This window comes from Aquarana catesbeiana, linkage group LG01 (assembly GCF_042186555.1).
Source record: "Aquarana catesbeiana isolate 2022-GZ linkage group LG01, ASM4218655v1, whole genome shotgun sequence".
In the NCBI taxonomy this organism is placed as follows: Eukaryota; Metazoa; Chordata; class Amphibia; order Anura; family Ranidae; genus Aquarana; species Aquarana catesbeiana.
Genome location: NC_133324.1, coordinates 561,935,650 through 562,046,813, shown reverse-complemented (window position 1 = coordinate 562,046,813; position 111,164 = coordinate 561,935,650). Strand labels below are relative to the sequence as shown.

Here is a 111,164-nt window from a genome sequence, read left to right as displayed (position 1 = left end):
TTTTGAAATGAGAGGTGCGATCGTCGTTGCTATGCTAGGGGAGAGCACCGTTGGCAGCGGTGTCTGGCAATTAACTCATAATGTAAACAATCGAGCATTTAAGGCATCAAATACCAGGGTGAGAATATAAAATAAAACAGTTCTAAAAATATTAACCTGTTTTGTAATATTACAAGTTATATGGTGGTTTTGTGGCCAGGTGATGGAGTGAAGATGCACGGGACAAGATCCAGGGACCTGGGACAAAGGCTTACTAATTCAGTCTGGCAAACTTGACAGAATGCCCATACCTAAAAGAAGCAAGTCTGCTTTGACCCCCTGGTTGCTGAATCAGGTGGATTTAACTAGGTTCTTCACCTGTTGAGTAAAGCAGCTGCAAAATGGTGTTTGCACACAGATCTTGAGGCCAGCCAGCTTACTTCATTGAAAGATGCCCAGACAGGTGAATGGGGCATGGATGTCTTATCTGATGAGTCCAGCAGACTTGCCTATTATGCTTCCATGCCAGGAATTTGGGAGTTTGTGTAGCATTTTCAGGAAGAGAAAAAGGAGACCTGTTTTCCTCTTAGAACAGATAGACTCGCTCTGTCTGCTAGACTTCCTTAGTCAGACATTATACAAGGGAAGACGATTTTGTCCCTAACTTCAAGGTTCACAAATCTGTCCCCTCTTATTGATGGGGCCACCCATTCCATCTTCAGGTTCAAAAGGCTGGATGTCTGCATTTGCATAACTACCCTGCACTTTGGTCTTTGGCAAAAAAAAAAAGTGTATATCGGTTCGTGTGAGAGTTAAAGCGTCATCAAACTATAGTGTGTGTGTGTATATATAATATAATATAAATAATGGAATTTGCACAGCTGTAGATGCTACACGGTAATGGCAGTGATCAGCAGCTTAGTGTGACTGATAGGGTGGCAGGCAATCTGGCGCTAACGCACACTGGCTTGAAGGGCCAATAACTGATGTTGCTTGTGACACTATTACAGTACTCAGTAATAATACTGTACAGGTACACTACAAATGGCACTGGCTGGAAAGGGGTTAACATCTAGGGGCAATCAAGGGGTTAACTGTGTGCCTAACAAGTGTAATCTGTGCTACTTCTACTTACTAATCTAGTTGTTTTTTTTCTCCTAGCATTGCGGGGAGGTTAGCAGCTCTACCATTCATATGAGTTTCAAAAGCACGTTATTTTGAGCCTGCATAACGTTTGACCGGCTAGCTTTTTTTTTTTTTTTTTTTTTTTTTTTTTTTTACTCCCCCCCTTTTCTGTTTCCATCGGACTTTTGTTGGCTGTGCGAACGGACAAACTTTCCGGCAACGAAAGTCCAATGGAGCAAAGTCCGATCGTGTGTACACAAAAGCATCAGACTTTTTTTACAAACTACAGTACGCGGCCGCGAGAATGTTTCCAGCGCGAACCCATCGCGCTGGTTCTTGGCGACAGGGTACTGTACATCTCGTGCTGGCTGCAATAGGAAAAACACATTTTCCTATTGCGGCGAGAGGGAATTCCCCTCTGGGGGCACACCAGGCCCTTGGGTCTGGTATGAATTTTAAGGGGAACCCCCTATGCCGAAAAAAACAGTTTTTTTCGGCATAGGGGGTTCCCCTTAAAATTCATACCAGTCCCAAGGGCCTGGTGTGCCCCCAGAGGGGAATTCCCTCTCGCGCTCGCCGCAATAGGAAAACGTGTTTTTCCTATTGCAGCCAGCGCGAAATGTACAGTACCCTGTCGCCGAGAACCAGCGCGATGGGATCGCGCTGGAAACATTCTCGCGGCCGTGTACTGTAGTTTGTAAAAAATCCATGCCAGACCCTTATCCGAGCACGCAGCCCGGCCGCTCAGGAAAGGAGGTGGGGACGAGCGGGCGGGCCCCCCCTCCTGAGCCGTACCAGGCCGCATGCCCTCAACATGGGGGGTGGGTGCTTTGGGGGAGGGGGCGCCCTGCGGCCCTCCCACCCCAAAGCACCTTGTCCCCATGTTGATGAGGACAAGGGCCTTTTCCCGACAACCCTGGCCATTGGTTGTTGGGGGTCTGCGGGCAGGGGGCTTATCGGAATACGGGAGCCCCCTTTAATAAGGGGGCCCCCAGATCCTGCCCCCCCACCCAATGTGAATGAGTTTGAGGTACATGGTACCCCTACCCATTCACCTAGGGAAAAAAAAGTGTCAATGAAAAAAACACACACCGGTTTTAAAAGTAATTTATTAGGCAGCTTCGGGGGTCTCTCAGGCCTCTTCTCCCTCTCTCCGGTGCCTTCTTCCTTCTGCCGGGCTCCTCCGCTATCTTCTGCTCTTTTGCCGCTCTTTTGCTAGCGGAGGAGCCCAGACATCTGGATCGTCTTCTTCCCTCTTCTCTTCCAGAGATGTTGACACGACGCTCTCTCCGGCTGTAATGCTGGCTGTGCCCTCTGCTATGACTTATATAGGCGGTGACCCCGCCCCCTATGACATTACAGTCCCGGGGCATGCTGGGACTGTGAGGTCATAAGGGGGCGTGGTCATAGGATGACATGATCACGCCCCCTTATGACCTCACAGTCCCAGCATTCATACCAAACGCCTGGCATTGGCGGGGATCCAAATCGGATCCCCGCCCCAGTGTGAACCCGGCTTGCAAGGTGTCAATCTCGCCAATAAAAGTGGCGAGATTGACACAATATCAGACAACAATACAGAAGTTGACCAAAGGATGGTGGTAAAGAGCTGAAAAACCACGTGATTTGGTGAAAGTTGGCTGGAAAAGTCCTGTCTGTATGCAAGACAAACTTCTGGCCAACGCCCTTTGTACAAAAATCCAAGGGAAAGTTTGTACAAAGTCCTATCGTGTGTATGGGGCTTTTCTCTAGTAGATTGTGCAGTGCCTTGTGAAAGTATTCACCCCCTTGGAGTTTTCCCTGTTTTTGTATTCTCACCTAAAATACATTTTTGGGGCTATGTACCATTTGATGCATACAGTGCATCCAGAAAGTGTTTCACTTTTTCTATATTTTGTTATGTTACAACCTTATTCCAAAATGTATTCAATAAATTATTTTCCTCAAAATTCTACAAACAGTACCCCATAATGACAACGTGAAAGAAGTTTATTTGAAATCTTTGCAAATGTATTAAAAAAAAATCCATAAGCATTCCCAGCCTTTGCCATGACACTCAGAATTGAGCTCAGGTGCATCCTGTTTCCACTGATCATCCTTGAGATGTTTCTACAACTTGATTGGAGTCCACCTGTTGTAAATTCAGTTGATTGGACATGATTTAGAAAGGCACACAACTGTCTGTATAGGGTCCCACAGTTAACAGTGCATGTTTCGGCACAAACCAAGCCATGAAGTCCCAGGAATTGTCTGTAGACCTCTGAGACAGGGTTGTATCGAAGCACGGATCTGTGGAGGGGTACAGAAAATTTTCTGCAGCATTGCAGATCCCAATGAGCACAGTGACCTCCATCTTCCGTAAATAGAAGAAGCTTGGACTCACCAGGGCTCTTCCTAGAGTGGGCTACCTGGCCAAACTGAGCAATCGGGCAAGAAGGGCCTTAGGGGGGTGACCAAGAACCCGATCATCACTGGCCGCTCCAGCATTTCTCTGTAGAGAGAGAACCTTCCAGAAGAAATACCATCTCTGCAGCATTCCACCAATCAGGCCTGTATGGTAGAGTAGCCAGATGGAAGCCACTCCTCAGTAAAAGGCACCTGAAGAACTCTGACGATGAGAAACAAAATTCGCTGGTCTGATGAAACAAAGGTTGAGCTGTTTGGCCTGAATGGCAAGCAGCATGTCTAGAGGAAACCAGATTACGCTCCTCACTTGGCCAATGCGTCCCTACAGTGAAGCATGGTGGTGGCAGCATCATGCTGTGGGTTTGTTTTTCAGCCGCAGGAACTGAGATGCTAATCGGGATTGAGGGAAAGATGACTGCAGCAATGTACAGAGACATCCTTGATTAAAACCTGCTTCAGAGCGCTCTGGACCTCACACTGGATCTTCCAACAGGACAATGACCCTAGGCTATGGGACAACTCTGTGAATGTCCTTGAGTGGCCCGGCCAGCGCCCAAACTTGAACCCAATAAACATCTCTGGAGAGATCTGAAAATAGCTGTGCATCAACGGGCTCTATCCAACCTGATGGAGCTTGAGAAGTCCTGCAAAGAAGAATGGTAGAAACTGCCCAAAAATAGGTGTGCCATGCTTGTAACATCATACTCAAAGACTTGCGGCTGTAATTGGTGCCAAAGGTGCTTCAATAAAGTATTGAGCAAAGGCTGTGAATACTTATGTTCATGTGTTTTTTTGGGGGTTTTTTTCGTTCTTTGTAATACATTTTGCAAAGATTTCAAACAAACTTCTTTCAACTTTGTCATTATGGGGTATTGTTTTCTAGAATTTTAAGGAAAATAATGAATTTAATCCATTCTGGAAAGGCTGTAACTACAAAATGTGGAAAAAGTGAAGCACTGTGAATACTCTCTGGATGCAATACCTACAACCTTGAAGGTGCAAAATATTTTTTTTCTTAATCATACAGGACAGAGTATAGCCTGAATATTCATAGACCCCCCCCCATATCCCCATAAACCTACCCACTTCACCTGTTTTTGCTAGCATCCTGTAAGTGATGGACCTCTTTTCGTTTATGAAGTTTCAATGGTTAAAGAGTTGTCTACTTTGAATTCTTCAATTAACCTATTCACTTCCTTAAAGCGGACCTTTGGTCATTTTTTTCAGCTTTCCAGCTATTAAATCTTCTGCCCTTGTTTTAACTTTGGATAGTAAAACTTTTTTTTTTTCTGCCAGTAAATACCTTATACAGCCCACTTCCTGTTTCTTTTCTGGGAAAAATGCCTAAGCTTATGATATCATGCACAGCTCTCTCTTGTGAGAGTTTACCAAGAAGGGAGGGGGGTACGAGTCATGAGAGGGCCAATGAGAGCTGCAGCGCTGGAGGGTGTGTCTGTGTAAATCCAGGAAGGGAACAGGCAGCAGCTTCAGCTGCCCACAGTTAAAGTGGATGCAGCCATCCTTAGTGGAGGGAGATTTCTGCAGAATATTTGGCAAGTACTGAATCACAGTGTATATACAGTGGCTTGCGAAAGTATTTGGCCCCCTTGAACTTTTCAACCTTTTGCCACATTTCAGGCTTCAAACATAAAGATATAAAATTTTAATTTTTTGTGAAGAATCACCAACAAGTGGGACACAATTGTGAAGTGGAACGAAATCTTTTGGATTTTTGAAACTTTTTTTAACTAATAAAAAAATGAAAAGTGGGGCGTGCAAAATTATTCGGCCCCCTTGCGTTAATACTTTGTAGAGCCACCTTTTGCTGCGATTACAGCCGAAAGTCGCTTGGGGTATGTCTCTATCAGTTTTGCACATCGAGAGACTGAAATTCTTGCCCATTCTTCCTTGCAAAACAGCTCGAGCTCAGTGAGGTTGGATTGAGAGCATTTGTGAACAGCAGTTTTCAGCTCTTTCCACAGATTCTCGATTGGATTCAGGTCTGGACTTTGACTTGGCCATTCTAACACCTGGATACGTTTATTTGTGAACCATTCCTTTGTAGATTTTGCTGTATGTTTGGGATCATTGTCTTGTTGGAAGATAAATCTCCGTCCCAGTTTCAGGTCTTTTGCAGACTCCAACAGGTTTTCATCCAGAATGGTCCTGTATTTGGCTGCATCCATCTTCCCCTCAATTTTAACCATCTTCCCTGTCCCTGCTGAAGAAAAGCAGGCCCAAACCATGATGCTGCCACCACCATGTTTGACAGTGGGGATGGTGTGTTGAGTGTGATGAGCTGTGTTGCTTTTACGCCAAACATATCGTTTTGCATTGTGGCCAAAAAGTTTGATTTTGGTTTCATCGGACCAGAGCACCTTCTTCCACGTTTGGTGTGTCTCCCAGGTGGCTTGTGGCAAACTTTAGACGAGACTTTTTATGGATATCTTTGAGAAATGGCTTTCTTCTTGCCACTCTTCCATAAAGGCCAGATTTGTGCAGTGTACGACTGATTGTTGTCCTATGGACAGACTCTCCCACCTCAGCTGTAGTTCTCTGCAGTTCATCTAGAGTGATCATGGGCCTCTTGGCTGCATCTCTGATCAGTCTTCTCCTTGTCTGAGCTGAAAGTTTAGAGGGACAGCCAGGTCTTGGTAGATTTGCAGTGGTCTGATACTCCCATTTCAAAATGATCGCTTGCACAGTGCTCCTTGGGATGTTTAAAGCTTGGGAAATCTTTTTGTATCCAAATCCGGCTTTAAACTTCTCCACAACAGTATTACGGACCTGCCTGGTGTGTTCCTTGGTCTTCATGATGCTCTCTGCGCTTTCAACAGAACCCTGAGACTATCACAGAGCAGGTGCATTTATACAGAGACTTGATTACACACAGGTGGATTCTATTTATCACCATCAGTCATTTAGGACAACATTGGATCATTCAGAGATCCTCGCTGAACTTCTGGAGTGAGTTTGCTGCACTGAAAGTAAGGCCCCTTTCACACTGGGGCGGTGGGGGCGTCGGCGGTACAACAGCGCTATTTTTAGCGCTGCTGTACCGTCCTTGCAGCTGTATTCGGCCGCTAGCGATGCGGTTTTAACCCCCGCTGGTGGCCGAAAAAGGGTTAAAATCACTCGTACAGCGCGGCTATAGCCGCGGTATAGCCGCGCTGTCCCATTGATTTCAATGGGCAGGAGCGGTAAAGGAGCGGTGAATACACCGCTCCTGCCAGCGCACCGCTTCAGTGTGAAAGCCCTCGGGCTTTCACACTGAACAAACAGCGGAGGCTGTTTAGGGGTGGTTTGCAGGCGGTATTTTTAGCGCAATACCGCCTGCAAACCGCCCCAGTGTGAAAGGGGTCTAAAGGGGCCAAATAATTTTGCACGCACCAATTTTCAGTTTTTTAATTGCTAAAAAAGTTTAAAATATCCAATAGATTTCGTTCCACTTCACAATTGTGTCCCACTTGTTGGTGATTCTTCACAAAAAATTACAATTTTATATCTTTATGTTTGAAGCCTGAAATGTGGCAAAAGGTTGAAAAGTTCAAGGGGGCCGAATACTTTCGCAAGCCAGTGTGTGTGTGTGTGTGTGTGTATATATGTATGTATGTGTGTGTATGTATATATATATATATATATATATATATATATATATATATATATATATATATATATATATATATATATATATATATATATAAAATAAGTGGTTGGAGGGAAGCTTCAGATGGTTTTTATTACAAATTATGTGAGCAGACTGCAGTTCCTCTTTAACCACTTGCCGACCGCCTAACGCAGATATACTGCGGCAGAATGGCACGGGCAGGCAAAATCATGGCCCGAGGCGGTCGGCATCGTTAGGGGGAGCGATCAATGCTGAGGGGGGGCCACTCATTTGTGGCCACCCCCTCGCGATCGCTCCCAACGAATGACCATCTTCCTCCTGCCTCTGTAATGTAAACAGCGGCAGAGGAAGTAATGTCATCTCTCCTGGAGTCGGTCTTTTTCATTTTGGCGCTGAGAGAAGACATCAAGTAAGTGCACCAAACACCACACGTACGGTAGAACACTCTAGGCACACTTTTTGGCCCCCGATCACCCCCCTGTCACAGTAACACCAATAGCATTTTTTTTTTTTTACTGATTATTGCATTGGTGTCAGTTTGTGAAAGTTATAAGTGGTAGGGCAGGTTAGTGTTAGCCCCCTTTAGGTCTAGCCCCCCTAATAAAGGTTAACCCCTTGATCACCCCCCGTTGCCAGTGTCACTAAGCGATCATTTTTCTGATAGCTGTATTAGTGTCACAGGTGACGCTAGTTAGGGAGGTAAGTATTTAGGTTCGCCGTCAGCGTTTTATAGCGTTAAGGACCCCCATATTCTACCTAATAAAGGTTTTAACCCCCTGATTGCCCCCTAGTTAACCCTTTCACCAGTGATCACCGTATAACTGTTACGGGTGACGCTGGTTAGTTAGTTTTTTTTATAGTTTCAGGGCACCCGCTATTTATTACCTAATAAAGGTTTAACCCCCTGATCGCCCGGCGGTGATATAAGTTAGGTTTTAGGGTCAGGTAGGGTCTGCGTCACCCCAGGCAGCATCAGGTTAGCGCCAGTACCGCTAACACCCACGCACGCAGCATACACCTCCCTTAGTGGTATAGTATTTAAACGGATCAATATCTGATCAGATCTATACTAGTGTCCCCAGCAGTTTAGGGTTCCCAAAAATGCAGTGTTAGCGGGATCAGCCCAGATACCTGCTAGCACCTGCGTTTTGCCCCTTGGCCCAGCCCACCCAAGTGCAGTTTTCCATCGATCACTGTCACGTACAAAACACTAAACACACATAACTGCAGCGTTCGCAGAGTCAGGCCTGATCCCTGCGATCGCTAACAGTTTTTTTGGTAGCGTTTTCATACAGTTGCTAACAGTCAGGAGCTTTTTTACCTGTGAGTCTCACTAGTGTACCACTAAATTTAGAGCCCAAAATGGCAAATCGAAGGTACACTAGTGAAGAGGCCTACACGTTTCTGAGCATGACAGATAGTGAAGAGGAAGTCACTCATCTGTCAGATTCAGGCTCAGAATACGATCCTGTAGACGACAGCGGCTCCATGACAGCTCTGACGACGGCGTTGTGGTCACTGCCAAGGTCAGGCATACCAGACCCCAATCTTCTGCTGTTGAGGTGTAAGAACTGCAGGTCCCTCGTATGGAGCAGAGCAGTACTAGCGCCGCTATTCCTTCTGGTGAACTAGCAAGCACCAGCGGCCTAATACACCCTGGTCGTACATCCAGCACTGCAGTAACACGTTATGACGTGGCGAGTCCCATAAGTTCAGTTCAAGCTGGTGAGGTGGCAAGCACAATTAGTGTCCCGCTGCCACCAAGACGAACACAGGCCCTTCGTGCCCATAGTGCCCTTCCTGCTCTGCTGCATGAGAGGCATTTTCTTTGTCCTCCTGAGTACCCCTACCCAACGAGCCCCCCAAAAAAGATGTGTCTGCAGCAAGCGCGAATATAGGCGTGACACTCGCTATTATTGTCCCTCCTGTCCTGACAATCCTGGTCTTTGCATTGGTGAATGTTTTGAACGCTACCATACACTAGTTGAGTATTAGCGTAGGGTACAGCACTGCACAGACTAGGCTAGGCACACTTTCACAGGGTCTCCCAAGATGCCATAGCATTTTGAGAGACCCGAACCTGGAATCGGTTAGTTACAAAAGTTACAAAAAAAATATATAAAAAAAAAAAATAGTTGTCGTTTTATTGTTCTCTCTATTGTTCTGCTCTTTTTTACTGTATTCTATTCTGCAATGTTTTATTGTTATGTTTTATCATGTTTGCTTTATAGGTATGCATTTTTTTATACTTTACTGTTTACTGTGTTTTATTGTTAACCTTTTTTTTGTTTTCAGGTACGCCATTCAGCTGCAGAGTGGATTTATTTATCTTGACAGCAACAGCGTTTGCTGCCACGATAAATAAAGCCGTGATTTCGCCTCCACAGTTAAAAAAAAGAGCATTTATGCCGAAGCATGGGGGCAGCAGGGGTGGAGGAGCGATTTGCTCCTACCTTTTGCGGGTTGATGCCCCCATGCTTCGGCATATATATATTTTAGGCACAGGTTGCGTTAAATGTTTTATTTTTTACTATGTTTTTTATGTATTTGCTTTGCAGGTATAGTAAGTCTTACTGTTATACTGTAATGTTACTTTGTTTTATTGTTAACCATCATTTGTTTAGCAGGTACGCCATTCAGTTGCAGCGCAGATTTATTTATCTTGACAGCAACATCGCTTGCTCCCACGATACATAAAGCCGTGACTCCAGCGCTGTAGGAGGTAATTTCACCACCACAGTTAAAAAAAAAAAAAAAAAAAAGAGCATATATGCCGAAGCATGGGGGCAGCAGGGGCGGAGGAGTGATTTGCTCCTACCTTTTGGGGCGGATGCCCCCATGCTTTGGCATATATAAATGGTGCATGTATGCCCATCATTAGAAGTAGGTGGAAGGGAGGTATTCTAATGATGGGCATACCCACCGATCAATCTCTTTTTTTCGTTCAGCCCACAGGCTGCATGAAAAAAACGTTTACAATATATGCCCAACAAGGACCAGCAACGTACTGGTATGTTGCTGGACTTTGAGTGGTTATACCAGAATGATGCCTGCAGGTTTAGGTATTATTCTTTTCAGCCAGTGGTCAGCTTTCATGTAAAAGCAATCCTAGCGGCTAATCAGCCACTAGACTGCTTTTACAAGCAGTGGGAGGGAATGCCCCTGACTCCCCCCCCCACCATCTTCCATGTTTTTCTCTGGCTCCGGGCCCAACAGGGAACCTGAGAATGCAGTCGTTGATTCAGCCAGCTGACCATAGAGCTGATCAGAGACCAGAATGGCTCCAAACATCTCTATGGCCTAAGAAACTGGAAGCTACGAGCATTTCATGACTTAGATTTCGCCGGATGTAAACAGCGCCATTTGGAAAGCATTTTATCACACCTATCTTGGTGTGGTCAGATGCTTTGAGGGCAGAGGAGAGATCTAGGGTCTAATAGACCCCAATTTTTTCAAAAAAAGAGTTCTTTCAAAAAAAGAGTACCTGTCACTACCTATTGCTATCGTAGAGGATATTTACATTCCCTGAGATAACAATAAAAATGATAAAAAAAAAAATGAAAGGAACAGTTTAAAAATAAGATAAAAAAAGCAAAAAAAAATTAAAAAAAAGCTGCCCCCCCCCCCCCCCCCCCCCGCGAAGGCTAACGCAAGCGTCCGTCTGGCGTCAAATGTAAACAGCAATTGCACCATGCATGTGAGGTATCACCGCGAAGGTCAGATCGAGGGCAGTAATTTTAGCAGTAGACCTCCTCTGTAAATCTAAAGTGGTAACCTGTAAAGGCTTTTAAAAATGTATTTAGTTTGTCACCACTGCACGTTTTTATTTCGTCAAACATTTGGGCAATATAGTGTTTTAATGCATTAAAATTTTAAAAAGTGTGTTTTTTCCCCAAAAAAATGCATTTGAAAAATTGCTGCGCAAATACTGTGTGAAAAAAAAAAAAATGAAACACCCACCATTTTAATCTGTAGGGCATTTGCTTTAAAAAATGTTTGGGGGTTCAAAGTAATTTTCTTGCAAAAAAAAATAATTTTTTCATGTAAACAAAGTGTCAGAAAGGGCTTTGTCTTGGTGGTTAGAAGAGTGGGTGATATGTGACATAAGCTTCTAAATGTTGTGCATAAAATGCCAGGACAGTTCAAACCCCCCCCCCCCCACCACCAAATGACCCCATTTTGGAAAATAGACACCCCAAGCTATTTGCTTAGAGGCATGTCGAGTCCATGGAATATTTTATATTGTGACACAAGTTGCGGGAAAGACAATTTTTTTTTTTTTTTGCACAAAGTTGTCACTAAATGATATATTGCTGAAACTTGCCATGGGCATATGTGGAATTACACCCCAAAATACATTCTGTTGCTTCTCCTGAGTACGGGGATACCACATGTGTGAGACTTTTTGGGAGCCTAGCCATGTACGGGACCCCGAAAACCAAGCACCGCCTTCAGGCTTTCTAAGGGCGTAAATTTTTGATTTCACTCTTCACTGCCTATCACAGTTTCGGAGGCCATGGAATGCCCAGGTGGCACAACCCCCCCCCAATGACCCCATTTTGGAAAGTAGACACCCCAAGCTATTTGCTGAGAGGTATAGTGTCACAAAGTTTTGAAAAAAAAAAAAAAAATTTTCTTGTCTTTCTTCATTTTCAAAAACAAATGAGAGGTGCAAAATACTCACCACGCCTCTCAGCAAATAGCTTGGGGTGTCTACTTTCCAAAATGGGGTAATTTGGGGGTGGGGGTGGTTTGTGCTATCTTGGAATTTTATGGCCTTCGAAACTGTGATGAGTAGTGAGGAGTGAATCCAAAATTGACGCCCTTAGAAATCCTGAAGGCGGCGATTGGTTTTCAGGGCCCCGTATGCAGCTAGGCTCCCAAAAAGTCCCACACATGTGGTATCCCCATACTCAGGAGAAGCAGCAGAATGTATTCTGTGGTGTAATTCCACATATGCCCATGGCATGTTTGAGCAATATATCATTTAGTGACAACTTTGTGCAAAAAAAAAAAAATTGTCATTTTCCTGCAACTTGTGGCAAAATATAAAATATTCCATGGACTCAACATGCCTCTCAGCAAATAGCTTGGGCCGTCTGCTTTCCAAAATGGGGTCATTTGGGGGGGGGTGTTGTGCCATCTTGGCATTTTATGGCCTTCAAAACTGTGATTCGGTAGTGAGGAGTGAAATCAAAAATTTACGCCTTAGAAATCCTGAAGGCAGTGCTTGGTTTCGGGCCCCGTACCCGGCTAGGCTCCCGAAAAGTCCCACACGTGTGGTATCCCCGTACTCAGGAGAAGCAGCAGAATGTATTTTGGGGTGTAATTCCACATATGCCCATGGCATGTTTGAGCAATATATCATTAAGTGACAACTTGTAATTTTTTTTTTTTTTTTTATCATTGTTCAATCACTTGGGACAAAAAAATTTCATGGGTTCAACATGCCTCTCAGAAATTTCCTTGGGTGTCTACTTTCCAAAATGGGGTCATTTTTGGGGGGGGGGGGGGGGGGGGGTTTGTACTGCCCTGCCATTTTAGCACCTCAAGAAATGACATAGGCAGTCATAAACTAAAAGCTGTGTAAATTCCAGAAAATGTACCCTAGTTTGTAGACGCTATAACTTTTGCGCAAACCAATAAATATGCGCTTATTGACTTTTTTTTTTTTTTTTACCACAGCCATGTGTCCGAATACATTATGGCCGAAATGTATGACTAAAATTGAATTTATTGGATTTTTTTTATAACAAAAAGTAAAAAAAATATATTTTTTTAAATTTTCGGTCTTTTTCCCTTTATAGCGCAAAAAAAAAAAAACCACAGAGGTGATCAAATACCATCAAAAGAAAGCTCTATTTGTGGGGTAAAAAGGATGCAAATTTCGTTTGGGTACAGCATTGCATGTCCGCGCAATTAGCAGTTAAAGCGGCATACTGTAGTGCCAAATTGTAAAAAGTGCTCTGATCAGGAAGGGGGTAAATCCTTCCGTGGCTGAAGTGGTTAAACTGCTACAACAGAAGAAGTACATCTGCTTCAGTGCAATCTCTGTAAATGTAAAACTTTGAGAACTGTATACAAACCCATGGCTGTGAGGATGGTCTATGATGTTGCTTCAGGAACTGGATCCTGCTTGAGCAGCACTCACCTCAGCACTTAGTGCAAATCATATAGTTAGCTGTAGTGTACATACAGGTCCAGGGCTGCAATCCATTTATTTGGTTTCAAGACACTGAAGACCCCCTCCAGGAGTATGCCCACTGTGATGGACGAAGCCTGGACCCAAACAATGATCAGTGCACTTGGAAAGGTGCCAGTCTACGAGCATACGCAATTTTAAAGTGTGGCATGTTGGGTATCTATTTACTCAGTATAACTCTTTTTTTTTAATATTATACCAAAAAATTAGGTATTATATTGTGGTTGTGTTTAAGACAATTCATTAAAGTGTATTTTTTTTTTTCCTTTTGCAAAAGGTGCATTTTATTTAAACCACTGCGCAAATACCATGTGACATAAATTGCAACACCCACTGTTTTATTGTCTAGGGCAGGGATATGCAATTAGTGGGCCTCCAGCTGTTGCAGAACTACAAGTCCCATGAGGCGTAGCAAGACTCTGACGGCCACAAGCATGACACCCAGAGGCAGAGGCATGATGGGACTTGTAGTTTTGCAACAGCTGGAGGTCCACTAATTGCTTATCCCTGGTCTAGGGCTTGTGCTTAAAAAAAATATGTTTGGGGGTTCTAAGCAATTTTCTAGAAAAAAAAATGCAGATTTTTATATGTACGTGAGGAGTGTCAGAATTGGCCTGTAGGGAAGTAGTTAAAGCATAACTAATCATACAATTTCTTCTTACCCTTGGAGAGAGTGGAGATGGATTAGAATACCTGCCAGGTTTTTATTGCTACCTTTGCCCATTAAGGAGATTCACTCTATTTGTCCTGGTTACAGTTATTGAAAGTAAAAGAAAATCCCAAATTTTTAGTTTTCTCCAGAACAAAACTTCATATTGCTGCTGTTTCCTTTTACATGGTTAGGTTGAAAAAAGACATCGGTCTATCTAATTAAACCACCAAAAAAAACCCATAAAATCCCATATACACAATCCTTCACCCACTGTTGATCCAGAGGAAGGTGAAAAAACTCAGCAAATTATGATCCAATTTGCTACAGCAGGGGAAAAAAAAATCCTTCCTTATCCCCCGAGTGGCTATCTGATTTTCCCTGGATCAATCTGATTTTACCTATAAAAGGTTAGTACCCAGTTATATTATGTACATTTAGGAAAGAATCCAGGCCTTTTTTAAAGCAATCTACTGAGCTTGCCAGAACTACCTCTGGAGGGAATCTATTCCACATTTTCACAGCTTTTACTGTGAAGAAACCTTTCCATATTTGGAGATTAAATCTTTTTCCCTCTAGACATAAAGAGTGCCCTCTTGTCCTTTTGTGATGACCTAACTACTTAACCACTTCAGCTTCGGAAGGATTTACCCTCTTCCTGACCAGAGAGTTCTTTGCGATTCAGCACTGCGTCGCTTTAGCTGACAATTGCGACGTTGTACCCAAACAAAATTTTACATCTTTTTTTTTTTTCCCACAAATAGCGCTTTCTTTTGGTGGTATTTGATCACCTCTGCGGTTTTTATTTTTTGCACTATAAACAAAAAAAGAGCGACAATTTAAAAAATATATATATTTTTTACTATAATAAATATCCCCAAAATATAAAAAAACAAATCTCTTCATCAGTTTAGGCCGATATGTATTCTACCTATTTTTGGTAAAAAAAAAAAAAAAATTGCAATAAGTGTATATTGATTGGTTTGCGCAAAAGTTATAGCGTCTACAAAATAGGAGAATGGTTTATGGCATTTATCGTGACTTCAACATTGCTGTGGACAGATCGGACACTTTTGACACTATTTTTGGGACCATTGACATTTATACAGTGATCAGAGCCAAAAATAGCCATTGATTACTGTATAAATGTCACTGGCAGGGAAGGAGTTAAGTGTGTTCCCTCAGTGTGTTCTAACTGGGGGGGGGCGGCTCACTACAACATGACAGAGATCACTGCTCCCGATGACGGGGAGCAGTAGATCCCTGCAATGTTGCTAGGCAGAACAGGGAAATGCCTTGTTTCTGCCTCTCCTCACCACAATCGTGGGCTGCCGGCATACATCTGCCCGCAGAGCGAGAATTTCAAAGGGACGTACGGATACATCCTTTTGCCTGCCCGTCTCATTCTGCTGATGTAAATCGGCGCGCGGCGGTCGGCGGTCGGCATGTAGTTAAGGACCGAGCCTGACACTTGTTTACAAGTTAAAATCATTTTTTTTTTGCTAAAAAATTACTTAGAACCACCAAACATTACACATATATATTTTTCAGGCACCCTAGAGAATAAAATGGCGGTCGTTGCAATACTTTGTCACACCATATTTGCGCAGCAGTCTTACAAGCGCAATTTTTTGGGAAAAAATTTGACAAAAATAAGACAACAGTAAAGTTAGCCCAATTTTTTTTTTTTTTTTTTTTTTGTGAAAAATGTTAGGCCGAGTAAATTGATACCATGTCATGCTTCAAAATTGTGCCCGCGCATGGAATGGCAACAAAATTTGAACCTTAAAAATCTCCATAGGCGATGTTTAAAAATTTCTACAGGTTACATGTTTAGAGTTAGAGGAGGTCTAGTGCTAGAAATAGTGCTCTCGCTCTAATGATCACAATACCTCACATGTGTAGTTAGAACACCGTTTTTATATGCGGGCGCGACTTACATATGCATTCGCTTCTGTGTGTGAGCTCTGCGGAATGGGGTGCTTTATATTTTTTTTTATTTTTACACTGTCCTTTTTAAAAAAAAAAAAAAAAAAATTGGGTCACTTTTATTCCTATTACAAGAAATGTAAACATCCCTTGTAATAAAATGCATAATAGGACCCTGTTAAGTGTGAGATATGGGGTCAAAAAGACCTCAGATTTAACATTTACACTAAAATGTTCCCTATACTCTATACATTTTACTATAAAATTTCCACTTTAAGACCATTGGGTGGAAGTGACGTTTGACATCGCTTCCGCCATTCAATGTTATGGAGCTGAGCAGGGGCCATCTTTTCCTCCATGTCTCAGAGCAGAAAGGACGTGATCATCTCTGCCGCTACTGACAGACCCGGGGGGGCCCCCCCATCTCCTGCCCTAGATAAATCTGCCGCGGAGACCACTTTTATCTGAAAGCCAGCCGCTCGCCGTTGTTGAAAATACTGGGGTTAGACCCCTTTCACACCAAGGCCTTAGCGTTATTACAGCGTTTTTACCGCATTTTAGGGGCGCTAGCGGTAAAATTAACACAACGCTGCAGGCGTTTTAACAGCGTTTTTCAAGCGTTATTGAAGCATGTGTTATTGATGCTATCTTTCTGCTTGCATGTTTATCCTTTGTGAGATCATGTAAAACAAGCAGCGTCTTGTAAAGTAACAAGTAGTGTCTTCTTTTACTTCAAATCTTAATTTTTCTGGGATTAATTCTTTTTTTTGCCACTTTGATGGTCTGTTTAATCATTTTGACCTTCCCACAAGTTCAGTCCTGTTGTTGTAGATGCTCTCTTTTCTGCTTGCATGTTTACCTTTTTGTAAGATCATGTGAATTTTCTACAGCTCAGGGCGGATTATAGGCGCTATTCAGGCATTTTTACAACGTTTTCAATTCATTTCAATGGAGAGGGGTGTTTTTGAAGCGCTTTTTTCAACGCCCAAAAGCTGCTCCAAAGATGCTGCTTGCAGGACTTTTCTCAGTGTCCCGCCAGCGCAACGCCTTAGTGTGAAAGGGTCCATTGAGATGCATGGGGAGCGTTTTAATAGCATTATTTTTAGCGCTAAAACACCTTGGTGTGAAAGGGGTCTAATGGCAGCTATCTGGTGCCATAACAACGGTATTTAGCATCAAAGTACCATTGTGCAATGACAGTGATGTGCAGCAAGTGTTTAAAGTGAATAAGTCAACACCAAGTTCACTATATGGACTGCTTATGTATTTGTGCATGTTGATCATATTCCCTCTTAACCACTTCCTGCCCAAGGTATGTCATATGACATCATGGACTTTGAGTGGTGATATCCGAATGATGCTTGCAGCTATCATTCAGATATTGATTTTTTTGGGTGGTGAATCATAGCAGCCGTTCAGCCGCTTGATCTTTCTTACAGGTGACAGGAGGGAGAAGGTCTCCCCCCACCCCCACCATCAGCAAGCCGGAGAATAGATTGGTCACCGCCAGAAGTTGCGCATAGAGATTTCCAGTGAGCAGATGGTCCCCAGTCATCTCTATGACCCTCAGAGGCCTGGGCACAATGTCATAATTTCACTTCTGGGCCGCTGGATGTAAACAAAGCCGAGGATGTGGCTGGAAAGGCCGAGAGAGGTCATTTTTTAATTTTTTTTTATCTCAACCTTTCCAGCCTGGAGGAGATATGTGGGATCTTATTGACCCCACCTCTCTCCATAGAGAGAACCTGTCACATTCCTATTACAAGAGATCTTTACCTTCCTTGTAGGCATAAAAGTGATCCAAAAAAATTCAAACTAAAAAATAATAAAAATGTAAAGGGTCCCCGTGCACAGAAGTGAATGCATACGCAAGTCTTGCCCACATATGTAAACAGCATTCAAATCATACATGTGAGGTATTGCTGCGAGGAACAATTCTAGCCCAAGACCTCCAATGTAACTAAACATGTAAACTGTAAAAACTTTTAAAGCGTCAACTATGGAGATTTTTAAGTACCAAAGTTTGGCACCATTCCACGAGTGTGCGCAATTTTAAAATGTGACATGTTAGATATCTATTTACTCAGTGTAAAATCATCTTTCACATTATACAAAAAAATTGGGCTAACTTTACGTCCCCCCCCCCCCCCCCCCCCCCAATAAAATGTGAAAAATTGCTGCGCAAATACTGTGTGACATAAAAAGTTGCAACGACTGCCATTTTATTCTCTGCTAAAAAAAAAAAAAAAAAAGATGATTTTTACATGTAGGAGCGAAGTGCCAGGATGGGAAGATCTCAAAAGAGAATAAATTCAGTTCCTCCATGCCTCTTATCAGTTTGGTCTTCTCGGCACTTTCTCCAGTTCCCCGATATCCTTTTTGAGAGCTGGTGCCCAAAACTGAACTGCATGTTCCAGATTAGGTCATACTACTGATTTGTACAGGGGCATAATGATACCTCTCTTAATACAAGAAAGGACTTAACTTCACCGCAGCTTGGCATTGCATGTTATTATTGAGCTAATGATATATCAAAACCCCCAGATCCTTCTCCACTATGGATTCCCCCTAGTATGTATGATGCATGCATATTCTTAGCCTCCACGTGCATAACGGTTCGTTGTATTGCTTTCTTTATGTGAAATTCTTGGTGTTCCTGCTAGTCCCCTTGCTTTCCTATTAAAAAAACTGACCACACGAAGAAAGAGAGCACACTGTGGTCCGTTCTCTAGCTACTCTCCACCAATTATCAGACTTGTCCTGATATGCCCCCACTGCACAGCCATTCACTGGCAAGCTCAGTGTGCTCCCCCCCCCCCCAAAAAAAGGGGTGGGATATATGGGAGGTGCAAAATTAGTGGTCTGTGCTAGTTTGTTTCTGTCCATTGTTGAGATGAGTTAAAGGGGTTGTAAAGGTATTTTTTTTTTTTTTTTTTTTTAAATAACATGTTATACTTACCTTCACTGTGCAGCTCGTTCTGCACAGAGTGGCCCCGAACCTGGTCTTCTGGGGTCCCTCGGCGGCTGTTTCAGCTCCTCCCCGCAAGCATTCACCACCTTAATGCGAGCTCCCTCGCATGGTGGTGAGTGCTTGCGGGCGCGCTCCCGTGATACAGCCGGCGGCTATAGCCGCTCGCTGTATCACTCGGCCCACCGCGTCATCGGATGTGATTGACAGCAGCGCGAGCCAATGGCTGCACTGCTTTCAATCCATCCACTGCAGCCAATCAGCGACCAGGCTGAGCTGCAATGAAGATGACGAGGATGAGCAGCGAAGATTCGAGGCGTCAGGTAAGTAAAACGGGGGGGCTGGGGGTGGCGGTACTGTCAAAAGTTTTTTCACCTTAATGCATAGAATGCATTAAGGTGAAAAAATTTTTACCTTTACAACCCCTTTAAGGACTTCATGCAATAGGAATGGCATTACGAACTGACCAAATGACAGCCTCTTCAGGAATGTGTGCTATCTTCCTTCCAAAGTAATACTACATTTCTAGAGTTACAATTGGTCACTACTGTCTCTTAGTCATGTATAAACTACTGCTAAAACTTGAATTAGTTAGACCCGACAGAAGTGCAACAAGCACGTATCTGTTCTAATCATCAGCCAGGGGTGGGGACTCCTTGGAAGAGCATCTACTGTATATTCTAACGGCAGCTAAGTTTCTTTATAGTTTCTTTTGATATTATATTTGTTGCTTCTGTCATTACTCATTTAGATGTTCTAAAGCTGCAATTGTTTGTGTGATCTCCTTTTGGCACATCTCGAAAATAGACCCCAAAACATAAAACACAGCGGTTATAACCTACCCTTACTCTATCCAAAATGAAAAAAGTTTTACTTCAATGAAAGGCACCTTGGGTAAGAACAAAGCAGAACCCGAAATGGCTATATGCAAAGGGAAGAGCTGCTGATGCAAAGCAAGCGCGAGCGACCTCTTCCCGAAAGTCATTCCATATATCCACTATTCTACAAGTGCAAAAATACCAAAATTCCATAATAGCACCAACATATTGTAAAAAAGATGAATGTACACTAATAAAATACATGTGGCAACAATATGTTTACATATGGTAACAATATAAAAACAAAATGTTATATAAAAAAATAAAATACCATAAACACTACTGTGCAAACATTTTAGGCAAGTGTGAAAAAATGCTGTAAATTAAGAATGCTTTCAGAAATAGAAGTGTTAATCGTTTATTTTTTATCAATTAACAAAATGGAAATTAACTCATGCACCACCAGAAGGAAACCATCAGGCCCAGGTACCCCCCAAGTCGGAGAAGGAGTGCAAGAGGGAATTTGTGCAGATTCAGAATCCATCCGAACTCCAGCGCACAGATTGTGGTTACAACATTGCATTCCAAGTCTAATGCAGACTCCACTGGTAGGAGCAAATTGTCTGGATAACCTACGATCGGGATCCATAGAGTAGCAGAAGACCCAATATTGGTTGGCAGCACCTTTGTGAACACCCAAGGGGCCAACACCAGACCAAATAGAAGAGCCATGAATAGGTAAATGGAGCTCTCACACTGCAAACCAGAAGAAACATTAGAAGTTTTGGAAGATGGGGACATGGAGGTAGGCTTCAATGTCGATAGAGGCTAACAGGTCTCCCTGGTGTGGAAGGGCAACCATTGACAACGATTCCATCTGAAATGTGTGCACCCTCTCAAAAGCATTCAAGACCTTCAGATCCAGGATGGGATAATCTTTTCTATTTTTTTGAAACTGTAAACAGATTGGATAGTTTCCCTTAATCTCTCTGAGGATGGTAATGGAACTATAACCCCCTGAGCCAATAGCCCCTGAACTGCCGAATACAGATCTGTCAGACGCTCAGGAGAGAGGCATAGGTTGGAAGGAAAAAAACGTTTCAGAGGGAGGCATCGGAACTCTATTCTGTAGTCGGAATACTTTCAGAATCCATTTGTTAGAAATGAGGGATAGTCTAGTGCTAGAGAGAGATTGTGTCCCCCCCACCTTGAGATGTTGTGGGAGGGGCAAAACTTCATGCAGAGGCAGGATTCTTGGTGAACTTGTTCAAGTCTGGGGGCTTGGCAGATTGGTCTTTGGATAAAGAAATTTGGCCACAAAAAACAGTCTGTGTGCAGAGAAAGACCTGCCAATCTTGTGACACAATTCTTTATTCCTCCTAGAATGAGGCACTAAGGGCATATCAGTTAAAGCTTTATTTATTTATTTTTTTACTTAAATCTAAGCAAACGCTTCAACACAACAGCCGAAACCGACCAGGCTGTTCGGAATCCAAGGCTGAATTACACAGGTATTTTAGACTCTGAACCAATATGCCATGCCAGATTCAAATAAGCCAGTAAGACTTGTTCTGAAGTTAGACCCTGGTGTAGCAACTGAGCCCACTCAGTCAATATCAGAAACACCACAACAGAACCTAGAACTGGGCAGATTAGGGCAACTGTAACTACATACTTGAAATGAGTGGCGTTGCTTACTGCCTTCCTATCCTATAGGCCTCTGAAAGATGGTGTATTTAAAAATCCGTCTGACTGTTAAGATGTTGACTTTTAAAAGCAGCAGGGAGCTTTCTGATCTCACAGGTTTGCTAATATGACAGAACACCGCTGCTTTGAAAAATCAACATCAAAACGAATTTAAAAATACTGAATTTCACTATATAAGTGGAGTTTACTGTTAAAAATAAGTGTGAAATGCAAGACTCCAATAGGTTTAACAAGATGTCCGCTTGCCGCCTTCTCACTGTATCCTTACTGTGGACAAGTGTGGGGTGTAGCATGATGGCGGAGTCAGAACGTCACTTCCGTTACAAAATCTGATGGCTCGCCTAATCTGACGAAACACCAGCAGCCTGTAGTGGGAGATCTTCTAAGGCCATCCCACAGATCTGCCCACTGCACAGAATATGTACAGCACCGTGATATTGTTGCTGCTATTGTACAAGGTAATATCTGGGTTTGTATAAGCATTTGGTTCACACAAAAGAAGATTTATATCTTTTGTAGCTATTGGGGAATATATTTGAATAAAAGTTTTGTGCCTTGTATTCAAGTTTAAAATAATTTGTGAACGATTGCTGCATTTTTTTTTTTGGAAGAAAGCTTCCAAAGTGCTTATGCCAGATTTAAAAACATTTCCTCAAAACCATTAATCTGTATATAGCTGTTGCATGAATGGCGTTCTTACCAAATAATTCCACGCCATTATAAAGACTAACCAGTTTCTAGGTGGGGTAAAGTGTAACCTGATGACTTGTATAGACAATTCATTCAAATTAAAGCTGTATGATACAAAATATTGCTTAAGAAGATCTTTTTAAGACAGCAGCAGTAGGAGATTGTGCTTTACATGTCTGGAGGTTCTAGCTGGAACCGTGATTCTGCAGATATTCCATACTGCTCCAATGGGTCCTGCAAGGATAAACAAAGCAGAGTAAATAGCAAAAATCATTCAAACTAAACTCTACTGGTTTGTATCACCTCATTTACCTTCCCGGTCATCTTCAGGATTTCATTGCGATAAAAGAGAAGACTTCTTCTCATGAACTCATAGCTGAAATACAAATGCATTTATATATTATTTATAATGTAGTATATACATATATACACACACACTTGTAGCTCATAAGTTTACATACCCTGCCAGAATTTATGATTTCTTGGGCATTTTCAGAGAAAATAAATAACACAAAAACTTTTCTTTTTTCACTCATGGATAGTGTTGGGCTTAAGCCATTTATTATCAATCAACTGTGTTTACTCTTTTAAAATCATAATGGCAACAGAAACTACCCAAATGACCCCGATCAAAAGTTTACATACCCCAGTTCTTAATACCGTGTATTGCCCCCTTTAACATCAATGACAGCTTGAAGTCTTTTGTGGTATTTGTGGATGAGGCTCTTTATCTTCTCAGATGGTAAATCCGCCCATTCCTCTTGGGAAAAAGCTTTCAGTTCCTGTAAATTCTTGGGCTGTCTTGCATGAACTGCACGTTTGAGATCTCCCCAGAGTGGCTCAATGATATTGAGGTCAGGAGACTGAGATGGCCACTCCAGAACCTTCACTTTATTCTGCTGTAGCCAATGACAGGTCGACTTGGCTTTGTGTTTTGGATAATTGTCATGTTGAAATGTCCAAGTACATCCCATGCACAGCTTCCTGCAAATGTACCTCCAGTATTTTTTGATAACATACTGCATTCATTTTGCCAACAATTTTGACCAAATTTCCTGTGCCTTTTTAGCTCGCACATCCCCAAAACATCAGCGAGCCACCTTCGTACCTTTCAGCATAGGCCTTGTTGACTCCTCTCCAAAATGTAGCGTTTATGGTTGTGGCCAAAAAGCTACATTTTGGTCTCATCACTCCAAATGACTGTGCCAGAAGGTTTGAGGCTTGTCTCTGTGCTGTTTGGTGTATTGTAAGCGGGATACATTGTGGCATTTGCATAATAATGTCTTTCTTCTGGCGACTCGAGCATGTAGCCCATTTTTCTTCAAGTGCCTCCTTATTGTGCATCTTGAAAAAGCCACACCACGTTTTCAGAGAGTCCTGTATTTTACCTGAAGTTATTTGTGGGTTTTTCTTTGCATCCCAAACAATTTTCCTGGCAGTTGTGGCTGAAATTTTAGTTGGACTACGTGACGGTGGTTTGGTTTCAACAGAACCCTTCATTTTCCACTTCTTGATTAGAGTTTGAACACTGCAGATATGCATTCTCAATTCCTTGGATATCTTTCTATATCCCTTTCCTGTTTTATACAGCTCAACTACCTTTTCCACAGATCCTTTGACAATTCTTTTGCTTTCCCCATGACTCAATCTAGAAACATTAGTGCAGCACTGGATGAAAGATGCAAGGGTCTGTCAGGAGTCCAGAAACGCATTGATATATATATATATATATATATATATATATATATATATATATATATATATATATATACGCACACTAATTACAAGCAAACAGATCACAGATGAGGATGGTTACCTTTTTTTTTTTTTTTTTTTTAACAATCAGGAGTGCTTTATTGAAAAGTATAAAATGCAGTACAAAAAAAGTAGGTACATACAGCGGGACATATGTAGACAGGTTAAAACACAAAAAATAACGAGGGACGACCCACCCATCCATGGCAGTCTGAGAAAGGACAAGGTGCAACAAGAAGAAGATTCTTTGGAACACAAAAGGCTCTTCAAAAGTAGATGACAGAACATAGCTTGTGGCCTTCTGAAAAGGAAGAAAGATGAAAGCATTCTCCAGAAAACGGTTCCCCTGGCATGCTGTTTGTGGTTCGCTGTAAGAAAGTCCCTGCTCATCCCTTCCTTGTGAGGAGATCCTAGGAGTTGTGTCCCTCGTGTGGATATCCATTGATAAGCTGTTATCTAGCTGACCTCCGGTAAGCGTACATCTATTATGGTGGAGGATTTCTCACTGGGTGCTGAGTGCTTACCGTAGAATCACCTATTTTATCCAAGGATATATTTACCTTGAACATTTCCACTATTTTTTTTTGGACATTATTCTGTCATTTGACATATTTGTTTCCCATTATTGTTATTTTAAGTCATACTTAGTATACTGTAAAAAAATTTTTTTCACTTTATTGTTTATACTCATATATCTGGTTTGATTACCAGACTGATCGAATTTTCGAATATTCACATAATCATATATGTTGTCAAATATGGGCTTTAGTTTTAGCGCAGTCTTTTTTTGATTTTTTCATATGTAGACAGGTACATCAAAAAACGGATCATATACTCGACTATAGGTAAGCTCTTACTCACATAAGATTTAACGTACTGCATCCAACGCCGCTATATAAATACATTTTGTATTGGATTGTTGATCATGCTTGCTATGCCTATCAGGCTTGTCATTACATCAATAGATAAGGAGTCATGAGAGGCGTCTCCTAGACCAGAGAAGAAGGCGTGTAATAGTTTAGTTACATCCATTATATCAGCATAATCGCAGGTCATTCATCCCCTCCCGCCCATAAGCCAGTTACCCAACACCCCACTGAGAGAAATCAAGGACAGTATTATCCACCAATCCATGGCAGCCAGACCTTATCGAACTTCCAAGAGCATCCCCGACTAATATAAGTCAGCCGATAGAGGGGCAGAGCAGAGTTTACTCTCTTTTCCCAGGAGGAAAGGGTCGGAGGGTTAGCCGAGGTCCAGCCAGCGAGGATCTCCTTTTTAGCATAATAGAAGAGGAGTGAGATTAGAATTTTACTATGATGTGTCCTGTGTTCATCCTCGTGTATTCCCAAAAGGGCTATCTCAGGTGTTTTTGGAACAGATAGGTCCATTCTAACATTTAGATGATCATACACTCCCATCCAAAACTTTGACCACGCAGGACAGTCCCAGAACATGTGTATAAACGTGCCTATCTGAGTTTGACATCTAGGGCAATGTGAGTCCCTATCAGGGTATATTTTGGATAGTCTCGCGGGCGTAAAGTAAATCCTGTGTAGAAATTTTATTTGTGTTAGTTTATCTCCAGCTGATATTACCAGTTTGGGGCCTTGTTCCAGACAGGTTTCCCAGTCCTCCCTTTCCAAAGTGGGAATATCTGATTTCCAGGCATTCCATAGCCTGTCCATCTTGGGTATCTCCTTAGGGAGCAGCGTGGTATATATAGCTGACAGGGGCTTTGTTAGGTCTGTGGGTCCGCCGACTCCCTGTTTCTCAACCAAAAATTACAGATAGCTTCCGGCATTGCCTCCTGAATCTTTTCATCTAGTGCCCAAAATCTGGATAGACGCCATAACCTAGGGCCCGCCGATCCACCCAGGGAGATGACAAGATTAAGGGGAGCATGATCTGATATACCCCGTGGCAAGTGTTTGACCTCTCTTGCCCAGCAGAGTGCATCTCGAGACACATATGCCAGGTCTATTCGGGATAGAGCTCTGTGTGAGGCTGAATGGCAAGTAAATTCTTTATCCCTGGGGTGAAAATGTCGCCACGCATCCATCAGAGTAAAAGTAGTCGCCCAACGCTGCAGCTCCGACGCGGTGCGGGCCCCAGGGTTGAGTCTATCCGCCTCCTGGGAGGGTACTAAGTTAAAGTCTCCAAAAATAAAAACTTCTTGAGTATGATATCCCATTACCTTCTGCATAATATCGTATAAAAGTTGGACCCTCGCAGGAGGAGGAAGATACAGACCCACCAATACCAACTGTTTGGAGTGAACAGACATATGTATAATCACATATCTACCCTCAGTGTCAGTTTTAACATCAAGGATCTGAGATGGGAGGGATCTGCGGATCAACACGCTCACTCCCCTGGCATAACCGGAGTAAGTAGAGTGGTAATGCGTCCCCACCCAGGCCTTTTTTAACCCAAGAATTTTGGAGCCCACCAGATGCGTCTCTTGTAAAATACATATGTGAGGTGTGTACTTTTGTATATATTTAAAGACAAGAGATCTCTTTATGGCTGAGTTTAATCCCCGGACATTCCACGAAATAATAGAGATGTCAGTCATCTAACCAATCCCAAAAGTATAGCGTGTCGGATCCACAAGTCCCACCCATCCCCTGGTCAGCTTAAACAACAATACCTCTGCTCCGTCTAGCTTCTTGAAATCATGAACTCCGCACAGTAGTAAATCCAACAGCATTTCAGCAATCATCAGGTATAGTAGTGTAGGGCATAATAACCCACTTATATCAAAAGCAACTCCTTTTTCTATTAAACTGTCACATCTGGTTCCCCTGTGTCTGCAACGGCAGAAAACTCCCTTCCCTCCCCCACACCCCCTTAAAACTGGTGATGTGTATATCCCCATAAATCCCAACTCTTACAACCGTAGAAGGGGCGTGAACTTAGCTAAGATAAAGTTGTCTAGCCAGACAACAGAGATGCTGGAAGTCAATTTGATGTATATAATACAATTCTCCTGGACTATTTGCAGGGGCACATATCTTAGTTACAGTATGAAGGTACTGGGCTCCCTCACTCCTGCCCAGTTACCAGCAAAAAATATCTCCTGAGTTTATAAAAATCATTTCTCCTGAACTGTTGCAGGGGCACATTCCTTAGTTACAAAACTGGGGTTCTAGTCTTACTCGCCATTAACCCAGACTCTAGCAAGAATAATATAGGTTATAAACATCGCTTCTCCTGTACATCTACAGGGGCTCCTTTCTAGTTAACCAACTAGGGCTCTAGGCTCATACTTTAGTAACCCAGACAGTATCAGCAATAAAAAGGGTATAGTAATCATTTCTCCTGAACTGCTGCAGGGGCACGTTTCTTAGTTACAAACTGAGGCTTTGGACTCACTTACTTTAAACCAAAACATTAGTAAAAATAATAATATAAGTTATAAGGATCACTTCTCCTGGAGTATTGCAGGGGCACATAGCATGGTTACAGTAGTGAGACACTAGGCTCATTCACTTACAGTATATCTCACTATCCAGCCTAGAGAAGTAAGTTATAGCAATCCTTTCTCCTGGAGCATCACAGGGGTACATAACTTAGTCACGGCTCCGACGAGCTCTGTTCTTTAAGCCTTGACCCGGTGATTGGCATTCAAGGATATTCGTTCAATGGGGATCCTTATCAAGTGCATCTAGCAGTACAGCAGCAGGTGTGGATTAATAACACGTAGTCTACTGCGATTTGGAAGAGCCAACATGTTAATCCTCTGCTGTGCCAAGTGTACAGCAAAAGGCCAGATCTACCAGAGCGTCCAGTAGATTATAGATATGTATCAACAGGAGCTTGCACCAGAGTCTCTATTATATTGCTGCAAGAAAGAGGTGGTATCCTTAGCAAAATAAAAAACTTAGAGAGTCAGGCAGTCACTAAGCTGATCCAGAGATAACTACAAAAAACTAAAGGTTTAACGAAGCTGTGGCAAGGTCTCCAGCCAGGTGGCAGCCTCACGGGGGGATGTAAAGAACTTCACTGTCTCCCCATCTTGCACCCGCAATCTGGCCGGGAAAAGTATACTGTACTTAATGTTCCGCGCCCGCAGTGACGCTTTAACTTGGTCGAACGATCTGCGTAGTTTCTGTGTCTCCACAGAATAATCCGGAAAAAAGGGTAGGTTAGCATTTTGAAATTTTACTTCACCTGCCCTGCATGCTTCCCTCAGAACAGCATCCCGGTCCCTGAAGTTAAGCATTCGGAAGATTAAGGTGCGGGGGTGAGAGCCAGGTGGACCGGGAACAGGAGGAATCCGATGGGCTCGTTCCACAGTGTAGAAGGGGGAGAACTGCGCTGTGGGGAGCAAGGTTTTCAGCAACTCCTCCACAAATACCGTAGGATTCTTTCCCTCAGCTCCCTCTGGCAGGCCTACGATCCGAAGATTGTTTCTTCTGTTCCGGTTCTCTGAGTCATCCACCTTATATTCCAAGGCGCGGACTTTAGTCTGCAATGTGCGGATAGATGCAGCATGGTCTGCAGCCGCATCCTCCACGAGGCCCACTCGCTCCTCCACTTCAGTCACCCTCGATCGGAGCTTGTCCTGGTCCTGCCGAATCAGGCTCACATCGAGCTGCACACTCTCGATCTTGCTGGTCAGGGCAGCTTGACAGGAGGCGATCGCCGCCATTACCTCCGGAAATCCAATCTGTGGTGTCTCGGCCGGGTCCGCGGCCTCAGTCTGCGACGCCATATTGGATAGCCGCCGGGAAGGATCCGCCACGCGGTGGTTCACAATCGGGGCTGTGGCGTCCAGGTTCTGCGGGAAACGTATCTTTTTGGCCCGCTGCCGTGTTCTGTATGGCATTCAGGCTAATTGAGATAAATCTCTTCCCCGAACAAGAGCCAGGAGACAGGATCTTAGGCAGTCTTTCAGCAGAGCTCTGGAACACACGTCCTCCTAAGTTGCCATCTTGGCCACGCCCCAGCAGGATGGTTACCTTTAATAGCCATTCATGTTCATCAGGCCAAAATCACCAGGGTATGTAAACTTTTGATCGGGGTCATTTGGGTAGTTTCTGTTGCCATTATGATTTAAAGAGTAAACACAGTTGATTGATAATAAATGGCTTCAGCCAAACACTAACCACGAGTGAAAGAAATGTTTTTGTGTTATCATTCACATTCTCTGAAAAATGGCCAAGAAATCATAAATTCTGCCAGGGTATGTAAACTTATGAGCACAACTGTATGTATATGTACACACACACACACACACACACACACACACACTAGAGGCATGTAAACATACACTATCTTACCAAAAGTATTGGGACGCCTGCCTTTACACGCACATTAACTTTAATGGCATCCCAGTTTTCGTCCGTAGAGTTCAAAACTGAGTTGGCCCACCCTTTGCAGCTATAACAGCTTCATTTCTTTTTGGAAGGCTGTCCACAAGGTTTAGGATTTTGTGAGAACAGGCACTGATGTTGGACGAGAAGGCCTGGCTCCAATTCATCCCAAAGGTGTTCTATTGAGTTGAGGTAAGGACTATGTGCAGGCCAGTCAAGTTCCTCCACCCCAAAATCGCTCATCCATGTCTTTATGGACCTTGCTTTGTGCACTGGTACAAATAATTTGGTGGAGGGGGGGGATTATGGTGTGGGGTTGTTTTTCAGGGGTTGGGCTTGGCCCCTTAGTTCCAGTGAAGGGAACTCTTAAGGCGTCAGCATACCAAGACACTTTGGACAATTTCATGAGTTTGGGGATGGCCCTTTCCTGTTCCAACATGACTGCGCTGTTATAGCTGCAAAGGGTGGACCAACTCAATATTGAACCCTATGGACAAAGTCTGGGATGCCATTAAAGTTCATGTGCGTGTAAAGGCAGGCGCCCCAATACTTTTTGGTAATATAGTGTATACACACACACCTTCGGTTGCTTTATTTTTTCTAGATTTTTCCTAAAATGGTAGTTCATATAAAAACACACATACCAAAATTGTTAACTTTGCTGAAAAAGAAAAAAATGACACCCAAACGAATTTTCTAATAGTAGGTGGTGTTAACTAAATGCCAGGTATAAATTAAGGACTTATTCAAACCATTACAGAGTTCAAAATTAGGGAAATTTATTAAGATTAGAACAAAAATAATCTGGAGCAGCAGTGCATGCCAACCAATCAGTTTCTAACTTTCATTTTCAAAGTTTAAGGCTTTGTTCACACGGGTGATGAGTCCCGTATTCCATGAACAGACCATTTATTCTGCCTCTCTCTAGCTGGCAGGAGCTGCATGCAGGCAGCCCATTCAAATCTATTCAGACGCAGTGGCTGCAACGACACAGCTCGTCCTAATGTAATAGGCATGCGGGTGAGTGGCCTTGAACTCAAACAGCGTGTTATAACCTAGTCACTTTTTTTTTCCTGTCACTTCCTGTCTCATAACCAAAAAAGGAAGTGAGGGAAACCCAGTATGGCATCATTGGAAGATTTCCCATCCTATTCATGTTCTGATGTCAACCCAAATATGTTCTTTTAGTTCACTTTCAATGAGAATGGTAAACAGGACAAATAGAGAGGGTGAATCTCCCGAACGGTGGCACAGACAGCAATAAAAACTGACAGCTGTTCTAATCCCTCTTCATCTATCCAAAACTAAAAAAAAAGTCTTTAGAAACACTTTTTTAAGTACATTTCTATTTTCAATGTGGTGTGTTAAACAAGGCAATACAAGATGTGTTTTACATGCATATTTCTTTTCCTGCAAGTCATGGGGATATACAGTGCATCCAGGAAAGTATTCACAGTGCTTCACTTTTTCCACATTTTGTTATGTTACAGCCTCATTTCAAAATGGATTCAATTCATTCTTTTCCGCAAAATTCTACAAACCATACCCCATAATGACAACGTGAATGAAGTTTGTTTGAAATCTTTGCAAATTTATTCAAAATAAAAAATTATCATCCTTGAGATGTTTGTACAACTCAATTGGACATTTTTTGAAAAGGCACACACCTGACTATATAAGGTCCCTCAGTTAACAGTGCATGTCAGAGCACAAACCAAGACATGAAGTCCAAGGCATTATCTATAGACCTCCGAGACAGGATTGTATTAAGGCACAGATCTAGGGAAGAGTACAGAAAAATATCTGCAGCATTGAAAGGTCCTAATGAGCACAGTGGCCTCCATCATCCGAAAATGGAAGAAGTTTGGAACCACCAGGACTCTTCATAGAGCAGGCCGCTCGGCCAAACTGAGTGTTTGGGGGAAAAGATCCTTAGTCAGGGAGGTGACCAAGAACCCGATGGTCACTTTGACAGAGCTCCAGCGTTTATCTCTGGAAAGAGGAGAACCATCCAGAAGAATAGTTCCTCCAGATGAAGCCACGTAGATGGTGGCGTAATGCGTAGAGGTGGAGCCTGGCGGTGGGATTATCCACTCTTTACGTGAGACTTGCTGGATGTTGTCCTATGCTTTGTTTTTAATTAATAAATGTGAGTGCATTTTATGAAGTTGGGTTGGTGAGGTTTGTTCAGACTTACACCTAGGTAGTGCACTAGTGGAAGCAAAGGCAATACGTTTCTTTGCTGCAGAAAGATTCAGCCATATTTTGACATAAGATTAGCAGAACATTAAAGTGGCATTCCTGCCTAACACTAACAATTTTTAAACATGTCTCCTCCCCCTCCTCCTTTTTTATACTTTGTAAAAAAAAAAAAAAAAAAAAAATGATGTGTATACTTATCTCTTTTTCAGTTCGGCCGAGTCATGTGATTTTAAAGCTCCATCTTCCTTGTGTCAGTCGGTGGCTGCAGGGGACAGGAGGGAGCGCCAACAACAGCTGGACTATGGGTGATGTCATGGCTCCCAGAATTCCCAGCTGTTGTCGAGCGTTCCCAGACACAGGGGAGCTGGAGCTGCAGGATCATGTGACCAGAACAGACTGAAAAATAAGTATAAGTATACAGATTTTAATTTTTTTTTTTTTACATAGGGTAGGTAGCAGGAGGGAGCATTTTTAATACTAGAGTTAAAGCGGAGTTCCGCCGATTAATTATTTTTTTTTTTTTTTCCTGAAAGTCAGCAACTACAAATACTGCAGCTGCTGACTTTTAAAATATGGACACTTACCTGTCCAGGGCGCCCACGATGTCGGCACCCGAAGCTGATCTGTCCCTCGGCTGCTGCCGCCGTCATCTTCGGTAAGGGAATAATATGCGGCTTTGCTTCCTGGTTCCCTACTGCGCATGCGCGACTCGCGCTATGCGTTCCCACTGGTCCCTGCCGTCTCCTGTGTGTCTCCCAGAAAACAGAGGGGGGGGGGGGGGGGGGGGACGGGAAGTGGCGTAGATACCCGCGGATGGCTGGGGTATCTATGCCCGGAAGTGGGAGCAAAACACCTGTATTAGACAGGTATCTGCTCCCCCCCCTCCCCCCTGAAAGGTGCCAAATGTGACACTGGAGGGGGGGAGGATTACGAAAAGCGGAAGTTCGATTTTTGGGTGGAACTCCGTTTTAAGCAGAAATTCCATTTTAAGTGTACTACAAATAGGCATAAGCCTACTAATATGAGGATTGCTGCCCTCAATGAGCCAGAACAAGTATGTAGTATTCTAACATTTCTCATACTTGTTCTGAGTGACTTACTAGGCAATAACTGAAATGAGACAGCCAGAAAACTAGAATTTTCTGAAGTAGGTCAGCATTATTTCCCTTATAACAGATTTCCTTTATGACCTGTTCACAGCCAATTACAACACATGGAAACACATTATACTTGGCATCCCATTGTGGCGTATCATGTAAAATAGTTCAGGTAGGTTTTTTCATCAGTCAATGTGCAAAGCGGGATCCACAAAAGTCAACAGAAGCAATGTGTTCATGTGCTGCAACTGCATGGTTACAGAGCCTTGTCCCTTGGCCTAGCTATGTATGGAAAATGTCAGGCTCTTCTCACCCCTCCCTAGATGCTGAGAATATAATTTGAGGAAATTTGTTGAAAAACACATGAAAACCAAAGCACATAGGTGTGAAGCCAGCCTTAAAGTGATTGTTAAGCCACCTTCACACCATCCCCTCCGTGTTCTAATCCTGTGTGTCAGTGTGTGAGCGATATATTAAAAAAAAAAAAAGCCTGCTATACCTCTATTCACAGCTCTGCTCAGCGATCACGATTGGCTGGCTCTCTGCTCTCCCTGTCTGACAGATGCAGCGAGCGAGATTCACCCCGCTGAAGTCACTCGAGAGAGAAGAAGAGGAGAGCCAGCTGATCATGTGATCGCTGAGAAGTGCTATAAATGAGGTATAGCAGGCTTCTTTTTTTTTTTTTTTTTTTTTTTTTAATCACTCACCCAGGGGGACACAGGATTAGAATACAGAGGGAATGGTATGAAGATGTGAAAGTTATTTGAGCAGCAGGAGTTGCGAGCTGACAGGGAGTGGAAGGGGAAAGAGCAATGAGGAGACATATAGCAGGCTGCGGGTGACTGAGGCATGTAAACTGACTACGTTGTCAGGGCTCTGCAGCCATGATACACCGTGGTCAGCTTACAAAGGGAAGGCTATAGCCAGACAGGATCAGCCAGGTATTACAGAGACCAAGTGACACAGCACAAGCACTGTGCTGTATAAAATGCTTTAAAAGGAACAGGATTTTTTTTTGTGTGTGTTAACAAACGCTTTAAACTATTGTTTACCTGTCTCATCCATTTCAGAAACTAACTATACAAAATGGCATTGCTATCTAATCATGCCTCCTTTCTCTTCTTTTTTTTTTTTTTAAACACATAAAAATAAGGGTTCTGATGAACAAGGCCCCTGGTGTCCTTGTGATCCTCTTTTATTTTGCCAAGTTGCATACAATAAAATACCTTCAACACTGTGGTCTCTTCCCTGCATAAACTTGAGGAGAATTCAAGATTTTCCAATCTAGCTTAACAATCAATAGATATGACATACTTTTTTTTATTACAGTGTTTACATACAGGGTACTCTAAGTTGTTTTACATCAATCCATATTCCCTATGCCTTTCGCAATGTGTAATTTCCTAGATTCATACCTTATACAAACGAATACACCAATCAATTTGCTGTATCCAAAGTTGCCCTTTGACTAAGTACTTGCTGTAGCCTAGTACTTTAAGCTCACCTTGCGTTTTTTAATGCTTGTACCCATTCATCGCATTGTTCTTGATTACTGCATTCAAACATATATTTCCTGTCTGACTCATCAATATAGTCTGAGAACAAAAAAAAATATATATATATATAACCACACACTTTTTTAGATCAAGCCAAAAAATAAAATAAAGATTTAGTACATCCAGGGTGGTTGCTGACCCTGTTCACTGAATAAAAGCTCAAATAAATCAGTATTAGGGGCATAGTTTAGAAAATGGCCAAATGTGATATGGACATATTTGAAGAAATATATAGTAGTCATCATGTTGCACAACTGATGTACTTCAACCAGTTGTGGACATTGGACATGCTACACACACCACTTCATTGAAGTTCACAGGATATGTGTTGTACTGCCTGTCTGCTGCTGCTGATGCTCCCCCTAACCCTTGAACTTGCCAACAAATCCTGGCTGTGTTAAAACAAAAACACTGTTCAAATGCAACAGAGATAAAAAGTAACATTGTTATTTTTGTATCTGGTCTGTTTCATTCATCCGCAGATCAACAGAATGAGCTTCGATCTGCATATGATGTGAGCTAAAGCTAAAACAATATAGGTATTAATTACCTTTTTTTTTAATCTAAAATAGTACTAAACTGTCAGTGTATTCATTAAGAAGGAAAAAGGTTGGGACTACAAGGCTACTTTCACACTGGGGCGTCGGCGGCGATTTACCGTCGTTTTTGCAGCGGTTTTCGGCCGCTAGTGAGGCGCTTTTAACCCCCGATAGCAGCCAAAAAAGGGTTAAAACCGCCCGCAAAGCGGGGCATTGATTTCAGCGCTACAAGATGCGGCTTGCAGAACTTTTTTTTTACTGTCCTGCCAGCGCACCGCTCCAGTGTGAAAGCCCTCGGGCTTTCACATTGGAGTGAGAGGAGAGGCTCTTTCAAGGTGCTTTACAGGCGCTATTTTTAGCATTATAGCGCCTGTAAAGCACCTCCAGTGTAAAAGCAGCCTAAATGAAGCACCTGATATTAGGTGCCTCCATCCCTATTCATCTAAAAGGAGGAGGGTTTTGGGATTTCATATGAGGCACATGAAAGGAACCGAATAAAGGATTAAAAAACATGTTTATTGAACAAGTACATATAGCAAAACATATCCACTGGTATATACATCAATATGAATGATTGGTAAATATACACACAACCATAACTCAATGCAGTACATCTATATACCGGAGTAAAAATATGGCACTTATGCAATGAATGGTATCATGGGCCATTAATGCTCCATACAAAAAAATAATTTTAAAAAGCAATGCATGACATACAATACATCATATATTAAGAACATGGTTGCATCTTGAATAGCTCTACGTGTTTCAGGATTATACCACCTCATCAGGAGCAGATGCATAAACCATATCTGTAAAAAATTAAGGCCAATATGATCTAATGTTGAACCTTAATGGTGGAGAAAGTAAGGAAAGAAAGAGAACAAAAGGAGTCAGGAGGAGTGAAAATGTCCTCCCCCTACTTACATGTAGACTCAAAGTATAAACATATGGTGCTGAGTGAATAGGGACCATCTCGAGTGTCTATCCCGGGAGCTGTGGTGGCATGGACCCCCAAACGAGGGACAGGCCCAAAACCTCCCGAAGGGAAGAGGATGTCCATGCTGAAGTATGCAGCAATAGCTCCAAAGTGTCTGTAAAATAATATAATAGGCATGTGTAGCTATGTTTGTAATAAATGGTGAATATCATAATAAAGTAGTACCATGGTAGATGGTGACTAGACAAAGAGCAAAGAATGAAAAAAACATGGGTGTGAAATAAAGAAAGAAAGGGTGAACAAATGAGGTGTTTGCATGAAACCCACCATGCGATATCCCAAAGTTAATGAAAACTAAAATTGAAAGAAAGTGTACAAGTGAAAAGCGAGGTGTCAGGACCATTGTAGCAGAAAGTATAGTATGAGTATAACTGTATGTTTCCCATGAGGAGAGATCTGGTACTAAAGCAGTGTGTAGAAAAAATATAAGCACGCAATCCAATAATAAAGTACAAATAATGTGAATGCAAGGATTCAAAAACAGTGGGTGTCCATATAAAACTGAAAATAAATAAATGAATGACCATTAAAGTCCAACAAATGCTCCAAAGGGTGCAAAATAGTGAAAAACGTGTGTTCACTCAGTGCTTCTCTTTCATACAAAATCAGCGCCACTTACCAGAACAGTTGGATCTCACATTATAGAGATCAAATGCATTCATGCAAATGTCAGCCAACACGGATAAACCTCTCCACAGACTTCTCCAAACACTGCTCCTCGCCAATGCAACCAGGCTGTTTAATGAAGGATCTCTCATGGAAATGGATTATTTGTCTCGGGTTGTCTCAGATACATAGGATAATGGAAGGAAGAGGCTCCATGGTGTAGTACAACGTATATTTATTATAAAACATGTAGCACTTACATTCAAGAAAACTGTGAAAATCACAGTATTTCCACAGCCGTGGTTCTTGCCAACAGGCTGATACGTGGTGACGTATCCATCCAGGGTGGAGCAGCATTCCTTGACGTTTCATTTTTAGTTTTCATTAACTTTGGGATAGCGCATGGCGGGTTCCATGCAAACACCTCATTTGTTGACCCTTTCTTTATTTTGCTCTCCTTCTAGCGGCTATCATTCACCCACGTTATTTAATTCGCTTTGCTTCTTGTGTCTAGTCACCATCTACCATGGTTCTACTTTATTATGGTATTCACAATTTATTACAAGCATACAGTTGTGCCCATAAGTTTACATACCCTGGCAAAATTTATGATTTCTTGGCCATTTTTCAGAGAATATGAATAACACAAAAACTTTTTTTTCACTCGTGGTTAGTGTTTGGCTGAAGCCATTTATTATCAATCAACGGCGTTTACTCTTTTTAAATCATAAATCACAACAGAAACTACCCAAATGACCCTGTTCAAAAGTTTACATACATTACATTCTTAATACCGTGTATTGCCCCCTTTAACATCAATGACAGCTTGAAGTCTTTTGTGGTATTTGTGGATGAGGCTTCTCAGATGATAAAGCTGCCCATTTCTCTTGGCAAAAAGCCTCCAGTTCCTGTAAATTCTTGGGCTGTCTTGCACAAACTACACATTTGAGATCTCCCCAGAGTGGCTCAATGATATTGAGGTCAGGATGGCCACTCCAGAACCTTCACTTTATTCTGCTGTAGCCAATGACAGGACGACTTGGCCTTGTGCTTTGGATCATTTTCATTTTGGAATGTCCAAGTACATCCCATGCACAGCTTCCTGGCTAATGAATGCAAATGTTCCTCCAGTATTTTTTGATAACATACTGCATTCATCTTGCAATCAGTTTTGACTAAATTTCCTGTGCCTTTGTAGCTCACACATCCACAAAACATCAGCGATCCACCTCCGTGTTTCACAGTAGGAATGGTGTACCTTTCATCATAGGCCTTGTTGACTCCTCTCCAAATGTAGTGTTTATGGTTGTGGCCAAAAAGCTCAATTTTGGTCTCATCACTCCAAATGACTTTGTGCCAGAAGGTTTGAGGCTTGTCTCTGTGCTGTTTGGTGTGTTGTAAGCGGGACACTTTGTGGCATTTGCGTAGTAATGGCTTTCTTCTGGTGACTCGACCATGCACCCCATCTTTAAAGTGCCTCCTTATTGTGCATCTTGAAACAGCCACACCAGATGTTTTCAAAGAGTCCTGTATTTCACCTGAAGTTAGTTGTGGGTTTTTCTTTGCATCCCAAAAATTTTCCTGGCAGTTGTGGCTGAAATTTTAGTTGGTCTACCTGACCGTGGTTTGGTTTCAACAGAACCCCTCATTTTCTACTTCTTGATTAGAGTTTGAACCCTGCTGATATGCATGCTCAATTCCTTGGATATCTTTTTTTATCCCTTTCCTGTTTTATACAGTTCAACTACCTTTTCCCGCAGATCCTTTGACAATTCTTTTGCTTTCCCCATGACCCAGAATCCAGAAACGTCAGTGCAGCACTGGATGAAAGCTGCAAAGGTCTGTCAGGAGTCCAGTCCATTACAAGCAAACAGATCACAGGTGAGGATGGTTACCTTTAATAATAGCCACTATTTAATAGCCTCTTTGTGTCAACTTGTGTGCATGTTATCAGGCCAAAATCACCAGGGTATGTAAACTTTTGATCCGGATCATTTGGGTAGTTTCTGCTGTCATTATGATTTAAAAAGAGTAAACACAGTTGATTGATAATAAATTGCTTCAGCCAAATACTAACCGTGAGTGAAAGAAATGTTTGTGTGTTATCATTCATATTCTCTGAAAAAATGCTAAGAAATCATAAATTCTGCCAGGGTTTGTAAACTTATGAGCACTACTGTAGCGACACATGGATATTATATTATTTTACAGTCACTTTGGAGCTATTGCTGCATACTTCAGCATCATCAGCATGGAAATCCTCTTTCCTTCGGGAGGTTTTGGGCTCGTCCCTCATTTGGGGGTCCATACCATCACAAATCCTGGGAAAGACACTCGAGATGGTCTCTTTTCACTCAGCACCATATGTTTATACTTTGAGTCTACATGTAAGTATGGGGAAGGACTTTTTCCCTCCTCCTGGCTCATTTTGTTCCCCTTCCTTACTTTTTCCAACATTAAGGTTCAACATTAGATCATACTGGCCTTCAATTTTTTATAGATACGGTTTATGCATCTACTCCTGATGAGGTGGTATAATCCCCAAAATGCGTAGAGATATTCAAGATGCATGCATGTTCTTAATATGATGTATATTTTTTATGTTATGCTTTGCTTTTTTTAAATGATTTTTTGTATGGAGCATTAATGGCTCATTAAACTATACATTGTATAAGGTGCCATATTGTTACTACAGTATATAGATGTACTGCATTAAGTTATAGGTGTGTATATTTAGCAATCATTCATATTGATGTATATGCCAATGGATATGTTTTGCTACATGTACTTGTTCAATAAACATGTTTTTTAATCCCTTATCCGGTTCCTTTCATGTGCCTCATATAAAGTTCCAAAATCCTCCTTCTTTTATGTCAGTGTATTATAGCCTAACACATTCAGATCAACAAAAATGCATTCCCCAGTAAATTATTTGTTAAAATGTTTGTCCAAGCAATTGCCCTTTAGAACTTTCAATTCCACTGGCTTCTGTTTCCTCAGAGCTTCTTCCCAAAACTCTGGGTCAGGAAGCACATGCAGTCTCCAAGCAGTTGTCAGTGTGTTTTCTTGGAGGAGGGAGGAGCAGTGAAGTCCCTTTCCATGCTAGTCTACGAGGTTATGCGTTTCTATTGACGCATACAGCATAGGGAGACCAACTTTAGTCCCAGCTGGTAGTGTGCCCAGAAAGGAGGCTCTATATATACACAAACAGGCCCATAGCAGAAATGTATAAACTGCTCTTGTCCATAGAGGTGTACAGGTGTAAGAGTTGAATTGGTTAAACATAACACAATTTGTGTTTTGAATTTATGCCAAGGTAAGCATAGATACCTCCGAGGCAGCTGGTAGTCAATGCGTAAAAACGGATTTTTAAAACAGCTTACCTGTAAAATCCTTTTCTTGGAGTATATCACGGGACACAGAGCACCATAATAATGACTATGTGGGTTATACGCTTACCTTTAGGTGATTGGACACTGGCAACCAATAGTACGACGGTTCCACCCATATAACCCCTCCATACAGGAAGTACCTCAGTTTTGTAGCAAGCAATGACGATCCCAGAAAGAGGGGAGGGACCTCTGTGTCCCGTGATGTACTCCAAGAAAAGGATTTTACAGGCAAGCTGTTTTAAAAATCCGTTTTTCTTTATCATACATCACGGGACACAGAGCACCATAATAATGACTATGTGGGATGTCCTAAAGCAATGCACCTGAGGGGGGGGGGGGGGGGGGGGACACACATTATCCCTAAGCCTAATGGGCCTGAGACGCTGCCTGCAACACGCTGTGGCCAAAAACAGTCTCCTTTTGAGATCTCACATCCACCTGGTAAAACCTGGTGAACGTATGAACTGAAGACCAAGCGGCCGCTTTGCAAACCTGAGCCATAGACACCTGTTGGCGTACTGCCCATGAAGCACTAATCCCTCTAGTGGAGTGTGCTTTTAAATCCCAAGGTGGAACCCTGCACTTTAATCCATACGCCTGGATAATAGTCTGACGAATCCACCTGGATATAGTTGAACTTGTTGCCGGCTGTCCCTTCTTAGGACCATCAGGCAAGACAAAAAAAACAGTCTTCTGAAAGGGAGCTGACATCTTCAAATAAACTTTGATCGCCCTCACCACATCTAGTGAGTGAAGCGACCTTTCCTCCCTAGTCTTAGGGTTTGGAAAAAAGGAAGGTAAAATGATATCCTGATTCAAATGAAATTTGGAAACCACCTTCGGTAGAAAATCCGGACGAGGGCGCATGACCACTCTGTCCTGATGAAGAATCAAAAAAGGTTCTTTGCAAGAAAGGGCGGCCAATTCTGACACCCTTCTAGCCGAAGTTATAGCCACCAAAAAAAAAACAATTTTCTGGTCAATAGGACAAAAGGAATATGAATAATAGGTTCAAATGATTGACTCTGTAAGGATGACAGTACCAAATTTAGGTCCCAGGGACATAAAGGCGGTCTAAGAGGCGGCCTCAGGTGTGTTACTCCCTTGACAAAGGTTCGCACCAAAGAATGGGATGCAATTGGCCTTTGGAAAAAAAACGATAAGGCCGAAATCTGTCCTTTAATTGTCCCTAAAGCCAGCTGCAAGTCTACTCCTGCTTAAAGAAAGGCAAGGACTCTTCCAACCGTATACCTACAAGGGTTCCATTTCCTTTTCTCACACCAAGAAATGTATGATTTCCATACTCTATAAATAGATAGCTCTAGAAACTGACTTTCTAGCGTTTATCAAAGTAGACAAGACTGAACCCATAATACCACGGTCTTTCAATAGTCTGGTCTCAATAGCCAAGCCATCAAATTCAGCAACCGTAAAGAAGGATGGAATATGGGTCCTTGAGACAACAGGTCTGGACGGCATGGGAGGACCAATGGGTCCCCTACTGCCAACTTCACAGTCTCTGAGTACCAGGATCTCCGGGGCCACTAGAATCACTGGTTTTTGTTCCACCTGTATTATGCGTAATAAGTGCGGCAGGATTTGAATCGGAGGGAAAGCATATATCAGAGAATACTGATCCCAAGGAACTACTAATGCATCTATCCCGACAGCAAGCGGATCCTTGGTCCTGGATACGAACCTGTCCAGCTTGGCATTGAATCTGGATGCCAGCAGATCCACATCTGGGGTCCCCCAGTATTGGCAGATCTCTAGAAAAACCTCGGGATGCAGGGACCATTCCCCTGGCAGCAATTTCTGGCAACTTAGGAAATCTGCCTGCCAATTGTCCACCCCCAGGATAAACACTGCCGACAGAAACGGCACATGTTTTTCTGCCCAAGTCAATATATGATTTACCTCTCTTTCGGCTGCCCGACTCCTGGTACCTCCCTCGTGGTCGATATATGCCACTACCGTGGAGTTGTCAGACTGGACTCTGACAGGAAGACCCCAAAATCTGGATGTCCAGAATCGCAGAGCCAGACGAGCTGCCCGAATCTCCAATAGATTGATGGGCAGGGTCCTGTCTGGGACCATATTCCCTGAACAGACGCCTCCTCTAGGACTGCTCCCCAGCCGAGAAGACTAGCGTCTGTAGTTACAACAAGAAGGAGGCTCCCATCATCTCATCTAGAGTATAGTGGTCCCATCCCTTTCAATAGAAATAGAAGTATATGCCCCCTAGTTGGGACTTTAAATGGACCACCAACTCCAAGGTTAAATAAAAATTATTCTTTAATATAATATATTAAAATGCAAATACAAAAGATCGCATATATGAAAAAATGCACATTATGTGCTACATAAGACAAACCAATGTATTTAGTGAAAACGCATACAATATAAATGCCCAAATGCCCGACGCGTTTCCGGTATTAGGTGTTCCAATACCTTCTTCAGGGGCCCAGGGTTCAGAAAGTTTAGTGTTCAAAATACATTTTGGTGTAGTCATTCAGTGTCAAAGATCCGTGTGAAGGACCAGTGGGTTTATATTCACACTGCACACCTCACCATTAGTGAGAATTGTGAAAAATTAGTGTGTTGTCTGAGTGGGTGGTACCCGCATAGTCTCACAAAGAGTGCTCCAATTATGAGCCAATGTGAGATGAGACCAGATTGTTCATCAAAAGCACTGTTATAAAGCTGAATAGCCTAGGGACCAATGTCCCAATGTTCCACCTTAAATGAAACAAGTCTGTCCCTCCTGCGTGGATGTGGAATCACTAGATGAACGTCAGTCATACAGATTGGTTTTTGCCAGTGTGGTCTGATTAGAGAGTATATGAACAACGTTCCTAAAGAAGAAATAAATTGGTAACAAAGTGTGTATAAAACATAAGTCAGAACATTAAAACCTGGTATGGTAGGAGGAGGGGTAGGGTAGGGAGGGGAGGGAAGAGGTACAAGGAAAAAGGAGGGGGGGGGAAGAGAGTCTCAAGTGGATGTTTAGATGTGGAGCAGGACATTCAGTTCTTACATCATTTTAGTTTTGTACCAGAGAATCCATGGATTCCAATGGACCAGTGTCTTTGTGTGAGATTGTTTGCTGCGTGACAGGAGGGTTTCATACGTGAAATGAGTTTGAACTAAGTTGGTTACTTCAGTAAGGGTAGGGATGTAGTCTGATTTCCAGTTTCTAGTGATCAAGAGTTTGGTAGCTAGGAGAACACGTGTGATCATTGATCTCTGGTATGGTGGAAAATGTCTATGTTTAGATTAAGAATGGCTAGCTGTGGGGTAATTGTTATCGAGCAATGGAGTATTTCGCGGAGCATGGTTTCCACATTTTTCCATAGTTGTGTTACATGTGGGCATGACCAAAGAATGTGGAGGAGTGTGCCTGAGTGGCCACAGTTTCTCCAGCATTCCTGTGGGGTGTGTTTGTGGAATTTGGCTAGTCTGATTGAAGTTAGGTACCATCTCATTAAGGTTTTTTGTGTGAGTTCCCATAGGGAGGTGCAGTTTGTTACTTTGTAAATAGATTTGATTGCTGTTTCCCATTGGGCGTCTGTGAATTGCGTTTGTAGGTCATTTTCCCAGTCAAGAAGGGGTTTGGATTTGATGAACATATTTTTCTTGTAGATGTGAGTATATAAGGGAGGTCCCCCTTGTGTTAGAGTGTTCTGTAAAGAAGTAGTTCCAAAGTTTTAGGGGCAGTGCTCCTTCTATAGATGCGTGTGCCGTTTAACATTTTTGTAGTCGGAAGTAAGTGAGGAAGTCTTTGGTGGGTGCCTTTAGGTCTTTGCTGATTTGTGAAAAGGATTTGCAGGTTGTGAGGTCACGAAGTTCTTGTGTGAGTTTTACCCGGTCTGTAATCCAAGATGGGATTGATAAATCAGGTGTAAGAAGCTTCAGGGTATTTAAAGGAATGTGTAATGGTTTTGTCGTCAGTCGTGCCCATTTTGTAATGTGCAGTGCATGCCAGACTTTAACTGAGGCTTGGACTGTCGGTGAGTAATGGAAAAGGTGATTATTGTGTGTAGAGGTACTAAATAGCCAATTGGCGAGGTTTGTGCCCGGCGTCATGTGATTTTCTATATCGCTCCAGAGAGTTGTGGGTGATGTATTCATCCATTCTTTTATTTGTGATAGAATGGTGGCATAGTAGTAGTCTTTGATGTCTATATATCCCATCCCACCTGTGGATCTGTGTTTAATAAGTTTAGTGTGACTACATCTGGATTTTTTCCCTTGCCACACAAATTGGCTTAGGACGGATTGGAGAGATTTCAGGTAGGACGATGAGAGTGGTATTGGAAGTGTGCGAAAGATGTAAAGCAACCGGGACAACACCATCATTTTAAAGGCTGCTAGGCGGCCTGCCCATGAGAATTCATGTTTAGAGAGTCTTGTGGTTTCAGTAATCATCATTTGTTTGGCGCCCGTATAGTTGTGTGCGAAAAGCCCTCTAGTGGATTTGGTAAGAGTAATGCCTAGGTAGGAAATACCATCTTCCGCCCACGGATAGGGATATTGGGTCTGAAGTAGATTACTAGTGGTTGCATCAATACCTAGGTCTAGGATGTAGGATTTATGTTCATTAACCTTGTAGTAAGATAGAGTACTAAACCTTTTCAACAACAGTTGGACCGAAGCCAGGGAAGAGTGTGGGTGTGTGATCATCATTATCACGTCATCTGCAAATAGGTTTATTTTATATTCTATGGTGCCAATGGTGAATCCTGATATGTTGGAGTGGGATCTGACATGTTCTGCTAAGGGTTCCATGATTAGGTTAAAGATGATCGGTGAGAGTGGACAACTTTGTCGGGTGCCATTAGTGATGGGAAATGGCTTGGATAGCATCTCCGAGGTATATACCTGCGCTGATGGGGCGGAGTATAGGACCATTATGGCCATCAGAATGGGACCTTGGAAGCCAAATTTGCCTAGGGTTGCTTCAAGGTATTTCCAGTGAACTCTGTCGAACGCCTTCTCTGCATCCAAGGATAGGAGCAGAGAAGGCGTTCAAGACATCTCAGCATGGTGGATTATGTTGATAATTCTGCGAGTAGCATCAGTTGTCTGTCTCCCTTTTGTGAAACCTGATTGGTCTTTGTGTATTAGAAGGAGCATTAAGTTAAGTAATCTGTGGGCTATTAACTTGGCATAAATTTTTGTGTCCACATTTAGAAGAGATATGGGCCGAAAGTTTTGTGGAGAGGTAGGTTCTTTCCCTGGCTTCGGTAATGTAACGATTAGGGCATTCAGCATTTCTGGGGGGAGAGAGGAGGATGAAGCAGCGTCATTGCACACCTTGGTCAGATAGGGTGCTGGTATAGTTCCGAATTGTTTGTAGTACTCTCCTGTAAGACCATCTGGTCCTGGAGATTTGTTTGTTGGAGGAAATTATATTTCTGATTTCTAGATCTGTAAATGGGATGTTCAGGGAGTCTAGTTGTTCTGCAGTTAGTTTGGGGAGGTTAATCTCGCTAAGGAATGCTTCTATGTCAGGTAATGATGGCTGGGTGACAGATGCGTCATCTTTTAGATTGTAAAGTGTATTGTAATAGTAACTAAATGCGTCAGCAATAGCTTGTGGTTCTATCAATTTCTGCTTAGTAGCTGGGTGGAATAGATGGGTAATTTTAGTTTTGGAATAGTGACCTTTGATTCTGTTGGCCATTGCCTTTCCGGCTTTGTTGCCCGTGGAGTAGTGTTGTGCTCTAAAATGTCTGTGTGCTTTCTCAAAGGATTCTAAAAAGGAGAGATTTTAATTCTTGTCTAAGGGAGTCTAGTTTAGTCTTGCTTAAGGGATCAGGATTAGTTTGATTTTGGTGGTCTAATGTTTTGATATCTGAAGTGAGTGTGTTTAGACACTGTGATTTCATCCTCCTCTCTCTAGCATTAAGTTGTATAAGGATCCCCCTTATGAATGCCTTATGGGCATTCCAAAGAACAGTGTCATTGCTAACAGTGCCTGTATTAGTATCAAAATACTCTGTTAAACGGTCCTTAATATAAGCAGAATGGGCCGCTAAGTGGAGAATAGCAGCATTCACCCTCCAAATCCTTGTTCGAGAAGTTTTCGGTGAATCCTCTATGGTCATTGTGACCGAGGCGTGATCCGACCATGTAATGGTCGATATCTCCGTGGAAGAGATTTTGGGCAGAGTCCATTTATCCACTAGGAAGTAGTCAATCCGAGTATAATGCCCCGTACACACGGTCGGACTTTGTTCGGACATTCCGACAACAAAACCCTAGGATTTTTTCCGACGGATGTTGGCTCAAACTTGTCTTGCATACACACGGTCACACAAAGTTGTCGGAAAATCCGATCGTTCTAAACGTGGTGACATAAAACACGTACTTCGGGACTATAAATGGGGCAGTGGCCAATAGCTTTCATCTCTTTATTTATTCTGAGCATGCGTGGCACTTTGTCCGTCGGATTTGTGTACACACGATCGGAATTTCCGACAACAGATTTTGTTGTCGGAAAATTTTATATCCTGCTCTCAAACTTTGTGCGTCGGAAAATCCGATGGAAAATGTGTGATGGAGCCTACACACGGTCGGAATTTCCGACAACAAGGTCCTAGAAAATCCGACCGTGTGTATGGGGCATAAGAGTTGTGTCTAGGGGAGAAATAGGAATAATCCCTTTCTGTGGTGTGATGGCATCTCCACACGTCAAAAAGATCGTGAGATCGGAGAAACGGTCCCATAGGAGATGTGGATCTGCTAGAGTGGGAGGAAGAGTCGATGGAGTTATCAGGTACTATATTAAAATTGCCACAGATGACAAGATGACCCTGTTTAAAGCGATTGATTTTCTTCATCAATTTGTATCGAAAGTGGATCTGTTTCTTGTTGGGAGCGTATACTGATACAGTGGTATATTGAACGTTATTTAATGAGCATTTCAATGCCAGATATCTTCCCGCAACATCTTGAAGACTGTCATGTAGGGTGAATGAACATGTATTTCTGAAGGCTATCATGACTCCGTTTTTTTGTCAGGGCCTGGGGCTCTAAAGATATTAGAGAAATTTTTGTTGGAGCATTGAGGTTCAGCATTTGTCTGAAAGTGTGTTTCTTGGATGCTTATGACATCACAGTGGGAATCTTGGGCTGTTCGCCACATTGATGATCGTTTGGCATGATGATTCAGGCAATTCACGTTCAGTGACAGAAATTTAGGCATTTTGAGGGTGGCGTGTAAATAAAGTGGAGTAATGTGTTACTTACAGTTCCACAGGTGGGTGAATTGCTCGAGGAGGTTGAGGTCAGCTATAAGTCCTGGATCCGATGTACTGGAGCTCCCGTGGATGAGGAAGGAAGGGAGAGAAACAATAGGGTGGTTAGTGGTAGACAAGAGGGTAGAGGAAAACAGGTGTCAGCAATGTGTTAGGGACTGCTGAATGAAGATGAGGGTAAAGTTTGTAAACTAACTGCAACGAGCAGGCACTGAACCGGAGTGCTTTCTGATATTATATTGACAGCATCACTGATTTGGAAGTCATTTGTGGTGGTGAGGCGAATGACCGGAGTGGAAAGATTGCGAGTGTGAATTGTGGGTCACTGGGGTTGGAGTGTCACCATCAGGTATAATAACCCAATTTTTGAGCAATTGTATGCCTTCTTCTGCGGTGTGGATGTTGTGACGCACTCCATTTCTGATAACCATCAGCTTGGTGGGGAAGCCCCATTGGTATGGGATCTTGTGATTGTTGAGGGGTTCTGTGATCATTTGCAGTTGACGTCTCTGTTGCCGGGTGTATTGGGAGATGTCAGCAAAAAGTTGCAGCTTTGCGTATGGATGTGGGAGCTGTCCCAGGCGTCTGGATTGTGTAAAGGAGCATGTCCTTGGTGTGGTAGAAGTGGATGCGCATCAGAGTGTCGCGTGGTACTTCTGCGGGTAGATGAGGAGGTTTTGGTAGACGGTGGATGCGATCGATGATCGTCTCAATCGGTGGGAGATCTGGGAGGAGTGTTGAGCTCAATTTCCTAGCATAGAAATTTAGATCTGCAGCCAGGATAGTCTCAGGGATTCCTCTGATTTTAACATTTTGACGCCGTGAGCGATCCTCGAGATCCGCCATTTTGGCACGCACCCAGCGGTGCTCTTCTCTGGTATGATCATGTGCGTCTACTAGGTCATTAACCGTTTCTGTCATGACGCTCATTTGTTTTTCCATAATCCCCATTTTCTGCCCTGTGTGCAGCATTTCTGTTTTAAATGCTGTAAACATTGAGGAAATGTCAGATTGGAGGGAGCTGTGAAGGGACATCAGCACCTCTTTCATCATAGTGTCTATGATAGGCTGATTAGTAGTGGGGGAAGGCTGCTATGGGGGAAGATGCAGGTGGATGTGTGAGGAGGTTTTCTAAAGCAGGCCTTACCTCCTGTGGCTGATCAGTTGTATCCAGTCGCATCCTTGCTTTAGCAGGGCTGTTGGAGGTGGATGAGGGGCCTGAGGATAGCTGGGAGCCTGAGGAGTTATGCTGAGGTGAAATGGAGGGTTCTTCAGCATCAGGCAGGTCAGTGTAGGAATCCTCTGTGTGCAGCACAGTGCCGCGGCGGCCATCTTGGATTTTATCCCCCTGAGGGAAGATGAGGAAATCTGTGATTTTTGTGGGAATCTTGTATTCTTTTCTTTTCCTAGAGGTTCCGATCTGGTTCCCCAGGTTGTGGGGGTCTGAGGGCTGCATTTTTGAGGGTCAGATGCTGTGATTTGGGGTCCGTTTCTCCGTTCAGTGCAGGAGCTGTGAGATCAGGCTTCCATTCAGCTCGGCTGTTAGCCACGCCCCCCACCCTGGGGTCTTTTAAACCCAGATGGCTGAGGCCGTCCATACCGCTTAGGGGAAGAAGCACTGGGTCCTGGAGCATTGGGAATCCTTTAGGAGGGTTGCTTCCCTTTCCTTTTAATAGGGAGTAGGGCACTCTTTCCTCCAGAGATCTTTTGGATATATTTATCCAGATCCTCGCCAAACAAGCGCTCTCCATGGAATGGAAAAGCTGCGAGTAGGCTTTTACATGGCGTCTCAGCAGACCAGTTCTTCAGCCACAAGACTATGCGCATATGGATTGACAGTAACGCAAAACGAGACATCTGTTGGATTGAGTCCTTCAATGCGTCTACTGCAAAACATAAGGCATGAGGAATCTCCGACAATTCCTCGGCAGATTCCTCCTGGCAAGGTAGGTTCTTTACCAACCTTTTAAAACGATCCTTTAGGGATTGGCAAATCCCAATAGCTGCAACTGCTGGCTGAACTGCTGCACCAGCCACCGGAATAAGGACTCTAGCTTCTTATCAGCCGGATCCTTAAATACCTGGGCATTATCCACTGGGCAGGTTAAACGTTTATTTACTGAAGATATGGCAGCGTCCACCAAAGGTGTCCCCCATTTCTTCCTGAACTTCTCCTCCATAGGATATAAGATAGAAAACCTTTTTGGAGGCAAGTATATCCTGTCAGGGTGCTCCCAGTCTGCGTAAACCACCTGCTCCAGTAACGGATGCAAAGGGAACGCTTGGGAAATTTGCTGAGGTCGCAAAGATCCCAGAGTAGAACATGAGAGTCCAGACTCAGGGGTAACTTAAACCCAATTCATACCATCTCAATTAGAGATTGGATAAACAATTTTTGGGAATGGGAGGCTGAAATTGGCTCTTCAGAGCCAGAGTCCTCAGCCGAGGATTCTTCAGCCTCTCCATCCTCCCGGTCTTTTATGACCACCTCTTCCAAATCCTCCGCCCATTCTGGTTCTAGATCACCTGGACCCATCTGGCTATAAGAGTCCTGGTGCTCTAGTGACTCTCCACTTGGCCCAGGCTCAGATGAGGGAGATCTATTACGCTTCCTCCCCCCCTGTATGACAGAGGCAATCATGCTAGCTATTTTGCCCTTAAGGCCCGCTAAGGCAGATGCCAAATCATCCTCTGTAACATAAGCCGAGGCAGGTATATTGGTAGTGGCCACTATGCCTGACAAATGCAATAGCTCAGCCAGGCCAGATGCCGCAGGTCTTTCGGGAGAAACTGAGGCTGCATCAGCATGGGGTTGGTCTCCTGTTTTTAAAGGAGGTACTCCTACCCCTGTGCTTGCCTTGTTCCCTATACCTCGTTTTCTGGAAGACATTGCTTGCACATGAGGAAGAAAAGGAGTACTCCCCACAAACTACAACCAACTATCGCTCTGTGCTGTTCACGCGCACGCCAGGAGCTCCATCCCTATGAAGCCTTAGCCTGAGAGTGAACGCGCGCATCAGCGTGATCAGCGGCATGCCCGGCGCATGCGGCGTCCTGACGCACGCGGCGCATCTGCGACACGCACAGCAGTGGCGCACACACACGCTGGCGGCGGCACATGCGCGCGCCCGCGCGCCAAAAAGCACGCCATACCGGCCATCTGTAATCCCAGACACAGGTTTAAGGTTTACCAGCAGGTTTCAGAGGGAAATTATATATATATATATATATATATATATATATATATATATATATATATATATAAAAAATTCCCAAAGTGAGTACTCACCATCCCAAGCAGCAGGGCCTGTTTTACCAGGCCCAATCTTCCCCCATCATGGCGGGTAGCGCCTCTAAGGACCTTCAGGGACCGGGTCCCCCATATCTTGTGATCCACACCCCTGGACCTGTAAAGCACCCTTTCTGGTTTACCTTGGGCAAGATTGACCAGGAATACCAACTTAACAAGGGTCCAGCGCCTATATAGGACACATTACAAGCAATACCTCGTTCTTGAACCGAGGCTCGGGTACCATCCACTTTAGCTTTTGTTATGCCATCCGAATGGATCCGATTATAACGTCCTCAGTGGGACATCTTTGAAGAAATTTGAAGAGCTTCAACAGCCATGACCATCACCTTCAAGACACTGGCGAAAAAACTGAGGTACTTCCAGTATAGGAGGGGTTATATGGGAGGAACCATCTTACTATTGGTTGCCAGTGTCCAATCACCTAAAGGTAAGCGTATAACCCACATAGTCATTATTATGGTGCTCTGTGTCCCGTGATGTACGATAAAGAAATAAATAATAAAACATCAGGTTCCTAACCTTTGTGAGCCTTTTTGCTGCCACTATGATTGTTCTCTGACTCCCTAATACTTTCAGCTGTATAAACTAACCTAACAAAGTTAAGAGATAAACCAATCGCTTAGTAAAAGAGGACACTTACGTATTGAGAAACATTTCTCCTCTTCTTTCATCACCCTGCAGTGCTCTAAAAGAAGTGCTCCAATGGGCTAAGAAACAAAAGCATGTGCAATATTTTAGAGGTAGATCATTTGAGCTCGATAACAGTAACAAACATGCATTTGTTTAAATATAGATAATAGAAGTTAGTCACTTCTAGCAGTCCTCCAGGAATATTATTCAGAGACAGAATACCTACCATCTGCACCAAAGGCAAAGACTTGAAATGCTGATAGAAGCCCAAAAATGAGCAAAAAGGTGTGCAGCCTGGATGCACACCTCGTCTGCGTGTACTCGCCTGCCTGTCACCGCCGCTACTGCTGTTAAACTCACAGCAGGGCAGAGGCACAGCAAATCTACAGAGGGAGGGAGCTGCGCAAATTATCAAACTGACAAGCTGGTGAGGTGTTGAGGATGCGATGCGGTCCCAGCAATTAATAACTCCTCTGTTAACAAGAAGATTTAGGCAGCTCCCACCCTCAGCAGACCTACCGTGTCTCACTTCTTGTGCTACAGGAGTGGCAGGGAGTAGATTACACACAGACGAGGAGTCAACCCCGCCATGCCTCCAACCCTCTTCCTTGTGTTAATGTAGGACTGTGCAGGGGAGAAAGCTGTAACTGCAATGAGGACTGTGATGTGAGGGGGGATTTGGGATTGTAAGGGGGGCTTTGATGTCAGAAGGGATTTTGAGATATCAAGGGGGGCTGTGATGTAAGGTGATACTTGTGATTGCAAGGGAGGCTGTGATGTGAGGAGGGGGGCCTTGTGAATCTCAAATACTACGGTCACACTCTGGCTCTATCCTACACTCTTTAACTCATATCTACAACCTCTCCCTCTCTACTGGCATCTTCCCCAACCTTCTAAAACATGCACTAGTCACTCCCATACCAAAAAAGGCCTCACTGGACCCCACCAATCTTAACAACCTAAGACCCATCTCCTTACTCCCTTTTGCCTCCAAACTCTGTGAATGTCTAGTCTACAACTGGCTGAGCGACCACCTCATTAAGAATAACCTTCTTGATCCCCTTCAGTCCCCTTCAGTCTGGATTTCACCCGCAATGAGACTCGGACCTCTGCAGGAAGAACATTTTACTGACTGGATCTTTGGGAATTTTAACTCAATACCCCTGTTCTAGAGGAATTCTGTAAGGAGAGTTCCCAGGTGGAACCTATTTGTTTCCCAAGTTATCCTAAAGAACAACTTTATAGAGTGAAAGACTGCATTACTTCATGAGAAATCGCTGCATATAAATCCAGGCCAAAAGCATAAGACTGCAGACTTGCAAATTTTAGGAGACTCCAGCTCTCTCAGCAGAAGTGGATACATTTCTTCTAGTATGTGCAGTGATATCTTCACAAGGCAATGTCTATTTATGATAAAAGAAGCTAGAAAAAAAATGTTCTGCTAGATCTACCCAGTGGTGGAAATCTTGGACACCACTTCTCGTACCATAGAAGACCACCAAGAAACCCTTAGTCTTTAACTAGGATGAAGACCATTGGTCTTTATAATGAGATATTGCATGTAGTTCACCAACTATGCGAGTTGTAAGGAGCTGAAATTTAAGAGTAACACTTTTAGCAGAGCAATATTAGATAGGCATCCTTTCTTCACTTGAAAGACCTGTTTTATAGTCCATGGTTGCTGTTGCTAAACATATACACACTCGATCTGCTGGTTAAAATATAGTATTGCGCTGAATCCTCCAACTATTGGCCTGTGGATCTCCAGGGTAAATAAGAGCCACAAGGCAGATGATCTTACTGTCTCAATAAAACAAAAGAAAAGCAATTTCCATTCTACGTGGTCCTATTAGTACAACTTCACATTTACATGAGAATACGGTTCATCTATCTCACCCCAAGGGCATTACCTCTCAGGTTTGACCAGGAATTACAGTATCTCATTAAAGTGAGCACACCCCACACATTTTTGTAAATTTTTTTTAATATATTTTTTCATGTGACAACACTGAAGAAATGACACTTTGCTACAATGTAAAGTAGCGAGCGTACAGCTTGTATAACAGTGTAAAATTGCTGTCCCCTCAAAATAACTCAACACAGCCATTAACGTCTAAACCGCTGGCAACAAAAGTGAGTACACCCCCTAAGTGAAAATGTCCAAATTGGGCCCAAAGTGTCAATATTTTGTGTTGCCACCATTATTTTCCAGCACTGCTTTAACCCTCTTGGGCATGGCTTTCACCAGAGCTTTACAGGTTGCCACTGGAGTCCTCTTCCACTCCTCCATGACGACATCACGGAGCTGGTGGATGTTAGAAACCTTGCTCTCCTCCACCTTCCATTTGAGTATGCCCCACGGATGCTCAATAAGTTTTAGGTCTGGAGACATGCTTGGCCAGTCCATCACCTTTACCCTGAGATTCTTTAGCAAGGCAGTGGTCGTCTTGGAGGTGTGTTTGGGGTCGTTATGTTGGAATACTGCTCTGCGGCCTAGTCTCTGAAGGGAGGGGGATCATGCTCTGCTTCAGTACATGTTGGCATTCATGGTTCCCTCAATGAACTGTAGCTCCCCAGTGCCGGCAGCAGTCATGCAGATCCAGACCATGACACTCCCACCACCATGCTTGACAGTAGGCAAGACACACTTGTCTTGGTACTCCTCACCTGGTTGCCGCCACACACGCTTGACACCATCTGAACTAAATAAGTTTATTTTGGTCTCATCAGACCATAGGATATGGTTCCAGTAATTCATGTCCTGTTTGTCTTCAGCAAATTGTTTGCGGGCTTTCTTGTGCACCATCTTTATAAGAGGCTTCCTTCTGGGACGACAGGCATGCAGACCAATTTGATGAAGTGTGCGACGTATGGTCTGAGCACTGACAGGCTGACCCCCCACCCCTTCAACCTCTGCAGCAATGCTGGCAGCACTCATACGTCTATTTCCCAAAGACAACCTCTGGATATGACACTGAGCACGTTCACTCAACTCCTTTAGTTGACCATGGTGAGGCCTGTTCTGAGTGGAACCTGTCCTGTTAAACCGCTGTATGGTCTTGGCCACCGTGCTGCAGCTCAGTTTCAGGGCCTTGGCAGTCTTCTTATAGCCTAGGCCAGGGATATGCAATTAGCAGACCTCCAGCTGTTGCAGAACTACAAGTCCCATGAGGCATAGCAAGACTCTGACAGCCACAAGCATGACGCCCAGAGGCAGAGGCATGATGGGACTTGTAGTTTTGCAACAGCTGGAGGTCCGCTAATTGCATATCTCTGGCTTAGGCCATCTTTATGTAGAGCAACAGATCTTTTTTTCAGATCTTCAGAGAGTTCTTTGCCATGAGGTGCCATGTTGAACTTCCAGTGACCAGTATGAGTATTGTTAACACCACATTTAACACACCTGCTCCCCATTCACATCTGAGACCTTGTAACACTAACAAGTCACATGACACCGGGGAGGGAAAATGGCTAATTTTCACCTAGAGGTGTACTCGCTTTTGTTGCCAGCGGTTTAGACATTAATGGCTGTGTGTTGAGTTATTTTGAGGGGACAGCAAATTTACACTGTTATACAAGCTGTACGCTCACTACTTTACATTGTAGCAAAGTGTCATTTCACATGAAAAGATATAATAAAATATTTACAAAAATGTGAGGGGTGTACGTACTCACTTTTTTTAAGATACTGTATTTCCTGTGCTATTTCCTTCTTTGATTATACTACCCTTCTTCTTACTGGAAGTTAGAAGGAGGACTCGTTCTTTGCTTATTTTTCCTTTGCCCCTCCCCTATGTCCGGTTTATGTTTCTGCCACCCTATCCTCCCCCACACCTGCCCATCTTCACCCCCAAACATAATCTATAAAAGTTGTCTATGCACGGTTTTCCCCTTTTGATCCATTACTTACAGCTTGTTTAGCCAAGCACTGAAACATTCAAGGATCATCTAAGGTACACCACAACCCATCTGCAAATTTTGCTGTATTGTTCAAGATGAATTTATTTTGGACAACATAAAATAAGTATGCAATGTGTAATTTACAATGGTGTAAATATTCTGGGGAATTAACTAGGCTTCTTGCACCATTAAAATGGCACAGAAAACTGTCAGGAATGGAGCACACCACACAGATAAACCTGTTTCAGGTCTATCTGCGCTGCTGATGCCAGTTTCTGTTTCAGAGAGAAACTAGCGCAGGTCTGCCCCTAACAGAGGGAATGTGGCAGTTTTTCTTATATAAAAATGCCATTGATTCCTTCCAGGTGTTACTGTCTTATGAAGGTGAGCTGTCGGCAGACCTGTTTTGGCAGGTAAAAAAAAAAAAAAAAAAAAAAAAAAAAGTTCATTTATTTACATTTATGGTGTAAACAAACAATGATGTATATATTACATTATTACATTTTATTTATTACGCTTTTCTCTCACATTATTTCTCTGTACTTTTTTTCCTCTCTTTAGGCCTTGTTTACACCTATGCATTTTTTAGTGCATTTTTAGTTTTGCAGAAACACACTACAGTCCATTTAACATGGTTTCCTATGGATGTAGTTCACATCCGTGCATTTTATGAAAAAGACCAGGGATTTTTTTCTGGTTTTTGGTTCCATAAACTTCTATGAATCAAAAATGTGTATTGAAAAAACGGAAAATGCACCTGTAATATGCAAACTGCAACCTGCATCCTGCATAGGTGTGAATCAGGCCTTACATTCTAACCTTTATTATCCCTAGCACTCTTGCCACTAACTAACTTTCCTATAGTCCTCGGCCTTCTCACCCTTGGCTCATGCACTATTTACAAAGTTTTTATATATCACTTGAGCTCAATATATACCCTATACCGAGGATAACAATATCATAGATACATTGCTTATGCATGTTCTGAGCCTTCTATGTACAGTCCAGACTATAGCTATCGCCCTCTTACCTTGCCCTATTTTACCCATCTTTAGTACAACAGTACCTTCTGAACATGTTATATGTTTCACCTGTATTTAGGGTGTAACCTGTTAAAGCCAGCTCAGCATCAGCTGACCGGGGAGGTGCCATTTGATGCAGACACTGGGAGAGTTTACAAGCACGCTGTGGATTCTGACATGTCACAGGCGCATATGCTGTTCTAACGGCAACCATCTGTTCTAGTGAGTGTTGACTCCACAGGGCTATGGTGACCACGCCTAGACGCGTTTAGTCATTACGTCTTTCTCAATAGGCGCCTATTGAGAAATACATAATGACTAAACGTGTCTAGGCGTGACCAGGCGGTTTGCTGAAACTGTTAGTCTTTGACGATCTCCACCTACATATCACCGCGGATGAGCGCTCCTTCGGACGGTGAGCGAGCATTGTATAAGCTATACATTTCAGATGACTACTATGAGATGAGGATTCCCTTTTCTCCTATGGTTTGAGCTGAGTCAACAAGTGGATATCCCACAGTGAGTAACCAGACCTATTGTATGGGATATGTTAACCCCTTATAATTGCTGATCAAGGATTTTATGGACACGGTCTTGCTGCATGTCAAAGATCCATTGTAAATACCATGGCAGTTTTATTATACCGTTCCGGTGAGTGTGCATTTTGAGGGGAGCGGTCTCACGTGGTGCGGTGAAGTTTATCACCTATTTGACAAGTCACTATATGAATACCTCTTTATGAACACCTTAGTTGTTTTTGGATTCGCTCGTCAGAGCGCATATCACCATTATCGGATGTTGAGGACTATCATCTTAAGCGCTGCTTTAGCTTATGAATCATATGTAATGAACTTCTAGAGCTTTGTGTTTAAGTTCTACATAGTGTTTGAAAAATCCCTCCAACTGCACATTATAAAACAATATATTGACTTCATCTGGAGAAAAAGAAAAAAGTATGGAAATAATAAAACGCCTGATATTATCTATATGTATCTGTTTGTAGATTTTCATGCTGATGCAATGTGGATCAATTATCTGAGAAAATATGAAGACCAGTTCTGATTTCACTTGCTGTCTACCTGTTATGGATCACTGACTCAAAGTTTTGAAGCCAACCAGGTACTGCAGAAGGTGGTCACCAATGGTAGCACATGCATCACTTTTAGCACAGTTTTACTATCAGCCTTATCACCTGGAGCTCCAATTCAATATGTTTGTACATCCCAGGCCCTCTTCTACCTACTTTATGCATCCAGCTAAATCAGCTGTTTGAAGAGCCCTTTGGCCCTAAATGCAAAAGACATCTTTTAGCCTCATCACTTTAAAGCAGCCGTCTCCAAATTATTACTACCACTAATAGCAGTGATGGCGCACTGCTCCTTCTCCTACTGACCACCAACCCTGAGGCCATGTTTATTCTCACTGATGTTGGGCCTGGGACATTTTCTACCCCCGCTGCCCACATCGCCCCCCCCTCCCAAAAGTCTAAAGGACAGTAAACTGGCCCTTTGTTTGATGTTTGGAGACTCCTGCTCTAAAGCAAAGAATACAGGCATCCTGATGAAAAAGGGGAGGAGAGTGAACTTCTCCTTCCTACCTGCAGTCACAAGTCAGGGGACCCCTAGTCCAAAAAGCCAGCCTTAAGTAGACCACCTTCAGGAAAATAAAACAACTCCGGTCCAGTTTACACCTGAATCGCACTGGATCACACAAAAAGTAGTATACAGAAAACAAAAAGAGTTCTCGAGCGCTAAAACTGGCAGTCATTAGAAACTTTTGTCATGTCATAACAATTATGCAAGGAATAGCTGGACACAAGTGCAGCTGCAAACTTCTGGAAGAAAAGTAGACAACAAAAATAAACAAAATGCAGCGCTCAGGTGGGACCAGTAGTAAAGAACTATTGCTGATGGTATAATCAATAAAGTTCATTTATTGGATGCATGCTGAGATTTGAAATTAAAAATAACTGTCAATGAAAAAATGAGATGATAAAATAGTTATTAGTTTACATAACAAAAGAAGTTGGAAGTATTTTCCTACCTCCTCCTCATCAGCCCGGAAGTAAAACAGAAAATTCACAACCAATTTCACCAGACGCTTCTTCAGTACTGTACAAAGAGGATTGAAGAAAACAGCAGCAAAATAAAGTCAGTAGAGAAATAACATTCAGAAAAACTCTCTGCATTAAAAGAAAAAAGAAATGCAGATCATATCAGTCACAATGAGGGGAATTCACTGGAGCAGACAGAAGCTGGAGCAGCTGTGCGTAATAACCAATCAGCTTCTTTCCTTTTAAACGCAGCCAAAATGCTTATACCAAAATACTGGAAACTACAAATTATCCCCACGTTGCATCAATGGATAAACGAGGTCGATCGTATCTATCACATGGAAAGTAGCACGCTCACATTTGTCTTCCCCCCTTTTTCTCTCTCCCTACGTTCTTTTTCTTTTTTTCCTTTCCACCCCCTCTTTTCTCCGTTTTCTTTTTCGCTGTCTACCAAATTTTGAGTACAGTATGTGGTAAGAACATTATTCTAAACTGGAATAGGTACTATGGACGCCTTGTACTAAATATAAGGAATGATGATACCCCTATATTGAAGAGTACACAGCAGTTAGAAATAAAGATTGGTCTTCTACTATGGGTTATGTTATAAATCAGACAACACTTTATTGGTATTTGTTTATTTGTTTATTGGGGTTCAGGTACCTTACCACTGTATATGTATAATCAATGTTGTACACTGTTTAAATAATATTCAATAAAAATTTATTGAACAATCAGCTTCTTTTCTCAGCTTGTTCATTTAAGCTTTGAAAATGAAAGCTAGAAGCGGATTGCTTTTTGTTGTTTTTACTGCTTTCCATACATAGCTGCACCAGATTCTGACCTCTCCCATAATAAATTTTCCTCAATCATAGCTGAATAAGGCATACAATACACTGGCCCTTAATCTTCAGAAAGGTAAGTATACTCTCTTTTATTAAGCCCTGGTTCACATTGATGCTACTTTGAAAATTGAAGTAGCGTGTTTTCAAAGTAGCAAGGTCAGCGCAATTTCAGGTGCTACTTGATAGACATCTGTGTGGTTTCATGCACAGATGTCTATTGAAGTGGAACTTGAAATCAGCAAAAGTAGTGCAGGAACTACTTTAGCAAATGGGTGTGGCGCCGCAAAATTGGTTGCCCACCGATTGGAACAGTCCTATTGCCTCCAATAGGCTGCGACTTGTCATGCGATTTGATCTCTCAAATCGCATGACAAATTGCTCCAATGTGAACCTAGCCTCAAGGTATGCTTTTGGGCCAGTTCACACTGCCCGCAAACTAAACCGCAGTAGTTTAGTGTGTGGGCAGCTGTCACTTTTTGCTACAGTGAGCCAGTAGTAGGAGGCAATGTGATGCATGTTTCAGCTTCATTCATGTAACCGCACAGCGGGATGGTGTTGCGCTACTATGTGATGCATTACTGTGCACCGCGATAAAATGGATTAGAACCCCTTCAGGATTTTATTGCTGTCTGTGCCCCCGTTAGGGGGATACCCCCTATTTGTCTGGTTTACTGTTATCATCCAAAGTGCAAGTAAAAGAAAATCCCAAATTTTTGGATTGACATCCGAACAGTAACAGATGGGAAATCTTCCAATGGGGACAACCAGGTATTCCCCCATTTTGGAGGCTTTTCCTCTTACGTCCTGCTTTCTGGGACAGGAAGTGAAGGTTAATCACCCAGGTGGGACACAGGGAAATTGATGGGGATTAGAGCTGCACGATTCTGGCCAAAATGAGAATCACAATTTTTTTGCTTAGAATAAAGATCACGATTCCCTTGGCGTAACATCTTCTTTGGGCTAACTTTACAGTTTTGTTTTTTATTAATTCATTAAAGTGTGTTTTTTATAAAAAAGAATTGCGTTTGAAAGACCGCTGCGCAAATACAGTGTGACATAAAATATTGCAACCACAGCCATTTTATTCTCTAGGGTCTCTGATAAAAAAATAACGTTTGGGGGTTCTAAGTAATTTTCTAGCAAAAAATTGTTTTTTTAAACTTGTAAACAAGTGTCAGAAAAAGGTTTAGTCATTAAGTGGTTAAACGTCCCTCATTTACAGACCAAAATGTATTCCTGTGATCTAAAAGGAGGAAGTGTTAGGCCCTTTTCACACGATCGGACCGTTCAGGTCCGCCTGTCAGTTTTTACGGCGAACCTGAACATGAGCTCCATGTTAGCCTATGGAACGACGGATGTCAGCGGAGACATGTCCGCTGACATCCGACCCGGTCCGATCCGCAAAAAGCAGAAGGATGGCCCTACGTCCGGATCCGTCTCTGGCGGATCAGATCGGATGAGATCTGATGAAAACGGACATGCTGTCTGTTTTCATCCGATCCCTCCATAGGCAGCAGCGGCCCCTGACAAGCCCCTCCCCGCTCAGTGAGCAGAGAGGGACCTGTCATCTGCCGGCTCAGCGGAGATCAACGGAGAGATCTCCTGCTGAGGCAGCGGATTCCGTGGAAGCGGAGTCCGCCTCGTGTGAAAGGGGCCTTACAGTGTTTCTCCTTATCTCCATGTTATCATAAACTTGGCAGACTGCCTAGGTTTTTTTTTTTTTAGACAGCTGTCAGCTGTGAGTAGAGAACTCTGCATAGGAACAGGAAAATGCTTTGTTAAGATGTGGGGGGGTGGGGGGAATTGCGATCTGATTCTTTAACGATTAATCGTGCAGATCTAATGGGATTTATAACCCTCCTCTCCTTACTCTATTCAAAATGAAAAGATACGTTTTGCTGATAGTTTTACCTTGAGTCGTGTTGCTCACTGCACTGCCCTAATTTACATCAGACATCTGTCAGAGACGTTAACAAAGCTAGGGAAGTCAAAGACTGACTGCACATAAAGTAGTTTCAATAGAGACTTTTGCTGCTTTCCCACAATCACGCACTCTTTCCAGGTGGGCCTAATATGATCACCTTGATACTGGTTTACAGCGACTGGTTTGCTATCCTAGCTCGATTCAGGGCATGATAACAATGGTCTACTTGGGATGACTGCATTGATTGATTGCCTTGCGCTAACCTTTGGCTTTGAAGTGTGTGAATGATAGCGGTATGCATGTGATCTTAACCCAGGCCCACATGGTTTTAGGGAGACGACGTTGTCAATCCTTTTTTAATTGGTGTTTGGAGGATTAAAGGGCTTTGGCCAAATGTTTTTTTCATTTTTAATTTGCGACTTTAATAAAGCTAACTTTGCTGGTTATATCACGGTTGGTCCTCTATTGAAACTACTTTATGTGCGATCAGTATTTGACTTCCCTTAATGTAATTTGGATAGGTGATGAGGAACCCCACCACATACAGTGCCTTGAAAAAGTATTCATACCCCTTGAAATTTTCCACATTTTGTCATGTCACAACTAAAAATGTAAATGTATTTTATTGGGATTTTATGTGATAGACCAACACAAAGTGGCACATAATTGTGAAGTAGAAAGAAAATGATAAATGGTTTTCAACATTTTTTTACAAATAAATATGTGAAAAGTGTGGCGTGTATTTGTATTCAGCCCCCCTGAGTCAATACTTTGTAGAACCACCTTTCACTGCAATTACAGCTGCAAGTCTTTTTGGGGATGTCTCTACCAGCTTTGCACATCTAGAGAGTGACATTTTTGCCCATTCTTCTTTGCAAAATAGCTCATTCTCTGTCAGACTGGGTGGAGAGTGTCTGTGAACTGAACAGCAATTTTCAAGTCTTCACACAGATTCTCAATTGGATTTAGGTCTGGACTTTGACTGGACCATTCTAACACATGAAAATGCTTTGATCTAAACCATTCCATTGTAGCTCTGGCTGTATGTTTAGGGTAGTTGTCCTGCTGGAAGGTGAACCTCTGCCCCAGTCTCAGGTCTTTTGCAGACCATAACAAGTTTTCTTCTAAGATTGCCCTGTATTTGGCTTCATCCATCTTCCCATCAACTCTGACCAGCTTCCCTGTCCCCGCTGAAGAAAAGCATGATCGCACACTTGAATCCAAAAGATGCTGTAGAAATTGCAGTGATGATCAGTTAACGCGTTTCACACGCTTGTCTGGCTCATGACAATAAAGTAATTTCTACAGCTTCTTTTGGATTCACGTGTGCGATCAATCTTTTCTTCTCTTCTTGATATTGCCTACGGTGATGAGCCGGGATTAGCACCGTGGATCAGGTGTGTCCATTTTTTGCCTGAAGCGGTGTGTGCACCCTTGTTCTGTTTCCTGAAGAAAAGCATCCCCACAACCTGATGCTGCCACCACCATTTTTCACGGTGGGGATGGTGTGTTCAGGGTGATGTGCAGTGTTAGTTTTCCACCAGACATAGCGTTTTGCTTTTAGGCCACAAGTTGAATTTTGGTCTTATCTGACCAGAGCACCTTCTTCCACATGTTTGCTGTGTGCCTCAAATGGCTTCTTGCAAACTGCAAACGGGACTTCTTGTGGCTTTCTTTCAACAATGACTTTCTTCTTACCACTCTTTCATAAAGGCCAGCATTGTGGAGTGCACGACTAATAGTTGTCCTGTGGACAGATTCTCCCACCTGAACTGTGGATCTCTGCAGCTCCTCCAGAGTTACCATGGGCCTCTTGGCTGCTTCTCTGATTATTGCTCTCCTTGCCCGACCTGTCAGGATGGGTAGACTGCCATGTCTTGGTAGGTTTGCAGTTGTGCCACACTCTTTCCATTTTCGGATGATGGATTGAACAGTGCTCTGTGAGATGGTCAAAGCTTGGGATTTTTTTTTTATAACCTAACCCTGCTTTAAACTTCTCCACAACTCTATCCCTGACCTGTCTGGTGTGTTCCTTGGCCTTCATGATGCTGTTTGTTCACTAAGGCTCTCTAACAAACCTCTGAGGGCTTCACAGAACAGCTGTATTTATACTGAGATTAAAATTACACACAGGTGGACTATTTAATAATGTGTCTTCTGAAGGCAATTGGTTCCACTAGATTTTAGTTAGAGGCATCAGAGTAAAGGGGGCTGATTATAAATGCATGCCACACTTTTCAGATATTTGTAAAAATTTTGAAAACTATTTTTTCCTTCCACTTCACAATTATGTGCCGCTTTGTGTTGGTCTATCACATAAAATCCCAATAAAATACATTTAGGCACTTCTAAACTGCCAATAAAATACTGAGCTCTTTTGAAGAGCTTTCCATTCATTTCAATGGAAAGGGGCATTTTTTTCACCGCACTGCCCAAGCGTGAAAGCATTCATTGATTTTAATGGAAATAGGTTTTCGTGAGCTTTTCATGCGCTTTTTTTTTTAGCATGAAAGTGCCTCAGTGTGAAAGGGGTCTTACATTTTTGGGTTGTAACGTGACAAAATGTGGAAAATTTCAAGGGGTGTGAATACTTTTTCAAGGCACTGTAGATGAGGAGTCGGTAACCAGTTCTCTTTTGGCTAAATCACTGAAGTCTCCCCATATGGGACAATTGACACTCATTTTCTAATTAGTTGTGTGATCTGTCAGAGACATGCCTACAATCCAAACACTGCCAAACAACTCACCACTTCCTTTCTTGGGGCCCCTCATACCCAGCTCAGCCGCCTTCTCCGCCCTCTGCTTGGAGAGGGACATCAGCTCCTTGTCATTGTACCTCATAGTGGGCGCACAGCAAGGCCCGAGGCACGGACTTTAGTATTCCTTACACACAGCGACACACTAACACATCTCCTCCAGCCACGTTCAAAGGCTGGGTCCGCTCATGTTTACACTACACCTGGCCACTTCCTCTTCACCCGGAAGTGGATGCTGTGTGGGCAGTAGTAAAGTTTGGTTGAGGGAACGTTACTTCCGGTTAGAGTAAACGCACACTTCCGGAGCGTGTGGCTTGGTGTACGAGGCGGCTGGAGCGGCGGAGGTGAGTAGAGCGGTACGGTGAAGGGAGAGGGGTACGTGGGTGGTGAGTGCTGCCCCGTTACAATCCTCGGCTACCTGGAAGCTCCCCAATACAGGGCCTCATCTCCTCCTTTATAATGTCTGCCTGTGCTATTTGCACAACTTATCTTTTATTGTAACTATTTCCCAGTGGGAGGAGTTGTATAGATATTTTCCATGGCACTGTACTTTTCGATCATAAAGCTCCATATGCTTGAAAAAAAGTCAAATCTCATTCTTTGGGTACAGACTCCTTTATATGGAGCTGACCCTACAGGTTCACACTATGGTGGGTGCTGGAATGCAACGTTCCCATCTCTGTGACCAAGTTTTCAGCATTGTGGTCATTTGGCATGGATAAACAAATCTTTCTTTTTGTTTGTATTTGACCGAGCTGCGGCTCAGAGCATGGCTCTGTTTAGCAAGCTTTGTTTTGTCTATACTAAGTAGGGATGAGATTCGAGTCGAACATCAGCTGTTCGAAGATCGAACGTTATGGGGCGTTCGCGCCAAATTCGAGCGGTGCGTCACGCCCCATAATGCACTGCAAGCATGCAATATGACCCGCATGCTTTGGCCAATCACAGCGCCGTCAGCAAAGAGCCATAATTGGCCAAAGGCACGGTGCCTTTGGCCAATTATGGCTCGGGGGTTAAGTCCAAGCCCCACACTATATAAGGCCACCTGCACGTCGGCCGTGTGTAGTTGTGTTGCTGGCGGAGAGAGTCATTTCATTTACTTTTAGCAGACAGTTTATGCAGCTAGCTAGATCTCACTGCAGACCGTTCCTGCTGTAGTGTTTCTAATGTACTTCAGGCAGACAGTTGATTCAGTTAGCTGCAGTGTATTTAGTGTGTGTGTGTGTGTGTGTGTGTGTGTGTGTGTGTGTGTGTGTATATATATATATATATATATATATATATATATATATATACACACACACACTGTATCCAGTTTAGCTAGATCTCACTGCAGTCCGTTCCTGGTGTACTGTTTCTAATCTATGTGATTCAGTTAGCTGCAGTGGACAACGTGTTGCTGAGGCTTCGGTCAGTCACAGAAGGAGCGGTGGAGAAGGTGGCCGTCTGATCGATGCGTTCAGACAATTTTCGCAGCCCCAAGGTCTGATCCGTTCCAGCAACCAACACCAGCGTCTGATTTGTATGTTGCAGGAATACCTTGGGGCAAGATCAGACTTGTACACCTTTCCAACCGAAAATCCACTGGGTTACTGGGTCTTGAGAATGGATCATTGGCCAGAGCGTGCACAGTATGCAATTGAGCTACTGGCCTGTCCTGCATCCAGCGTTCTATCTGAACGCACATTCAGTGCTGCTGGAGGCTTTGTAACCGATCACAGAGTTTGCCTGTCCACAGACTCGGTTGATGGGCTCAACTTCATAAAAATGAATCAGTCTTGGATCACCAGCTACCAAGCACCTGATGCTGATGTAACCGATTAATTTTTTTATGAATGTGAGATCCCTTGAAGACTGCTGATGCTGAGTGACTATCCTGTTATGCTGAGTGACTATCTTATTCCTCCACAATGTTCATGTTGATAGCTTCTAAAAACATTTTTGTTTCTGGGCACCAGTGCCTAAAGCCCATTTTTTCTGCCCCTGTTTAACAGGGGCATGTAATTACAATTTTTGCTGTAATATTTCGCAGCAGGGCCCGTTCCTGTGCTCAACAGAATCTGTGAGGGGTTACAGTGTTGTGGCACCACTGCTTAAGACCCAATTTTTCTGCCCCTCTTTAACAGGGGCGTGTAATTAACATTTTTGATCTAATATTTCACAGCAGGGCCCGTTACTGCGCCCACCAAGAGTAACTGTGAGGACTTACAGTGTTGTGGCAACACCACCACCAAAGGCCCAATTTTTCTGACCCTGTTTAACAGGGGCATGTAATTACAATTTTTGATCTAATATTTCACAGCAGGGCCCGTTCATGCGCCCACCAAGAGTAACCATGAGGGCTTACAGTGTTCTGGTACCACCAACACCTAAGGCCCACATTTCTGCAGAGTATATAGGGCAGGCTGTATAGTATATACAGGCGGTCCCCTACTTTCAAACATCCGACTTACAAATGACTCCTACTTACAAATGGAGGGAGACAACAGTAAGTGAGAGGAAATCTACCCCTAGAGAGGGAAATGCTCTCCTGTAAGAGTTAATATGGGAAAAAGGTGTCTCCACTGATGCTTTATCACCTATCCTTATTTCCCTAATAACCCCAAATTTTCAAAATCCAATTGTCATTGGGACAGAAAGTGAGGTGAAATCTTCTGAACAGGGGCACAGACAGCAAAACAAATGTTACAGGGGTGATGATAACCCTTCCCTATGTTATCCACCACTTTACAGGCATACTATAGACTAGAGGTCGACCGATATGGGTTTTTCTCTGGCCGATGCCAAAGCCGATATTTAGAAATCGCGGTGGCCGATGGCCGATATATGATGCCGATTTTTTTGGGGCCGATATATTAGGCCGATTTCTTTTTTTTTTTTTCCCTTCATCTCATAAAATCTAACAGTTAGACCCCTTTCACACTGGGGCGTTTTTCAGGCGCTTTTGGGCTAAAAATAGCGCCTGTAAAACGGCTCCCCTGCAGTCTGTGTGAAAGCTCGAGTGCTTTCACACTGAGGCGATGCGCTGGCAGGATGTTAAAAAAAAGTCCTGCAAGCAGCATCTTTGGAGCGGTGCATATCACTGCTCCACCACTCCTGCCCATTGAAATGAATGCACACCGCTGCCGAAGCCCCTGCAAAGCGTTTCGGCAGCAGCGCTTCAGGGGTGCATTTAACCCCTTCTTCGGCCGCTAGCTGGGTTATAAGCCGAATAGCACCGCTAAAATGACGGTAAAGCGCCGCTAAAACTAACAGCGTTTTACCGTCAACGCATGCCCGCTCCAGTGTGTAAGCAGCCTTAAGTAATAAGTGATACAGAAAATTTTTTATATTTAAACATTTATTAAACAAAACAAACCTCCAATCAGTTCACTTGTATGTATAATTTAGATTAAAAAAAAAATAACTATATCTTAAATATTAAATACACAAAAACAGGTAATCAAAACTTTTGGACGAAAAAAAATGGGCTAACTTTACTGCTTTTTTTTTTTAATTTCATTAGTGTATTTTTTCAAAAAAAATTGCGTTTGAAAGACCGCTGCGCAAATACCGTGTGACATAAAATATTGCAACAACCGCTATTTTATTCCCTAGGGTCTCTGCTAGAAAAAATATATATATAATGTTTGGGGGTTCTAAGTGATTTTCTAGCAGAAAATACAGGATTTTTACTTGTAAGCAACAAGTATCAGAAAAGATTGAGTCTTTAAATGGTTAAACTGAGAATTTCTCCACGTTCAGTCTATTGATAAAAGAACCTGAAAGAGATACAATGTATCTTCTTATCAGACTTGGCAGGCTGCCCAGAGGAGGAGAGAAGAAAACTTCACACAACTTGCATTGACTTTTATTACAGAAGTCATCAGCACAATCAGCAATGCAGATTAAGGCCCCTTTCACACTTATACGACTTCAAACTCGCACGATTTTGCTGCGATTTCGCTGCCGCGATTTGCAGCGATTTTATCGCGATTTGGAAGCAGTACTACTTTGCCACGTTTTTGGCATTAACAAATGAAAACACAGTAGTTGGTAGAACTCCACGCCAAGTTTTAAATAAAAAAACTGGCGTGGGTTCCCCCCAGGGGCATACCAGGCCCTTATGTCTGGTATGGATTGTAAGGGGGAACCCCCTACGCCGAAAAATCGGCGTGGGGGTCCCCCCAAAATCCATACCAGACCCTTATCCGAGCACACAGCCCGGCCGGTCAGGAATGGGGGTGGGGACGAGCTGGCGGCCCCCCCCTCCTGGACCATACCAGGCCGCATGCCCTCAACATGGGGGGGTGGGTGCTTTGGGGCATGGGGGGCGCAGTGCGGCCCCCCCACCCCAAAGCACCTTGTCCCCATGTTGATGAGGACAAGGGCCTCTTCCCGACAACCCTGGCCGTTGGTTGTCGGGGTCTGCGGGCGGGGGGCTTATCGGAATCTCGGAGCCCCCTTTAATAAGGGGGCCCCCAGATCCCGGCCCCCCCACCCTATGTGAATGAGTATGGGGTACATGATACCCCTACCCATTCACCTAGGGAAAAAAGCGTCAATAAAAAAACACAGTACACAGGTTTTTAAAATAATTTATTAGGCAGCTCCGGGATCTTCTTCCGACTTCGGGGGTCCTCTTCCGACTTCGGGGGTCTCTCCGCCGTCTCCTCCCGGTGTCCGCATCTTCTGCCGGCTCCTCCGCTATCTTCTGCAGCTCAATTGCTAGCGGTGGTCCGGACTTCTGCCCTTTTCTTTTCTTCCAGAGATGTTGACACGACGCTCTCTCCAGCCAGAATGGTCTCTGTGCGCTCCGCAAGGGACTTATATAGGCGGTGGCCCCGCCCCCTTATGAGGTCACTGTCCCGGGGCATGCTGGGACTGTGCCGTCATAAGGGGGCGTGGTCATCACCCGGTGACCACGCCTCCTAAAACGTCACAGACCCAGCATGCCCAGGGACTGTGACGGCATAAGGGGGCGGGGTCACCGCCTATATAAGTCCCTTGCGGAGCGCACAGAGACCATTCTGGCTGGAGAGAGCGTCGTGTCAACATCTCTGGAAGAAAAGGAGAAGGCAGAAGTCCGGACCACCGCTAGCAATTGAGCTGCAGAAGATAGCAGAGGAGCCGACAGAAGATGCGGACACCGGGAGGAGACGGCGGAGAGACCCCCGAAGTCGGAAGAAGATCCCGGAGCTGCCTAATAAATTATTTTAAAAACCTGTGTACTGTGTTTTTTATTGACGCTTTTTTCCCTAGGTGAATGGGTAGGAGTACCATGTACCCCATACTCATTCACATAGGGTGGGGGGGGCCGGGATCTGGGGGCCCCCTTATTAAAGGGGGCTCCCGGATTCCGATAAGCCCCCCGCCCGCAGACCCCGACAACCAACGGCCAGGGTTGTCGGGAAGAGGCCCTTGTCCTCATCAACATGGGGACAAGGTGCTTTGGGGTGGGGGGGCCGCACTGCGCCCCCCCATGCCCCAAAGCACCCACCCCCCATGTTGAGGGCATGCGGCCTGGTACGGTCCAGGAGGGGGGGGTTGCTAGCTCGTCCCCACCCCCATTCCTAACCGGCCGGGCTGCGTGCTCGGATAAGGGTCTGGTATGGATTTTGGGGGGGACCCCACGCCGATTTTTCGGCGTAGGGGGTTCCCCTTAGCTCCATACCAGACCTAAGGGCCTGGTATGCCGGGGGGGGGGGGGGGACCCACGCCGGTTTTTTCATTTAAAACTTTTCATACCAGACAGCTGTCAGCACTGCCTGTCGCTCATCGGGAAAGGAAAGAAAAGTTTTCCTTTCCCGAATAGCGAGGCCAGGCTTGTGCTTACAAAGTCGTACTGAAGTCGTGTCTATATTATTCAGGCACGATTTGCATGCTACTTCAGGGTTTAACATTGAGGTCTATGGAGTACAACTCGCATAGAAGTTGGACCAAAGTAGTGCAGGGACTACTTTCAAGTCGGCACGACTTAAAGTCGTGCCAATATGAATGGTAGTCATTGAAAATCATGGAGAATGACTTGTCATACGATTTTGCAGTACAAAATCGTGGGACAAGTCGTATAAGTGTGAAAGGGGCCTTAGTAAAAAAAGCCAAATATCGGCCTATATCGGTCGACCTCTACTATAGACACCCCCCAGGTACAATATTTAAAGAAATATTTCACTTTTATTTTTTCACTTTAAGCATTATTAAAATCACTGCTCCCGAAAAAATGGCCATTTTTAAAACTTTCTTTTGCATTGATGCACATCCCCTGGGGCAGGACCCAGGTCCCCATACCCTTTTTAGGACAATAACTTGTATATTAGCCTTTCAAATTCACACTTTTGATTTCTCACGTTCGAGTCCCATAGACTTTAACGGTGTTCGCATGTTCTGGATGCGAATCGAATGGGGGCGGGGCGGAGTTCGGCTCATCCTTAATACTAAGCTTTATTGTTGCTGTAATGTTTATTCATTCATAACATACCCTTTCAAAAAAAAAAAAAAAATCCCACAGACACTCCTAAACCTTGTGAACAGCCTTCCTAGAAGAATTGAATCTGGTACAGCTGCAAAGGGTGGGCCAACTCAATATTGTACCCTACGGAATAAGACTGAGATGCCATTAAAGTTCATGTGCGTGTAAAGTTAGGCATCCCAATACTTTTGGTTACAGTGTACAATGTATATAGATTAGTAAAAAAGGAATCAAAAATACAGAAATCTGAGTCGCCGTTCGGTATTTTAAGTGTATATGCATGTTTAACTGCTTGACGCCCACCGTCAAATGTGGCTCTCCCTGCCACACACTGGCAGAGTGTGTGGCGGGGAGAGCCGATCAGCGGCATCTCCACGCAGGGGGACATCCTAGGAATATAATCAGGGCACTGATCATCATTTGTGCCCTGATTACAATATATTGTCACCAATGCCAGCAATCGGTTCCCACCAGTGGCAGCAATCAGTGCCCATTAGCGATGCCAGTCTGTGCTGCCCATCACTGCTGTCAATCAATGCCTATCAGTACCGCCTATCAGTGCCACCTAACAGTGCCCATGAGTGCCGTCTATCAGTGCCCATAAGTGCGGCATATTAGTGCCTCCTCATCAGTGCCACCTTATCCATGCCCACCAGTTTAGCCTATCAGTGCCGCCTCATCAGCGCACATCAGTGAAGGCAAAAAATTACTTGGTTACAAAATTTACCGACAAAAAAAGTAAACTTTTTTTTCAAAATTTTTGGTCTTTATTTTTTACAAAAAATAAAAAATAAAAAACCCAGCATTGATTAAATACCACCAAAAGAAAGCTCTATTTGTGTGAAGAAAATTATAAAAAATTTGTTTGGGTACAGTATAGCACGGGCGTGCAATTGTCATTCAAAGTGCGACAGCGCTGAAAGCTGAAAAATGGCTTGGTGCCCAGTAGGCAAGTGGTTAATACACCTCTCAAAAAAAAAAAATTCCAGGAGGTAGAACTTGTATGCACAAAATAAACGTCAGAAATTTTGGTCAGGGATACTGATCTTCAAACATCAGATCCTTGTATAAGTACCCTAATTCTTGATGGCACCCCCATGCGTCTAAAAACACAACAGAAAACCGTATGGTGCCAAGTAGGGCCGAAACAACTAATCAGTTATGAAAATAGTTGTCAGCTATTTTCATAATCGATTAATCTGCCAGCCGATTAGTTGACCTGCATACAGAATGCAATATTTGTTTACATATCAGAAAATACAGTGCAGCACACATACAGCTCACTACATCATTTATACATGTCAGTAAGTGCCTGTGAAATTGTGAATGTGTGAGGAGCAATGCCTCATGGGACTTGTAGTCCTGGGCAGGAAGTGAGTTGTTCTAAATTCAGAAGGTTTTTTTTTACCGTGCTATAGGTGCACTCTATACTATACTTTGCAACTTGCTATTGGGGCACTCTGAGGGCAGGAGGAGCCAGAAGCATCGGTGGGGGACCCCAGAAGAGGAGGATCAGAGCTGCTCTGTGCAAAACCATTTCACAGAGCAGGTAAGTATAACCTGTTTGTTGTTTAAAAAAAAGATTACTTTAAAGACTCTATGCAGGGAAGATCAGCATCTGAACCCAGAGAAGGTGGAGACTGATAGACTGGAGGTAATAGAAGGCATTACATTTAATCTTAAAATGACTTTTTTTGAAGGAAGACATTGGTTTTTGTATGGGCAGCATATAATCTATTACAGTTCTGTCTGAAAATCGGCTAAACAGTCTGCAACTGCATAGAGATATTTAAGAATAAATTGCCTTTTTTTTTTTTTTTTAATTTTACATATTAAGTAAATTATACACCACACTTTTTTTTAAGGTTATTATCATATTAGTCAATTAATCAAAACAATAAGGCCCCTTTCACACTGGGGCGGTGGGGGCGTCGGCGGTAAAGCGGCGCTATATTTAGCGGCGCTATTCGGCCGCTAGCGGGTCGGTTTTAACCCCCTCTAGCGTCCGAAAAAGGGTTAAAACGGCCCGCAAAGCGCCGCTACAGCAGCACTATGCTGGCGGTATAGCCACGCCTCCCCATTGATTTCAATAAACAGGAGCGGCGTATACACGGCTCCTTCGCCACTCCAAAGATGCTGCTAGCAGGACTTTTTTTAGCATCCTGCCAGTGCACAGCTCCAGTGTGAAAGCCTCTGGGCTGTAGCGTCTGCAAAGCGCCCCAGTGTGAAAGGGGTCTAATCGGCCAACTAATCGCTTATGAAAGTAATCGTTAGTTGCAGTCCTAGTGCCAAGCGGTTCTGTGCTGGTGTACTTTGGAAAAAGGTTCGGGGACCTTTTCCCTGCAGGTACAGCGGCTCATTCAAATGAATGGGCTGATGTGCCTATGCATACATGGCATGCAGGAAAAGCAAAGATTTGAACCTAGTTAGGTTCATGCTATTGTGAGGCTCAAGTCTGAGTGGGCATAGCTGCCCATTCCTTCGGAAAGGCTGCTGTATCTGTGGAAAATGCAGGGAAAATGTCCCTGACCCTTTTTCTTTAAAAACGCCAAACACTGTACATGGAACAACATGGCTCTTAAGTGCCATACAGTTTTACACACCCGAAAAAACACCATGTTTTCCAGTGCATGGGGGTGCCATTTAAAGAATTAAGAGGACAATATTTTGGGTGTGGGCACTTGTATGATTTACGTGCATTTTCACACCCGCAATTGTGTGAACCTAAATATCCTATGGGCTAGGGTTGCAGTGTGGTAGAGTTGCTGCATTCTGGAATGGTAAAGCACTTGCAGACGATTAAAAAATACAACTGTCGGGATCCACCCAGATGCCTGGACCATCAGCTGGCTCAGCCACTCAGCGAGCCAATCGCCCCCTTCTTTTCTGGAAACCCATGCTTCTCTATTAGTGTTGTTTAATCTGTCTATATTTTGCCTTCCCTGGTCTCTCCCCAGGAAGAGAGGCTGTATCCAACTTTCTGCAGCTTCTAATGTACACTGTGAGAAGCTCCTAGTGGGCAGTGAAATCAGAGTAAGCAGTTTCAGTACAGAAGTGGAGACTGTACAACTGTTCAAGACAAATCGAAAGACTGTGATTGTGGTTTAAAGTAGTTCTATGCATTAAAAAGCCTTCTGTGTGCAGCACCCCCCCCCCCAATACTTACCTGAGCCCCATCTTGATCCAGCGATAATACACAAGAGCCTTGGCTGTCTCGGACTCTCCCTCCTGGTTGGTTAAGACACAGCAGCAGGTGCCATTGGCTCCCGCTGCTGGCAATCAAAGACAGTGATTGGGGGGGGGGCAAGCCACAACTTTGTTTCTGAATGGACATTAGAGGAGCGGCTCGGGTGCCCCATAGCAAGCTACTTGAGGAAAGAGCCAGGAGCGCCAGCGAGGGACCCGGGCTACTCTGTAAACCACTGCACAGAGCAGGTAAGTATAACATGTTTTTTTATTTAAAAAAAAAAAAGACTGTAGTATCACTTTAACTACCGCCCGCCATATAGTAGAATGAGGCGGGATCCTCTTTCATTCTGGGGCAATGTCGTATGACGTTGCCCCAGTGTGCAGACACGCCATGACCCCGATCTTGGCTCTTTACCTATGTGATCGGCTGTGTCCAATATCACATGTAAGCACAGAGGTGCCGTTTGTCGGCTTTCCTCGCCTCACACACTGTCAGTGTGTGAGGCGAGGAGAGGCGATCAGCGGCATCTCCTCACAGGGGAGATGTGTAGAGATAATCGGGGCACTGATCACCAGTGAACTGATTATCAGTGCAGCGGCATTGCCAGTCAGTGCTGCCTTTCAGTGCGGCATATTGGCGCCTCCCCGTAAGTGCCGTCTCATCGGTGCCCATCAGCGCACATCAGTGAAGGAGAGCAAAAATACTTTTTTACAAAATTTACTGTCAGAAACTTTTTTCAAAATTTTCCATCTTTTTTTTTTTTTTTTATTTTTTTTTAATTTTAGCAAAAAAAAAAAAACAGATGATTAAATACCACCAAAGCTCTATTTGTGGAAAGAAAATAAAAAAAGTCATTTGGGTACAGCATTGCATGACCGCACAATGGTCATTCAAAGTGTGACAGTGCTGAAAGTTAAATATTGGCCTGGGCAGGAAGGGGGTAAAAGTGACCTGTACTGAAGCTGTTAAAACAAGTCTTCAGATATCTATAGCAGCAAGCACTGAGGGGCATTTTATTTTCAAAGTGCACACTAGTAAAACTGCAGTTCTTTCACTCCTCAACTCATCCTACTCTGCCCTCTCAGAGCACCTATCTTCTGTTTACAGGGCCAGTTGTCAAAATCTTCTAAGCTTAAAGTAGTTCTAAAGCCTCATAGTTTTTAGCTTAAGACAATGAGCACAAAAAAATAAACATTCTCCTGTAAACTATTTTTTAAAATTTTTACCCCCAGCACTTTACAATTTTTCAATGCTGCTGGCTCCTGCTCTCTCGGTGCTGCTTTCCTGAACTTCCGGTTTTGACAGGAAAGGGTTAGCAGTGAACCGTGCAGTCTGAGGTCAGTCTATTAGCTAAGAGAAGGGAAGGAGAGAGAAGCAGGGCAGTATGTTGCCATCCTAGACTATGTGTTCCTATTAATGCACACTGTGTAAGGAGACACAGCTGCCTTAATGCAAGGGTGGCTCCATAGGATGCTGTAAGAGAAAGCAGACACCCTGAAACGGGAAACCTGGGGCAACAGTCATGGCAATTTAGGTTGGAACATGGTAAAGGATAACTTCACCTTTGGGAACTGGTTGCACCTGTTTTTGGGGTGGAACATGTTACATGTTCCCAACGCTGCAGCCGCTGCCCGTTTTTTTTTTTTTTTTTTTTTCGAAAAGGTGAACTTATCCTTTAAATGATAAAGAAGTTACATACTCCGTAAGTGATTCAGTCAACTGTTGTAAGTGCTTAAAAAAATGGAGGGTTTATTATCAGTTTAAGAATGCGCTGCAAATTCTCCATTTAGTTATACTGGGAGTTCCTACTATACCAGAGTACAGACTCTTCATAGTATCGAATAAAAAATTGGCCATGCATGGGCCCAGCTCACAAGATTTTGACACATGTCAATAGTGCATTGGTTTGGAGACTGGTAAGGATGGTTGGGGAGGGGTTACTGGAGGCAAAGTATCAGTGACCTAATAAATATCTCTATACACAAGTGTTTTGACATTTCTTTATTTCTTTACAGGTTTCTGGATTAGCTTGTCCCACTTGAGCCTCCAGCCATGGATTTCCAACACAGAGCCGGTGGCAAAACCGGCAGTGGCGGAGTTGCTTCTGCCTCCGAAAGCAACAGGGACAGAAGAGAACGTCTCCGACAGCTGGCCTTAGAGACAATTGATATTAACAAGGTATTCAACATTTAGAGGTTTCTTAGCAGTGAGATTAGTTGATCACTTTTTTTCATCATGAACAAAACATTGAATATACTTTTAGTGTACCTGCACACGGTACTGATGTATGAACATCGGATTCCTGGCTGAAAATTCTTGCAGTAAAAGGCAAGGATACACAGAATAGTAAATGTGCATTATTGTTTATACATGCACACAGGCATAAAAATTCTAGCTTTTGTTGGGATGTGTCATATGCTCTCTTTTTTTTTTTTTTTTTTTTTTTTTCCATGACTAAAAACGTTGGGTTTTTAGGCATCATTGTGCATGATGTGAAACTCCACGCCAATATCTAAAAAAAAAAAAAAAAAAAAAAAAATGTAAAATTCTATATACCGTATATACTCGAGTATAAGTCGAGTTTTTCAGCACTGAAAGTGCCCCCCTCGACTTATACTCGAGTCAAGCACTTTTCCAAACCGATTTTGGGGCCCCGTATCTCAGGGCCACTTTGTGCTAGGAACCCCAAATTTGGTGTGCAAACCCAGTGCAACTGGTACCACAACATATCCAAAGCTGGGGTTCCTAGCACCAAGTGGCCCCAAGATACGGGGCCCCAAAGCCGGTTCGGAAAATGTCATTCTTTGCTGCAGAAAAGTGCTTGACATTTTCTGAACCGATTTTTGGGGCCCTGTATCTCGGGGCCACTTGGTGCTAGAAACGCCAGCTTTGGATATTTTATGGTGCTAGTTCCACTGGGTTTGCACACCAAATTTGGGGTTCCTAGCACTAAGTGGCCTCGAGATACGGGTCCCCAAAGTCGGTCAACTGTGTCCAACTGCAGCAATGTCATTTCGGGACCCTTTGGGTTCAGAGACTCTAAATTTTGGCTGCAGCTAGGGGGCATCTAGGAACCCTTTACTACTGAGTTTGAAGTTCGGGGGACCTATGGCTGCAAATGGGCACAGTGAGGCATGCAAATGGGCATTGTTGACCCTCTTTTCCACTTACAGTAGCTGTGCATTTCTCACCCTCATCTTATACTCGGGTCACTCAGGTTCCCATTTTTTTGTGGTAAATTAGGGCCTCGACTTATACTTGGATCGACTTATACTCGAGTATATACGGTACAAATTAAATATAAATATTGCTGCTCCCCTTGAAGAGTGATGTGCTCCTAATGACATATATAATGGGATAGGGGGCGCTATAGTGTGATGCTAATGTATATGTTCAAATACCTTAAAGGGTTTACACTACAAAATATTAAAGGGGTTGTAAAGGTAAATTTTATTTTTTTTTAAATAACAAACATGTCATACTTACCTTCACTGTGCAGCTCGTTCTGCACAGAGTGGCCCCGAACCTGCTCTTCTGGGGTCCCTCGGCAGCTGTTTCAGCTCCTCCCCGCAACAACTAACCACCTTAATGCGAGCTCCCTCGCATGGTGGTTAGTTATTGCGGGCGCGCTCCCGCTCACTGTATCACTCGGCCCCGCCGTGCCGCGTCATTGGATGTGATTGACAGCAGCGCGAGCCAATGGCTGCGCTGCTTTCAATCCATCCCTTGTAGCCAATCAGCGACCAGGCTGAGCTGCAAAAGAGAAGACGGGAGCGAGCAGCGGAGATTTGAGGGGTCAGGTAAGTAAAACGGGGGGGCTGGGGGCGGCGGTATTGTCAAAAGTTGTTTCACCTTAATGCATATAATGCATTAAGGTGAAAAAACTTTTACCTTTACAACCCCTTTAATATTATGATAAATAGACAATAATTAATATAAAATTAAATATTCAATTGTCCATCTCAACACCAACTGTGAAAAAAATATATTAAAATAATATTAATAGAGTCCCAACAGATTGAAGATGGTAATCAGAGTTCAGGTGAATCCAACAACGAAATACTTCCAACTGTGATGATATCTTCCAACAAATTTAATAAGTGATCCTTCAGAAAACCTAAAGTCAGCACCCAAAGTGAATGGATATGTAATCTGCTTACCAGAAAAATTTGACTTCTTTAATTAAAAAGATAGTCAAACAACGCTTATGCAGGATAGTGCCTGCTTACATGGATTGGAGATATATGAGAACCTTCCTCCTCAAGGATAAATGCGGGATATACAAACAACCTTCCTCCTCAAGGATAAATGCGGGATATACAAAGAGAATGGAGAACATCCATAGCGTAATAACATTTATTAAGAATAAATTATGAAATTGTAGCCAAATGACTCCTTACATTTAAAAGTGCCTGTCCCGGCACTGGTGCTGCTGGCTTGTCATATCGAGTGGTGTGTTGTGACAACCTCGCGTTCACCTCCGTGGATGGCGTGCGTTCCACCGGCTCCAAACGGCAACCAGAGGGACCAGACGTGGCGTAGAATAACATGACCAGGTACCGCCTCGATGTACGTTTCGTGAGTTAAGTCTTCAGGAAGCGTTATTACACTATGGATGTTCTCCATTCTCTTTGTTTATCCCGCATTTATCCTTGAGGAGGAAGGTTATCGCATATCTCCAATCCAATCTATGTAAGCAAGCACTATCCTGCATAAGCGTTGTTTGACTATCTTTTCAATTAAAGAAGTCAAATTTTTCTGGTAAGCAGAATACATATCCGTTCACTTTGGGTGCTGACTTTTTAGGTTTGGTGAAGGATCACTTATTAATTTGTTGGAAGTATTTAGTTGTTGGATTTACATGAACTCTGATTACTATCTTCAATCTGTTGGGATTATAAAATTTAATATATTTTTTTCACAATTGGTGTTGAGTAGAGGTCGACCGATATGGGTTTTTCTCTGGCCGATGCCGATATTTAGAAATCGCGCTGGCCGATGGCCGATATATGATGCCGATTTTTTTTGGGCCGATATATTAGGCTGATTTTTTTTTTTCCCTTCATCTCATAAAATCTAACAGTTAGACCCCTTTCACACTGGGGCGTTTTTCAGGCGCTTTTGGGCTAAAAATAGCGCCTGTAAAGTGCCTGTAAAACGGCTCCCCTGCAGTCTCAGTGTGAAAGCCCGAGTGCTTTCACACTGAGGCGATGCGATGGCAGGATGTTAAAAAAAAGTCCTGCAAGCAGCATCTTTGGAGCGGTGTATACCGCTCCTCCACCACTCCTGCCCATTGAAATGAATGCGCACCGCTGCCGAATCGCCTGCGAAGCGTTTCGGCAGCAGCGCTTCATGGGCACATTTAACCCCTTCCTTGGCCGCTAGCTGGGTTATAAGCGCCCCGCTAGCAGCCGAATAGCGCCGCTAAAATGACGGTAAAGCGGCGCTAAAACTAACAGCGTTTTACCGTCAACGCCTGCCCGCTCCAGTGTGAAGCAACCTTAAGTAATAAGTGATACAGAAAATTTTTTACATTTAAACATTTATTAAACAAAACAAACCTCCAATCAGTTCACTTCTCTGTATAATTTAGATTTAAAAAAAATAACTATATCTTAAATATTAAATACACAAAAACAGGTAATCAAAACTTTTGGATGAAAAAAAAATGTGCTAACTTTACTGCTTAGTTTTTTTTTTTTAAATTGCGTTTGAAAGACCGCTGCGCAAATACCGTGTGACATAAAATATTGCAACAACCGCTTTTTTATTCCCTAGGGTCTCTGCTAAAAAAAATATATATAATGTTTTGGGGGTTCTAAGTGAATTTCTAGCAGAAAATACAGGATTTTTACTTGTAAGCAACAAGTGTCAGAAAAGATTTAGTCTTTAAATGGTTAAACTGAGAGCTTCTACACACGGAGCTCAGTTCATTGATAAAAAGAACGAAGTCATTTGCAAGTCCCGATGAAGTTATAATCGGCTTTTTTTATCAGCACAATCGGCTGATGCCGATTAAGTAAAAAAAGCCAAATATCGGCCGATATATCGGCCGGCCGATATATCGGTCGACCTCTAGTGTTGAGATGGACAGTTGAATATTTAATTTTATATTAATTATTGTCTACTTATAATAATATTCATATTTTGTAGTGTGAATACTTTAAGGTATTTGAACATATATATTAGCATCACACTATAGCGCCCCCTATCCCACTATATATATCATTGTGCGTGATGCCTTAACATTTGTATGGAAATGCATTTGTAAAGTTAATGGTTAGTGGCTGGGATTATTTGCTGAAAATAAAAATGTAGAAGTGAGTTAAAGATGATGCAGGATATTCTAAAGGCCCTGTAAAACACAAGCACTGGGGTTTATTTACTAAAGGCAAATCCACTTTGCACTACAAGTGCACTGCAAATGCACTTGGAAGTGCAGTCGCTGTAGATCTGAGGGGGACATGCAAGGAGAATAAAAAACAGCATTTTTGCTTGTACATGATTGGATGATGAAATCAGCAGAGCTTCCTCTCATTTCAGATCTTCCCCTTAGATTTATAGTGACTGCACTTCCAAGTGCATTTGTAGTGCAGAATGGATTTGCCTTTAGTAAATCAACCCCACTGTGTCTATATGTTAGTTTTCTAATTCATTTGCCATAGCACATACAGACTAAGCTGATGCCACCTATTTGACTATTTGGTATCCTACACACTCTTTAGCTAGTCTTTGCCTTTACAACCTTTGGGCTCTTTCTCACGGGGCGGATCAGTGATGATCCGCCCCGTGAATATCCGCTTGCTCAGCGGGGATCGCTCCGCCGATCCCCGCTGAGCAGGAAGATGACAGGTGCATCGCTGCACACTGCAGCGACGGACCTGTCAGAGCGCCGCTCTCCCCTATGGGGGGATCGGATGATGACGGACCGTAGTGTCCGTCGTCATCCGATCCGAAAACGGATGGAAAAGTAGGTTTTTCCTCCGTTACACTTTTCGGATCGGAGCGGGTCGGATGTCAGCGGACATGTCACCGCTGACATCCGATGCTCCATAGAGATTCATGTATGTCCGTTTTTCATCCGAAAACGGAAGGATGAAAAACAGACATACGGATCGTTAGTGTGAAAGAGGCCTTTAAATTGTATTTCCACGTTTTAATTCAATTTGGGATTACACCAATTTTATATTTGTGTGTCCCCCATTCACATAGCATAACTTCATTTTTTATTTATTTTTTTTAATCCAGCTTACCTTTTGTTTAAATGCCGCAGTAGGATTCTACCCAGCAAAGAGTAATCCTACTAAATTGTCTTTATTAGGGGGATGGGCAGCTGTGCTTGCTATAATTAACACTGTACTGTGCAGGCAGATCTTCATTATTGAATACTGTCTATCCTAACAGAGGGTTAAAGATTTAGGGCCCTTTTTCACAGGCGGTCTGATCAGGTCTGCCTGAAAAACTGACAGGCTGGCCTGACCCTCCATTCACCCCAAAAAAGCGGCTGATATCAGCGGTGACCATTGTTCCTAATTTTTACTGACAGTCTACTGACTGGAATGGTACCAGCTGATTGGAGAAAAGCCAATATAGCACCGATATTTGAAAAGAGCCCAAAATACATCCCTGGGAATTACAGACCAGTTAGCCTAACATCAATAGTATGTAAACTCTTGGAGGGGATGATAAGGGACTATATACAATATTTTAGTAATGAGAACGGTATCATTGGCAGTAATCAGCATGGATTCATGAAGAATCGTTCTTGCCAAACCAATCTATTAACCTTCTATGAGGAGGTGAGTTGCCATCTAGATAACGGAAGGCCCATAGATGTGGTGTATCTGGATTTTGCAAAAGCATTTGACACAGTTCCCCATAAACGTTTACTGTACAAAATAAGGTCCGTTGGCATGGACCATAAGGTGAGTACATGGATTGAAAACTGGCTACAAGGGTGAGTTCAGAGGGTGGTGATAAATGGGGAGTACTTGGAATGGTCAGGGGTGGGTAGTGGGGTCCCCCAGGGTTCTGTGCTGGGACCAATCAGGCATATTTAATTTGTTCATAAACGACCTGGAGGATGGGGTAAACCGTTCAATCTCTGTATTTGCGGACGCTACTCCCGCTCTGCAAGACTCTGGTCTGGCCACACCTAGAGTATGCTGTCCAGTTCTGGGCACCAGTCCTCAGGAAGGATGTACTGGAAATGGAGCGAGTACAAAGAAGGGTTACAAAGCTAATAAAGGGTCTGGAGGATATTAGTTATGAGGAAAGGTTGCGAGCACTGAACTTATTCTCTCTGGAGAAGAGACGCTTGAGAGGGGATATGATTTCAATATACAAATACCATACTGATGACCCCACAATAGGGATAAAACTTTTTTTCACAGAAGGCAGTTTAACAAGACTCGTGGCCACTCATTAAAATTAGAAGAAAAGAGGCATTGATAGTTTCAAGAAACTATTAGATAAGCACCTGAACGACCGCAACATACAGGGATATACAATGTAATACTGACATATAATCACACACATGGATTGGACTTGTGTCTTTTTTCAACCTCACCAACTATGTGACAAGTCTGCTGACACCCGCCGCTATCCGATCCTGTCCACCAAATCGGATTGTGACCCTGTTCCTTCTCCACTCTGCACAGTGAGCGGAGACGGATCTGTCACCTGCCTGCTCAGCAGGGATCAGCGGAATGATCTCCCGCTGAGCAAAGCGGAGTCCACCGAGCGGACCGCTCGTGTGAAAGGACCCTTCGAGGTTAGGCTGCTTTTATTGTATGTTAATGAGGACAGACTCACTCTGATGTTCAAACCTTGCAGTCATCTATAACGGCTATTCCTGAGACATATCCAAAAGGTAAGAAATGGGGAATGCTGTGTTAAAAGAGAAAATTTGAGTTTAAAAAAAAAACAAAAACAAAACATCCATCCATTGAATTGATTCAATGCTGCATCTGTACCCCGCCACCTCTACACTGAAAACTGAGCTATCAAATGTCACTGATCGCTCAGTTGTCCCCTCTGTTCTGAGCAGAGAGCCGTGACTGACAGTCTCCGGCTCTCTGCTCTGCCCCTCCAGCGCTTGCTGGAGCTCCGGGCTGTGAAGGGGCGGAAGCGGCTGGCTCAGACTAACGGCAGCTCCCTGAAAGGCTGAGCCATCTGCCAGTCCTGGTTTCTGGGTGGATCACAACTATAAAGTTAAGATCAGTCCAGTGCCTGGACTGGCTGAGCAACGTCAGTCGACTTTAGCCCGCCGTCGGCTGAAAACAGATAACAAGACTGCAGAACGAACTGCACTCCTATGATTTATAGGAGAAGTAGGGCAAAAAAAAAAGTTTGACCATGCTTCTCCTTAATGGAAACACATTATAAATATGTAATGGGGTTTTCTCAAATTTTATTGAAAAAGTGAAAATAAACTTTTGAGTTTTATCAGTAGCCAGAGACAGTTTTACCATCACAGTTAATAGCCTGAGTTTGGGCTATATGGTCACCCAGCTGAATTCTAAAATCTTCAAAAACAAAAATTGCCACTAAAAGTAACTGGGGTCAGATGACGCTTCTCATTCAACCCAAAAATGTGAGGACATCCTGTGAGTTCACGGTGTATGAAATACATTTGTGGGGAGGGATTTGGAATTGAGGTATTAAATGAACTACTTACGTGTGTTTTTGTTTTGTTTTTTTCAGGACCCTTATTTTATGAAAAATCATCTTGGCTCATATGAATGCAAACTATGCCTTACCCTTCACAATAATGAGGTGAGTTAAATCCCGCTTTGTAGGTGTCCAGTGTAAGAGTCATTGGAGATAAACTTGAACCTCCTTCCTGCTAGCACTTTTACTCATTTGATAGGGCTTGTGTACACAGATGTTGTTTTTTTTACGCATTTGAAGGGCATCAAATGCAGGTCAGCAATTTCCAAATTAAATTAATGGATGAAAGTTTGGCAGCTGCATTTTTTTTTGCACACAGCATATCCTATTGCGGTGCATTTGGATTGCATGTAAGCAGGTCAAACAGTCTTTTCTTGATAAATGCTCTGTTTTGTAATTTAATTTGTGCATTTGATTAGAAAAGGCTACGTTTTGACATGAACACCCATGTATACAAGCCCTTACAAACCCATTTAGTTACCCAGTTAGTCATCTTAATTTCTGTGTGCTTTCCATATCTTGTTTAACATGTGCAAGGTTTCAATGTGTATGTAAAATGTTTACCATGTGTGACTTCCCGAGTCTACAGCATCAAATGGACACCAGACAAGATTTGGTATTTACACCAACATTTTTCTCATAATGAGAAGATAATATGGAAAATTATAAAGAGCCAACTATACTCTAAATGTACTAAATTTGTTTTATCCACATCCACTATCTTTCACAGTTTTGAGCACAACTAAAATAAAAATTAAATGAAAATAAAGTACCTTTTGTTCCCAGCATCTACCCAATGAATGACTACAAATTTTTGGGTAAACGGTGCAAACAACTGCTGCACAGACAGATCTTGGCTTGCAAACTATCGGCAAATCCCACAAATGTGCACCCAGAAGAGTTCTGAGACATACAAAGGGCCTTACCTGGTTAAAGAGACTGTCATGTATTTCAAAACAAACTCGGCAAAAGGCAACCATTTATACTTTTCCAGCACAGCTGGTGCTGCACAGAGGAAAAAATTGCCAGCAGAATCTTTAGCATTCAACACTTCCAGGAGTGTCAAATGTCTCCCTCCACTGCCACGTGCTTTGATTCTATCTGCTTCACCAGTCCTGAATACAGTAGTGCCACAGAGGCCAGCAGATAGAACCAAAGCATGTGGCAGGGGATGCAGGCACCCACCCAAAGTGTAATATGGTAAAGATTCTACTAATTGTTTTGCTCTGCGAGAGCATGAAAGTTGTGGGAATTACCAGCAGCTTAAGTAAATGGTCTTTTTTTTTGTCCATTGAGGGAAACAAAGGGGTTTATTTACTAAAGGCAAATCCACTTTGCACTAAAAGTGCACTGCAAATGCACCTGGAAGTGCAGTCGCTGTAGATTTGAGGGGGACATGCAAGGAAAATAAAAAAACAGCATTTTTGCTTGTACATGATTGATAAAATCAGCAGAGCTTCTCCTCGTTTCAGATCTTCCCCTCAGATCTAAAGCGATTGCACTTGCAGTGCAAAGTGGATTTGCCTTTAGTAAATCAACTCCAAAGTCACCTTTGAGTTTAACCTCCTGCCTACAGGAGGATTGAGCACTATCGGCCCTCTCAGGTAAGGAAAACTCCTCCTCCAACTACTCAGTTTTTCCTAGTGTCCTAGAAGGATGAATGTTATGTCTTCAGCTCTGTATTAAAGACTTTTTTTTTTTTTTTTTTTTTTTCATTTAAGAGTTTTCTTTTCATCACTGCTTGAGCTCTTGTCTCGTTGATTGCAGCTCACTGGCATGGATATCTTCAGCCTGGCTTTTGGAGTACTGCATCCAGGCACTGCTGGACTGAATGCTGTGGGGATAGTCTGAAAGTAACCTTTAAAAACTTGGTGCTTTCCAGACTTCGCTCTAATCATAGTTTGTGCCAGAGATGCTGGCATTGCCTCAGCACTTACCCTTCATCTGAAAACTCACTTAGTCAGTAGACTGGTTGGGCCGGGCAATGGGAGCTACTTCATTTATTTGAATCGCTGAGCACTGTAATAGAATGTCCGACACTCTGCTTGAGTTCTTCCATCATATACCACTTCCTCCAGTCTTAATATAGATATTAGATATTATAGCCACATATTACAACCAAGAACTAGGCAGGACTCATTTTGGAACTCTTTGTTTGAACAACAATACAGGCTTTTATACACTTGAGAAGGACATTACCCCGCTTTGCATAATGACACAGGGCGGGGTAAACTTTACCTCCTCCAGTAACATGACACACCGGTATTCAACTATCCAACAGTAGACAGTCTTATCAGCAGGGAGGGCTGTTGGAGGAATCCCCTCCTCCTTTACATAATGACACAGGGCGAGGTAAACTACATTCATTAACAAAAGGCACACAGACAGGAGGGGCTGCAGGAGAACCCCCCCCCCCTTAGCTAATCCATATACACATATACGTCCCATAATAGCCACACCTCAAACAATCTAACAGTCTGAAAGGGGAAATTATTTATCTTCATATTTCTTGAGGGATATTGTTCAGAAATATTAATGTCCTAAGTGAAAGAGCCCCTTCATTCTTTTAGCACAAACCACACATAAAGAATCCAGAACAACAGGGGTAAAAGGAAATGCTGAGTCCGGTGTGGTTGTCCGGTGTGTTGGGTTAGGCAGACCCGACTGGGGTTCTCGGTCACCCTGTGCCCCTAATAGACACAGGGTAACTTACACATAGGAGGGGCCGGGGGACCTGGAAAGGAGTTTCTAGTGCTCTCCAAGGTAAGCTGGGTTCCAAAAGCCCCCCCACCCAAAGTGACTTCTGTCACAGGCACCATTTTTCCCAGCAGTTTAACCACAGAATAAGTTAACGCTGTGGGATTGAGTGTTGGTGTCATTTTCTGGTTGGAGTGTTGCCCATGCGCTTTTCCACCATACAGCAATCATTCAGAAGACCTCTCCCCTATGCTGCTTCTTCTTGCAAAGAGCCACTGAGACCTTCTTTGATCTTTTTCTTCTGCTGCCTACAGTGACTTTGGTCACCTGCAGCCATCGGAACCTCATCTGCTACCAGCTGTATAAGCTTAGTAAGTACCTGAGGCCTTGCCTCTTACTCTGAGCCTATATGTTGCTTCATGTCTGATTCTTATCCCAGACACAGGGGGCAGTCCCGTTGTACTCTGTGCCCCAGCTCATTTTCTACTAAAAACTCTGGGGATGCTTGCTGTGCTCCTCCTGATGATCTTGCCATTTGCAGCATGGAATCAGGTTACCCTCTACTCCCTCTGGTCACACTTTTAGAAAAATTGCTTTGCAAATGTCTCCTCATTAACGCGCAATTAACAAATAATACCTGTAATGTTTGTAATATGTCTGTAATGTCAGTTTCTATTTGCTGTCTTTCACTGGGCGAATGTAACATTCCTTACCATAAAAATTGCTTTAAGAACATTCAACCATAAAAGTTAAAGAATATTCAACAATTGAGAAAATAGCCTAACATTACAGGTGAAGAACATTCAACCAGCAATGGAATTAATATGAGGGAGACCTCAGCACTGTGTGCAGTCTGAAGATTCAACTGTGAATGGAAAGGTTGGAGAGTGAATCTACAGCTTCAGTGTAAAGTGAAACATTTAGTAGTGGTATTGCTACCACTGCTAAATGTATTGGCTTCTTATTCAGGACTCCTATTTGTTAGGAAGCCAGCATCCGCTGGTGTCCTTACAACCAGTGACTCATCCCTGCCTGACACAATTAGCTGTCAGCTGGGTATTCCTGGCTTCCAGGTGAATGTAAACAAAAGGGATAGTGTATGGTTTGACATGGATTTATTGACATGGAGGTGGGAAAAAACATTGCACCTCCCCTGAATCCATACCAGACCCTTAGCCGAGCATGCTGCCTGGCTGACCAGGGTATGGAGGAGGGTGCGCGTGTGCCCAGCCCCTTATTCACTGCGATCCTTGTGATGTCATTGACTGTATGGTTAATCTGAGCTGACCTTCCGTTTTCTTGTTTTGCCAGTATTCCTGTAGGTAGAAGTATAACCCAAACACACTTGACTTCCCGTGTCTTCCGGCAATGGGCTCGGGGTGACATTTTTTTTTTTTCTTCAGCCCAGGTTCACTTTGAGCTGCGGGAATGAAGCCGTGCGAGCTCACTCCTGCATGTCAGTCCGATTTTACAGTACTTTTTGAAATCGGTGCTGTGCCGCATCGATTAGGATGGTGCCATTGATGGCAATTGCTGCAAAAAAAGCTCCGGTGTGAACCAGGGCTTATAGTTGAAATCTGTTAGGGCATGTTTAAGTAAGTTGGATCAATTAAATATTGATTGCTTTTAATAGGTTACTGTACTATACTTCCTGTCTTTAACATAGTTCATAGTCCTCTCTTGCAGTACCATAAAAACAATGTTGGGTCACTCTTCATAGTAGCAACATTCTTTTAAAACTTTCATTGTTTTGGTTGCTAGCAATAAACATAAATTCTAGTTAACCAGTTTACAGTTTAATAGGGTTTATGATGCTGTGGCATATATGTTGTATCTGATACCACTTTTGGCTCTAGTATTTGTTTTGTTTATTTTTTATTTTTTTTGTTTTTTCTTTAACTTACTGCTTTTGTGTTATAACTGTAAAGTGATAACTATCGGCATTAAGTCTAATATAGTACTTACGGCATAGGCATTGATGGTGTTACATTTTCTGTTATTCCTTGGTTTACCTTTTACCATAATAAATAATTTTTTTTGTGTTACTAGGGAAGCTACCTGGCCCACACACAAGGAAAGAAACATCAGACTAATTTGTAAGTAGTCAAGTGCACAATTTGAGAGCAGTTATTCTGATATCAGACATTTGGTTCACATTTCTTTTTTTTCAGGGCTCGGAGAGCAGCAAAGGAAGCTAAAGAAGCTCCTGCACAACCAGCACCTGAGAAAGTGAAAGTTGAAGTTAAAAAGTTTGTCAAGATTGGACGGCCTGGATATAAGGGTATAGAACCTGCTTTTGTTTTGCTGTATCAACACTTGCTGTCAGTTATATTTGTCATTTAGGTTTACCATTTTCTATTCTACTTTTACAGTGACAAAACAGAGGGATTCTGAGGTGGGACAGCAGTCATTGCTGTTTCAGGTAACAAGATTTTTTTTTTTTTTTTTTTTCTTACTACGGTTGAGGTACAGGATGTGATGTTTGATATGTAGCATTCCTTTGATTTTCTCTTCAGAGAAATGTATAGTTTTATCAGCTTGATCTAAATTGTAATGTCTTACATTTTAAGAATCTTGTTTCTGTGTACAAGTTGTAACTATGTACAGTATGTGGGGCAGCCATATTTGGTAGAAAAAAAATGAACCACCTCTGAGGCTTATAACTTACGCACGAGCCACTTTATTAGGTACAATTGTTTAATTGCTCGGTAACACAATTTGCTAATCACATGGCAGCAACTCAGTGCATTTAGGCATCTAGACGTGATGAAGATGACTTTCTGAAGTTTAAACTGACTATCAGAATGGGGAAGAAAGGAGAATTAAGTGACTTTGAACGTGGCATGGTTGTTGGTGCCAGACAGGCTGGACTGAGTATTTAAAAAAACTGCTGATCTACTGGGATTTTTAAGCACAGCCATCTCTAGGGTTTACAGAGAATGGTCTGAAAAAAGAAAATTATTCAGTGAGTGGCAGTTATGTGGACGAAAATGCCTTGTCAGAGGAGAATGGGCAGACTGGTTCGAGATGATAAAGGCAACAGTAACTCAAATAACCACTCGTTACTACCAAGGTATGCAGAATACCAACTCTGAATGCACAACACATCGAACATTGAAGGAGATGGGCTACAGCAGCAAAAGACCACATCAGGTGCCACTTCTGTCAGCTAAGAACAGAAAACTGAGGCTACAATTTGCTCAGACTCACCAAAATTGAACAATAGAAGATTGGAGAAACGTTGCCTGGTCTGACGAGTCTCGATTTCAGCTGCAACATTTAAATGTTAGGGTCAAATTTGGTGTAAACAACATGAAAGCATGGATCCATCCTGCCTTGTATCAACGGTTCAGGCTGGTGGTATAATGGTGTGGGGAATATTTTCTTGGCACACTTTGGGCCCCTTGGTACCATATTAGCATAGTTTAAATGTCATGGCCTACCTACCTGATTATTGTTGCTGACCATGTCCATCCCTTTATGACTACAGTGTGCCCATCTTCTGATGGCTACTTCCAGCAGGATTATGCACCATGTCACAAAGCTCAAGTCATTTCAAACTGACAACGAGTTCACTGTACTCCACTGGCCTCCACAGTCACCAGATCTCAATCCAATAGAGCACCTTTGGGATGGGAGATTTGCATCATGGATGTGCAGCAGAAAGCTTCATGCAGTTGCTGCAGAGTTTATCATGTCAATATGGGCCAAAATCTTTGAGGAATATTCCAACACCTTGTTGAATCTATGCCATTAAGAATTAAGACCGTTCTGAAGGCAAAAGGGGTCCAACCTGGTACTAGCAAGGTGTACCTAATAAAGTGGCCAGCGAGTGTATTTCCACACAGAGTAATTGTACAGAGTCACGACAAGCTCTCTCTGGCAGCTTACAGACCACAATATCGTTTTTCTCTTTTTATTACATTTGAATAGACAAAATTATAAGGTAGAAGTATCAAGAAGGCTTAAAAATTTGAAGTTTCTCAGACTACAAACATAAACCTATTGTACCGGTATCGAGGCGCTTCCGTACAGTAGGAATGGAAACAAACAGTAGGAATGGAAATATTTATATGCATTTTGTAAATGTCTTTGCAAAGACCATGTGTAGGTTAATAAAAAGAATGTAATTATGTATGAGTGATGATAGGGTTGTGTGTCATTCTGGCATTGTAGGTAACATCTATAGGGCTTTAGAGAGCCCGGATCTATCAGATTTAAACTATAGCGTCCGATCGCAGGGCGTCAAGGATTTCTGCTTTTTTTTTTTTTTTTTTTTTTTTGGTCAAAGAATGCTCAGAAAGGAAAGTATAAAGGAAGGAAGACAAATTAGGGCGAAAGGAAAGAAAGAAATGTGTCAGAAAAAGGAAGGTTAGTTATGGGGCTCCACAATCTCCCGATCTCATGGGAGATTGGTCATCTGTGGTGGATAAAAAGCTGTGGTCATAGCTAATTATGAAAGTCTAGTCCAGTGAGGGCCACCCTTGGCACCCCAGATGTTTTGTTTTGGAACTATATTTCCTATGATGCTACTGCACTCTGCAGAGCAGTTGGGCATCATGGGAAATGTAGTTCCAAAACATCTGGGGTGCCAAGGTTCGCCATCACTGGTCTAGTCACTTCAGTATTTTTGTTGAAGCTAAACCCTGCAAGAATAACTCAAAATTATATCCTCGGTAAAAACACCTTACACTTTAACTCTGAGCTCTTTTTAACCTCCTGGTAATCTGATGTAGCAAGTTATCCTGCTCATTTTTTTGTTTTTTTTGTTTTGTTTTTTGTTTTGTTTTTTGTTTTTTTGGTAATGCTGGTAATTGATTGCATGTTTCATGTTTTATTTGTTTAATCTGCATTAGATTGACTATCCAGAAATAGCAGAGAGCATCATGCCTAGACACCGCTTCATGTCTGCTTATGAACAGAGGATAGAACCACCAGACAGACGTTGGCAGTATCTTTTAATGGCAGCAGAGCCCTATGAAACCATTGCCTTTAAGGTGAGTCACTTCCTATCTTTATTTAAGAATAAATTATTACAAATTAAAAACAAAGTGTACTTTTTAAATGTTATACTTGCATCATATATTTGTCTATATAGAGCAGTGGTGTTCAAACTGCGGCCCTTTGCTTGCCTTAATCCGGCCTTTGAACCACTATTCCATCAACTGACACCATCAATCCCAGCCACTATTATTCGTATTGATACCAACAATGTGGCCTCCCATTTATAACCAATGATGGGGAATGGTTTGTGTCCACTGATGCTGGGGCGTCTTTTTTTACTCCCACTGACCACATTCCGGCCCCTCCCTAAAGCCTGAAGGACCATAAATTATCTCTTTGCTTAGAAAGTTTGGAGACCCCTGATTTAGAGGAATGGCTATATCTAGGACTTCCTGTCTTGACAATTTTCTTTTTTCACCTCAGCTTTATCTTTTTCTGATCCTGTTTTTTTAGAAGCTGCTTTTTCTGCAGTGAAATATTCTGAATCTACAGTATAGTATAATGTCTGATTTTGTATACTTATATTTTTATCTCTTTTGTATAGGTTCCTAGCAGAGAAATTGACAAGATCGAAGGGAAGTTCTGGACACACTGGAATAGAGAAACTAAACAGGTAACTTACCAGCTTTATCAGGAGTATGGTGAAGCCCTGTTAGAGAAACTTATTTCAAAGACGAAAATTGTGCCTTTTTTTTTTTTTTTTTTTTTGCCTTTTAATTGAAACTGTGTGACATAACGAACAGTGCCTTGAACTGGGGAATGTTAATTTCCAGATTCTAGGTGGAAAGGGTTTACAAGGAACTTGTCAAGTAAATGAACTGGTTAGTTACTGTCCTGGAACAAGCATGTGCATATCATGGGTTGGTATGCCTAATATGCATAGTGGGGAAAATACTTGTTTGATCCCCTGCAGATTTTAGTTTGCCCACTTACAAAGAACTGAAAGGTCTATCGTTTTTTTTTATCATAGGTGTATGTTAAATGATAGAATATCAACCAACAATCCCCAAAAAATCATATGATAAAATAGTCATAATTTGAGTTGCAGTTCAGTGAGCAAAATAAGTATTTGATCCCCAAGCAAAACATGACTTAGTACTTGGTGGAGAAATCCCTTGTTAGCAAGCACAGAGGTAAGACGTTTCTTGTAGTTAGTGACCAGGTTTGCACACATCTCAGGAGGGATTTTGGTCTACTCTTCTTTACAGATCTTCTCTAAATCCTTAGTGATTGTAAAGGCATTGTAAAGTGGTTTATCTTAATGCATTCTATGTATTAGGATAAGAAGCCTTCTGTTTGCAGCAGCCCCTCTAATAGTTACCTGAGCCCCATCTCTATCCAGCGTTGTTGGAGTGCCTCGGCTGCCCGAGACTCCCCTCCTCATTTGCTGAGACAGCAGTGTGGCACCATTGGCTCTCGCTGCTGTCAAACAAACAGTCAGTTAGCCAATGAGGAGAGAAAGGGGGTGGGGGCAGGCTGCGGCTCCGTGTCTGAATGGACACTCAGAGCCTCAGCTTGGCTCGGGTGCCCCATAGCAAGCTGCTTGCTGTGGGGGCACTCAACAGGAGGGAGGGACCCGAGAAAAGGAAAATCCAGGCAAATTTACTGCATAGAGCAGGTAAATATAGAGATGTTTTGTTATTTTTAAAGAAAAAAAAAGAGACTTTAGTATCACTTTATGGTGGCTTGGCTGTCGCTTGGCAACTTTGAAGTTTCATCTCTCTCCATAAATTTTCTATAGGATTAAGGTCTGGAGGCTGGCTAAACCACTCCATGACCTTATGGTGCTTCTTCTTGAGGCACTCCTTTGTTGCCTTGGCGGTATGTTTTGTGTCATTGTCATGCTGGAAGACCCATCCATGACCAATCTTTAGCGTTCTGGCTGAGGGAAGAAAGTTCTTATCCAAGATTTCACAATACATGGCCCCGCCCCCTGGCCCCTCAGTGCGCCAAAGTTGGCTTGTACCTTTAGCAGAGAAACAGCCCCGAAGCATAATGTTTCCACCTCCGTGCTTTACTGTAGAAATGTTCTTAGGGTCATAGTCAGCATTTTTCTTTCTCCAAACACAGCTAGTCCAGTTGATGCCAAAGAGCTCAATTTTGGTCTCATCTGACCACAGCACTTTCTCTCAATTCTTCTCTGAATCATTTAGCTGTTCATTGGCAAACTTCAGACGGGCCTGTACATTTGCCTTCTTGAGGAGGGGGACCTTTTCAGGCGCTGCAGGATTTCAATCCATGGTGACATATTGTTGTTACCAATGGTTTGCTTGGTGACTGTGGTCCCAACTTCCTTGAGATTATTCACAAGCTCCTTCCGTGTAGTTCTGGGCTGATCCATCCCTTTTCTCATCCTTGCCCCATGAGGTGAAATCTTGCATGGAGCTCCAGACTGAGGGAGATTGATGGATATTTTATATTTCTTCCATTTGCAAATAATCGCTCCAACGGTTGTCTCCTTCTTGCCAAGCTTCTGGCTGATGGTCTTGTAGCCCGTTCCAGCCTTGTGCAGGTCTACAATTTTGTCCCTAGACATCCTTTGACAGCTCTTTGGTCTTGCCCATGATGGTGAGGTTTGAATGGAAGAAAGAGATTCTGTGGACAGGTGTCTTTATACACATATCAAGTTGTCGTTAGGGGCACCTTCTTAAATTGACAGGACTAATTTTGTATTGTGTTTTTTTTGGTTGATAATTTCTTTGTATGTGGGCAAACGTACAAAATCTGCAGAGGATTTTCCCCACTGTATAAGCACGTTCCAATGTTCCAGGGCAGTGACACTCTATAGTTAAACAAAGCCTGAACAAACAAAACAAACTAAAAGAACAACAAGGCAGGCAACTCCAGCTACAAGTCAGCAATGGCAGCTTCTAAAGAAAAAAAAAAAAAGCCAATTAATCCAGGTATGTATTTAGAACAAGCATATTTTTTACATAAGTACTAGAATCTCTCCAGTTATCAAACTCCTTGTAGTCCCCCTGCACAGACGGTGGGGTGGGGGGGGGGGGGGGGGGGGGGGGGTCAGCTGAATTGCTTTCCACAGTGTGGTCAGTCAACAGTATGTGTGATGACTTGATCATCACCTTCAGCAATTTTTTTTTAAAAGCCTCCTATGCTATTTTATATACCCTGAATAGTACATACACTTTTTTGCAAATGCTGCACCTGCTCCGTTTTACATGCAGCTGTGGGAGTGCCCCTTGACACACCCCCCCCCCACCTCCATCCTGCTGTTTTCAGGGCGGGTTGAATGCTACAGTTCTCTCCATGTGGTTCAAACCACATATGCGCCCAGTCTGCTCTCACCTGAGCTCAGCTAGGGAAGAAGAAAGTGTACTGCGCATGTTACGGAAGGTGAACTGATCCTTTATCTACATCATATTGCTTGGCTGCAGTAATGAAAAGTGAGGTTATATGTATGTATTTCGTCTGTGCATTTAGCTGCTTGCAATTTAGCTTGAACTGAACGTGGTTAAACCTCATAACTAGAATAAGGAAGCATTGTGCGACAAAATGCTGCATATATAATACTTTGTCCCATGGGGTACAGGACAATGCAAAAAAAAATTGTAATGGTAGATCTTCTTCAAACAAGCAGTAAAACCACTGTAACTTAAGCACTCCCTCACCTCCATAACTATAGGCATTGTGGAGAAATTAATCTTCGCATTTCACAGCAGTGGACTGATCTTAAATCTTTTCTCATTACTTGGCAGCCTGCCCTGTTGGCCTTCTAAAGTAAACACACTCTAGGCATTCTAAGCTGTTGGAAACCAACTGAAACCAATTTAGAGTCTTTGTTTTGATCTTTGAAAAAAAAATCACCAGCAATCTAAGAAGTCAGGGATAATGTTGTTTTAAAGCTCTCTTTCTGCTTGTTAAAGAGGAACTGCAGTCTGCTCACATAATTTGTAATAAAAACATCTTTGCCATTCTGAAGCTTCCATCCAACCACTTTGCATATTATTTTATATATACTGTGATTCTGTACTTTCCAAATATGCTGCCGAAATCTCCCTCCACTGAGTCTGGCTGCAATCATTTTAACTGTGGGTAGGTGAAGCTGCTGCCTGTTCACTTCCTGGATTTACACAGACACACAGAGGCACACCTCCAGCTCTGCAGCTCTCATTGGCCCTCTTATGAAACGCTCACGAGAATGAGAGAGAGAGTGAGCTGTGCATGATGTCATAAGCCTAGCCTTTTTTCGAGACAAGAAACTGGAAGTGGGCTGTATAAGGTATTTACTGTCAGAAAAAAAAAAATGTTTTACTATCCAAAGTTAAAACAACAAGGGTAGAAGATTTAATAGATGGAAAATTGAATAAATGACTGAAGTTCCGCTTTAAGAGTAATGTAAATTGTAGTTAACTGCATTCTGTTCCTGTACCTCGATTGTCTTTAAAGTTCATAACAGGTCATCATGACTGAAGGTTAAAAGCCAAGTTTATCCTTTAAAGAAATTAACCTATACAGTCAAGCAGCCCCCAAGAGGTACTAAAAACTGCAGCTTTTAAAAATGTTGACTATACCATATCTACATAGTTTATTACCTCCTTGACTGCATAAACTATTTTCTTTAAAAGGTGAACTAAGCCTGGGTAATTTTAAGTTGTTCACTCTATTGATAACAGGTTATTGACACTGCCTTTTGCATTCAGTTCTTCTTGCAGTTCCATTTCAAGATGGAAAAGCCTCCAACAGCAACCAGTATCCCCCCTGCTCCTCCTGGTGTCAAAAGGCCTCCACCTCCACCACTGATAAATGGGATGCCACCTCGACCACCCTTGCCAGAAAACATGCCACCACCACCAGGTGGAATGCCAATGCCACCAATTCCTCCTGGGGCACCAGCACCACCAGGGCCACCTCCCCAACTTCCTCCAGCTCCTGGTGTTCCACCTCCTGGTGTGCCGCCTCCTGTTCCACCACCGACCTTGCCACCTCCAGGTGTACCTCCTCCTGGTGTACCACCACCACCTCCCAATCCTGCTGTTCCCCCTCCTGGAGTTCCTCCCCCTGGAATACCACCTCCTGGTATTCCTCCACCAGGGGTTCCCCCTCCACCTGCTCCTGGAGTTCCTCCCCCTCCTGCTCCAGGTGTACCACCTCCAGCACCTGGAGTTCTACCTCCAGGACCTATGCCTCCAATGATGAGGCCACCTTTGCCAAGTGAAGGACCTACAAATATTCCCCCACCACCGCCAACCAATTGATTCCATCTGTGCTGTCTCTTAGAAATGTGCACATTTGATATTTTTTGTAGAATGTTTTTTTTCTGTTTGTCACAAAATAAATTCAACCATTTAACAAAAGCTTGTATTTATTTTTTTACACTTTCAATGACTGTAGTTCTGTACCTCATACAGTATATACAATTTCTTCCAAATATATTTTCCACTAATATATTTAGTGTTTGTTGTTAAGGGACCCTGCCACCAACCTAATTGTAATTAAATGCTCTGCCACTCTTTTCACTACATAATCGCGTATTCATATGCTGTCAGGATGTAATGCTGCCTACAGGAGGACTGGCCAGTGGTAAACAAAAACATCTGTAGGCCAGTCCAGTGTAACCCCCCTCTACCCAGCATGCCTCAGTTTTTTGCTAGTGTCCTAAGAGAACAGACATCTTTTCTTCAGCTCTGCTGTTTTTCCCTGGATTCTTCAAGCTTTTTTGTCTAATCAAGGTCCCCTGCTACACCTCTGCTTGTGCTGTTTGTTTCCATATGGCAGCTATCCAGATCAGCCTTTCCTCAGCCTAGCTTTAGAGTATTGTACCTGAACCCCATTGGTCTGGATGTTGCAAGCCAACCCTGAAAGAGACCTTCAGGCACTGGGTTCCATGTTAGGCACACCAGACTCCAAGTTGAACTGCTGGACATACAGGTTGATCTATCCACAATTCCATTTAAAATCTCCTCACTGAAAATGTAATTGCCATATAAATAAATCAACGTGTTCTGGGCCTAATTTCCCATCTCTTTTAGTGATGCTACTTCTGCCTATGTCCGTTTTGGAGACAGTGTAACACTACACATTTTACAGCTGTTTATTATCCTCTACTTTTGTGGAAGCTTGGAGATCTTTCATATTTGATCCAGTCACTTGTGTTTTAATGTAAGGTTGCCAAATGTATTTATGGAGTAATAATTAGAGTCCTGCTGTCTAACATATTTTTCTTTTGGTCCTTTTTTTGCTGATTTTTGTGGTTTTATATTTGTAGGCAGTGGCTCTCGCTACTGCCCATTGTTGTAACTGTTGTACTTTTTACATTTAAATAAAAACAGAATTTATAAAAAAATACAAATGGTCCATATAGTGAACTTGGTGTTATTCACTTTAAAGGGGTTGTAAACCCTCATGGCTTTTCACCTTTAATGCATTGTATGCATTAAGGTGAAAAACCTCCTGTCATGTACCAGCCCCCCAGTGCCCTCCTTTATACTTACCTGAACCCCGTCTTTCTCCGGCCGGGAATGAGCACACCAGCTCTATAGATAGAAAACACAAGGCGCTACTCTAAGTGCAGAGATACCATAAGGTTTATTAAACAAAACTAGGAAAGGTGGTACTCACAAAGGTACATGATATAAAAGCATGTTTGCAGTGTTGCTGGAGTGTCCTGGAGTTTCTCTGATCCCAGTCTAGGTGGCGTTGGTGTCCGATGGACAGGCTCGGCGGTGGATGACGTCGCTTCCTGCCGCTGGAACGCACGCTGAGAGCCAAGGAGACCAGAAAGATGAGGTCACTTCCGGGTAGAGGGACGTGTAGGCGACGCGTTTGCGGAGCTACGCTCCTTCCTCAGGCCTAACGTGTGTTGTGATTGGGCTGCAATAGAGAGGCTAGTGGATGGCGCTGATTAGTTGAAAAAGCGCTCTGTGTTTTGGATTTTGCTGCAATCGCTCAGGTTGGCACAGTGGTTAGCCGGTATAGATTCATTAGACAACTAACTGCTGAAATTACTAAAATTAAACAATGCATATATAATACCAATTCTAAAAAGACTATTTTAAAAAACTTAATGAAAATTGTATAAAAATTGTATTAGAATTGGTATTATATATGAGGTATTGGTATTATATATGAGCGATTGCAGCAAAATCCAAAACACAGAGCGCTTTTTCAACTAATCAGCCACTAGCCTCTATATTCCAGCCCAATCACATCACACGTTAGGCCTGAGGAAGGAGCGTAGCTCCGCAAACGCGTCGCCTAAACGTCCCTCTACCCGGAAGTGACCTCATGTTTCCTTGGCTCTCAGCGTGCGTTCCAGCGGCAGGAAGCGACGGTAAACCTTACGGTATCTCTGCACTTAGAGTGGTGCCTTGTGTTTTCTATCTACAGTACCCAGAGGATCGCTTCTTTTCCTAGAACAGGGCAGCCTTCTAATGTGGTCAGTACTCCCATCCAATATATGGACAACATTTTAGCCTATATGGACATTATAGATTATTTTCCTTCTGATTAATCAATGTTCATCAATTTTAACACTTCGTTCATTATTGGCATTGTTTTATTCCTATTTCTAAATATACAATCACTTATTGTTTTTTAAATTCATAACTGTGTTGGGCCCAGCGCTCACTTTTATATATTGTTGCACACCAGCTCTAGCTGATGTTTTGTGTCCTGATTGAATAGATTGATAGCAGCGCAGCCATTGGCTTTCACTGCTGTCAATCAAATCCAATGGCGTTAGTGCTGGGAGGCGGGGACAGTACGGCTTTCTTTGTCTATGGACGCAAAAGCTGGACTCAGGAGCGCGCCTGCACAGGTACCCCCAAGGAGAGCGCTTCTAGATGGTTTCCCGATGGGGAGGAGCTACTATTATTATGGGACCCCAGGAGAGGAGGATCGGGGCCACTCTGCACAGTGGAGGTAAGTATTATATGTTGGATATTTAAAAAAAAAAAAAAAACACAAGGGTTTAGTAACCTTTAAGGTCATCACAGAGGGCAAGGGGGCAATCTGTCTAGAAGAAGAGAGATTTAATCTCCAAATACGAAAGGGTTTCTTTACACTAAGAGCTGTGAAAATGTGGAATGGACTCCCTCAAGAGCTGGTTCTGGCCAACTCAGTAGATTACTTTAATCACTTCAGCCCTGAAAAATTTTACACCCTTCATGACCAGTCCATTTTATTGCGATACGGCACTGCGTTACTTTAACTGACAATTGCGCGGTCATGCGACACTGTACCCAAATAAAATGAATGTCCCTTTCTTCCACAAATAGAGCTTTCTTTTGGTGGTATTTGATCACCTCTGGTTTTTATTTTTTAAGCTGGAAACAAAAAATTTTTGAAAAAAAATATTTTTTACTTTCTGCTATAAAACATCCAATAGAATTTTTTTTTCAAATCTAATTTCTCAAATCGCCTTTCAGGACAACCTTGGAGAGAGCGCAGCTCCACCCATTTTCCAGGAAACACATGCAGCGTTTAAATCCCTCCTCTTCTACCATGGCCTCAGGTATTGTGTTTCCTCCGCCATGGTGGAAGTGCATGCTGGAACCAGAGAGCTGCGCTCTCTCCAAGGTGGAGGGGAAAAGGCTTACCTTTAGTGCTTCTGCTTGGAGTGCAGCGACCATCCCAGCACCCTCCCGGTACAAGCGGGGGGTGTTCGAGTCCCCAGTCTCTGCAAGCTCAGGGGTAGCAACGGCCAGCAGGAGCTGTCAGCGTCTGTGTGCCCGGGAACTGCAGGTGTGCCCGGGCTGTTCGCCGCCGTTGATCGGCAGCATACCCCGCATCACAGTTCCGGGTCCTGGCTGGCGGATGACGTCACGTCCGGTGACGCAGCTTCCTGTGGGGGCGTGGCGACAAGTGGTTCCCGGCGCCTGGAACGCAGAGGCCAAGGGGGCAAGTCTATCGACTGGTGCTTCAGCTTCCAGCCCTCGCTGATGACGCCAGAACTGGGAAACTTAAAAACAGATGAGTTTTCTCATTCCCCACTGCACTCTCTGCTATAATGGACGAGAGACCGTCAGCTACAGTGGAAACAGGCGCCCCAGGCATCGGTCAGGCCCAGGTAAGAGGGGTACAGTGGTACCTTTTATTCTTCTCCATATGGGCTTATGTTTTGGCTTTGTTGGATGTTTCCTCCCTGTTGGGAGCCTGTTACTGCAGGGTCAGAGGTTACCTCTCTCGGACCCTGCATTTTGGTTATAGTGGTTGCTGTAAACTGTTTTTTAAACACTAAGGGGCATCTTTTTTTTTCTCTGCTGGTGGTGGTCTGTGTTACTTTTGTACTAAGGGGCAGGAAGGTGTTAAGGACCCTTAGTGAGATATCGTTGTTCTCGTTTCGGGAAAAAGTTTAGATTTCCCTAAAACATTCAAACCCCCCCAGTCAGCGGAAATGCCCTTCATGCAAGAACCCCCTTACAGAGTCTTGGCAAAAGGCAATGTGCAGGTCCTGTATTAAGGACCTGGTTGAAGAGGAAACATCCAAGCAATATAGGGACCTGTTTTCTTCAGTACGAAAACTCACAAGCTCACTGAGTTCAGTTAAGTCCTTGCTGGTCCAGAGCCCGGCAGGCCAGGTTGAACCCCAGCAACCACTATCTAGCCCCAGGGCATCTACCTCTAGGCCAGGGAACTCAGGGGATGAGGGGGCAAGTACTTTTCCCTCCCTCAGGGATTCAGACAAGGAGGAGGAAGATGATAGCCGAGCCTCTAGGTCAGCGGTCTCAAACTGGTGGCCCTCCAGCTGTTGTGAAACTACAAGTCCCATCATGCCTCTGCCTGTGGGAGTCATGTTTGTAACTGTCAGCTTTGCAATGCCTCATGGGACTTGTAGTTTCGCAACAGCTGGAGGGCCGCCAGTTTGAGACCCCTGCTCTAGGTACAAACTGGCTTTAAAGAAAGTGGACGACCTTTTAAAAGCAATTTACACTACCCTCGACAACCAGGAGAAGGTGCAACCGCCGGTCCACGATAAAATGTACCAGGGTCTAGATGGCACCAAACACAGAGTGTTCCCAGTCCATAGAGTTCTCTCGGATACGGTCAAAGAATGGAAGGACCCTGAAAGAGGCCCCTTCCTTTCCAAGACCCTTGGAAAGGAAGTTAGAGGTTTGGAATAAGAAACCTCTTGTGGATGCCGCTTTTTCGCAAGTGTCCCGTCGCTCAGACCTGGCATTCAAGGACATGGGGGTGCTGAAGGATGCGATGGACAAAAGGGCAGACTCCCTCCTGAAAAAAGCGTGGGATTCCACGTCGGCCAGCCTCAAACCCGCTATGGTTTCCACGGTTGTTGCAAGGAACCTAGAATGCTGGGTGGAAAAGCTGAAGAGCCACGTAGAGGCGGGAACGCCACGGAAAGATCTTTTGAAATCCTTTCCGTTAATACTGAAGGCAGTAAAATACATAGCCGAAGCATCGGCTAAATCAGTTAACCACTTCAGCCCCGGAAGGATTTACCCCCTTCCTGACCAGAGCACTTTTTACAATTTGGCACTGCGTCGCTTTAACTGCTAATTGTGTGGTCATGCAATGCTGTACCCAAACAAAATTTGCGTTCCTTTCTTCCCACAAATAGAGCTTTCTTTTGATGGTATTTGATCACCTCTGCCGTTTATTTTTTACGCTATAGACGGAAAAAAAGCGAAAATTTTGAAAAAAAATTATATTTTCTACTTTTTGTTATAAAAAAAAATCCAATAAACTCAATTTTAGTCATGCATTTAGGCCAAAATGTATTCGGCCACATGTCTTTGGTAAAAAAAATGTCAATAAGCATATATTTATTGGTTTGCGCAAAAGTTATAGCGTCTACAAACTAGGGTAAATTTCCTATAATTTACACAGCTTTTAGTTTATGACTGCCTATGTCATTTCTTGAGGTGCTAAAATGGCAGGGCAGTACAAACCCCCCCCCCCCCAAAATGACCCCATTTTGGAAAGTAGACACCCCAAGGAAATTGCTGAGAGGCATGTTGAGCCCATTGAATATTCATTTTTTTTTGTCCCAAGTGATTGAGTAATGACAAAAAAAAAAAATTTACAAAAAGTTGTCACTAAATGATATATTGTGGGACTTTTTGGGAGCCTAGCCGCGTACGGGGCCCCGAAAACCAAGCACCGCCTTCCGGATTTCTAAGGGCGTAAATTTTTGATTTCATTCCTCACTACCTATCACAGTTTTGAAGGACATAAAATGCCAAGATGGCACAAAACCCCCCAAATGACCCCATTTTGGAAAATAGCTATTTGCTGAGAGGCATGTTGAGTCCATGGAATATTTTATATTTTGCCACAAGTTGCAGGAAAATGACCAATTTTTTTTTTTGCACAAAGTTGTCACTAAATGATCTATTGCTCAAACATGCCATGGGCATATGTGGAATTACACCCCAAAATACATTCTGCTGCTTCTCCTGAGTATGGGGATACCACATGTGTGGGACTTTTTGGGAGCCTAGCTTCATACGGGGCCCCGAAAACCAATCACCACCTTCAGGATTTCTAAGGGCGTAAATTTTTGATTCACTCCTCACTACCTATCGCAGTTTCGAAGGCCATAAAATGCCAAGATAGCACAACACCCCCCCCAAATGACCCCATTTTGGAAAGTGGACACCCCAAGCTATTTGCTGAGAGGCATGGTGAGTATTATGAAGCTCTCATTTGTTTTTGAAAATGAAGAAAGACAAGAAAAAAAAATGTTTTTTTCTTTTTTCAATTTTCAAAACTTTGTGAAAAAAAGTGAGGTCTGCAAAATACTCACTATACCTCTCAGCAAATAGCTTGGGGTGTCTACTTTCCAAAATAGGGTCATTTGGGCATTCCATGGCCTCCGAAACTGTGATAGGCAGTGAAGAGTGAAATCAAAAATGTATGCCCTTAGAAAGCCTGAAAGGCGGTGCTTGGTTTTCGGGGTCCCGTACACGGCTAGGCTCCCAAAAAGTCTCACACATGTGGTATCCCCATACTCAGGAGAAGCAACAGAATGTATTTTGGGGTGTAATTTCACATATTCCCATGGTATGTTTGAGCAATATATCATTTTGTGACAACTTTGTGCAAAAAAAAAAAAAAAAGTGTCTTTTTCCCACAACTTTTGTCACAATATAAAATATTACATGGACTCGACATGCCTCTCAGCAAATAGCTTAATAGCTTGGGGTGTCTACTTTGCAAAATGGGGTCATTTTTTGTTTACATAAAAAAATTATTTTTTTTTGCAAGAAAATGACTTTGAACCCCCAAACATTATATATTTTTTTAAAGCAAATGCCCTACAGATTAAAATGGTGGATGTTTCATTTTTTTTTTTTTTCACACAGTATTTGCGCAGCGATTTTTCAAACGCATTTTTTGGGAAAAAACCTACTTTTTTTAAATTTTAATGCACTAAAACACACTATATTGCCCAAATGTTTGATGAAATAAAAAAGTTGATCTTAGGCCGAGTACATGGATACCAAACATGACATGCTTTAAAATTGCGCACAAACGTGCAGTGGCGACAAACTAACTACATTTTTAAAAGCCTTTACAGGTTATCACTTTAGATTTACAGAGGAGGTCTACTGCTAAAATTACTGCCCTCGATCTGACCTTCGCAGTGATACCTCACATGCATGGTGCAATTGCTGTTTACATTTAACGCCAGACCGACGCTTGCGTTCGCCTTTGCGTGAGAGAGAGAGAGAGAGAGGGGGGAGGGGAACGGGGGTGCTTTTTTTTTTTTTTTTTCTCTCTTTAGATCTCTCCTCTGCCCTCCAAAGCATCTGACCACACCAAGATCGGTGTGATAAAATGCTTTCCCAATTTCCCAATGGCGCTGTTTACATCCGGCGAAATCTAAGTCATGAAATGCTCGTAGCTTCCGGTTTCTTAGGCCATAGAGAAGATTGGAGCCATTCTGGTCTCTGATCAGCTCTGTGGTCAGCTGGCCGACTCACCGGCTGCATTCTCGGGTTCCCTGTTGGGACAGGAGAGCCAGAGAAAAACATGGAAGATGGGGGGGGGGAGGGGGCGGGGGCGTTCCCTCCCACTGCTTGTAAAAGCAGTCTAGAGGCTAATTAGCCACTAGGATTGCTTTTACATGAAAGTCGACCGCAGGCATCATTCTGGTATAACCGCTCAAAGTCCAGCAACATACCAGTACGTTGCTGGTCCTTGTTGGGCATATATTGTAAACTTTTTTTTTCATGCAGCCTGTGGGCTGAACGAAAAAAAGATATTGATCGGTGGGTATGCCCACCATTAGAATACCTCCCTTCATCCACCCACTTCTAATGATGGGCATACATGCACCATTTACAGTATATATGCCGAAGCATAGGGGCAAATCGCTCCTCCACCCACTGCTGCCCCCACGCTTCGGCATATATGCTGAAGTATGTAACTGTGGTGGTGAAATCACCTCCGACAGCGCTGGAGTCATGGCTTTATGTATCGTGGGAGCAAACACTGTTGCTGTCAAGATAAATAAATCTGCGCTGCAACTGAATGGCGTACCTGCTAAGCAAATGATGGTTAACAATAAAACAAAGTAACATTACAGTATAACAGTAAGACTTACCATACCTGCAAAGCAAATATGAAAAAAACATAGTAAAAAATAAAACATTTAACGCAACCTGTGCCTAAAATATACTGTATTTATTGGCGTATAACACTCACTTTTTCACCATGAAAATCAGGTGCAAATAGTGGGTGCGTGTTATACGCCAATACTTCAATTCTAGCTGCCTCGGTGGGGACAGGGAGGGGGGCAGGATGAGCACCATCAGATTACATACAGTGAGAATCTCCTGTTTACTTGGCAGCCTATGTAATAGGAAGTCCCGTCTCCTGGGCCACCATTGGACCACTGTTCTGTCTATCATAGGAGATTCTCACTGTATGTAATCTGTCGGCGCTCGTCCCACCCCCTCCTTGTCCCCTCTGAGCTGCAGATGGGCATCGATCAGGCTGCACTGATGGCAATGGTGAGGCTGCTGCATTGATGGCAATGGTGAGGCTGCATTGATGTGGACTGATGAGGCTGCATTGATGGCACTTGTGAGGCTGCAAATGGGTATTGATCAGGCTGCATTGATGGCAATGGTGAGGCTGCAGATGGGCACTGACCCTTATTTTGCTTCAAAGTTCCTTATTTAAAATTTAAGTTTTTTCCTGAAACTTCCCTCTTAAAATGAATGTGCGTGTTATACGCCTGTGCGTGTTATACGCCGATAAATATGGTATATATATGCCGAAGCATGGGGGCATCCTCCCGCAAAAGGTAGGAGCAAATCGCTCCTCCACCCACTGCTGCCCCCACGCTTCGGCATATATGCTGAAGTATGTAACTGTGGTGATGAAATCACCTCTGACAGCGCTGGAGTCACGGCTTTATGTATCGTGGGAGCAAACGCCGTTGCTGTCAAGATAAATAAATCCGCGCTGCAACTGAATGGCGTACCTGCTAAGCAAATGATGGTTAACAATAAAACAAAGTAACATTACAGTATAACAGTAAGACTTACCATACCTGCAGAGCAAATATGAAAAAAACATAGTAAAAAATAAAACATTTAACGCAACCTGTGCCTAAAATATATATTTATGCCGAAGCATGGGGGCATCCTCCCGCAAAAGGTAGGAGCAAACCGCTCCTCCACCCACTGCTGCCCCCACGCTTTGGCATATATGCTGAAGTATGTAACTGTGATGGTGAAATCACCTCCGACAGCGCTGGAGTCATGGCTTTATGTATCGTGGGAGCAAACACTGTTGCTGTCAAGATAAATAAATCCGCTCTTCAGCTGAATGGCGTACCTGAAAACAAAAAAAATGGTTACCAAACATGATAAAAACATAACAATAAAACATTGCAGAATAGAATACAGTAAAAAAAGAGCAAAACAATAGAGAGAGAGAACAATAAAATGTCAACTATTTTTGTTTTTTATTTTATATTTTTTTTGGTTTTTTTACTTTTTTTGTTGTTTTGTTTTTTTTCTACACTTTTTTTTGTAACTTTAACTTTTGTAACTGGTACCAGGTTTGGGTCTCTCAAAATGCGATGGCATCTTGGGAGACCCTGTGAAAGTGTGTCCTAGTCTGTGCAGTGCTGTACCCTACACTAATACTCAACTAGTGTATGGTAGCGTTCAAAACATTCACCAATGCAAAGACCAGGATTGTCAGGACAGGAGGAACAATAATACCGGGTGTCACGCCTAAATCCGCGCTTGCTGCAGACACGACATCTTTTTTGGGGGGCTCGTTGGATAGGGGTACTCGGGAGGACATAAAGAAAATGCCTCTCATGCAGCCGGCTTACTGCATTTGGTTGGGGAAGGTCAGGTGGAGCACTGTCTGGAAACAGAAGGGCTCTGACGATCTCTTCTCCTTCGTCCTGAAGCTCTGTATAGCACATAAGCGTTCAGCAAAGCCAATTGAAATAAATAAACAGACACTTTTTTGTACCAGCGTCTGGCCTTACGGGCAACTAGGTGCGGCGCCAACAACTGGTCGTTGAGGTCCACCCCTCCCATATTTTGGTTATATTCGTGGACACGGAGGGGTTTCTCCACAACACCAGTCGCCGTATTAATTTGGACCGTCGTGTCTGCATGAAGGGAGGTAAGAACGAAAACATTCTTTTTATCCCTCCACTTCATAGTGAGCAAATTATTACACTGCAAGCAGGCTCTCTCCCCCAGCATAAGACAGGAATCTACAAGCCGCTGGGGAAAGCCCCAGCGATTAGGTCGCACAGTGCCACATGCTCCAATCTGATGATCAAAAAGGTGACTAAAAAGTGGCGCGCTTGTGTAATAATTGTCCACGTACAAGTGGTACCCCTTTCCGAATAAGGGTGACACCAAGTCCCACACAATCTTGCCAGCGCTTCCTATGTAGTCAGGGCAGTTTGTCGGCTCTACGTGACTATCTTTGCCCTCGTAAACCATAAAACTACATGTATAGCCTGTGGCCCTGTCACAGAGCTTATACATCTTGACCCCGTATCTGGCACGCTTGCTGGGAAGGTACTGTTTGAATGACAAGCGGCCAGAAAACTTAATCATTGACTCATCAACGCAGACAACTTGATGGGGAGTAAACAAGTCTGCAAAACATTGGTTGAAGTGGTTTAAGAGGGGCTGAATTTTGTAGAGCCGATCGTATTCAGGGTCTCCACGAGGACGACAGAGTTCATTGTTGTTGAAGTGCATGAACGTATCATGCCCTGGCCATGGAGGCAGAGAACACAGGCATATGGTAAATTGGGTCAGTGGACCAATATGACCGCAACTCACTCTTTTTTTATTTATGCCCATGTTGAGGGAAAGGCCCAAAAAGATCCTAAATTCGGAAACCGTAATTGGTTTCCAATCTCTGGCAAGGGAGGACTGGGGAATATTGGCTATGTGTTGACCAGTGTACAAATTGCTTTGGTCCACAATAGATCTATAGAGATCTTCGGTGAAAAACAGCGAATAAAAATCCAGTAATGTAAAATCAACTGTTTCCACCTGAATGCCGGGTTGGCCAGTGAATGGGGGAAGTACGGGTGCAGCAGAAGTGGTGGGTTCCCAATTCGGATTGGCGAATGCAGCAGGAAGGGCACTATGGGCACGACGGGCCGATGTTCGTCTTCTTGGTGGCAGCGGGACACTACTTGTGCTTGCCACCTCGCCAGCTTGAACTGCACTTATGGGACTCGCCACGTCACCAAGTGTTACTGCAGTGCTGGATATACGACCAGGGTGTATTAGGCCGCTGGTGCTTGCCAGTTCACCAGAAGGAATAGCAGCGCTAGTACTTCTCTGCTCCATACAAGGGACCTGCGGTTCTTGCACTTCAAGGACAGAAGAAGAAGATTGGGGTCTGGTACGCCTGACCTTGGCAGGGACCACAACTCCGTCGTCAGAGCTATCTGTCATGGAGCCGCTGTCGTCTACAGGATCGTATTCTGAGCCTGAATCTGACAGATGAGTGACTTCCTCTTCACTATCTGTCATGCTCAGAAACGTGTAGGCCTCTTCACTAGTGTACCTTCGATTTGCCATTTTGGGCTCTAAATTTAGTGGTACACTAGTGAGACTCACAGGCAAAAAAGCTCCTGTCAGCGACTGTATCAAAACGCTACCAAAAAACTGTTGCGATCGCAGGGATCAGGCCTGACTCTGCGAACGCTGCAGTTATGTGTGCTTAGTGTTTTGTAAGTGTCCATGATCGATCGATCGTTCGATACTGCACTCGGGTGGGCTGGGCAGGGCTGGGCCGAGGTGCAAAACGCAGGTGCTAGCAGGTATCTGGGCTGATCCCGCTAACACTGCGTTTTTGGGAACCCTAAACTGCTGGGGATGCTAGTTTAGATCTGATCGGATCAGATATCGATCCATTCAGATACTATACCACTAAGGGAGGTGTATGCTGCGTGCGTGGGTGTTAGCGGTACTGGCACTAACCTAGTGCTGCCTGGGGCGACGCAGACCTTATCTGACCCTAAAAACTTAACTTATATCACCGCCTGGCGATTAGGGGGTTAAAGCTTTATAAGGTAATAAACGGCAGGTGCCCTGAAACTATAAAAAACAAACTAACTAACCAGCGTCACCCGTAACAGTTATACGGTGATCACTGGTGAAAGGGTTAACTAGGGGGCAATCAGGGGGTTAAAACCTTTATTAGGTAGTATATGGGGGTCCCTGTCGCTATAAAACGCTGACGGCGAACCTATATACTTACCTCCCTAACTAGCGTCACCTGTGTCACTAATACAGAGATCAGAAAAACGATCGTCACTTAGTGACACTGGCGACGGGGGGTGATCAAGGGGTTAAAACTTTATTAGGGGGGGTTAGGGGGGTACCCTAGGCCTAAAGGGGGCTAACCCTAACTGCCCTACCACTTATAACTGTCACAAACTGACACCAATGCAAAAAAAAAAAACTGCTATTGGTGTCACTGTGACAGGGGGTACAGGGGGGTGAAAAGTGTGCCTAGTGTGTTCTACCGAAAGTGTAGTGTTGGTGCAACTCACATTGATGTCTTCTCTCCTCGGCGCCAGAACGAAAAGACTGGCTCGAGGAGAGATGACATCACTTCCTCTGCCACTGTTTACATTACAGCAGCAGAGGGAGATTTTCATTCGTGGGGAGCGATCACGAGGGGGTGGCCACGAATTAGTGGCCTCCCCCTCAGCCTGTATCGCTTCCCCAACGAAGCCGACCGCCTCGGGCACCGGGGGGGCGTGATGCGCCCCCAGCCTGCGGGAGGCAGTACGTGATTACGTGATTTTGCCTGCCCGTGCCATTCTGCCGCAGTATATCTGCGTTAGGCGGTTAGAAACTGGTTAAGATGGCAAAGTCATCTCTGGTGAATGCAGCCAGACGCTCTGTCTGGCTAAAAACTTGGTCTGGTGACATAGCTTCCAAAAAAAAAAAAAGGCTTTCCCTTCCAAAAAGAAACAGCCAATTAAAAAATGTTCGTGCTTTTCAACAGCCCTGTAAGAGTAGGGAAGACGACAAGAACCGCTGGTTCTCCCAAAAGGATAAGGGGAGAGGAGTTCTCTTCGGATCTCCCCCAGACCAGCCCCCCAAAAACAAGTGACAATCTTTCCCCGGTGTCTGCCTTTCTCCTACAGTGGAACAGAGCATCTACAAGCCTGTTCATGAGGAATGTCATCTCTTAGGGATACAGTCTGGGGTTTTCAGAGCCCCCCCCCCCCCCAGCAGGTTTTACGTTACAGCTCTTCCAAGGGATCAAGACAAAGTTTCAGCAATGATGACCCTATTACAGGATCTGATTCAACAAGAAGTGATTGTCCAGGTCCCAAAACATCAGGAGGGCCGAGGCTTCTATTCCCACATCTTTCTGGTGAAAAAGCCTTTGGGGAAATATTGATTGATTCTGAACCTAAAGATCCTAAACAGATCAATTTGTTACAAACATTTCCGCATGGACACAATCCATTCAATAACAAAATTGCTGACTTCAGATTGCTTCATGGCATCCCTAGATCTAAGGGATGCCTACCTACACGTCCCGATTGCTCAGGCTTCTCAATGTTTCCTCCGCTTGGCCCTCAACCTGTAGGCTTTGGTTTGGCATCTTCGGTTCAGAGCTCTGCCTTTCGGACTCTCCTCTTCCCCCACAATTTTCACAAAAATAATGGCGGAAGCCCTGGAGCCTCTGAAGCTAAGAGGAATTTCGGTCATTCCATATCTGGACGACCTGTTTTTTGCGGACTCCAGGGAACAGGTTGTGACAAATCTTCAGGTATCACAGAAACTATGGTGGCTCCTCAATCTAGGGAAGTGAAATCTAGAACCAAGACAAGAGATGATGTCTCTGGGTTATACCATAAACTCGGTGCTTCAAAATGTTTTTCTGCCACATGTGAAGGTGGAAAAGATCCTTTCTGCAGTAAGACGGATTCAGATGAATATCTCAATCTTTGTCTGATCAGCCATGGCAGTGTTAGGACTTCTCACGGCTTCTATCCCAGCAGTACAGTGGGCCAGATTTCATTCCAGACCACTCCAGATGAACATCTTACAGGCATAGTTTTGCTGGGAAAACAGATCAAACTTGCCTCATAGGTAAAACGAGCACTCTGGTGGAGGAGGAACTCAGCCAACCTGACAAAAGTTCTCTTCTGGGTCTTTCCACTAGACAAGCATCTAACAACAGATGCGAGTTCCTGGGGTTGGGGAGCCCACCTGGAAGGCCAAACCTCCCAGGGGGTCTGGTCCAAGGCAGAAGCCTGAAAATCGTCAAACTGGCAAGAACTAAAGGCCATCTTTCTCGGTCTTCTAGCTTTTGAACAAGCTGTGAAGGGATATCATGTGCAGGTCCTTTCGGACAATATGACCGCTGTAGCATACGTGCTCAAGCAAGGAGGAACCAGGAGCAGAGGACTTATGGAATTAGCCAGTCAACTACTTTCCCGGGTGGAACAGAATGTGGCCTCACTGTCGGCAGTTCACCTAAAGGGTTCTCAAAATCTGCTAGCAGACCTACTCAGCAGAAGGAGGGTGGTGGAAGCAGAGTGGAGCCTGAACCAAGAAGTTTTCTTGATGATCGTGGGGACAGCCCCAAGTAGACCTGTTTGCCAGCCAACAGAACTCAAAGGTATAGAGATTCTTTTCTCTTCACCGAGAAGACCAGGCTATAGGCATAGATGCTCTCGCACAAACGTGGCATTACCAGCTGTGCTACGCCTTTCCCCCCTTTGCGCTGATACCAATGGTCCTAAGGAAATTCAGGGAGGAAAATACCAATATGATCCTGGTCACTCCCTTTTGGCCAAAAAGACCCTGGTTTGCGATACTACTAAATTTGTCCGCAAAACCTCCATGATGCTCAGGAAGGACCTACTAACAAAGGGCTCTGTGACCCATCCCAAAGCAGACCGGTTACCTCTAACTGCATGGTTTCTGAGGAAGACCTCCTAAAATCCAAAGGTTTATCCGATAAACTAGTAAAGACCCTACTCTCCAGTAGAAAGGAGGTAACTTGGGCCATATATCTGAAGGTCTGGAAGTTGTTTAATTCCTGGTGTACTTCTAAAAGCCTTCAGGTCAAAAGCGTTGAGTCAGTCCTAGAATTTCTCCATGATGGAATGGAAAAAGGACTGGCAGCCAGCACCTTAAAAACCCAGGTCTATCAGTTTATTTTGAAAAAAAACTCTATCCAGAGAAGTCTTAATTTCAAGATTCTTTAGGGCAGTGGTCATCAACCCTGTCTTCAGGGCCCAATAACAGGCCGGGTTTTATGTATTACCTTGGGGAGATGCAGACTAGAATACTGCAATCACTGAGCAGCAAATGATATCACCTGTGATGTATTTCAGTTATTTTGCAAACCTGGCCTGTTAATGGGCCCTCAGGACAGGGTTGATGACCACTGCTTTAGGGCACTTGCACGAA

The 111,164-nt window shown here is 43.4% G+C and overlaps 2 protein-coding genes across 3 annotated transcripts; one reads left to right on the top strand and one right to left on the bottom strand.

Annotated features, from left to right (window-relative positions):
* Window positions 1-20,106: 20,106 nt before the first annotated feature.
* On the bottom strand, window positions 20,107-63,540 carry PLEKHJ1 (pleckstrin homology domain containing J1). Its single transcript, XM_073596519.1, has 6 exons — window positions 63,266-63,540; window positions 57,740-57,807; window positions 50,785-50,851; window positions 33,981-34,071; window positions 22,414-22,477; window positions 20,107-22,335 (listed from the first exon to the last, which is right to left on the bottom strand). The coding sequence occupies exons 1-6, from the start codon at window positions 63,357-63,359 to the stop codon at window positions 22,270-22,272; spliced, it is 450 nt and encodes a 149-aa protein (XP_073452620.1). The 5' UTR covers window positions 63,360-63,540; the 3' UTR covers window positions 20,107-22,269.
* SF3A2 (splicing factor 3a subunit 2) lies at window positions 63,470-95,603 on the top strand. Of its 2 annotated transcripts, none has more exons than XM_073596498.1 (9): window positions 63,470-63,618; window positions 74,931-75,093; window positions 82,621-82,692; window positions 87,334-87,380; window positions 87,456-87,565; window positions 87,657-87,706; window positions 90,141-90,281; window positions 90,833-90,901; window positions 94,950-95,603. In XM_073596498.1, exons 2-9 carry the CDS (start codon window positions 74,968-74,970, stop codon window positions 95,502-95,504), a joined length of 1,170 nt encoding a protein of 389 aa, XP_073452599.1. In that variant the 5' UTR covers window positions 63,470-63,618; window positions 74,931-74,967; the 3' UTR covers window positions 95,505-95,603. The 2 variants fall into 2 exon arrangements, with proteins under 2 accessions (XP_073452599.1, XP_073452609.1); XM_073596508.1 differs by having other exon boundaries at window positions 63,526-63,630.
* The last annotated feature ends 15,561 nt before the right edge of the window (window positions 95,604-111,164 follow it).

What these genes read in the sequence shown, in the direction of transcription:
- PLEKHJ1 (XM_073596519.1), bottom strand. Translation starts at nt 63,359, where the DNA reads ATGAGGTACAATGACAAGGAGCTGATGTCCCTCTCCAAGCAGAGGGCG. An exon ending in GGGCCCCAAGAAAGGAAGTG is followed by an intron (nt 57,808 to 63,265) that starts GTGAGTTGTTTG and finishes CTCTTTGTACAG; the next exon opens with TACTGAAGAAGCGTCTGGTG. An exon ending in TCCGGGCTGATGAGGAGGAG is followed by an intron (nt 50,852 to 57,739) that starts GTAGGAAAATAC and finishes TTTGTTTCTTAG; the next exon opens with CCCATTGGAGCACTTCTTTT.
- SF3A2 (XM_073596498.1), top strand. Translation starts at nt 74,968, where the DNA reads ATGGATTTCCAACACAGAGCCGGTGGCAAAACCGGCAGTGGCGGAGTT. An exon ending in TTACCCTTCACAATAATGAG is followed by an intron (nt 82,693 to 87,333) that starts GTGAGTTAAATC and finishes TTGTGTTACTAG; the next exon opens with GGAAGCTACCTGGCCCACAC. An exon ending in ATGAAACCATTGCCTTTAAG is followed by an intron (nt 90,282 to 90,832) that starts GTGAGTCACTTC and finishes TCTTTTGTATAG; the next exon opens with GTTCCTAGCAGAGAAATTGA.